Below are 143,479 nucleotides of genomic sequence, written 5' to 3'. Positions count from 1 at the left end.
CACATCATAGTTACGCTCCGCCGGACTGAGCTTCTTCGAAAGGAAAGCACAGGGGCGGAGCTTTGGTGGCGTACCCGAGCGCTGAGACAGCACAGCTCCTGTCCCAGCCTCGGACGCGTCCACCTCTACAATGAATGCCAAGGAGGGATCAGGATGAGCCAGCACGGGAGCCGAGGTAAACAGATCCTTCAGGTGACCAAAAGCCCTGTCCGCCCTAGCTGACCACTGCAGTCGCACCGGTCCCCCCTTCAGCAAGGAGGTAATGGGAGCCGCTACCTGACCAAAGCCCCGGATAAACCTCTGGTAATAGTTGGCAAACCCTAAGAACCGCTGCACCTCCTTTACCGTGGTTGGAGTTGGCCAATTACGCACGGCTGAAATGCGGTCATTCTCCATCTCCACCCCTGACGCGGACAGGCGGTACCCTAGGAAGGAGACGGACTGTTGGAAGAACAGACATTTCTCAGCCTTGACATACAGGTCATGCTCCAACAGTCGACCAAGCACCTTGCGCACCAGGGACACATGCTCTGCGCGTGTAGCAGAGTATATTAGAATGTCATCTATATACACCACTACACCATGCCCGTGCAGGTCCCTGAAAATCTAATCTACAAAGGATTGGAAGACTGATGGAGCATTCATCAACCCGTACGGCATGACGAGGTACTCATAGTGCCCAGAGGTGATACTAAATGCCGTCTTCCACTCATCCCCCTCCTGGATACGCACCAGGTTGTACGCACTCCTGAGATCCAATTTGGTGAAGAAGCGCGCCCCGTGCAATGACTCTGTCACACTGGCTATGAGAGGCAGCGGGTAACTGTACTTCCCTGTGATCTGATTTATACCTCGATAGTCAATGCACGGGCGTAAACCTCCATCCTTCTTCTTCACAAAAAAAAAACTTGAGGAGGCAGGTGAGGTGGAAGGCCGAATGTATCCCTGTCCCAGAGATTCTGAGACATATGTTTCCATAGCCACCGTCTCCTCCTGTGACGGAGGATACACGTGACTCCTGGGAGGTGCTGCGTCTACCTGGAGATTTATCGCACAATCCCCCCGTCGATGGGGTGGTAATTGAGTCGCCTTCTTTTTACAGAAGGCGAGAGCCAAATCGGCATATTCGGGACGGGATGTGCATGGTGGAGACCTGGTTCGGACTCTCCACCGAAGTTGCACCTATGGAAACACCTACACACCTCCCTGAGCACTGACGTGACCATCCCTTCAGAGCCCTCTGTTGCCAAGAAATAGTGGGGTCATGATAGGCCAACCAGGGAAGCCCCAACACCACAGGAAACGCAGGAGAATCGATCAGGAAGAGACTAATTCTCTCCTCATGACCCTCCTGCGTTATCATACATAGTGGAGCTGTGACCTCCCTAATCAGGCCCGACCCTAAAGGACGACTATCTAAGGCATGTACAGGAAAGGGCACATCAACAGGAACAATAGGGATCCCTAATCTAAGTGCAAATGAACGGTCAATAAAGTTCCCAGCTGCGCCTGAATCTACTAGCGCCTTATGCTGGGAACTCTATACATACACACGTGCGCAACAGGGAGGTCTGTGTGAGTCGGGGTGCCTACTCACCTGGGATGATCCACCAGTGCCCTGCCTGCTGCCTCGACTCCTGGGAAACCTCCCCAGCACCGACCAGCAGTGTGCCCCCCTCCGGTCACCTTAGAGCAGCACCTCCGAGCTCCATAGGTGTAGACTCGGAGGTGCTGGGGGATGGAACGGACGGACCCCAATCCGAGCGTCCGCGGGTGGCCAACAGGTTATCCAGCCGGATGGATAAATCCACCAGCTCGTCGAGGTTAAGGGTGGTGTCCCTGCATGCCAGCTCCCGACAAACGTCCTCACGTAGACTACACCGGTAATGGTCGATCAGGACCCTCTCATTCCATCCCGCGCTGGCAGCCAGGGTCCTGAAGTCCAGTGCGAAGTCCTATGCGCTCCTCGTCCCCTGTCTGAGATGGAACAAGCATTCCCCCGCCGTCTAACCTCAGGCGGATGATCGAAGACCGCCCGGAAGCAGCGGGTGAAATCCTCATAGCGAACCAACGTTGCGTCTATTCCTCCCCATTTGGCGTTGGCCCACTCCAGCGCTTTCCCCGACAAACAGGAGATGAGGGCGGACACTCTCTCGTATACCAAGGGAGCCGGGTGGACGGTCGCCAGGTAGAGCTCCACCTGGAGCAGGAACCCCTGGCACACGGCAGCCGTCCCTTCATATGGCTTCCCACTGGGTCCAGGTGACGGAGGGGTGGACAGCGGTGTGTGTTGAGGTGAAGTTGATGGGGTTGTGGGAAAACCCTCTCTCTCCCATCGCTCCATGGTGTGCAACACACAATCCATGGCTGTGCCAAGATTGTGGAGCATCATTGCGTGCTGCTGGACGCGCTCCTCCACCGGTAACGGAGGACTGGGTGCACCAGCTGACTCCATATGGGGTGCGTGATTCTGTCAGGTGTCAGTGTGCAGCGGTAGGACGGAGTCAGGCGCAGGACACAGAACTGAGTAACAGACGAACTTTACTCGAAAAGAAACAACTCTAATTTCCACGCAGGGAAATACAGCAGCTCACTGACGTCTTTAACACAAAACAAAGAACTATCATGCACAAAACCATGAGGGAACCAGAGGGTTAAATAGGGAAATAATTATAACGTGATGAGAACCAGGTGTGTACAATCAAGACAAAACAAATGGAAAAAGAAACGTAGATCGGTGGTAGCTAGAAAGCCGGTGACGACGACTGCCGAACGTCGCGCGTCAAAGAAGAGGCACCAACTTCGGCGGAAGTCGTGACATTATTGACATATTTACCACATTGATGCATGCTTCCCATGGTGTTTAAAGAGCACATGATGAGACAAATATTGTTCATAAAATACTGCCCCTGTCATTGGTCAATATGTGCATAGCATCAGTGCATTGTGAATGACCACTGAGAAAACACCCTGGACAACAGTTCATTTGTCTCTTCAGTAAGTACAAAATGACCAAAGTGTCACTATACAATGTTCACGTACTAATTGGAACTAGGAAACTCAGAAATGTCCGACTTGCTAACTGGTTGTAGTTATTCACGTGCCGCGTTCAACCAGTTAGCAAGTCGGAAATGTCAGCTTTTCCTAGTTCCGACTAGCACGTTAATGTGGCATAAATTCAGAGAGACGGCTCCTTAACATGAAGAATTCATATCACAAATACAAAGTGTTTTATTCCTCTTGATCCTGTGTTATTAGTAAATACTTCACCATTTAAATCCTGTTTAACTCCAAAATATATACAAAATATACAGTTAATCACAATTGACAATAGATTTAGAAGAAGTCTAGTTGGTGATTTGTTATAATACAGTGGTCTGACTGCTTGGAACTTAACTGCAGACACAGTTCAATACAATACTAATTTCACTGACAATGTTGCATGCAGAGCCCTACTTTTCTCAAACATAACAGTCAGGTTGTCAAGGTAACAGAGGGTGTGTTCGAAAATTTAATCTGGAGTGCCAGAGTATGCTCAGAGTGGGGCGTTGTCAGATTGTCCGTTCCTAAATTCAGTGTTTCGCTGTCAGAGCGTTCAGGGAGCACACTGGACGCTCTGGCCGAGGAGTAGGGTTGATCCGAGTGTTCTGACCTCACAACGGCAGTCAAGCACCCAAGCTAACTGGCTAACGTTGGCTAGCTACTTCCAGACACAATTGAGAGAACAACCTCACTCTGACCATTTTACTCGCCCTAGCAGAGCTGGTTAGGCTGTTTTCATGTTATCCAGAGCGTTGGTGACTGTAACTGTTCTGCTGGCAACAATTTAATTACGCTTTTTTTGCCTACGTTTTGTTAGAAATTGCATAATTCAAATCTGATATTGGAATAAGAATCAAGAGATCTTCAATCCAAGCTTAATTTATTATATGCAAAATGTATGTATGATAAGTATGAAGGTTCGTATATACGGGTCCGCTGAAATACCACGCAGGGCACTCAGAGAACTAAACTATTGTTTACAGGTTCTTTCTCAAATACTCTGACAGAGAATTCCCACCTCTTCTGTTGGCCAATCAGAGTAAAGGACTGAGTGTGGTTTAGACTTTACTCAGCCAATCCGTTGGCGCACGGGTTAATCCCAACCCCTTGGCGCTCCACCCCTTGGCATAAGTTGCTATCATAATAACCTGTAGAGTCAGCACCCAATCTGTACTCTATGTATCTACGTTCAAGGACGGTTTCACAGACAACAAAGAGAGAGTGTTCGTATCTGTAAGAAATACAAGTCTTATCTGACCTACCCCCTAACGTTCCTTACATGAATCACAGCCTGTTATGTGAAACAATTTATATCAGTATAGTACAAACCTATGCTTATCATTAAAACATTCCTTCTAAGTTATTCATCACATACAGATCCAATTATGAGAAAAATAGAACCCAACAGTTTACTGACACCGGTCATATCCAACGGGTGTTGAGTGTTCATAATTCATTAGTTATTCTGTGCTCTGGCACACTCAGAAGAGAGTGCTCTGAAATTAGAGTAGATAGCCAGAGCGAATATTACGAACGCACCTGAGAGAGTGTTCACATACTGCAGGTCCTCCAACTGTCATAATATAAGGTAGAATTCAGCCCTTTGTAAGAGAAAACAGCAGGTATTTTTGCTTTCTTTTGTGGAGTGCTTGAAGCACACAGCACGGTTTTGTTCTAGTATGTTTGGTGCATACTCAGCAGTCCGACTCGCCCTTTTCTACGCTAAATGATACTGCCTTATCGGTGGAGATAAAACACTGCACATTATCCCTTATCTAAAGCAAACAGGAACCAGCAAAGGCCCGATACCTTTATCACAGACCACCTCAGGTCAAACGACATTGAAGTAACCTTTTATAACCACACCCATCCAGTCAAATAGGCTGCAGTGTTTCAAGGCAAGCATGTACCACAATGCTACTTACTAGGCACAGTTAGGAACATGGCAGTGCTGGTGGTTTATGTGTTACGTGTGAAGTGTTATGAATATAGTCTTTCAACTCCACAGTGTACGATAGTGTCTATGAAGCAATCCACATAGAGAAGAAGAACTGGTCTGAAATGAGTAGAGACAGAAGGAATCACATGTCCAAGCCATTAATGTTCATTGTGGGTGTGTTTGTGGGTCTGTGTCTGTGTTTGTGTCTGTGTCTCTGTCTGTCTGTCTCTGTGTGTGTGTGTGTGTGTGGGTGTGTGTGTGTGTGTGTTTGTGAGTGTATTTGAGAATCTTGTTTCTCATGGTCTGAGAGTCTTTAGGTGGCTTTTGGCAAACTCCAATGGAGCTGTCATGTAACTTTTATTGAAGAGTGGCTCCGTCTGGCCACTCTACCATAAAGGCCTGATTGGTGGAGTGCTGCAAAGATGGTTGTCCTTCTGGAAGGTTCTCCCATCTCCACAGAGGAACTCTAGAGCTCTGTCAGAATGACCATCAAGTTCTTGGTCACCTCCCTGACCAAGGCCCTTCTCCCCCGATTGCTCAGTTTGGCCAGGCAGCCAGCTCTAGGAAGAGTCTTGGTGGTCCCAAACTTCTTCCATTTAAGAATGTTGGAGGCCACTGTGTTCTTGGGGAACTTCAATGCTGCAGAAATTATTTGGTACCCTTCCCCAGATCTGTGCCTCGACACAATCCTGTCTCGGAGCTCTAAGGACAATTCCTTCGACCTCATGGCTTGGTTTTTGCTCTGAAATGCACTGTCAACCATGGGACCTTATATAGACAGGTGTGTGCATTTCCAAATCATGTCCAATCAATTGCATTTGCCACAGGTGGACTCCAATCAAGTTGTAGAAACATCTAAAGGATGATCAATGGAAACAGGATGCACCTGAGATCAATTTCGAGTCTCATAGCAAATGGTCTGAATACATGTGAGTAAGGTATTTCTGTTTTTTTAATCAATTTGAAAACATTTCTAAAAACCTGTTTTCGCTTTGTCATTATGGGGTATTGTTTGTAGATTGTTGACGAAAAACATTTACTTAATCACTTTTAGAATAAAGCTGTAACGTAACAAAATGTGGAAAAATTCAAGGGGTCTGAATACTTTCCAAAGACACTGTATGTACCAAATTTCATGACTTTAGGTCAAATGGAATTAGGGGCGTGACCGTTCAGAATTTGCATTTTCAATCACTTGTTATAGCGCCACCATCTGGCCAATCAGTATTTAAAAAATTGTTTCTGATCTCTATGGCAAGACGCATCATTCACCAAATCGGGCCAGTGCTGTCTGAGATATTGCCTGTGACAAAAGAACGTACGAATATACTTAAGGACGGACACGGAGACAGGTCTACAGTCCCCTCCCCGATTTCATCTTGGGGGACAATAAAGATGAATTATGGTCCTGAGCACCAAATCATTAAATTATTTGCCCAATAGACCCTTTTCCAGTACACGACAAACTGACATCACGCACAGATGAGCACAACTCTTGGCGGCAGTAAGAAAGCCTTCGCCATCTGCGACATTCAACATAGCTCATAAGTTGTTATTACTTCTAAACAAAATCACTTTTTGGGGTTCTCATACACTTACAATGATGTTTTGATTCTTGCTTGAACAGTTGCTAAGAACGTATTTGGTTGTGATCTTTGCAAAATAACTATTTTGGATGCAGCTGTTGTTAGCTAGAATGCTAACGCTCATTGATATAGGCTGTAGCCAAAGCTAGCCAAAGAGCCATTTTACTGGTTGAAGTTGAAGTATTTTTTTATGTATAATGCAGTTGATTTGCGATGACACAAACATTATATTAAGCAGGACATTCATACGAGCCTTAAAATCCAGTTATATTCCAAAAGTAGTGTGAAAATCCCTCATAAGCGACATGTAAATAGAGGCTTTTTTTGCTGGCGTTCTATAAGAACTCCCCTTGTTCTGCCACCAACTTGTGCGCATTGCCCTCGTGCGCAATGTTTGCCAACACAGAAAGCTATTAACTATTAACAGGTTTTCAGACCACCAACAAAGGGCAGTAACAGTTTACCTTCCGATGTATGGGCCATGAACATGGGACTGTTGCAAACTGTCAGACAGGAGAGACATTTGGGAATAATACCTAAAATGTTTGAAAATACTAGATAAGGCTTTTAAAGCATGTAAGCATGTTATATCTATGGAAATGTAGAAGATTATATGTCTCAAAGTCCTGATAAGGCTTGAGAACTGGCTTTATTAGACTATAGCTGATATCAAATCAAAATCAAATTAAAGTTTATTGGTCACGTACACAGATTTGCAGATGTTATCGCAGGTGCAGCGAAATGCTTTTGTTTCTAGCTTTAACAGTGCAGTAATACCTATCAAAACAAAAAAACTATACACACATGGAAACATTCTGAGAATATAATGTAAAAAATAACACTCCAAAAAATAAAATACTGCAAAGTTGGCTAGAAACAGGGCAACCGTGTCTGAAGAACACTGTCTGATTGTGTTCTCTGCACAGTATGGGTGATCCCCGGGACCACCCATACACACAAAAAAATGTATGCACGCATGACTGTAAGTCGCTTTGGATAAAAGCGTCTGCTAAATGGCATATTATTATTATTATTATTATATTATTAATGAGGGAAATAAGTATTTGACCCCCTCTCAATCAGAAAGATTTCTGGTTCCCAGGTGTCTTTTATACAGGTAACGAGCTGAGATTAGGAGCACATTCTTAAAGGGAGTGCTCCTAATCTCAGCTTGTTACCTGTATAAAAGACACCTGTCCACAGAAGCAATCAATCAATCAGATTCCAAACTCTCCACCATGGCCAAGACCAAAGAGCTCTCCAAGGATGTCAGGGATAAGATTGTAGACCTACACAAGGCTGGAATGGGCCAGAAGACCATCGCCAAGCAGCGTAGTGAGAAGGTGACAACAGTTGGTGCGATTATTCGCAAATGGAAGAAACACAAACTAACTGTCAATCTCCCTCGGCCTGGGGCTCCATGCAAGATCTCACCTCGTGGAGTTGCAATGATCATGAGAATGGTGAGGAATCAGCCCAGAACTACACGGGAGGATCTTGTCAATGATCTCAAGGCAGCTGGGACCATAGTCACCAAGAAAACAATTGGTATCACTCTACGCTGTGAAGGACTGATATCCTGCAGCGCCCGCAAGGTCCCCCTGCTCAAGAAAGCACATATACAGGCCCGTCTGAAGTTTGCCAATGAACATCTGAATGATTCAGAGGAGAACTGGGTGAAAGTGTTGTGGTCAGATGAGACCAAAATGGAGCTCTTTGGCATCAACTCAACTCGCCGTGTTTGGAGGAGGAGGAATGCTGCCTATGACCCCTAAGAACACCATCCCCACCGTCAAACATGGAGGTGGAAACATTATGCTTTGGGGGTGTTTTTCTGCTAAGGGGACAGGACAACTTCACCGCATCAAAGGGACGATGGACGGGGCATGTACCGTCAAATCTTGGGTGAGAACCTCCTTCCCTCAGCCAGGGCATTGAAAATGGGTCGTGGATGGGTATTCCAGCATGACAATGACCCAAAACACACGGCCAAGGCAACAAAGGAGTGGCTCAAGAAGAAGCACATTAAGGTCCTGGAGTGGCCTAGCCAGTCTCCAGACCTTAATCCCATAGAAAATCTGTGGAGGGAGCTGAAGGTACGAGTTGTCAAACATCAGCCTCGAAACCTTAATGACTTGGAGAAGATCTGCAAATAGGAGTGGGACAAAATCCCTCTTGAGATGTGTGTAAACCTGGTGGCCAACGACAAGAAACGTCTGACCTCTGTGATTGTCAACAAGGGTTTTGCCACCAAGTACTAAGTCATGTTTTGCGGAGGGGTCAAATACTTATTTCCCTCATTAAAATACAAATCAATTTATAACATTTTTGACATGCGTTTTTCTGGATTTTTGTATTGTTATTCTGTCTCTCACTGTTCAAATAAACCTACCATTAAAATTATAGACTGATCATGTCTTTGTCAGTGGGCAAACGTACAAAATCAGCAGGGGATCAAATACTTTTTTCCCTCACTGTATAGTAGTACTGAATATTGCATTCTTAGGACTGATTCATATAAAACATTTTTAGGACTGATTAAGATGTAGCATAGTGAAAACTAAGTACATGTTGATTTTCTCTTCCAGGTCTGATGGAATGTCCACTACCAAGTTTTCTGATGAGTTTAACAATGATTCTGTATCTCTCCCTTTGAAATGCTTCCTGAGGCAGGTGCCTTGGGAGAACAGTTAGTGAGACGCTGTAATACTATAAAGTATAAAGGTACCCGGATCCGGCTGTTAAGGGAGCTCCCAAATTAAGTAAGGCCTGGCCATTTGTTTGTTTTTACGTTTTACCACACACACACCTGCATACACACACAACCCCACCCGTCTATACAAATGAATATTTGTTAGTGGTGTTAATACCGTGTCTGATTTATTGTGTGGGTTTTTCACTTGTTTTAGAAGGTTCTTCACAGGTTAAAAAGGATGCACCTTAAAGGGCACACAAATGAAATTTACTGAAGTATCTGTTGTCTGAAATTTGGTTGAACACCATGTAAGTTCTCCTGATGAGTAGAGAATGTTTGAAATCTTTTAAATTAATGAGTGTGAAGAAAATAGAAAGAACAGACTCACTTAATGTTGTTGGATGACCTCTGACCTCTGATTTCTGTTCTGACTTTCTGGTGAGGTCTGATCACCCTTGTTAGAAGATCGGTGACATCAGTAGACTAGAGACAGGTTTCCCTTTGAAAAAATGTTTATAAAAGGTATCATCTTTTTAAATTATATCATAAATAGGACTGGAGGAGTTATGTCACACATGCGGCTAACAAAAATATGTATACTAAGACCGTCGCCGAAGCAAAGACTGTTCTGCAGAAGAAAAGAGAGGAAGGCTCCACTCTCTCACTTGAGTATCTTACCTAGTTATTTACAGATTATCTCATTTTTGCTCTATTGTAGCTTTGTCAACTATGTGTGTGTTTATGTATACCTGTTCGCACCTCTCCCTGTAGGCTTTACAGACGATCCCCACCCCTTGGCTGTAACCATTCCAATTTAATGTACCCTGTGCGCACAACCCATGTGAAATTCTGGGTCTCTGGCAGTGTTTGGAACTGCTGGTCTGCAGTCAAGAACACCGAGTTCATCTCAGCCTATGTTGCCCTTCAGTCCCTTGACTTTTTGGCCCTGACGGAGTCATAGGTCACCCCAGAGAACAATGCTACTGCAGCTGCTCTTTCTTCATCTGACTATGTTTTCTCTCATAGTCCGAGAGTATCTGGTCATCACGATGGTGGCACAGGTCTACTCATTTCTCCAAAGTGGAGATTTTCTATTTTCTCTCACCATCTTCTCATTTGAATTCCATGCTGTCACTGTCACTTATCCACTCAAGCTTAACATTATTGTCATCTCGCTCACCAGATGCCATTGGAGAGTTCCTAAATGAGCTTGACACCTTGATAAGCTCATTTCCTGACGATGGCTCACCGCTCTTCGTACTTGGCGACTTCGATTAATTTCTTTCCAATTCTCTCTTTCCCCTCCTTGCCTCTTTTGACCTCACCCTTTCCCAGTCCCCTCCCAATCACAAGGCAGGTAATACGCTTGACCTCATCTTTACTAGAGGCTGTTCACCTACTAATCTCACTGCAGCCCCCCTCCAGGTCTCTGATCACTACTTTGTTTCCTTTTCTCTCCCTTTCCTCCAACCCTAACCACTCATCCCCTACCCAGATGGTCATGCGCCGTCGCAATCTTCGCTTTCTCTCTCTCTCTCTCCCACTTCTCTATCCTCTTCTATCCTATCATATCTCCCTTCTGTCTCCTGATTCTGCCTCTTCGACCCTACTCTCCTCCCTTTACGCAATCTATGACTCGCAATGTCCCCTTTCCTCCCGGCCGGCTCGGCTCTCCCCTCCTGCTCCGTGGCTGAGTGACTCATTGTGAGCTTACAGAACAGGGCTGCGGGCAGCTGAGCGAAAATGGAGGTAAACTAAACATCCTTCCACTCCCTCCTCTCTACCTTCTCTTCCTCTGTATCCGCTGCTAAAGCCACTTTCTACCACTCTAAATTTCCAAGCTTCTGCCTCTAACCATAAGGAACTATTTTACACCTTCTCCTCCCTCCTTAATTATCCACCCCCCTCCCTCCCTCCTCCTCTCTGCGGACGACTTTGTCAACCACTTTGAAAAAAAAGTTTGACGACATCCGCTACTCATTCACTCAGTCCACTTGTCTCACTCACACAGAACTACTCTACGCCTTGACCTCTTTCTCCTCTCTCTCTCCAGATGACATCCTGCGACTAGTGAGGTCTGGTCGCCTGACAACCTGCCCTCTGGACCTCATCCCCTCCTCCCTTCTCCAGACCATCTCTGGAGACCTTCTCCCATTCTTCACTTCCCTCATCAACTCATCCCTGACCACTGGCTGCGTCCCCTCGGACTTCAAAGTGGCCCAAGTTGCTCCCCTCCTCAAGAAACCAACACTCGACTCATCTGACGTCAAAAACTATAGACCTATATCCCTTCTTTCCTTTCTTAACAAAACACTTGTCTCTGATCAACTTTCTCGTAATCTCTCTCAGAATGATCTTCTTGACCCTAACCATTCAGGCTTCAAGACGGGTCACTCAACTGAGACTGCTCCTCTCTGTGTCATCGAGGCTCTCTGCACTGCCAAAGCTGACTCTCTCTGCTATGTTGTCATTCTCCTAGAGCTATCCACTGCCTTCAACCCCGTGAACCATCAGATCCTCCTCTCAACCCTCTCAGGGCTGGGTGTCTCAGGCTCTGCACACTCTTGGATTGCATCCTACCTGGCAGGCCGCTCCTACCAGGTGACATGGCGAGGATCTGTGTCTGCACCACTTACTCTCACTACTGGTGTCCCCCAGGGCTCGGTTCTAGGCCCTCTCCTCTTTTCTCTATACACCAAGTCACTCGGCTCCGTCATATCCTCACATGGTCTCTCCTACCATTGTTATGCGGATTACACTCAACTACTTTTCTCCTACCCCCCACCCCCTTCTGACACCCAGGTAGCAACACGCATCTCTGCGTCGCTGGCAGATATCTCAACTTGGATGTCGGCCCACCACCTCAAGCTCAAACTCGACAAGACGGAATTGCTCTTCCTCCTGGGGAAGGCCTGCCCCACTCAAAGACCTCTCCATCACGGCTGACAACTCCAGTGTCGTCCTCCCAGAGTGCAAAGAACCTTGGCTTGAGCCTTGACAACACCCTGTCGTTCTCTGCAATCATCAAAGCAGTGACCCGCTCCTGCAGGTTCTTGCTCTACAACATCCGTAGAGTATGACCCTACCTCACACAGGAAGCGGTGCAGGTCCTAATCCAGGCAATTGTCCTCTCCCGTCTGGACTACTGCAACTCTCTGTCGGCTGGGCTCCCCGCTTGTGCCATCAAACCCCTGCAACTTATCCAGAACTCTGCAGCCCGCCTGGTTTTCAACCTTCCCAAGTTCTCTCATGTCTCCTTGCCCCTCCACATGCTCCGCTGGCTTCCAGTCGAAGCTTGCATCCACTACAAGACCATGGTGCTTGCATACGGAACAGCAAGAGGAACTGCCCATACATACCTTCATGCTATGCTCAAACCCTAAACCCCAACCCGAGCACGGCATTCTGTCACCTCAGGTCCCTTGCGGGAGGGCAGCTCCCGCTCAGCCCAGTCCAAGCTCTTGTCTCTCCTGGCACTCCAATGGTGGAACCAGCTTCCCCCTGTAGTTATTAGGACAGCAGTCCCTGCCCATCTTCCGAAAACAACTGATGCCCTCCCTCTTCAAACAGTACCTTGAATAAAAATGACAGCACTTGTAATAAATCAGACACGGTACAAACACCACTAACAAATATTAATTTGTAGAGATTTTTTTTTTTACATTTGACATTCTTGTCATTTAGCAGACGCTCTTATCCAGAGCGACTTACAGTTAGTGCATTCATCTTACGATAGCTAGGTGGGACAACCACATTTCACAGGCATAGAAAGTACATTTTTCCTCAATAACGTAGCTGTCAGTAGAGTCAGAGCTAGAAGTGCAAGTGCTGGTTAAGTGTTTTTTTCAGGAAGCATTTCAAAGGGAGAGATACAGAATCATTGTTAAACTCATCAGAAAACTTGGTAGTGGACATTCCATCCGTCCAGAAAGAGAAAATAAACAAATACTTTGTTTTCACTATGCTACATCTTAATCAGTCCTAAACATTTTTTATATGAATCAGTCCTAAGAATGCAATATTCAGTACTACTATATGTACCATCCTCCCTTTTTCAATGGAGCTTACTACCTTTTGGGCAGGAAGCCTTGATAAAACCATGCATATAAATGATCCTACTGGAGACCCATCAGGAGATCCAGGGGCCCATTAAGCGAAATAGACAACTTCTAAAGTAAACAATCCCAGAGCCCCTTTCTTATAATCTTATCGTCTAGACCTGTTGCCTTTTCTCAGTGGTCATTCACAATGCACTGATGCTATGCACATTTTATGAACAATATTTGTCTCATCATGTGCTCTTTAAACACTATGGGAAGCATGCATCAATGTGGTAAATATGTCAATAAGCTCAACTTGGTTTAGATTTGATTTCTCTGCCATGATATAATGATTACCTGTTGATTGTTATGTGTTGTCACTGCTCTGCTACACTCCCTCTGCAAGGTAATGCTTCTCAATGTCAGTTAGAAAATGATTTACAGCTATTTGGATTATTTGTTATTCATTTGTATTTTCTATGAAGAACAGATTGTTTTCTCCCCCCTCTTTATGCGTCCTTTATTTTGATATGAATTTATTTCCTTTCATGTTACTGTAAAATCTCTATATATTTTTATAACCGAACACTTGTAAAAAGGCAATTTCTAAAATGTATTAATTGCCATTAAAAAAATAAACATATCTAATTCTTTAAAAATGGTAATGTAACAAATACAGTATCCAGGAGTCCTTTCCTTTCCTTTCTCCAACTGCCATCTTAAACCATAATGCTGGTCAAGTTACCAGCTTGTTAGCCAGCTAAACATGACTGGACTAGGCTGTTTGTTATCAAACAAATATCTATCAGCCTGCAAGTAGAAGGGGAAAAATGTAGTCCTAGCTCCGGTAATATATCATAACTTTTGAATGGTTTTCTGCATTGTAAAGTCTGCTTAATCAGACTTGCCCGTGCTTATGGTTCTCACAGGTGAGGTGGAGGACAGCGGGGGAGAATCTCAATTGGTTTTGCTTGACTCCTTGCAACCTCTTCTCCGTCCTCTCCTCGCCTCCTTTTGAAAGAGACTGATGTTTTTCAAACGGCCTCCTATTGATCAGACTTTCTGTCACGCCCTGTCTCTGGGGACACTTGTATGTTTACCCAGTGTGTGAGTTTCCATTTGTTTTTCTAGTAGTTGTATTTCTATGTTGGCCAGAGTGGTTCCCAATCAGAGGCAACGAGTGTCAGCTGTTGCTGGTTGTCTCTGATTGGGAACCATATTTAGACAGGCTGTTTTCCCACAGTGGTTGTGGGATCTTGTTCCGTGTTGGTTGTGTTTAAACCTAGAACGTCACGTTATCGTTTGTTGTTTTGTTCGTGGAATCACTAAATAAAGAGTATGTTTGCCTTCAACGCTGCGCCTTGGTCCTCCTGTGTTCCCGACGATCGTGACAGAAGATCCCACCAGAACTGGACCAAGCAGCGGGTCCAGGAGCCATCGCCAGGGAAATCTCTAGTGGATATCCAGCGCCTCCTCGACTGGGTCAAGCCGGGTGAGCAAGAGAGGGGCTTGACGTGGAAGCAGAAGGGCGAAAGGCTCGCGAAAAGTATGGAGACCTGGTCCACGGGTAGGAGAGAAGCCCAGACATTTTTTAGGGGGGGGCTAACGCCGTGGACGACGGGGCAGCAGGAGACCGCGACAGAGCGGCCCAGCGGGTTGGCAGAGGAGGCCGCCAGGTTACGGGGCCACTGGTCAAAGAGGGAAGGAAGGTGTAGAGGCACGGCGAGAGGTACTGGGATGTGTTACCAGTCCGGTCCGGCCCGTTCCAGATCCCTGCGTAGGGCCAGTTGTGTGTGTCCCCAGTACGGTCCGGTCTGTTCCTGCTCCCCGCACCAAGCCAATGGTGCGCGCCGCCAGCCCGGCCCGTCCTGTTCCTGCTCCCCGCACCAAGCTAATTAGCGCGGAGTCGCCAGCCTCGGCCCGGCCTGTTCCAGCTCCCCGCACCAAGCCTATGGTGCGCCGTCGCCAGCCCGGCCCGGCCTGTTCCTGCTCCCCGCACCAGGCCAATGGTGTGCGCCGCCAGCTCCGGTCCGCCCGCTACTGCTCCCTCACCAAGCCTATGGTGCGCGCTCGCCAGCCCGGCCCGGCCTGTTCCTGCTCCCCGCACCAGGCCAATGGTGCGGCGTCGCCAGCCCGGTCCGGCCCGCTCCTGCTCCCCGCACCAAGCCAAGGGTGCGGCGTCGCCAGCCCGGTCCGGCCCGCTCCTGCTCCCGCACCAAGCCAATGGTGCGCGTCGCCAGACCGGTCCGGCCGGCTCCTGCTCCCGCACCAAGCCAATGGTGCGCGTCGCGAGCCGGTCCGGCCCGCTCCTGCTCCCCACACCAAGCCAGTGGTGTGCGTCGTCAGTCCAGCACAGCCCGTGCCTGTTCCCACACCAAGCCAGTGGTGTGCGTCGTCAGTCCGGCACGGCCCGTGCCTGTTCCACCGGTGCCTGGTCCGGCACCGTCAGCTGCTCACGCCGGAGCTAGAGCAATCCGCTCCACCAGTGTGCAGTCCAGCTCCGGCCAGCGGGGCCAGACCGGACCAGGGGGTACTTTGGGGGTTGGAGAGGAGGGGGGATCAGGCCCGAGCCGGATCCACCGCCAAGGCGGAGTGCCCACCCGGTCCCTCCCCGTGGTATTTAGTTAGCGCGGTCGAGTCCGCACTTTCAGGGGAGTACTGTCACGCCCTGGCTCTGGGGACACTTGTATGTTGAGCCAGGGTGTGAGTTTCCATTTGTTTTTCTAGTAGTTGTATTTCTATGTTGGCCAGAGTGGTTCCCAATCAGAGGCAACGAGTGTCAGCTGTTGCTGGTTGTCTCTGATTGGGAACCATATTTAGACAGGCTGTTTTCCCACAGTGGTTGTGGGATCTTGTTCCGTGTTGGTTGTGTTTAAACCTAGGATGTCACGTTATCGTTTGTTGTTTTGTTCGTGGAATCACTAAATAATGAGTATGTTTGCCTTCAACGCTGCGCCTTGGTCCTCCTCTGTTCCCGACGATCGTGACACTTTCAGAACCCATTTACCAATCACATCATGTTTAAGAGCCTCCTTACTTTTTCACCTGTAAACCCCTGGTGAAGAGTGAAGACAAAGGCCCAAAATGCATTGGTTTCATCAACTGTTATCAACTTCCACTGTCCTCCAAGAGTTGCTGAATTTCTCCTTCACTCTCACAGGTGAGGTGAAATGATACAATGTATCAACTTTGCTAGTTGATGATTGCTGCTCAAATAATTAAACATTTATAACAACAGCCAGAGCGAACCGGACATGAAACAATAACAACGTTAGCAACTCTCTTTAGTAGGAATACAGGTACCCTACAACAGTGGTTCCCAACCAGGGGTACAAGGACCCCTGGGGGTACCTGGCCTATCGCATGGGGTATTTGAGAAGACTCATGAGATCATAGGCTTACTGGTAAAATGCATATGAGGGGGTACTTCAGGGTTACTCCGGGAAGAGCAAAAGTAAGTTGGTGGCACAGTAACCAGAAAAAGTTGGGAACTACTGCCCTACAGTAATATAGTTCTTGATAAAGCTCAACAGTGTAGGACTACCTCATGTTTGCCCAATAAAGAGCGCTGTGCAGAGAACACAATCAGACAGTGTTCTTCAGACACGGTCGCCTGTTTCTAACCAACTTTGCATCCTGTTTCCATTGATCATTCTTTAGATGTTTCTACAACTTGATTGGAGTCCACCTTTGGTAAATGCAATTGATTGGACATGATTTGGAAAGGCACACACCTGTCTATATAAGGTCCCATGGTTGGAAGTGCATTTCAGAGCAAAAACCAAGCCATGAGGTCGAAATAATTGTCCTTAGAGATCTGAGACAGGATTGTATCTTCCTAGAGCTGTCCGCCCGGCCAAACTGAGCAATCGGGGGAGAAGGGCCTTGGTCATGGAGGAGACCAAGAACCCGATGGTCACTCTGACAGAGCTCTAGAGTTCCTCTGTGGAGATGGGAGAACCTTCCAGAAGGACAACCATCTTTGCAGCACTCCACCAATCAGGCCTTTATGGTAGAGTGGCCAGACGGAGCCACTCCTCAGTAAAAGTTACATGACAGCTCCATTGGAGTTTGCCAAAAGCCACCTAAAGACTCTCAGTACATGAGAAACAAGATTCTCTGGTATGATGAAATCAAGATTGAAGTCTTTGGCCTGAATGCCAAGCGTCACGTCTGGAGGAAACCTGGCACCATCCCTATGGTGAAGCATGGTGGTGGCAGTATCATGCTGTGGGGATGATTTTCAGTAGCAGGGACTGGGAGACTAATCAGGATCGAGGCAAAGATGAACGGAGCAAAGTACAGAGAGATCCTTGATGAAAACCTGCTCCAGAGCGCTCAGGACTTCATACTTGGGCGAAGGTTCACCTTCCAACAGGACCACGACCCTAAGCACACAGCCAAAACAACACAGGAGTGGCTTCGGGACCAGTCTCTGAATATCTTTGAGTGGCCCAGCCAGAGCCCGGACTTGAACCAAATCGAACATCTCTGGAGAGACCTGAAAATAGCTGTGTGGGCAATGCTCCCCATCCAACCTGACAGACCTTGAGCGGATCTGCAGAGAAAAATGGGAGAAATTCTCCAAATACAGGTGTGCCAAGCTTGTAGAGTCATACCCAAGAAGACTCGAGGCTGTAATCGCTGCTAAAGGTGCTTCAACAAAGTACTGAGTAAAGGGTCTGAATACTTATGTAAATGTAATATTTCAGTTTTGTTTTACTTTAGCAAACATTTCTAAAAACCTGTTTTTGCATTGTCATTTTGGGGTATTGTGTGTAGATTGATGTGGATAAAAAAACAATTTAATCAATTTCAGAATAAGGCTGTAACATAACAAAATGTGGAAAAAGTCAAGGGGTCTGAATACTTTCTGAATGCCCTGTAGGTCCCTCTCCTCACAAGGAAGAATTTAGCCTCTGGCACCCATAAGGTCCACAATGATGAATTTTCTGCCATTAAAAAGTTTGTGAAAAACACTTAAAATGCTGCTCCTCTGGCACTGAATGACCGATCTGCACGAAACTTGACATGTGGCATCTATTGACAAAGGTCTCTCAATGCACTATTTTTCAGACTTGTACTTAAAACAACATGACCGCTATTGACCAATAAACATTCACATGGGCGTTGTCTAGTCTTGGATTAAGAATCACTTTCAATTGACATTATCCATTAACAATGCTGTTAAATTCAGGAGTAGGTTTAATCTGGGTCCCGCAATCTGTCTCTAAAAGCAAAAACAGGGCTAATACATTATAAAAAAATATATGATTAACATGAACTGTATTGGGGGACTTTTCATACAGTCAATCGCCCTCTAGTGGCCTCATGGGTGGAATGTTATTCATATTTTTCATAATTTAATAATACACTGTTTTTTTTTTTACAGCAGAAAATCCAGTGTTTCGATGTCAAACGGTTTTGTTATATTTCAGTGTTCTGTGATGTGATGTAAAGTCTATTTTTGTGATGCAAACTCAAAATTGAATACATTTCAACTCTGTATCTGACATGGTACAGGTGTCTTCTTTTTTTAAGCCCATAACCATGTGTGTGAAGTGTATACTTTTGTTTCTAAGTAGATTTGTTTAAGACTACCAAGAAACACTCCGTGTGACCCTGATTTAGCCCACTGCAGTAAAAGGTTAATCAAGATCATGTTTTGATAATATAAAGGCAAGTATCTTCATTTAATATTCTGTTTGCTTTGAAGGAAAAATGACCACACAACCACATTGGTCTTTGAGATGGTCCTTTATTCATTGGGCTATAAACAACATTTTGCATCACTGACATTCTCCATACCTGGTGCCGACGAAGATGGCGGCCTCGCAACTAGCTCTTAGGAAACTTTGCAATATGTATATTTTTACATTTACATTTTAGTCATTTAGCAGACGCTCTTATCCAGAGCGACTTACAGTTAGTGAGTGCATACATTTTCATACTGGCCCCCATGGGAATCGAACCCACAACCCTGGCGTTGCAAACGCCATGCTCTACCAACTGAGCTACACATAGATGTACATATTCTTAAATTCCATTCCTTACTTAGATTTGTGTGTATTGGGTATATGTTGTGAAATTGTTAGATATTACTTGTTAGATATTACTGCACTGTCGGAGCTAGAATACAAGCATTTCGCTACACCCGCTATAACATCTGCTATACACGTGTATGTGAAAAATAAAATGTGATTTGATTTAGACTCATGAGAAACCCAATACATTATTTACTAAGTTTGATTGATACAGCAGCAGCTGCAGAAATAGCAACAGCAGCCAGTCCACCAAACAGGCCTGCAGAACCAGTTAACAAACCCTTCATGAAGTCATCTGCCTGCAAGGAAAAAGACAAGCAGAAAGCAAATTAATATGGAGTGCATCTCCTCAAGCAAAGCATTCATTAGAAAAGTATCTTAATTATACTGTCATGGCTACCTGTTTGGACTCTGATTCGCCATAACGGAGGAAAGTTACGAAATGCTCACAGTTGTGTCCAAGGAGGTCATATTTTATTGTGCGGCCTCTCATTTTGTCCACCTCCTCCATAATGACGTCAGTCCTCCTTGGTTTGTACTTGCCATCCAAGTAGTTGTTGATTCTGTAAGTATTCCCTGCTGCCACATCCTTTAACTTCTCTATTGTAATCGTGCCTTTACAGGAAAGACTGCCGCTGGATGAGCTAACACTGCAGAAAGCTACTCTTGAAGGGCCATCTACAAAACAGGAAGAAATAAAAAAGTGAGTGTGTGTGTGTGTGTGTGTGTGTGTGTGTGTGTGTGTGTGTGTGTGTGTGTGTGTGTGTGTGTGTGTGTGTGTGTGTGTGTGTGTGTGTGTGTGTGTGTGTGTGTGTGTGTGTGTGTGTACACACATGTAAGTGTAATTGTGTGTTTTGATGAGAGAAATAAAGAGGCAGACAGAACTCAGCAGATACTGTATCTGACTGAATAAGTTCAAAAGGTTCTTACTCTACCAACCATGTTCAGATATCAGTTTTACTGTGCTGTTAACATTTGACTTCAGATGATGTTTACACTCTCCCCCAATTCTAGAATTGAAATATAGGCTTCCACAAATACATTTCCAGAAAAACATAATACCTGGAGTTACCAAATGGATGACCTCTCCATTTCCAATGTACAGAGCCCAGTGTTTGTATGCACCTCTGTTTATCTCAATCATGTCACCAATCTCCATCTAAGAATAAGGTGGGTACGAAGACATTTAATTACGTAACACACACACACACACACACACACACACACACACACACACACACACACATCACACACACACACACACACACACACAGACACAAGCATAGTTAAACATGTCCACACACACACATTTGATGATACTGTTGATTAATAGTAATTAGCATTATTCGAAGATCAGCAACAGTACTTACTGTGGTAGGACTCCTGGTTTGCATGTGAATGTCTCACTGTTGATTGTGCCTTGTGAAAAAAACCTCACCCTTAAGAGTACAATGTCCAAAACCAACATCCTGTTATTCAATGTAACTCTTTGAGGCCCAAGCGTTTTTGCAACTAGCTCTACCTCTGGCTTAGAATGTTTGTTTCTCGATTTAAAAAAATTCTACATAATCACTACTTCAGAAAGGAAATATGTTTAACCACTTATTAAGGAATGAATAATGCAAGTCTTGGCGACATAGGCTCTGCTCCTTCAGGGTAGCTCACTGCAGAAAGCGTTGTTTAGATATGATCAAATAGACCAGCTAAAGTCATCCTACCATTACAAGACTGTATACTATAGACCAGCTAAAGTCATCCTACCATTACAAGACTGTATACTATAGACCAGCTAAAGTCATCCTACCATTACAAGACTGTATACTATAGACCAGCTAAAGTCATCCTACCATTACAAGACTGTATACTATAGACCAGCTAAAGTCATCCTACCATTACAAGACTGTATACTATAGACCAGCTAAAGTCATCCTACCATTACAAGACTGTATACTATAGACCAGCTAAAGTCATCCTACCATTACAAGACAGTATACTATAGACCAGCTAAAGTCATCCTACCATTACAAGACTGTATACTATAGACCAACTAAAGTCATCCTACCATTACAATACAGTATACTATAGACCAGCTAAAGTCATCCTACCATTACAAGACTGTATACTATAGACCAGCTAAAGTCATCCTACCATTACAAGACTGTATACTCTGTGTATATATTAACCATGTGTAGCATGACCTTTGTAACGTACTGTATGTCTCATGTCCATGGAGAATGTCAGTGATGCAAAATGTTGTTTATGGCCCAATAAATATAAAGGACCATCTCAAAGACTAATGTGGTTGTGTGGTCATTTTTCCTTCAAAGCAAACAGAATATTAAATGAAGATACTTGCCTTTATATTATCAAAACCAGTGGCGGCTCCTGAAAAAATTCTCAGGAGGGGCAATTTTTCTGATGATTTAGGTGACCTACACACATTTAAAAAAAGATATGTCCAGCAACAACATGAAGACAGGGACAGCATATAAGTCAATACCAGAAGCATTTATTGACTGATCTCAAAAGTGTTGGCTTACAAAATCAAAATAAGTTATCACAGTAAAAATAATCAAGGGTGTTCTTTCACATTCCTCAACACTGCATAAACAATATGCATTTCCATAAACAAATGAAATAAGAATGAAAACAGAATTTGAAAGTAATTTCTAGAAAAGGTAAACACAGCTATCTGTATGGCTTTGTAAAAATGAACAACCATATTCTGGCCAATTGTATAGATTTGTAAATATGAACAACCATATTCTGGCCAATTGTATAGATTTGTAAAAATGAACATGAACAGATTTTTATTTTTATTACTTTTTTTAAAATGAAAAAAAAACTATTTTAAACAACATCAACTGTGAACTGATTTGGGCGTGTGTGTGTTAAAGAGACAGACAGGGAGGGACAAAGAGAGAGAGAGGCTACATTACTTGTACTGAAACTGTTCTCTTCTCTGTTTCAATACAGCAAAGCGTTCAATGACTTTCTCATTGAAATCAGGCATGCTGAGGACTAGTTCCCTCTCCATGGAAAGCATGGCCAGTGCATTCAGACGTTCCTGGCCCATTGAATTTCGCAGGAATGTCTTAACTCGTGTCAAAGTTGAGAAACATCTCTCAGCTTCAGCTGTTGTCATGGGAGTAGTTATGAGGATGTTCAACAGAGTCACAGTCTCAGAGAACGTCTCCTGGAGGTTGTAGCTCATGAGAACCTGGTACAGTGCCAGTGCACCACAGCCTCCCTTGAATTCAGGATTCTCATAGATCAGAGATAGTTCTGTCTTGAGCTTTGCCTTGCTCAGCATGGGGTATGCATTCACAGTGGCATTCAGAGCCTCATCAGGAAATGAATGGCAGTACCTTTCAAACATGTCTGCTTGCAGTAAGGTAGCACTCACAAGGTGGCCAGAGAAAGAGAACCTTTCTTTGGTGTGATCCAGGATGGTGTTGCAGACCTCTTCAGACAGCCTCTGCTTCTCCTCTTCTCTCAAAGCTGTTCTGGGTCTTTTGGCTCCTGTTGCTTCTTGCAGCTGCTGTTGAGAGGAGTCCCTGAAGGCAAACAGACCAATGTGTTTGTTGGCTTTGTACAGTATTGTTGTCTATGTGATGCACAGGTATATGCAATGTATCCATGTATAGTACAAATACTTAAGTTCCACTTAAAATGGGCAGGGATGCATAAAGTCTTTAGTGTTTAAGTTAGCCTTTGTGTCTCACATAGCCTGGATGTTCAGCACAGTATACAGTGGTCCTCATAAGCTTATGATCCCATGCTAAAGTTGACTAAAAAGAGGAATAAAAAAGAAAAGAAAATTGGTGTCCTTAAAGGTTGGATTTTCCAACTTTTTTAATTAAGTCATTAAGATCAATTTCCAAAAAGATGATTTTTTTATTTTTTTATTCCTCTTTTTAGTCAACTTTAGCATGGGATCATAAGCTTATGAGCACCACTGCACAGTACACATAGTATATAAAATAAGATAGATTACACCACTGGCCATATATAATGAGAATAATGTGATTTCAAACACAAATGCAGTCTCCTTTCATGCATACATTTTCAAATAAAGCTCTGCTTTGAGAAAGATCGAATGATATTGTTTAATCTTACCTTATGGCCTGCACACTGCTTGTGAAGCTGTCGAGGGCACGTTTGATAAAGACAGCATCGATGTCCTTCTTCTGTAGCTTCTGGTACAGAATGTCGACGTGGGGCATGATTTTGTGAAAAAGCCGCAGGGAAAAAATAAAATCTTCATCATGTAGCATCCTCACGTAACCAGATGCTCTCTCTCACAGTAAGCTGGTCAAATGAACCCAATGAACCCGTCCGGATGGCTTCAAAACATTATATGAGGTCGTCTCGATTCTCGTGAGACAGTGTTCACGACTCTGCTGTTGAAGTTCCACCGTGTGGATGAAGGTCTGGGCAGTCTTCGTGCAACAGTCTGGTCAAGAATGCTGGTGCGTTTGGGTGACCGGGAAAAAACGTTGTAATCCCGCTCAGATCGGAAAAGAAAATGTTCACTTTTTTGATGCGAGAAGTAGCTTGATGCATGATCAAATTCAGCTGATGCGCATAGCAATGCACGTAATGGGCATTCTTGAAATGCTCACGCACCTTCTGCTGCACACCTGCCTTCTCTCCTCATCACACTGGCTCCATCGTAAGCTTGCGCAATGAGTTTGACTTTCCGTCATCGGCAAAAAGACCGTTCAGTCTCTCCAAAAGTACACTGGCGATTGAGGCTGAGGTTGATTCCGAGATGGGAAGGAACTCAAAAAGCGCTCCTGCACTTTGTGCTTGCTATCTATGTACCTCAGCACAAGCACCAACTGTGTCTGCGTAGAAACATCCGTGGTCTCGTCAGCTTGGATAGCTACGAAGTTCGCAGACTTCACCTCCTCCACAATATGTTCCCTCGTGACCGCTAGCATACACTCCAGTAGCTCGTTTTGAATGGTCTTTGATGTGCCCTTGAAAACTTTAGCATTTTTAAAATGGTCATCAAACACCTCATCTAATTGTGCCACAAAGTTGACAAGTCCAAGAAAAATACCAGGGTTGGTGGAGCCCTCAGTTTCATCTTTGCCTCGCAAAGCTAACTCAAACACTCCGCAAAACTTAACACACTGGATTAGCCGGCTGAGGATATGGCGGTTCTTGCTAACCTCATCGTTGTGGCGGCGGACAGCTAGCCTGTATCCTCATCCAGTTGAGTGGCAATATTCACTCTTCCCAAAGATGACAATCTCAAACAGCTATCCATGTGGGTCTTTGACAGCTCATGTTTCTTTATCTTTTCTGAAAGATGGTGCATGTCGGTTACACCAGTCGCTGTCCAAGCGGTGCTGTCTGCTGTGCCGCCTTCAGGGTGGAAGAGTAAGCAGGGGTAGCAAAAAACTGCATTAGCTACATCGCAGCCTGCTAGCCAGGTTTTCCGTTCATACCAATTTTTGGAAAATCCTCGGGTGTAGGACTTCCCCCTTTAGTAGACACCTGTTGAATTATTAAATTTGGTCTGGGAGGTCCTAATTGTTTCGTTGCCAATTTATCTTCATATGTTCGCCGACAAAAGGAACTTCTTTTCAAAGACACAATCGAGTTGGACTGAAGCCTAGCCATTTTGATAGTAGTAGTGAATTGATTGAGGCTGCTACCTGGTCTTTTCTTAGTTACGTTCATTCGTGGTTACGTTATGTATGACGAAAGCGCGTAAGTGCATGCCCACAGACACCCATAGAGAATGTATTGAAAGCTTTGAAATGTGAAAAAAATAGATTTTACATGGGAGTCTATGACAGACTTCTGGGCGATTTTCAACCTGACTGAAATCGCCCAAAAAACGGGCGGGGCCATTTGAAGCACGACTTTAGCCTGATTTGACATTTAGTGGCTGGCAGATCAGACGTGAACACTGATAACTGCTGTTGCCGTGATATAATTTTTTATAAATTTATTTAAAAAAATTATATATATTTTTTCTTTTATTTTTTATAATTGATTAGAAAAAAAATCCCTTCCTTTTCCCGTTTGGCAGTGCGTCGCCCATATCGCCCAATTGAACAAGCCGTCCCTGATCAAAACATGATCTTGATTAACCTTTTACTGCAGTGGGCTAAATCAGGGTCACACGGAGTGTTTCTTGGTAGTCTTAAACAAATCTACTTAGAAACAAAAGTATAAACTTCACACACATGGTTATGGGCTTAAAAAAAGAAGACACCTGTACCATGTCAGATATAGAATTTAAATGTATTCAATTTTGAGTTTGCATCCCAAAATTATATTTTATATACATCACATCACAGAGGACTGAAATATAACACAACCGTTTGACATCGAAACACTGGATTTTCGGTTGTTTAAAAAAAGACGTTTATTAATTATTAAATTATGAAAAATATTAATAACATTCCATCCATGAGGCCACTAGATTGACTGCAGGAAAAGTATCTATGGAGTATCCTCCCATCAATCAATCAATCAATTTTATTTTATATAGCCCTTCTTACATCAGCTAATATCTCGAAGTGCTGTACAGAAACCCAGCCTAAAACCCCAAACAGCTAGTAATGCAGGTGTAGAAGCACGGTGGCTAGGAAAAACTCCCTAGAAAGGCGAAAACCTAGGAAGAAACCTAGAGAGGAACCAGGCTATGAGGGGTGGCCAGTCCTCTTCTGGCTGTGCCGGGTGGAGATTATAACAGAACCATGCCAAGATGTTCAAAAATGTTCATAAGTGACAAGCATGGTCAAATAATAATCAGGAATAAATCTCAGTTGGCTTTTCATAGCCGATCATTAAGAGTTGAAAACAGCAGGTCTGGGACAGGTAGGGGGTTCCATAACCGCAGGCAGAACAGTTGAAACTGGAATAGCAGCAAGGCCAGGCGGACTGGGGACAGCAAGGAGTCACCACGGCCGGTAGTCCCGACGTATGGTCCTAGGGCTCAGGTCTCTCAGTTGGCTTTTCATAGCCGATCATTAAAGAGTTGAAAACAGCAGGTCTGGGACAGGTAGGGGTTTCGTGAGCCGCAGGCAGAACAGTTGAAACTGGAATAGCAGCAAGGCCAGGCGGACTGGGGACAGCAAGGTGTCATCATGCCCGGTAGTCCTGACGTATGGTCCTAGGGCTCAGGTTTTCAGAGAGAAAGAGAGAACGAGAGAATTAGAGAGAGCATACTTAAATTCACACAGGACACTGGATAAGACAGGAGAAGTACTCCAGGTATAACCAACTAACCCCAGCCCCCCGACACATAAACTACTGCAGCATAAATACTGGAGGCTGAGACAGGAGCGGTCCGGAGACACTGTGGCCCCATCCGAAGAATACAGTTCATGTTAATTATATATTATGTTATAATGTATTAGCCCCGTTTTTACTTTTAGGGACAGATTGCGGGACCCAGATTAAACCTGCTCCTGGATTTAAAAGCATTACAAATGGATAATCTCAATTGAAAACGATTTTTCATCCTGGACTAAGCTTAATCTGGGTCTGTGAAACCTTTACTTTAATGTTCTGAACTTGTTCCTTGAATGAATACAGTAAGATAGGAGAACAATATACTGTTTATCTACAATAAACAAGGCAACGGTAAACAGGTCGCCCCCACTAATGATGCATCGCCCCCTTTGGGCCAATCAGTGGAATTGTGTAAATGACTGATCTCTATGGAAAGACACATTATTCACCCAAGTTTCGTCAAAATCAGGCCAGGGGTGTCTGAGATATTGCGTGTGACTAACATACGTACAGTTTATTACTATAGCATCACCCTTGGGCCAATCAGTGGAATTTTGTAAATGGCGGATCTCTATGGCAAGATCCCTCATTCACCCAAGTTTCGTCAAAATCAGGCCAGTGGTGTCTGAGATATCGCGTGGTTTAGTTAGACCATATCCCTGAACGTACAGTGGGGATGACAAGTATTTGATACACTGTCGATTTTGCAGGTTTTCCTACTTACAAAGCATGTAGAGGTCTGTAATTTGTATCATAGGTACACTTCAACTGTGAGAGACGGTATCTAAAACAAAAATCCAGAAAATCACATTGTATGATTTTTAAGTAATTCATTTGCATTTTATTGCATGACATAAGTATTTGATACATCAGAAAAGCAGAACTTAATATTTGGTACAGAAACCTTTGTTTGCAATTACAGAGATCATACGTTTCCTGTAGGTCTTGACCAGGTTTGCACACACTGCAGCAGGGATTTTGGCCCACTCCTCCATACATACCTTCTCCAGATCCTTCAGGTTTCGGGGCTGTCGCTGGGCAATGCAGACTTTCAGCTCCCTCCAAAGATTTTCTATTGGGTTCAGGTCTGGAGACTGGCTAGGCCACTCCAGGACCTTGAGATGCTTCTTACGGAGCCACTCCTTAGTTGCCCTGGCTGTGTGTTTCGGGTCGTTGTCATGCTGGAAGACCCAGCCACGACCCATCTTCAATGTTCTTACTGAGGGAAGGAGGTTGTTGGCCAAGATCTCGCGATACATGGCCCCATCCATCCTCCCCTCAATACGGTGCAGTCGTCCTGTCCCCTTTGCAGAAAAGCATCCCCAAAGAATGATGTTTCCACCTCCATGCTTCACGGTTGGGATGGTGTTCTTGGGGTTGTACTCATCCTTCTTCTTCCTCCAAACACGACGAGTGGAGTTTAGACTAAAAAGCTCTATTTTTGTCTCATCAGACCACATGACCTTCTCCCATTCCTCCTCTGGATCATCCAGATGGTCATTGGCAAACTTCAGACAGGCCTGGACATGCGCTGGCTTGAGCAGGGGGACCTTGTGTGCGCTGCAGGATTTTAATCCATGATGGCGTAGTGTGTTACTAATGGTTTTCTTTTAGACTGTGGTCCCAGCTCTCTTCAGGTCATTGACCAGGTCCTGCCATGTAGTTCTGGGCTGATCCCTCACCTTCCTCATGATCATTGAGATCTTGCATGGAGCCCCAGACCGAGGGTGATTGACCGTCATCTTGAACTTCTTCCATTTTCTAATAATTGCGCCAACAGTTGTTGCCTTCTCACCAAGCCGCTTGCCTATTGTCCTGTAGCCCATCCCAGCCCTGTGCAGGTCTACAATTTTATCCCTGATGTCCTTACACAGCTCTCTGGTCTTGGCCATTGTGGAGAGGTTGGAGTCTGTTTGATTGAGTGTGTGGACAGGTGTCTTTTATACAGGTAATGAGTTCAAACAGGTGCAGTTAATACAGGTAATGAGTGGAGAACAGGAGGGCTTCTTAAAGAAAAACTAACAGGTCTGTGAGAGCCGGAATTCTTACTGGTTGGTAGGTGATCAAATACTTATGTCATGCAATAAAATGCAAATTAATTACTTAAAAATCATACAATGTGATTTTCTGGATTTTTGTTTTAGATTCCGTCTTTCACAGTTGAAGTGTACCTATGATAAAAATTACAGACCTCTACATGCTTTGTAAGTAGGAAAACCTGCAAAATCGGCAGTGTATCAAATACTTGTTCTCCCTACTGTATGTGCCAGTTGTACTCGCGCTGCTAAAACACTCGACCACTGCTACTCCAACTTCCGGGATGCCTACAAGGCCCTCCCCCGCCCTCCCTTCGGCAAATCTGATCACAACTCCATTTTGCTCCTCCCTTCCTATAGGCAGAAACTCAAACAGGAAATACCTGTGCTAAGGACTATTCAACGCTGGTCTGACCAGTAGGAATCCACGCTTCAAGATTGTTTTGATCATGCAGACTGGGATATGTTCCGAGGCAGGTGAGGTGGAAGGCCGAATGTATCCCTGTCCCAGAGATTCTGAGACATATGTTTCCATAGCCACCGTCTCCTCCTGTGACGGAGGATACACGTGACTCCTGGGAAGTGCTGCGTCTACCTGGAGATTTATCGCACAATCCCCCCGTCGATGGGGTGGTAATTGAGTCGCCTTCTTTTTACAGAAGGCGAGAGCCAAATCGGCATATTCGGGATGGGATGTGCATGGTGGAGACCTGGTTCGGACTCTCCACCGAAGTTGCACCTATGGAAACACCTACACACCTCCCTGAGCACTGACGTGACCATCCCTTCAGAGCCCTCTGTTGCCACGAAATAGTGGGGTCATGATAGGCCAACCAGGGAAGCCCCAACACCACAGGAAACGCAGGAGAATCGATCAGGAAGAGACTAATTCTCTCCTCATGACCCTCCTGCGTTATCATACATAGTGGAGCTGTGACCTCCCTAATCAGGCCCGACCCTAAAGGACGACTATCTAAGGCATGTACAGGAAAGGGCACATCAATAGGAACAATAGGGATCCCTAATCTAAGTGCAAATGAACGGTCAATAAAGTTCCCAGCTGCGCCTGAATCTACTAGCGCCTTATGCTGGGAACTCTATACATACACACGTGCGCAACAGGGAGCTCTGTGTGAGTCGGGTGCCTACTCACCTGGGATGATCCACCAGTGCCCTGCCTGCTGCCTCAACTCCCTGGGAAACCTCCCCAGCACCGACCAGCAGTGTGCCCCCCCTCCGGTCACCCTTAGAGCAGCACCTCCGAGCTCCATAGGTGTAGACTCGGAGGTGCTGGGGGATGGAACGGACGGACCCCAATCCGAGCGTCCGCGGGTGGCCAACAGGTTATCCAGCCGGATGGATAAATCCACCAGCTCGTCGAGGTTAAGGGTGGTGTCCCTTCATGCCAGCTCCCGACAAACGTCCTCACGTAGACTACACCGGCAATGGTCGATAAGGGCCCTCTCATTCCATCCCGCGCTGGCAGCCAGGGTCCTGAAGTCCAGTGCGAAGTCCTGTCCACCTGGAGCAGGAACCCCTGGCACCCGGCAGCCGTCCCTTCATATGGCTTCAGGAGCGAGAGCCGAATCCCACTGGGTCCAGGTGACGGAGGGGTGGACAGCGGTGTGGGTTGAGGTGAAGTTGATGGGGTTGTGGGAAAACCCTCTCTCTCCCATCGCTCCATGGTGTGCAACACACAATCCATGGCTGTGCCAAGATTGTGGAGCATCGTCGCGTGCTGCTGGACGCGCTCCTCCACCGGTAGCGGAGGACTGGGTGCACCTGCAGACTCCATATGGGGTGCGTGATTCTGTCAGGTGTCAGTGTGCAGCGGTAGGACGGAGTCAGGCGCAGGACACAGAACTGAGTAACAGACAAACTTTACTCGAAAAGAAACAACTTTAATTTCCACGCAGGGAAATACAGCAGCACACAGACGTCTTTAACACAAAACAAAGAACAATCACGCACAAAACCATGAGGGAACCAGAGGGTTAAATAGGGAAATAATTACAAGGTGATGAGAACCAGGTGTGTACAATCAAGACAAAACAAATGGAAAAAGAAACGTAGATCGGTGGTAGCTAGAAAGCCGGTGACGACGACTGCCGAACATCGCGCGTCAAAGAAGAGGCACCAACTTCGGCGGAAGTCGTGACATTATTGACATATTTACCACATTGATGCATGCTTCCCATGGTGTTTAAAGAGCACATGATGAGACAAATATTGTTCATAAAATACTGCCCCTGTCATTGGTAAATATGTGCATAGCATCAGTGCATTGTGAATAACTACTGAGAAAACACCCTGGACAACAGTTCATTTGTCTCTTCAGTAAGTACAAAATGACCAAAGTGTCACTATAAAATGTTCACTTACTAATTGGAACTAAGAAACTCAGAAATGTCCGACTTGCTAACTGGTTGTAGTTATTCACGTGCCGCGTTCAACCAGTTAGCAAGTCGGAAATGTCAGCTTTTCCTAGTTCCGACTAGCACGTTAATGTGGCATAAATTCAGAGAGACGGCTCCTTAACATGAAGAATTCATATCACAAATACAAAGTGTTTTATTCCTCTTGATCCTGTGTTATTAGTAAATACTTCACCATTTAAATCCTGTTTAACTCCAAAATATATACAAAATATACAGTTAATCACAATTGACAATAGATTTAGAAGAAGTCTAGTTGGTGATTTGTTATAATACAGTGGTCTGACTGCTTGGAAACTAACTGCAGACACAGTTCAATACAATACTAATTTCACTGACAATGTTGCATTCAGAACCCTACTTTTCTCAAACATAACAGTCAGGTTGTCAAGGCAACAGAGGGTGTGTTCTAAAATTCAATCTGGAGTGCCAGAGTATGCTCAGAGTGGGGCGTTGTCAGATTGTCCGTTCCTAAATTCAGTGTTTCGCTCTCAGAGCGTTCAGGGAGCACACCGGACGCTCTGGCTGAGGAGTAGGGTTGATCGGAGTGTTCTGACCTCACAACGGCAGTCAAGCACCCAAATCAAATCAAATCAAATTTTATTGGCCACATGCGCCTAATACAACAGGTGCAGACATTACAGTGAAATGCTTACTTACAGCCCTTAACCAACAGTTATTAAAAATAAAACAACAACAAAAAAAGTGTTGAGAAAAAAAGAGCAGAGGTAAAATAAAATAACAGTAGGGAGGCTATATATAGTGGGGTACCGGTGCAGAGTCAATGTGCGGGGGCACCGGCTGGTTGAGGTAGTTGAAGTAATATGTACATGTGGGTAGAGTTAAAGTGACTATGCATAAATAATTAACAGAGTAGCAGCAGCGTAAAAGGATGGGGTGGGGGGGCAGTGCAAATAGTCCGGGTAGCCATGATTAGCTGTTCAGGAGTCTTATGGCTTGGGGGTAGAAGCTGTTGAGAAGTCTTTTGGACCTAGGCTTGGCACTCCGGTACCGCTTGCCGTGCGGTAGCAGAGAGAACAGTCTATGACTAGGGTGGCTGGAGTCTTTGACAATTTTGAGGGCCTTCCTCTGACACCGCCTGGTATAGAGGTCCTGGATGGCAGGAAGCTTGGCCCCAGTGATGTACTGGGCCGTACGCACTACCCTCTGTAGTGCCTTGCGGTCGGAGGCCAAGCAGTTGCCATACCAGGCGGTGATGCAACCAGTCAGGATGCTCTCAATGGTGCAGCTGTAGAATTTTTTGAGGATCTGAGGACCCATGCCAGGACTCTCAGACCTTCATGGTCTGAGAGTCCAAGCTAACTGGCTAACGTTAGCTAGCTACTTCCAGACACAATTGAGAGAACAACCTCACTCTGACCATTTTACTCGCCCTAGCAGAGCTGGTTAGGCTGTTTTCATGTTATCCAGAGCGTTGGTGACTGTAACTGTTCTGCTGGCAACAATTTAATTACGCTTTTTTTGCCTACGTTTACTGACACCGGTCATATACAACGGGTGTTGAGTGTTCATAATTCATCAGTTATTCTGTGCTCTGGCACACTCAGAAGAGAGTGCTCTGAAATCGGAGTAGATAGCCAGAGCGAATTTACGAACGCACCTGAGAGAGTGTTCACATACTGCAGGTCCTCCAACGGTCATAATATAAGGTAGAATTCAGCCATTTGTAAGAGAAAAAAGCGGGTATTTTAGCTTTCTTTTGTGGAGTGCTTGAAGCACACAGCACGGTTTTGTTCTAGTATGTTTGGTGCATACTCAGCAGTCCGACTCGCCCTTTTCTACGCTCAGCGATACTGCCTTATCTGTGGAGACAAAACAATGCACCTTATCCCCTATTTAAAGCAAACAGGAACCAGCAAAGGCCCGATACCTTTATCACAGACCACCTCAGGTCAAACGACATTGAAGTAACCTTTTATAACCACACCCATCCAGTCAAATAGGCTGCAGTGTTTCAAGGCAAGCATGTACCACAATGCTACTTACTAGGCACAGTTAGGAACATGGCAGTGCTGGTGGTTTATGTGTTACGTGTGAAGTGTTATGAATATAGTCTTTCAACTCCACAGTGTACGATAGTGTCTATGAAGCAATCCACATAGAGAATAAGAACTGGTCTGAAATGAGTAGAGGCAGAAGGAATCACACGTCCAAGCCATTAATGTTCATTGTGGGTGTGTTTGTGGGTCTGTGTCTGTGTTTGTGTCTGTGTCTCTGTCTGTCTGTCTCTGTGTGTGTGTGTGTGTGTGTGTGTGTGTGTGGGTGTGTGTTTGTGGGTGTATTTGAGAATCTTGTTTCTCATGGTCTGAGAGTCTTTAGGTGGCTTTTGGCAAACTCCAATGGAGCTGTCATGTAACTTTTATTGAAGAGTGGCTCCGTCGGCCCTCACCATAAAGGCCTGATTGGTGGAGTGCTGCAAAGATGGTTGTCCTTCTGGAAGGTTCTCCCATCTCCACAGAGGAACTCTAGAGCTCTGTCAGAATGACCATCAGGTTCTTGGTCACCTCCCTGACCAAGGCCCTTCTCCCCCGATTACTCAGTTTGGCCGGGCGGCCAGCTCCAGGAAGAGTCTTGGTTGTTCCAAACTTTTTCCATTTAAGAATGATGGAGGCCACTGTGTTCTTGGGGAACTTCAATGCTGCAGAAATTATTTGGTACCCTTCCCCAGATCTGTGCCTCGACACATTCCTGTCTCGGAGCTCTAAGGACAATTCCTTCGACCTCATGGCTTGGTTTTTGCTCTGAAATGCACTGTCAACCGTGGGACCTTATATAGACAGGTGTGTGCCTTTCCAAATCATGTCCAATCAATTGCATTTGCCACAGGTGGACTCCAATCAAGTTGTAGAAACATCTAAAGGATGATCAATGGAAACAGGATGCACCTGAGATCAATTTCAAGTCTCATAGCAAATGGTCTGACTACATGTGAGTAAGGTATTTCAGTTTTTCTAATCAATTTGAAAACATTTATAAAAACCTGTTTTCGCTTTGTCATTATGGGGTATTGTTTGTAGATTGTTGAGGAAAAACATTTACTTAATCACTTTTAGAATAAAGCTGTAACGTAACAAAATGTGGAAAAGTCAAGGGGTCTGAATGCTTTCCAGAGGCACTGTATGCACCAAATTTCATGACTTTAGGTCAAATGGAATTAGGGGCATGACCGTTCAGAATTTGCATTTTCAATCACTTGTTATAGCGCCACCATCTGGCCAATCAGTATATATATTTTTGTGCCCGATCTCTATGGCAAGACGCATCATTCACCAAATCGGGTCAGTGCTGTCTGAGATATTGCGTGTGACAAAAGAACGTACGAACATCCTTAAGGACGGACACGGAGACAGGTCTACAGTCCCCTCCCCGATTTCCTCTTGGGGGACAATAAAGATGAATTATGGTCCTGAGCACCAAATCATGAAATACTTTGCCCAATAGACCCTTTTCCAGTACACGACACACTGACATCACGCACAGATGAGTGCAACTCTTGGCGGCAGTAAGAAAGCCTTCGCCATCTGCGCCCATTCAACATAGCTCATACGTTGTTATTACTTCTAAACAAAATAACGTTTTGGGGTTCTCATACACTTACAATGATGTTTTGATTCTTGCTTGAACAGTTGCTAAGAACGTATTTGGTTGTGATCTTTGCAAAATAACTATTTTGGATGCAGCTGTTGTTAGCTAGAATGCTAACGCTCATTGATGTAGGCTGTAGCAAAAGCCAGCCAAAGAGCCATTTTACTGGTTGAAGTTGAAGTATTTTTTAATGTATAATACAGTTGATTTGTGATGACACAGACATTATATTAAGCTGGCCATTCATACGAGCTTTAAAATCCAATTATATTCTAAAAGTAGCGTGAAATGCACTCATAAGCAACATGTAAATAGAGGCTTTTTTTGCTGGCGTTCTATAAGAACTCCCCTTGTTCTGCCACCAACTTGTGCGCATCACCCTCGTGCGGCAATGTTTGCAAACACAGAAAGGGTCTATTAACAGGTTTTCAGACTAACAACAGAGGGCAGTAACAGTTTACCTTCCGATTATGGGGCATGAGCATGGGACTGTTGCAAACTGTCAGACATGAGCGAAATTTGGGAATAACACCTAAAATGTTTGAAAATACTAGATAAGGCTTTTAAAGCATGTAAGCATGTTATATCTATGGAAATTTAGAAGATTATATGTCTCAAAGTCCTGAGAAGGCTTGAGAACTGGCTTGATTAGACTATAGCTGATATCAAATAAAATCAAATAAAAGTTTATTCGTTGCGTACACAGATTTGCAGATGTTATCGCAGGTGCAGCGAAATGCTTTTGTTTCTAGCTTTAATAGTGCAGTAATACCATGTCGTATCGGGTGAATGGTGGCAATTATTGCTATCAACAAAGAGTCCGCTTATGCTGCACAATGATTATAGGCTTTTATTAATATCACAAGGTTACAGCATAAGTTACAGACCCGCGGTGTCTGGAGAACGGCGTCCCAGATTGCAATGGCCGTTCTGCCTCTCTCTGTCTAGCCCCTTACTTATAAACAATGCAAAAAGATGGGTGTCTCCCTCTTCTGGCCAATCACCAGTCTCCCCTGGGGACGTCACCCTCCAACTGCTACATTCAAACTTAAGATAAACAGTTCTTCTTTGTCCCTCAAGACTAGTCATAATCGTCATACACGACAACCAATCAAAACAAAAACACTGTACACACATGGAAACATTCTGAGAATATAATGTAAAATATAAAACCCCCAAAAAAGAAATACTGCAAAGTTGTCTAGAAACAGGTTAACCGTGTCTGAAGAACACTGTCTGATTGTGTTCTCTTCACAGCCCCCTTTATTGGGCAAACATGAGGTAGTGTTGTGTCGAGTTAAAATGTCGCTAGTTATTGCTGTAACAAAGGAGTCCGCTCATACTGAACTTTGATGATAAGGTTTATTCATATCACAAGATTTCAGCATGAGTTTACGGATGTCATGACCACCCGGAGAGCAGTGGTTCCCAAATTGCAATGTCTGCTCTCCCGTTTTTGTCTCTAGCCTATACTTACAATCTTCCCCAAAATATGGGTTGCTCCCTTTACTGTCTAATCCCCTGTCTTCCCTGGGGCGTCACCCTAAAAATGGCTCTCTTTGAACGTAAATAAACATCCCCTCAGGTTCCACTTGAAAACATTAACAAAGTCATAATCTTAATACACTACATTCCCCCCTTCGAGACTAACTAAAAGTCTCGAAAACAAACAGAATAGGATTATGACAAGTAACAATTTCTCTTATTGAGTATCTTTAACAATGAACCAAAAATCATTTTCTCTGGAGTGTAAATACCTTTCTATGAAATATGAACAAATCTTTATGAAGTGTGAGAGCGAAAAACCTGTCTGGCAGCATTCTTTCCAAATATCCATCCATCAATCAAGACAGTAAAATTCTCTCACGGCCCCTCTGCCCCAGGCAACCACCTAGGTACTCCAGATCAATTCATAAATCTTTATCAATGCATTTGAAACTATCATGCAATTAAATACACATGAAAGCCCCAGCAAACAAAATACTATCCAATAAATATCCACACTAAGGCTGGTCGACCCATCGGACCCTACCGTGGATCTCTATCCCTGCCTAGACTCCATGTCCCTAAACATTCACGAAATAAACAAAAACATCTAAGATCCCCACATGTATTCAATAACATCAAATATCATTCTACAAAAATTAATACAGAAAGAATATGACGCAAATTATGTATTACACATGCAAATATGTCTATATTTCATTGCAGACACTGGAATGTAGTCCACTACACTTCATCTCCTCCGCAGTGTCGACTTCCAATGCATCGTTGATGATGGAATCGGAAAATTTCCACACCTTCCTTGTTCCATCTCCTCCTTTCCCTTCATATTCTCCTTTCATATTGTCCTTTCATATTGTCCTTGTTTGAGTATTTCAATCTCTACATATTCCCCCAAATGCTTCTGGAAGAAAATAAAAGACAAAACAGTATCTTTTGCAAAACAACACTTTCAAATTAAAACATCAATATCAACTAAGAATATAAAAATGATATATAAATGATATATGAATCACTATAAATGATAGAATAATGTGATTCATTCATACATTTCCCCCCTTTGATTCATAACAAAATACTAAATCACACTAATATTGAAAAACATTTGAAAAATGATCTAATAATCAAAAAGGATATTTATCCATCAATACTCCATCCAGTCCCACTTGTCCCTCTTCATCCAGATCAGGAACAGTCAACAACGGCATCTGAGTGTTGTCTCCAGGCATCACTACTCCAACCCATCTCAATACAAAAGCAAAACATCACACACAGTGCTATCAGATCTGCTATTAAATCTGAACCATCACTGTTCCCACTGGGCCTAACTGATCTTGCAACCAAGACTTCTCTGACCATCCAGCTCCTTCAGATCTACCAAATGCATCTCTTATATTCTTCAATGCATCTATAACACTAGTGATATTATCGGAACTATCTGGAATCAAAGTATAGGTAATATTATCAATATGATCTTCCCAAATTTTACACCATACCATGGAAAAATCCCCACTTCTCTCTTAGACTTATCCTCCAATGATAGGCTTCCCAGACTATGAAATTCCTCTAAAATTGATGCTAGAGCTATCTGCTCCCTTGTAATCAAATGCAATATATTTATGGCTTTAATAACTATCAATGTTGAAAGAGTTAAATTGCTTCTCACTGTTGTTATAATAGACTGAAGTGTTGATGTCATTGTTGTTACTTCATCCATTCTCCCTAAGACTTTTAACTCCTTACTTGTATTTCCATCTATCACCACTAGTTCTCTCTCTCTTACTACTAACTAACATTGAAACTTAGCTTACTGTCCTAGAGTTCCTTCAACCCTAGTTTTCCTAACTTTTTTAAACCTAACTTTTCTCCTAACTTTTAAAACTTCTTCCACTGATTTATTCACAAAATCCCTTTACCACCAATTTTTAGAATATGTGATTGGGTAATCCCCACCTGCTTCTGACTTCTTTACACACAGACTTGGCAAACGATCGAACATCTTTTAGCCTAGTTTGAAATCTCTTGGTGTAGGAATGTAACCCAGAATAACAGTCACATATTTTAACTTTATTTTTCAGACAGATTGTCTAATAGGCAGTCTAATAGATTCCCCAAAACCCTACTCTTTTAAAATCTTCTACCAGACAGCCGTCTAGTGTACATCTTATTGTACAGTTCAATTTACACAATGCATCTCTTCCCAACAATGCAATAGGTATATGTTCTAATACCAGTATGTGTATTTTAATTTCTCTTTGATTTTTATAGCAGAGCTCAATTGGTTCCTTAAGAGTAATCAGCTGTTTTACTCCCTCAAATCCCTATCCTAATTAGTTAATTTTACATAGTGAGATGTGTAACCTCTTTAGGCTCAACACAGATAAAAGCTTTTCCACTATTCACCTCTCCTCGTCCTTTGTTTTCACTTCAATTGTTGGATATTTTTCCCTAATTGGTGCTATCAGCTGACACCCCCCTTCGGATCTTCTAGGCACTCTAGAATCCTTGCTCCTTTAAGGGTTCACCTGGAGAACAGGTGATCTTCACTTGCTCCTTTATCTTCCTCAGAAATTCCCTCTGTTGTTTCCTCCTGGTGCATTGCACTCACAGGCAAAGTAACCAACCTGTCCACAATTATAACACTCTTCTGAAAGTTGCTGGAAGTGTGGCTGAAACCTTCCTCCTCCTTCTAAGCCTTCTCGTCCTCTTCCTCTCCAATTCTGTGTCTGTCCAGAAACTGGCTGTGGATATGAAACAACTGGAACCGCTATTGGTGGCTGATACAATTGCGATTGGAACTGGTCCTGTTGAAGCTGTGGCAGTGATTGTTGATTTGGTTCACTCTGATTCTTCATAACCAAAGCTTGCTTCTTCTCCTTCTTATTCTCCCCCAGCTGTATTTGATTGAGTTTTCTGAGAGTTTCTTGGTCCTGTTCTTTCTGGTTGTGTTCCTTTTTTCTGTACAAATCCACTTGATGGGCTATATGATCTGTATAGACGCCTTTTGTCATGCTTCCAAGTCCAACCACCTCTGCCAGTTTACTCCTTACTGGTGAGGGCAGTCCCATCTGCAATTTAGCTCTCAAAATTGACTGCTCAATTTGACTCACATCTGGATCATTTCCAGTAATATTTCTCCACACTTGATGGACTCTTGACACATAGGCTCTCGGATTTTCTTGTTGTCCTAGTGGGTCAATCAGAATATTATCAGGATGCACATTTGTTGGAAATGTATCTTTCAATGCTCTCCACAGACGATTCCTACTTGCAGCCAACAATTCAGGATCATTCACTGCAGTCCCCACATATCTATTCAGTCCCGCTCTCTGAATTTTTTTTTCCATACCTGGAATCCGCAGGAGATTAGCAAAAAGTATCTTAATATCTCCTATAGCAGACTGTGTTCCCACTGTAATTTCTTCCCATTTTGAAATCCAAGGATAGGCTCCGTCTTGAAGAGTAGGCAACTTCTCAAGTATATCTAACATATCGGTACTTTGCAAAGGCTTATATTCTAAGTTTTGACCTCGAATGATCACCGGCATAATTTTCTTACTAGTGCCCTCTTTCCTTGGCCTCAATGTATATTTATTCTCAGATTCTTGGGATTCTTTCCTCAGCAGCTTCTTTTTCTTTATCTTCAGCTTCTTGAGTTGTTCCTCCAGTTCTTTTACTTCTTCTAAACTAGTCGCTTTATCCAGGCATGATACGCATCGGTCTATATCTCTTTCTATTTCTTCTGTGCTAGTCATTGCTGGATAAAATCCTCTTGAATATGAAGCACCCTTACTCTCCCACTCTTTATCGCTGTCTTCATCTTCGCTTTCATCAGAACTCGAATCTCTTGTTGTCTTCTTCAAACATCCATCACCCCTTCTTTCCGCTCTTGCCAACCTCCGTCTGATCACAGGGTCATATCCACCCATGATTTCTTCTGAATCACTCTGATCATCATCATCATCATCGTCGTCTTCATCAAGTTCCATTCTCTTGAACCTCATTCTACCCTTAGTTTCCAGACATCTCGGTTTTTTCTTACTTCTGGAGTTTGGATTAATTTTTATGGTAGTTTCTGCTTGTCCTCTCTCTATTATTCGTTCATCTTTATCTCTGATGCAATAATCACCCTCCTGAACGATCACCGGAAGCTGAGGATAAACGTCCCTAAGCTCTACTTCCTTCTCATAAGGTGGGGGTCTTTTTGCTGAATTCTTATGTGAGAAAGGTATACTGACTTCTGCCATTAGTTTTTCTGTCGCCTTCTCTTCCTTTAGCATTTTCTCTATACCTTTGTTTCTCTTATCGTTGGTATCTTTCATCAGTTTTTGTCCTTCATTCTCAAACAGCTTAAGAACACCCAGCTCTCTTTGTCTCTTTTCTTTACGTTGTTCCCCTTTTTTCCCTTTCTTTTGATCTGCTTTATGAATTGACAGAAGCACTTTCATTATGTTGATTACATCAGGGTTAAGAGTCCCTTCCACTGGCCATGGTTGTTCAATGTCAGGCCAACGTTTGTTCCATTTGCTGGATAACTTTGCAATCCCATTAACTAGAGGATTACTATTTTGTACTATATCAACAGGTGTAATTACCTTCATAGTCTTGATGTCCTTTTTCCCCATTGTAACAACTATTTTATATTCCTTTATTGTGAATTATTTTATTTTAGACTATATAGCCTATGGCTTCCCTCCCTTTAATTATTAATATAAACTGATTTTTTTTCTTTCTTTCCCCCCCTAAATAATAAAAATGTATCAATAAAAAATATGAATAATCAAAATAATCTTTATTTCTATTTCCTATTTTACTAATTTATCAATTAGTGGCTATCTTACCCCCTTCAATCAGGAAAAGTATGTATAATACCTATAATCCAGCAACACTAAAGTACTCATAAACCAATTATTTAATAAGCACCCAATTATCTTAATTTTACAGAATAATGTCAGTACTCGATTCCCAACACAACTCTAATCAAACCCACTCACGCACAAAAACTCCAATACGCAATTTTTATTTTAATCAATTGATCAATCCTCTGCCAAGTCTCTGTCAAATTGTCATAACATCAAATATCCTGTAGGGGAAGACTTTGTAAACAGAACAGCACTAGCCTGATATTTGACTCGATCCTCTGTCGCGTCACCCCTTGTCACGTGATGTACACGTCAGCACCTCCTCTCTTTCTCTCTCTCTCCTCTTGTCCTATCGCCTCTCATATGACAAAAGAGCATAGAAACAGACAAGAATTTAGCAGTTTATGCAATCACTGAGTCACTTCAACCATTCAATATTCCTCCGTTCACAATCGCTCTAAGAATTAACACAGGAATCGCACAAATAGCTCAATAACATTTTTATTTTATTTATTTATTTAATTACTTTTAATTTTTAATCCGTCAACATCTCTCTCTCATTTATCAATTCAATAGGTCTCAAGAAAACAGTTTCATCTTCAAACAGCCGATGTAACAACCAGAACATTCCATTCGTGTTCAAATCTCTCTCTGTCTTTTGTTCCTTCGTCTGTGTCTCCCCCCTTGCACAGTGTAACAGAGGATTGACCTATTTACCCCTACGTCACTCTAGTGTCGTAAAATCACACGTGTCGTAATCTAGTGTCGTAAAATCACACGCATGCGCAGTACATTCATCACCACGATTTCACCCTGGAAGCAGCTCCAGAAAACAGAACGTTAGCATTCTGCTATAGCTCCTCTCTTTTACCCTTTATAGACAAACAATAACACTTAACAGTTCACAAGACACCAGGCACCAAGCCCAAGCTAACTAAACACATTTCTGGTGGCTCGTCCCATTCCAATGGACCACCAAGGAACAAATATTAATCATAACCCGCATCAAAAATTGGCATATAGCATGAATTAGCATTAGCATTAGCATTAGCATGAAGCATTAGCATTAGCATGTAGCATGAAGCATAATTAGCAGGCCACGTTAGCATTTCTCCCTCCGCCGTACCGTAAAATTCCATTTGTTAGCTAAATTTGTGCTACCACGAGATCTGTGGAACCGACATGAGAGATTGCATCAAACAAGCCATTCGTCAACCGCCAGCTGAGGGGCAATATACATCATCAATATACCACGGTCTCCAGCCCATAGGACTCACCTAAAACACATCTAACGCGTTATCAGGATTTTCTGGCCCACCTTTAAGAGGTCGCCTGTCTACCAGGTCTTTTCCATGATTTACAGCGGCTCTAAATTACATACATCTGCCTAGGCATTCCTTATTCCACTTAATCGATTGTTCTTGAACTCTCATTCAAGCCAACTATCTCTATACACAAGTTTACGTGCTGTATCCCGGGTGGCGCCATAACTCTACACAAATGCATTTCATTTCCGCCGGAAGTTGTTGGCACAACGTCTGCCGGTGTTTTAATGCTAATACCTCCTCCATCACCGAGCCAACACCATGTCCACACCTCCATCTCCTAAACCATGATGAGCACCACACACCACTGGCTTGTGTAAAATGCAGAACCTTCTATGATGAATACATTAACATGTCCACAGCCCAGCTTGAGGAGATTGAGAAGGCTACAAAAGCACAGAGCAAAGAACAGGTCTGGCATGATGCGCGGAGAGTGCATCAAGTTTTTGTCAGAACACTTACACCCATCCTTCCGTCGCAACCCGTCAAGGAGCGGAGGGGGAGGAACTTGCAAGGGACTATTTGGAAACTCTGGGCAACAGCATTGAAACCAAAGGCTTAGTGGTGTGCGAAAAGGAACCGTGGCTTGCAGCATCTCCCGATGGAGTGATAAACAACGACATTCTGTTGGAGATCAAATCACCTGTGATGGGAAACAAGTCACTTGCAGAATTTTTGGCAACAAAGAACTGCGAAATCACAACTGTGGCAAACGGAGATAGGGTAGATTACCATATTGCCTGCAATGGTCCAAAAGGCTACTACATGCAGGTACAAATTGGGATGCACTGCACAGGGCTTCAGCACTCCAAGTTGGTGATCTGGAAAAAAACTGAGCACCTAGAAATCGAAGTACCCTACGACCAAGGCTTTGTCCAGGGGCATATCATAAGGCTGCGCACATTCTACTTTGCCCACATGCTCCCGAAAATTGTTGATGATTTTGTTGAGGGGAAGGTTACAGTTCTGCAGTAAATATCTCAGCATTTTAAAACCAAAATAAACTGCCTTATTTAGGTCATGCCCACAGGAGCCAACAGATGTCCATTGTTTACATGATCTCTTTATGCTGTGCAATATATCAGTGTGCCTACTGTTTGAGTGAAAATAAAGTTTGATGTAATTTCAATCCTTAGAGTGCTACAATTTATTTTAACACAGTTCATAATTCATAGTAAGCTCATACTGTACATAAATAACACTGGATTAATTAATTGTTTTGAGGAAACTAAACAAATGGCTTCAACAAGAAAGATTGCGTGTTTAATCTTAACAGGTATTAAAAAGTAAAATACAAAAGCAGCCCACACAATTACATCACTATGAAAATATATAATATTATAAAAATACAATGCACGCAGTATTTGTTGTGTTTATCTGTATTTAATGAACAACATGGCTGGGTGTTGGTAGACAGGGACACAGGGCAAGATTCTAAACCTCACTGATCAGTGGACTCTTCAGGTTAACTAGGCCAGCACAGATGGTTAAGATGTTGTCCAGTTTCGGTGCCATGATGATGGGAACATTCTGGGATAAAATCTTAAACACCTTCAGTCTCTGGATTGCTCTTTCCACATGTATGCGGACATTGGCTACTCGCCTGGTGCGTGTCGTCTCCTCATTGGTCAACTGATTGCGCCTGTAGGTGAAAGCAGGGATGTTCAAACTGACCCTTCTCTCATCAAGCAAGTCTCGAATGGTGAACCCACGGTCCGCCATGACCTCATCACCAGCCCTCAGATAGTCTAGGAACCCACTGTCTATGGTGATAAACGTATCGCTGCTTCTGCCAGCATAGGCATCAGATATAAACATGATTAGCCCATTAGGGGCCACAGCGACGAGATATTTCACAGTGTTGCGTGATTTATACTGGCTGAAAGTGTCACTCCTTGAGTCGTGGTTTGTGGCTCTCTGCATGGCACTTTCGGCACAGTCAATGATGCATGTGGTTCGAGGGTAGTTCCTCTGAAACGACAAGGGCATGGTGGCACGAATGGCCAGGGGATCAGGACTTTGAACTGTTCACCCATCACGTCAATCCAGTGACTAATCACAATGCTTGCCATGGATGTAGACACATTGAAGCGGTGAGCAATATCTCCTAATATTAGGTTTAGTTTTAGTTTCATCAACGTCATAAGTATTTGGTCAACAACAGGAAGGGTAATTGATGGCTTACTGAAAGGCAACAACACCGTCACCAGGGTGAAGAATTGAACCATAAGCACTCCTGTATACAGCCGGGACCTAGCATAATCAATGACTGTGGTGCTGGTCACAGTAGGACCCATATCTGCCTCGCACTGTGTGGCCTTGTCTACTTTAACAGACTGTGTTGTTGAACAGTAAATGTGATCAATATGTGACGGATCCTCCCATTGGGTCTGGGCATCTCGAAATTTTGGTGTAGTAGGCTCGGCCTCACAGACAGGTTGACAGGTTTCTGGAGCATCTAAAAAGGGGAAGAGAAAACATGGATGGAGCAAAATTAATGCAGGCATAGAGTCCTCTCACTACAAACATCACAATGGAAAAATGTGTACTACAACATTGCACTCACACGCACACACACAATCATCATCACAAGAGCCTGCCACCTTGCATTGTATTTATGATGTAGACTAAGGCACACGCAGGCAGGCACACACACACACACACACACACACACAATTAATGATGTAGCTATCGTGGGCATTGTTTGTCCCATCTCCAAAACAATCAACTGCCTCAGCAAAATACCGGTAGCAATGTTAATGTATGACAACTTCTTCATAATTAACAGTATTGTCAGCTTCATAGCTAAAGTTGCTGAACTTACCCTCAGATTCAAGTCTGCGTTTCTTTATCTGGGGAGGCAGTGGTCCGCTGGGTGAGTTGACGCCTCTTTGGCCGGGGAGGGCGATTGTATCCCAACCACAACTCTGGGAAAGGATTATCCTTGGTAGGTTTTTGGTCAACAAAGTGATAGGAACAAACAAAAACGTTGAGGGGTGGTTTCTTTAGATTCAATGCCTTCAGCCAGGTCCTTGATTCCGAGTCGGTATCAGGCTTGCGAAAAAATGTAAACAATGGAGCGCATGGACATTGCCTCTTCGTAGCTGGTTTGTGGTCGTAGCACTCTCTATCTAACCACTCGTTCAGGTGCTTTCTCAAGTTTTTGCAACCAACTACTTCCCGAACCACTTTTCTTCATGTTGTAATTGTAATTTTTATATCCTATTTGTCACTGCGATATCAGTGCTTTGTCGGCACAACGGAGCTAGCTAGCAAAACAAACCCAGCCCGGCAGAATGGAAGTGGATTGCATCGACGGGAGGAGTTCAGGAAGTAGAGCGGAAACGGCTCAAAAACTTGTGTATAGACACTCTATAGGCTCTCTCCCCCCTTTTGCGCTATCTACCAGTGCAAATAAATGTATAATGGTTAGGCCAGACCCCTTATAGTCAACAGCAATAAAGCAACACAAAGCACACATCGGTCCTTTACACGGTACATCTCTCCAGCGCACATACCCATAACCAGACGAACGAAACGCACACAAGACCGTGAGAAATCTCACCTTAGCCGGCGCCTTGAGCGAGAGTCACGTCGTTGCTCATGAATATAACACTGAAGAGACGCAGACCGTCCCTTTTCGTGACGCCATTTTGTAGTGTCGAGTTAAAATGTCGCTAGTTATTGCTGTAACAAAGGAGTCCGCTCATACTGAACTTTGATCATAAGGTTTATTCATATCACAAGATTTCAGCAGGAGTTTACGGATGTCATGACCACCCGGAGAGCAGTGGTTCCCAAATTGCAATGTCTGCTCTCCCGTTTTTGTCTCTAGCCTATACTTATAATCTTCCCCAAAATATGGGTGGCTCCCTTTACTGTCCAATCCCCTGTCTTCCCTGGGGCGTCACCCTAAAAACGGCTCTCTTTGAACCTAAATAAACATCCCCTCAGGTTCCACTTGAAAACATTAACAAAGTCATAATCTTAATACACTACAGTAGTCCTACACTTTTGAGCTTTATCAAGAACTACATTACTGTAGGGCAGTGGTTCCAAACCTTTCTCGGTTACTGTGCCACCAACTGAATTTTGCTCTTCCCGGAGTAACCCTGAAGTACCCCCTCTTGCATTTTACCAGTAAACCTATGATCTCATGAGTCATCTCAAGTACCTCCTGTGGATAGGCCAAGTACCCCCAGCAGTCCTTGTACTCCTAGTTGGGAACCACTGCTGTGGTGTACCGGTATTCCTACAGTGGCTTGCGAAAGTATTCACCCCCCTTGGCATTTTTCCTATTTTGTTGCCTTACAACCTGGAATTAAAATAGATTTTGGGGGGGGTTATATCATTTGATTTTCACAACATGCCTACCACTTTGAAGATGCAAAATATTTTTTCTTGTGAAACAAACAAGAAATAAGACAAAAATACAGAAAACTTGAACGTGCATAACTATTCAATTACAGCTGCATGTCTCTTGGGGTATGTCTCTATAAGCTTGGCACATCTAGCCACTGGGATTTTTGCCCATTCTTCAAGGCAAAACTGCTCCACCTCCTTCAAGTTGGATGGGTCCCGCTGGTGTACAGCAAGCTTTAAGTCATACCACAGATTCTCAATTGGATTGAGGTCTGGGCTTTGACTAGGCCATTCCAAGACATTTAAATGTTTCCCCTTAAACCACTCAAGTGTTGCTTTAGCAGTATGCTTAGGGTCATTGTCCTGCTGGAAGGTGAACCTCCATCCCAGTCTCAAATCTCTGGAAGACTGAAACAGGTTTCCCTCAAGAATTTCCCTGTATTTAGTGCCATCTATCATTCCTTCAATTCTGACCAGTTTCCCAGTCCCTAACAATGAAAAACATCCCCATAGCATGATGCTGCCACCGCCATGCTTCACTGTGGGGATGGTGATCTCGGGGTGATGAGAGGTGTTGGGTTTGTGCCACACAGAGTGTTTTCCTTGATGGCCAAAAAGCTCAATTTTAGTCTCATCTGACCAGAGTACCTTCTTCCATATGTTTGGGGGAGTCTCCCACATGCCTTTTGGCGAACAACAAACGTGTTTGCTTATTTTTATCTTTCATCAATGGCTTTTTTCTGGCCACTCTTCCATAAAGCCCAGCTCTGTGGGGTGTATGGCTTAAAGTGGTCCTCTGGACAGACACTCCAATCTCCACTGTGGAGCTTTGCAGCTCCTTCAGGGTTATCTTTGGTCTCTTTGTTGCCTCTCTGATTAATGCCCTCCTTGCCTGGTCCGTGGGTTTTGGTGGGCGGCCCTCTATTCGCAGGTTTGTTGTGGTGCCATATTCTTTCCATTTTTATAATGGATTTAATGGTGCACCGTGGGATGTTCATATAACCCAACACTGATCTGTACTTCTCCACAACTTTGTCCCTGACCTGTTTGGAGAGCTCCTTGGTCTTCATGGTTCCGCTTGCTTGGTGGTGCCCCTTGCTTAGTGGTGTTGCAGACTCTGGGGCCTTTCAGAACAGGTGTATACAGTGGGGGAAAAAAGTATTTAGTCAGCCACCAATTGTGCAAGTTCTCCCACTTAAAAAGATGAGAGAGGCCTGTAATTTTCATCATAGGTACACGTCAACTATGACAGACAAAAGGAGGAAAAAAAATCCAGAAAATCACATTGTAGGATTTTAAATGAATGTATTTGCAAATTATGGTGGAAAATAAGTATTTGGTCAACAACAAAAGTTTCTCAATACTTTGTTATATACCCTTTGTTGGCAATGACACAGGTCAAACGTTTTCTGTAAGTATTCACAAGGTTTTCACACACTGTTGCTGGTATTTTGGCCCATTCCTCCATGCAGATCTCCTCTAGAGCAGTGATGTTTTGGGGCTGTCGCTGGGCAACACAGACTTTCAACTCCCTCCAAAGATTTTCTATGGGGTTGAGATCTGGAGACTGGCTAGGTCACTCCAGGACCTTGAAATGCTTCTTACGAAGCCACTCCTTCGTTGCCGGGCGGTGTGTTTGGGATCATTGTCATGCTGAAAGACCCAGCCACATTTCATCTTCAATGCCCTTGCTGATGGAAGGAGGTTTTCACTCAAAATCTCACGATACATGGCCCCATTCATTCTTTCCTTTACACGGATCAGTCGTCCTGGTACCTTTGCAGAAAAACAGCCCCAAAGCATGATGTTTCCACCCCCATGCTTCACAGTAGGTATGGTGTTATTTGGATGCAACTCAGCATTCTTTGTCCTCCATACACGATGAGTTGAGTTTTTACCAAAAAGTTATATTTTGGTTTCATCTGACCATATGACATTCTCCCAATCCTCTTCTGGATCATCCAAATGCACTCTAGCAAACTTCAGACGGGCCTGGACATGTACTGACTTAAGCAGGGGGACACGTCTGGCACTGCAGGATTTGAGTCCCTGGCGGCGTAGTGTGTTACTGATGGTAGGCTTTGTTACTTTGGTCCCAGCTCTCTGCAGGTCATTCACTAGGTCCCCCGTGTGGTTCTGGGATTTTTGCTCACTGTTCTTGTGATCATTTTAACCCCACAGGGTGAGATCTTGCGTGGAGCCCCAGATCGAGGGGAGATTATCAGTGGTCTTGTATGTCTTCCATTTCCTAATAATTGCTCCCACAGTTGATTTCTTCAAACCAAGCTGCTTACCTATTGCAGATTCAGTCTTCCCAGCCTGGTGCAGGTCTACAATTTAGTTTCTGGTGTCCTTTGACAGCTCTTTGGTCTTGGCCATAGTGGAGTTTGGAGTGTGACTGTTTAAGGTTGTGGACAGGTGTCTTTTATACTGATAACAAGTTCAAACAGGTGCCATTAATACAGGTAACAAGTGGAGGACAGAGGAGCCTCTTAAAGAAGAAGTTACAGGTCTGTGAGAGCCAGAAATCTTGCTTGTTTGTAGGTGACCAAATACTTATTTCCACCATAATTTGCAAATAAATTCATAAAAAATCCTACAATGTGATTTCCTGGAGAAAAAATAATCTCAATTTGTCTGTCATAGTTGACGTGTACCTATGATGAAAATTACAGGCCTCTCTCATCTTTTTAAGTGGGAGAACTTGCACAATTGGTGGCTGACTAAATACTTTTTCCCCCACTGTAGAAGGGGAAAAATGTAGGCCTAGCTCCGGTAATACAGTATATCATAACTTTTGAATGGTTTTCTGCATGCCCGTGCTCATGGTTCTCACAGGTGAGGTGTTATTAAGCGGTCGCTACCTCGCTCTTCAGTAAAGAGGAAATTCAGCAACTCTTGGAGGACAGCAGGGGAGAATCTCAATTGGTTTTGCTCGACTCCTTGCAACCTCTTCTCCGTCCTCTCCTCGCCTCCTTTTGAAAGAGACTTTCATATTTTTCAATTGATTTTCTATTGATCAGATTTTCAGAACCCAAATACCAATCACATCATGTTTAAGAGCCTCCTTACTTGTTCACCTGTAAACCCCTGGTGAAGAGTGAAGACAAAGGCCCAAAATGCATTGGTTTTATCAACTGTTAACAACTTCCACTGTCCTCCAAGAGTTGCTGAATTTCTACTTCACTCTCACAGGTGAGGTGAAATGATACAATGTATCGACTTTGCTAGTCGATGTGTGCTGCTCAAATAATTAAACAATTATAACAACAGCCGGAGCGAACCGGACATGAAACAATAACAACGTTAACAACGCTCTTTAGTAAAGTGCTTTGCAAAAGTATTCATCCCCCTTGGCGTTTTCCTATTTTGTTACAAATTACAACCTGTCATTTAAATGGATTTTTATTTGGGTTTCATGTAATGGACACACACAAAATAGTCCAAATTGGTGAAGTGAAAAAAAAAAAAAAACTTGTTTCAAAAAATTCAAAAAAATTAATAACGGAAAAGTGGTGTGTGCATATGTATTCACCCCCTTTGCTATGAAGCCCCTAAATAAGATTTGGTGCAACCAATTACCTTCAGAAGTCACATATTTAGTTAAATAAAGTCCACCTGTGTGCAATCTAAGTGTCACATGATTTGTCACATGATCTCAGTATATGCTTGGGACCAGTATATGCTTGGGACCAAAGTAACAAAGCCTACCATCAGTAACACACTACGCCGCCAGGGACTCAAATCCTGCAGTGCCAGACGTGTCCCCCTGCTTAAGCCAGTACATGTCCAGGCCCGTCTGAAGTTTGCTAGAGTGCATTTGGATGATCCAGAAGAGGATTGGGAGAATGTCATATGGTCAGATGAAACCAAAATATAACTTTTTTGGAGGACAAAGAATGCTGAGTTGCATCCAAAGAACACCATACCTACTGTGAAGCATGGGGGAAGCTCCTTCAAGTTGGATGGGTTCCGCTGGTGTAAGTCATACCACAGATTCTCAATTGGATTGAGGTCTGGGCTTTGAATATACCATTCCAAGACATTTAAATGTTTCCCCTTAAACCACTCAAGTGTTGCTTTAGCAGCATGCTTAGGGTCATTGTCCTGCTGGAAGGTGAACCTCCGTCCCAGTCTCAAATCTCTGGAAGACTGAAACAGGTTTCCCTCAAGAATTTCCCTGTATTTAGCACCATCCATCATTCCTTCAATTCTGACCAGTTTCCCAGTCCCTGCCGATGAAAAACATCCCCACAGCATGATGCTGCCACCACCATGCTTCACTGTGGGGATGGTGTTCTCGGGGTGATGAGAGGTGTTGGGTTTGCGCCAGACAAAGCATTGTCCTTGATGGCCAAAAAGCTCAATTTTAGTCTCATCTGACCAGAGTACCTTCTCCCACATGTCTTTTGGCAAACACCAAACATGTTTGCTTATTTTTTTCTTTAAGCAATGGCTTTTTTCTGGCCACTCTTCTGTAAAGCCCAGCTCTGTGGAGTGTATGGCTTAAAGTGGTCCTATGGACAGATACTCCAATTTCCGCTGTGGAGCTTGCAGCTCCTTCAGGGTTATCTTTGGTCTCTTTGTTGCCTCTCTGATTAATGCCCTCCTTGCCTGGTCTGTAGTTTTGTTGGGCGGCCCTCTCTTGGCAGTTTTGTTGTGGTGCCATATTCATTCCATTTTTTAATAATGGATTTAATTGTGCTCCGTGGGATGTTCAAAGTTTTGGATATTTTTTTTATAACCCAACCCTGATCTCTACTTCTCCACAACTCTGTCCCTGACCTGTTTGGAGAGCTCCTTGGTCTTCATGGTGCGGCTTGCTTGGTGGTGCCCCTTGCTTAGTGGTGTTGCAGACTCTGGGGCCTTTCAGAACAGGTGTACATATACTTAGATCATGTGACACTTAGATTGCACACAGGTGGACTTTATTTAACTAATTATATGACTTCTGAAGGTAATTGGTTGCACCAGATCTTATTTAGGGACTTCATAGCAAAGGGGTGAATAAATATGCTCGCACCACTTTTCCGTTATTAATTTTTTCAACAAAAAAAATATTTCACTTCACCAATTTGGACTATTTTGTGTATGTCCATTACATGAAATCCAACAAAATAGGAAAAATGCCAAGGGGGATGAATACTTTTGCAAGGCACTGTACTCATCAAATGATAATTTCAATGAATTTGTGGTTAATATTTGTCCCAAATATAAAAATTGCCCCCTAATTATACCTCTCTATGTTTTGCATGTTATTAGAGTGGAGAGATTTATTCATTTTTATTTTGTATTTAACCTTTATTTAACTAGGCCTTCTGGAATGTGGCGACACATTCCAGAAGGCATTCCTTGAGTGGACGTATGGGCAGTTTGAAACAGACAAGCTTTGTGGAAGTGATCGCCTCCATTGTCCTGCCTGCTCACAGGAGATTTATGCTATATCAGTGGATGGGATTCGCAAGCAATATCACTTCCATAAAGCCTCAGGGTTTGTACTACCTTCTTATGTGTTGATGTTTTGTTCAGGGTATAATTATACCTTCTTAAAGTGCATGCTGGTCTTCTTTTTGTTATGAAGTATATTTTTGTGATGTTATATTGCAGTTGGTCTTCTTTTTAGAAGAACATTAATTGTCAACTAGAAGGTAATTTTCCATGAAGAAAAATTGTGTTATGCTATGTTAATGATTTTATTGGTGTTGTTTTTTTATCTTACACATGACTGTAATTGCAGTCTTTATGTTGATTGGTTAGGCACACAGTAGTAATTTATTAGAATAGCTGACTGAAATATGTTTTCCCAACAGAACGGACAGACATTATCACACTACTGGCAATAGGCTGGAATAAGAGGAAGTTCGCCAACCTGGATTTCATAAAACCTGTACCTGCTTGTATCTGCTTTCTCATTCTTGTTTATTTATTTCTACACACCTGATCTTCTGTCTGTAATCCTGGCTCAGATTTTTATTATTTTTACTAGTCATCTTGATGTAGGAAATCATCAAGATGACTGTACATGAAAGTAAAATCTTTTAGTGTGATTCACTTAAAAAATGTGAACCTTCACCTACAGACGGAAGTTTACATACACTTAGGTTGGAGTCATTAAAACTTGTTGTGCGGGCAAGGAGGCCTACAAACCTGACTCAGTTACACCAGCTCTGTCAGGAGGAATGGGTCAGAATTCACCCAACTTATTGTGGGAGGCTACCCGAAACGTTTGACCCAAGTTAAACAATTTAAAGGCAATGCTACCAAATACTAATTGAGCGTATGTAAACTTCTGACCCAATGTGAATGTGATGAAATAAATAAAAGCTTAAATAAATAATTCTCTCTACTATTATTCTGACATTTTAAATTCTTAAAATAAAGTGGTGATCCTAACTGACCTAAGACAGGGAACCTTTACTAGGATTAAATGTCGGGAATTGTGAAAAACTGAGTTTAAATGTATTTGGCTAAGGTGTATGTAAACCTCCAACTTCAACTGTATGTTATTCCTTAGTTGAATTTAATGTTTTTCAGAATGTCAAAAGACTGAAGGAGGAGACCAGCTTCCTTGAAGAAAAGTGGGCAGAGCTGGACATCAACGACACTGTGCTTCAGGAGTGGGTTGCTGAGATGTATGGGATCAGTGGCCTGCACTGATCCCATACAAAAACTCAAACGGACAACCAGAAAATGCTCAAACCACCTTTATTCAACCCACAGGCATATATTTATACCTTCTGACTAACCGGAGTTACCGCCTTGCATGTCTAAGATAAACAATAATTTTCTGTTGTTAGGCAGAAACACAGTATGTTCCTCTCACTGGTAGTGTCATGGCCTGCCTAAATCTAGGACCCTCATGGGCGTGGAAGTGTGTGTGTATGGGATCGTACTGTAGTCAGATGGTCTTCGGGGTGGGCCACTATGGCCCCTTTCCCAGCACGGTCTTCTCTTTTCAACTGTTGACTGGTCTCGAGTTGAGTTCCACATCCCTCATTGTCCTAGTTAAACAGGAACCGGCCTGCCTTATCAGGATCTGAAACTAGACTGCTAACCTTTGCATCCTTTGTTAGAAATATTAATATTCAGCAACAACATGTTTGATCAGAATATACACTTTTTACACTTCCCCTTGTCTCACTCAGTAACTTTCCATGCACACAGTTCCTATTCACCCTTAATTGACCCCTAACATGTTATGTGGGCAGCTTGTCTCTCCCTTTTCTGTTTCCCTTCCTCCTTGTTTTGTCCCCTCTTTGTCTGTCGTATCTGTATGTGTGTTTGTCCCCATTATGTTGGTGCGTCTGCCGGTGTGTGTCTGGAGTGGATCGGGGGGCGTGCTCAGGATCTGCCTCTCCGGTGCAGCTGCGGGTTGTTTCCAGTGATTCCTGCCTACGCAGCTGCATCCTATTCTCTCATCAACCTGCACTACTAATTCCTGGGCATGGCTCTCCACCGGCGCCAGATCGTTGTTCTTACTAGAGCGTTCAGACATACCTCCCAACCTTCCTGCCTGCCTGCCTGCCTGCCTCAGCCTCTCCTTCCTCCGGAGCCGACTAGCCCACTCTGTTCCTTTTCTTCAGTTGTTTTTTGGACTAAGACAAATTGAATCTTTATTAAAAGCATTTTTGTTTCTTCCACTCCCTTAGTCGTGTTTTGTTTCTCTGAGTGCTGGGTTTAACCATAGCCTAACATAACATATACATTTCTTATACATGTAAAGTAAACAATACGTTCTAATATGATGACAGGAATAAGTATATTTCAAGCCAGAATCCAACAGGTAGAAAAGTGAATGTTTCTCTGTCTCTCAACTTCATAATTGCATTGAGTCATGTGTGTAACTTGCCCTCTGTTTGACAGCCATATTTCAGGATAGTCAGACGGGGCATCTCCAGAAGAAGACTGACGGGCTTCACCTGTGTGAAACAGAGGAAACACTACCTCTACCGTTTGACAGGGAAGGCCCACCAACAATACGACCTCAAACACATTATTAATCAAGCAGGAAAACTGATTTGTGAAAGAAAATGCATTAGTCATACACATCAGACCATGTGTATGATCAAATGTAGGCATGGCCTATGTTATTAATTGATCTAATGCAAAACATTTCATTAAACTGAGAAATTACGTGACCGTAAACAAGAGACTACCTTGTGAGCCACAACTCTGCATGCCTTGTATAATGTTATAACTGCTTGACAACAAATGCTTTAGAAATGAGTTGATTGCGTTGTACTCTCTTTGTTTGTGCCTCTATAGTAGCTCGGTAACTTATGGTCATGTAATATATCTGAATATATTCAAGAGGAGGCATCAGATTCTGAGAAAAATAGTTGAGGACAAGGCAACCTTGACAGCCGCCATTGTTGAACTTCATGAGCAGCAGGCAGAGTTTAGGCGCCCCACAGTGGATGAGCTGCTCAGTACTGACAACTGTGTGTGGCCTTGGGAGAGACTTGGCACCAGTAAGTACATGATTGCAGAAGGTACAGTATCTATTGTGATTACTTTTTTTTACCTTCAGCGTAGGCTGCAATCATTGCAGTTGTTCTGTTATATACCTCTGCGTTTACATCTCACAGGCAACGGCCATTTTGCCATCTTGGACAAACTGATGTTGGTGAACAGACTGCAGGAGGAAGAGAGGATACTGGGGCAGGAGATGAAGAGGCACTGGGGCAGGAGATGAAGAGGCACTGGGGGAGCCTACAAAGAGCAGCTGGAACTCTGGAGGAACTGTCCCGACAGCTGCAAGATCAGAGTAAGTTGAGGTTTATACTATTTTTGGACTTAACGTTTTATCTTGCTTTACAAATATCCTCCACACTATTTTGTGTAGTGGAATTGTAAATAATTTACTGCTTTACATGTGACTTTTAGGCAATGCAGTGGAGTTGTCAAAGGGAGGGAGGATTGGCCTTATCTGACTACTGAAGAGAAGATTGAGTGTACCGACACAAGACCAAGACAACACCAGGAACGCCTACCACAAGCTGATTCTGGGAGAAGGGGCTATTTTTGATGACTCTGATGTAGACGAGAACTCAGATGAAGATAGATGTCCTATTGCTGAGAGCTCAGATGACGAATGCTATTCATTATGAAATCATACACCACCCCTGCCTCTTTCTCTCGGTCTCGCTCTCTCCCGCAGAAGAGGGAGAAGGCCGCCACCACCTCCCTCGGGAGCAGCCTGGTCTCCCGACGTTGACCCCTGATCCCACGCCTTCTGAACCCATCCAGGGAAATGTAATTTGCCTGATGACATGCTAGTGGAGAAGGAATGTCTAATTTCAACGCATTTGTTGCCATGTTTCCTCTCCTCACCTCCGTTTCCTCCAGTCCTGGACTATGGCGACGTCATCACAGCTCAGACTGTTGGCTGAGGACCTCTTTACTGAGGACTGTGGCTGTTCTAAATGTTATTTTATTATTATATATTTTGGGGTATTTTCTATGCTGCTGGGATTGTGATTTTTGTGTAATTTGGAGTTGCAAAAGAGTCCTTGGTCTCAATGGGACTGCTAAAATAAATAAAGTAAAGGTCTTAATAAATAAATGCATTAAGCACTAACAGCTCTGTGTGTGTGTTTCAATCGATTACATAGTATGAATGAATTATGTTGATGTAATAAAAAGTGTTGGTTCAGCATTCTGTAAGACATTGCTGCCCCTTGCAACATAAGTACATCACCTTTCTAAAATGTCACTTGCCAAATCTAACAATAGCCTATCACTTCTTTCTATGTTATATTGAGTGGAACGTACTGTTGCCCAACCCATATATTTCAGCAGTGCATGGTACCCTACCCCATAATTTCAAATGATAGGACATGTGTCTTATTGAAGCTTACTGGCTGATGAAGGACAATAAGGTATGCCTATTTACAGCAGCATATGATTTGAGAGTTGTTTTACCAAAATACATTAATGTCAATTAATATACTCATGGTATAAAAAAAAGAAGATAATTTTACAGTATACAGTTCACAAACTATAGCCTAAGATAGGCACCTGGCACAATTCTGATTGACATAGGTTATGAGCAGTGGATTGGTCTGAACTTCTTTAGTAGGCCAAGTGATATTTTTGTGAGTAATGAGAAAACAATCATCAAAAGTGATGGGAATGGCACTGCATCGCAGTGCTAGAGGCGTCACTACAGACCCGGGTTCGATCCCGGGCTGTATCACAACCGGCCGTGATCGGGAGTCCCATAGGGCGGTGCACAATTGGCCCAGGGTTGTCCGGGTTAGGGGAGGGTTTGGCCGGTGGGGCTTTACTTGGCTCATCGCGCTCTAGCCACTCTTTGTGGCGGGCCGGGCACCAGCAGGCTGACCTCGGTCGTCAGTTGAACAATGTTTCCTCCGACACATTGGTGCGGCTGGCTTCCGGGTTAAGCGGGTGGGTGATATGATGCGCGGTTTGGCGGGTCATGTTTCGGAGGACGCATGACTCGACCTTCGCCTCCCGAGCCTGTTGGGGAGTTGCAGCGATGAGACAAGATCGAAATTGGGGAGAAAAAGGGGGTAAAATACACCAACAACAAAATTAATAACAAATAATAATGTCAGATATTAATTTATAATCCAACCCTGATCTGTACTTCTCCACAACTCTGTCCCTGACCTGTTTGGAGAGCTCCTTGGTCTTCATGGTGCCGCTAGCTTGGTGGTGCTTAAGGGTGTTGCAGACTCTGGGGCCTTTCAGAACAGGTGTATATATATACTGAGATCATGTGACACTTAGATTGCACACAGGTGGACTTTATTTAACTAATTATGTGACTTCTGAAGGTAATTGGTTGCATCAGATCTTATTTAGGGGCTTCATGGCACAGGGGGTGAATACATATGCATGCACCACTTTTCCGTTATTAATTTTTTTGAATCTTTTTAAACAAGTTATTTTTTTTCATTTCACTTCACCAATTTTGACTATTTTGTGTATGTCCATTACATGAAATACAAATAAAAATCCATTTAACCCTCCCGTTTTCCTAGGGTCAAAATGACCCGCCACTGTGTTGAACCAACTTTCTTTAATTTTTATATTTTTGGGATCATTTGTGAGAAGGAGGCAGTGAGACTTTAAAGAAAGTATCACTGCCTCCTTCTCACAAATGATCCAAAAAATATAAAAATTAAAGAAAGTTGGTTCAACACAGTGGCGGGTCATTTTGACCCTAGGACAACGGGAGGGTTAAATTACAGGTTGTAATGCAACAAAATAGGAAAAACGCCAAGGGGGCTGAATACTTTTGCAAGGCACTGTATGTCCCAATAGATAGTAATAGTTATAGAACTCTGGCATAGCAGCCTACTTACCAGCAGCATGGCTTCCATCTGAGGAATTCTTTCTGCCCATTTATGAACAGAATAAAAAATTAAAATAAATGCAATTGCTTGCTTTGTGGTTTTCTGTAATTTAAAACACCCTTTACTAAATTCACAGATTTACTCAATTGATGATGGAATTGACTTTACTGACTGTATTTGAAAATAACTAGGTCAAATAGAGGTGACCTATATTTGGTCACATCCCTGTTGCCCCTGTAGACTTGGACATTAAACTTTCCTAGTCTAGTCCACTGATGTTGCCACGGACGCTGTCCCAGCTCACAAACTTAGGCTACAACAGTCATTCTGTGTTTTACCTGACCGTCAATAAAGACAGTGAGCTGTGGGACAATTAATAATCTACAATGACAGAAAGAAAGAGTTGTATCTGATCTTCAATGGTTGATCTGGATCCTTTATTTTAGAGGGTTCCCCTACAGGCACAAATGGTGCCCCAAAGCACTCTGAGTGTACTGTGAATAACATCTCAATATACTGTCAACAATGTTTCACTGAGACAACTACGAAGGCTCAAAGGATTTTCTCATTTTTTCTCACTGATCATTTTAATGGTTGTGCAGACAGAACATACCAGTCTTTTTTCTATTGGACACATACAGGCCAATAAATAAACTAGCTACACTATCACAGATCTAATTAACATGCAAAATACTATTGTTTCTTCTATTGTTATACATTATATGCAGAATAATAGATACAGAGTAATATATATATATGTCAGGTAAAACACAGAATGACTATGCAGAGTAATATATGCAGAGTAATATATGCAGAGTAATATATGCAGAGTAATAGTTTTTTCTTACGGTTGGTTCCGGAATACAACATAATTAAGTTGATTGATTATATGGTCAGTTCCAGTACTACGGAATCATGGGAGATCGAGTTTCACAGTATGTCACTCACAGCCCGCCACTTAAGTCATGAGTCTGAAATAAATAAATAATTAGCTAAAAAAGTATTTCCATGTATTTACACGATTGACATTATTGATTGCGAGTAGATTTTTAAACAGCTAGCTAAAAGGCCTACACGCTCCCGGGAACCAACAAGTTAACGTTACGTCACATTATACAACAACAATGTTGGCCAGAGTGAATAAAGATCACTTCCAGTATACAAGAGGATAAAGCACTACACATAACTAATTAAAATAAAATAATACTTGTACTTATAGTACATAATTAATGAGAGACTGGGTTGTGTGCTGCAGCACCGTCAGCACCCCTACTTCCTGTGTCTATGGCTAAAGCGGATATTGATGAAGCACAATACAATGTACCTCATATGATTGGCCAATAGAGGGGGCCATGTAGACAATACAAGATCAGTCAGTGTTCTAACATGAAGCCAGTCCTCAAGTCTTCTTTTAGGACTTGTTTGGGGTTTGTAATCTTCAACATTTTCAGAGATATAACATGGCTACATGCATAAAAGATTAATCTGGTATTTTAAAATATTTTAGGAGTTATTTATTCTCAATCACACTGGCACATTGATGACCATACACAGGAAGTAAAACTGTTACAGCCCCCTGTTGGTCGTCTGGAAAACCTGTTGTATAGAACATTTAGCAGAATATCTCATGATTTGGTACTCAGGACCTTAACATTTGTAATCTTTATTTACTGTAGATAAACATCGTCATCTTGTTACAGGTTTTTGTTTTTTCCATTTATGTTTTGAGGTTGGACTTTAGCCCGTATGTCATGTTTGCGCATAGGGTGCACCGATTGGTGTCACCTCGTTAGTCATTATGTGTTGGCCAAGTGCTCCAATTGTTTTGAGATGTGGAGGGTCCATCACCTTTAGTTGGCGCTCCCTATTTGATTTCTGGAAAAACATTCCTTTGTCTGATCTTCCCTGTTTTTATTTTGCTAAACGTTTTGGTTTGCTTCCTGTCTTTAAGTTTGGTGTGTTTTTTTCTTTTTCTTTGCCTCTTCTTGGGCAAATTTACTGGGTGCTCATGGTGGGCGTCTTTTAGGTCCCAGTTGTTGTTGCTAGTCAACTTTCAGTGGACACCCCCATGAGTATCTTTCAGAACCCCTCCTAGAACCCCTCCTGTTTCATTTTGGTTGTTGTCAGTGACTCTTTGTTAGTTCCCCCTTCTGTTTGAGCGACATTATTTGGTTTTCTTGCTGGGGAACGTAACAATCTTGATATCATCAAAAACCTTTTATGTTACTGTATGCAAGGAACAAGTTCAGAACATTTAAAGGTGCTTTTCACAGACCCAAATTAAGCCTAGACCTGGACTAAGAATCACTTAAAATATCCCATTGACCCTGGTATTTAGTTCAGGAGTAGGTTCAATCTGGGTCAGGCAATCTGGCCGTTAAAGTAAAAATGGGCCTAATACATTGACAGAATATTTGGTAACAGTTTACATGAAAATAGTCAATGTAGACCTAATGAACAAAAAGTAGCCTAATACATAAACCCTTTATACATCAAGTAGCCTAATCAACTATTCAATTGAAATACTTCTGCTTGCTTTGAGGGGGAAATGACCACACAACCACATTGGCATTTGAGATTGTACTTTATTAATTTGACTATGGAAGGACATCTGGCATTACTGACATTTCCACATGGACTCATGAGACACCCAATTAACCTATTTTCTAGCATGGCTACTAGTAGCACTTCCGCAGCTACTAGCAGCACTTCCTAACAGCACTTCCGCAGCTACTAGCAGCACTTCCGCGGCTACTAGCAGCACTTCCGCGGCTACTAGCAGCACTTCCGCGGCTACTAGCAGCACTTCCGCGGCAACTAGCAGCACTTCCGCGGCTACTAGCAGCACTTCCGCGGCTACTAGCACCACTTCCGCGGCTACTAGCACCACTTCCGCGGCTACTAGCACCACTTCCTCGGCTACGTAGGTAAGTAACAAAATGCTCGTAGTTGTTTCAAAGGAGGCTATAGGGAATTGTGTGGCCTCATATTTTATCCACTTCCTTCATAATGACGTCGATGTTCCTTGGTGTGTACATGTCATCGAGGTAGTTGTTGATTTTGTAAACATGCCCTGCTGCCACATCCTCTAACTTCTCTATGGTAACGTGCCTTTAGAGGAACCGCTGGGTGAGCTACTGCTGGAGAAGCTACCTGCGGTTGAAGGCCCATCTACAAAACAGAAGGAAAGAAAAAGGAGTGTGTTTTGATGATGAGAGAGAAAGATAGAGAGAGAGAGAGAAAGATAGAGAGAGAGAGAGAGAGAGAGAGAGAGAGAGAGAGAGAGAGAGAGAGAGAGAGAGAGAGAGAGAGAAAAGAGAGAGAGAGAGAGAGAGAGAGAGAGAGAGAGAGAGAGAGAGAGAGAGAGAGAGAGAGAGAGAGCACAGCAAATGCTGAAGCTGATTGAATAAGTTCAAAAAGTTCTGACTCGAACAGCCATGTTCAGAAGTCAGTTCTGTCATTTGGATCTATTTAAAATGTAATTAAAAAGTAATTAAAAAAAATACCTTACTTACATAAGTATTCAGACTAGGGGTGTAACGATTCGTTTTAACAACGATTCGATTTGTATCACGATTCGTGGTTGTCGATACGATTCAAGGACGATATTGGTTCATTTAGAACGATACGATCCGAAACGATTCAGTGACTTGAAATCGATTCAGTAACCTTTTAGCCAAAAATTCAACCAGTGTGACTGAAATAAATACCTGGTAACCAGTTGCATTTTAATGGCTGGCAATAGTCTTGATATTTTTAACAGTGTTTCATGACTCCATGCAGACCATCTGGTATTATGAAACTTACCAAAAAGTCTCACAAGTCCGTCTGTTATGGCCTGTGCGGTTCGGTCAGCACCCAATTCAATCAGTCCAATAAAGTCCGAAGTAAACTCTCCGTTGCTGGACACAGACACAATGTAAACTATTTCCTGCTCAGTTTTTGTGATGTCCTCAGATCCATCAAAAAGCATTCAGTAAAGGAACATCCTCAGAATAGGAAGACATGGGACGTGCGTGTTTAGCTTTATGGAAAGAGAAAAATATTAAACAGAGCTTGCCGCTGTTCTTCATTCAGCTTGTCTCGGCGACTGGACATTTATTCTCGGCTAGCTTTTAGCAATGGCTTGCGCCACATTCGTGTGCTCCTTGCTCTTTTCATGTTTGTCAAATAAAGGATGGTTGAAATTCTTTGAGCCTTTATAAAATGCACCTGTTTTGTCTGCTAGATGTGGATTTGAGCGGCAAATCTTGCACCACATTTCAGTGCGCTCATCGTTAGCTTCAAGCCACTTTTCCGAAAAAAGTATTTTCTTCGGCTCTGGCTCCAGTTGGCGTTTCTTTGTAGGTGGCGAAACGCCAAATAATCTGCTTAATGTCTGTTGCTTTTTGGACATCCCTGACAGTAGTTGACAAGCAACATGTCATGTGTAAGGTTAGATGAGAAGATCGGTCAAGTACGCAAAGGCGCGTAGTAACACAAGTGGCATTACGCATTCCTGATTTTTGTCGCGCTTGCGTATCTGCGTACCAGTTATGTGCACCCCTGCATATAAAGTCTGACGTGCTTAAATCCAATGGGTTATTTCCTAGTATCGATACAATCGATTTATTACATTTTAAAACGATGTTAGATCGATATATGTTGTCCAAAAGGCCAACTCGCCGAGCACAGATCGATGTAGTTGGATCATATGAATATAAATCGATACATCGATGTAGTAGATGGATCGTTACACCCCTAATTCAGACCATTTGCTATGAGACTCAACATTGAGCTCAGGTGCATCCTGTTTCCATTGATCATCCTTGAGATGTTTCTACAACTTGATTGGAGTGCACCTGTGGTAAATGCAATTGATTGGACATGATTTAGAAAGGCACACACCTGTCTGTATAAAGTCCCACAGTGCATGAGCAAAAACCAAGCCATGAGTTTGAAGGAATTGTCCATAGAGCTCCGAGACAGGATTGTGTCGAGGCACAGATCTGGGGACGTGTACCAAAACATTTCTGCAGCATTGAATGTCCCCAAGAACACAGTGGAACCACCAAGACTCTTCCTAGAGCTGGCCGCCCGGCCAAACTGAGCAATCGTGGGAGAAGGGCCTTGGTCAGGGAGGTGACCAAGAACCCAATGGTCACTCTGACAGACCTCCAGAGTTCCTCTGTGGAGATTGGAGAACATTCCAGAAGGACAACCATCTCTGCAGCATTCCACCAATTAGGCCTTTATGGTAGAGTGGACAGACGGAAGCCACTCCTCAGTAAAAGGCACATGACAGCCCACTTGGAGTTTGTCAAAAGGCACCTAAAGACTTTCAGACTATGAGAAACAAGATTCTCTGGTCTGATGAAACCAAGATTGAACTCTTTGGCCTGAATGCCAAGCGTCACGTCTGGAGGAAACCTGGCACCATCCCTACGGTGAAGCTTGGTGGTGGCAGCATCATGCTGTGGGGATGTTTTTCAGTGGTAGTGACTGGGAGACTAGTCAGGTTTGAGGAAAAGATTAATGGAGCAAAGTACAGAGAGATCCTTGATGAAAACCTGCTCCAGAGCGTTCAGGACCTCAGACAGGGGCGAAGGTTCACCTTCCAACAGGACAACGACCCTAAGCACACAGCCAAGACCACGCAGGAGTGGCTTCGGGACAAGCCTTGAGTGGCCCAGCCAGAGCCTGGATTTGAACCCGATCGAACATCTCTGGAGAGACCTGAAAATAGCTGTGCAGCAACGCTCCCCATCCAACCTGGCAGAGCTTGAGAGGATCTGCTATAAAAATGGGAGAAACTCCCCAAATACAGGTGTGCCAAGCTTGTAGCATCATACCCAAGAAGACTCGATGCTGTAATCGCTGGCAAAGGTGCTTCAACAAAGTACTGAGTAAAAGGTCTGAATACGTATGTATTCTATTTTTTATTAGCAAACATTTCAAAAAACCTGTTTTTGCTTTGTCATTATGGGGTAGTGTGTGAAGATTGATGAGGGAAAATAAAGCAATTTAATCAATTTTAGAATAAGGCTGTAACGTAACAAAATGTGGAAAAAGTCAAGGGGTCTGAATATATATTTTTATTTTTTATTATTTTTTATTACGTAACACACACAAACAGTACCTTAATGCTACTGTTGATTACTAGTAATTAGCATAAATCAAATATCAGCTACAGTACTTACTGGTTTGCGTTGGAAAGTCTCTGTTAATTCTGCTCAGTGAATCATTATTTTCCCACTGTGTTGATTGTTGGGCCCTAGCCTAACTCCCAGCACCAGAAACGCGATAAGCTTGGTAGTAATTTGCACTTGTGGTTAAATTATTGTGAGTACCAATCCCTGTTAAACGTTGCTTCAATGGTCAAATGATGCATCGGTGAAATTGCCTTATGCCGCTGATATCAGTTTGAATGTCATCAGCCGTGTGAGGGAGATAGTGCTTGTAAAAAGTGTCCACCCTCTTAGCCAATTTTTTGCTTCCTTACAGCCTGGCATTTAAATCCATTCAATTAACATTTACATACATATTCATTAAAGACAGAAAAATTAACTGAAATTCATCCTCCTGCATCAATCCTTGGTATACAGCCATTTTCAAGTCTTGCCATAGATTTTCAAACCGATTTAATTGAAAACTGTAACTAGGCCACTCAGGTACATTCAATGTCGTCTTGGTAAGTAACTCCAGTGTAGATTTGGCCTTTTAGGTTATTGTCCTGCTGAAAGGTGAATTCGTCTCCCAGTGTCTGGTGGAAAGCAGACTGAACCAGGTTTTCCTCTAGGATTTTGGATGTGCTTAGCTCCATTCCGTTTCCTTTTTATCCTTAACGATGACAAGCATACCCATAACATGATGCAGCCACCACTATGTTTGAAAATATGGAGAGTGGTACTCAGTAATGTGTTGTATTGGGTTTGCCCCAAACATAACACTTTGTATTCAGGACAACATTGTATTGCTTTGCCACATTCTTTGCAGTATTACTTTAGCGCAAATAGGATGCATGTTTTAGAATATTTGTATTCTGAACAGGCTTCCTTCTTTTCACTATGTCATTTAGGTTAGTATTGTGGAGTAACTACAATGTTGTTGATCCATCCTCAGTTTTCTCCTATCACAGCCATTTAACTCTGTAACTGGTTTAAAATCACCATTGGCCTCATGGTGAAATCCCTGAGCGGTTTCCTTCCTCTCCATCAACTGAGTTAGGAAGGACGCCTGCATCTTTGTAGTGACTGGGTGTATTGATACACCATCCAAAGTGTAATAACCTCACCATGCTCAAAGAGATGTTCAATGTCTGCCAATAGGTGCCCTTCTTTGAGAAGCATTGGAAAACCTCCCTGGTCTTTGTTGTTGAATCTGCTTGAAATTCACTGCTTGATTGAAGGACCTTACAGATAGTTGTATGTGTGGGGTACAGAGATGCGGTAGTCATGTCAAAAAATCATGTTAAACACCATGATTGCAAACAGAGTTAATCCATGCAATTTATTATCTGACTTGTTAAGCACATTTTTATTCCTGAAGTTATTGAGGCTTTCCATAACAAAGGGGTTGAATACTTATTGACTCAAGACATTTCAGCTTTTCATATATATATATATATATATATATATTTTAACATAATTCCACTTTGACATTATGAGGTATTGTGTGTAGATCAGTGACACAAAATCTACATTTAATCGATTTTAAATTCAGGCTGTACTGTAACACAACAAACTGTGGAAAAGAACAAGGGGTGTGAATACTTTCTGAAGACACTGTAGGCCCACAGAATTATACCTACGGAGGAGCGGCTACTATGAAGGAACTTTGAATGTCTTTGAACTTCAGAGAGTTGGCTTAACGTTGGACCAGAGCTAGCTAGCTAACAAGCTTGTGTGTGCAGAGCGGCACCAGAATTAAAATAAAACAAGTCTTACCTTTTTACAGTTAATAAATCCAATGTGAAGCGTGATAACTATAGTATCCTTAACTAGCATTGAAAAAGTCAAACCATTCTTCTCTAATTAAAAATCTCTCTCCATAATTTCTGAATCACGCTTGTAACGTCAGTAGGATACAATCGATTATGCTTCGGAGGGGGAGGGGCTATAGTAGACTAAGTTTTGGAGGGGGAGGGGCTACAGTAGCCTATGCCGTGGAGGGGGAGGGGCTACAGTAGGCTCAGCTTCGGGGGGCTACAGTAGACTATGCATCGGAGGGGGAGGGGCTATAGTAGACTAAGTTTTGGAGGGGGAGGGGCTACAGTAGACTATGCCGTGGAGGGGGAGGGGCTACAATATACTAAGTTTCGGAGGGGGAGGGGCTACAGTAGACTATGTCACGGAGGGGGGGGGGGCTACAGTAGACTATGCCGTGGAGGGGGAGGGGCTATAGTAGACTAAGTTTCGGAGGGGGAGGGCTACAGTAGTCTCGGCTTCAGAGGGGGAGGGTCTACAGTAGACTATGCTTCGGGGGGCTACAGTAGACTTTGCTTCGGAGGGGGAGGGGCTACAGTAGACTTTGCTTCGGAGGGGGAGGGGCTACAGTAGACTTTGCTTCGGAGGGGGAGGGGCTACAGTAGACTATGCTTCGGGGGGCTACAGTAGACTTTGCTTCGGAGGGGGAGGGGCTACAGTAGACAATGCTTTGGAGGGGGAGGGGCTACAGTAGCCTATGCTTCGGGGGGCTACAGTAGACTTTGCTTCGGAGGGGGAGGGGCTACAGTAGACAATGCTTCGGAGGGGGAGGGGCTACAGTAGACTATGCTTCGGGGGAGGGGCTACAGTAGACTATGTTTCGGGGGGCTACAGTAGACTTTGCTTCGGAGGGGGAGGGGCTACAGTAGACAATGCTTTGGAGGGGGAAGGGCTACAGTAGACTATGCTTCAGAGGGGGAGGGGCTACAGTAGACTATGCTTCAGAGGGGGAGGGGCTACAGTAGACTATGCCGTGGAGGGGGAAGGGCTACAGTAGACTATGCTTCGGAGGGGGAGGGGCTACAGTAGACATTGCTTTGGAGGGGGAAGGGCTACAGTAGACTATGCTTCGGAGGGGGAGGGGCTACAGTAGACATTGCTTTGGAGGGGGAGGGGCTACAGTAGACGATGCTTCGGAGGGGGAGGGGCTACAGTAGACATTGCTTTGGAGGGGGAGGGGCAGGTAGCCTACACTCACACACATTGGCAAAGATGTTGAGCTGGCAGGCAGAGTGAGGGCTTAGCATAGGCGGTGGAAAAAAGGCCAGAACGTAAAATAACATTAGTAGCCCTTTCCTGCAGTCAAATGATCTAGTGGCCTCATGGGTGAAATGTTATTCATATTTTTCATAATTAATAAACATAATTTTTAAAAAGCTGCCTAAAATTCAGTGTTTCTATGTCAAACGGTTTTGTTATATTGCAGTCTTCTGTGATGTGCATATAAAGTGTACTATTGGGATGCAAATTCAAAATTGAATACATTTCAACTCTGTATCTGACATGGTACAGGTGTCTTCTTGTTAAGCCCATAACCATGTGTGGGAAGTGTATACTTTTGTTTCTAAGTAGATTTGTTTAAGACTACCAAGAAACACTCTGTGTGACCCTGATTTAGTCCACTGCAGTAAAAGGTTAACCGGTTCCCATGCTTTTAAAATAACAGTTCAGTTCCGGAACAGTATAGATAACTTAGGTTCCCGGTTCTGATTCTGTTCACTGAACTGGTTCCAACCCCTGGTATTAAAGCAGTTATGCCACTATTAACACAGCAATGCCATTTTAATGATACCTGTTGTCCTGCTTTGTTGATGGTCTGTCTATCAGTCACTAACTGAAAGCAATGTCAAATCAACCACAGTAAGGTACTTTATTTATAGTAATGCAAAAATAACCAAGGTCAGCAATAGCAATTTTCTTTACATTTTGATTCTTATGTAGAACTACACAAGTCGCTAGTCAAAATCCCATCAGAGTAAAACAGATTATTGGATTTCAGTGTTCATATGTCCACTCTGAGTAAGTCATTTGGCTAAAAAAGCATAGTCACATCGTATTGCAGTCCAGGGCAATATCGCTAAGAGTATGCACATAACCTTGTACACTGTACCACAGTGTAACTGTCAATACACTGCATACCCCTTTAGTCCTTAAAGGGGTCAGTACCTTTAGTTACATTGAATGACGATCACATGAAATGTCTGATCCGAAAGCAACCCCTTTCCCCTAGCCCCTACCCTTCAGTGTTCCAGATCTGAAGGAACTGGACAGGTCTAAACAATATGGTCATGGTTCCACCTAGCCTTCCAATAGGCCTTATGACAAGGGTCGACCCTACAGTTAGTTTACATTCAGGCTAATGAAATAATGCTGGTGTGTACGATGCTTTGATCCCTTTGTGTTTGTCATCGATCACATCGTGGAGGGTTCTTAGTTCCGTTTAAGAATACAAGGGTTCTATGATCAGGTAATCCACTATTCAAGCTCTGTCATTGGTATAAAACTTGAGGTAATAATGTATAAGACGGGTGACTCGTTGGACTCAGGATGTGTGTGAGGGGTTATCTATCATATACATTCACCTCTGCTAGCTTGTGCCAGTGTTCGGCACCATAGCATGTACTGTAGAATTTATGCTATTGCTTATACTATGGGGAGAGCCCTGTATTTGCATAACATTCAAAGATTTACATGACCACATATGCATAATGTATACATTACATTTTCCACTATAAGCTCAACATTAATGTAAATCAAACCCAACGATTTACATACAGGGCTCAGGACAAAACAGCATACAATGGCAGTATGTGGCATGACTGTGGCATCATAATCCTTATGGCTGAATCTCAAATCACACCCTATTCCCTTTATAGTGCACTACTTTTGTATACCAGAGCCCTATGCAATATGGGGAATAGGGTCCCATATGAGATCCAGGGGCCTAACACAGCAGCCAGAGAGCCACACAGAGCCTGGGGTCAGACAGGGTCACGTTGGGGGTCATGGGGATGGAGGTAGTAGTGGCACTGGGCCTTTAGTTACAGTGTGTGTTCCCGAGCCCAGTTCTGTGTTCCAGAGCCCTGTTCTGTGTTCCAGAGCCCTGTTCTGTGTTCCAGAGCTCTGTTCTGTGTTTCAGAGCCCTGTTCTGTGTTCCAGAGCCCAGTTCTGTGTTCCAGAGCCCAGTTCTGTGTTTCAGAGCCCAGTTCTGTGTTCCAGAGCCCTGTTCTGTGTTCCAGAGCCCAGTTCTGTGTTCCAGAGCCCTGTTCTGTGTTCCCAGAGCCCAGTTCTGTGTTCCCGAGCCCAGTTCTGTGTTCCAGAGCCCTGTTCTGTGTTCCCGAGCCCAGTTCTGTGTTCCCGAGCCCAGTTCTGTGTTCCAGAGCCCTGTTCTGTGTTCCAGAGCCCTGTTCTGTGTTTCAGAGCCCTGTTATGTGTTCCAGAGCTCTGTTCTGTGTTCCAGAGCCCAGTTCTGTGTTCCAGAGCCCAGTTCTGTGTTTCAGAGCCCAGTTCTGTGTTCCAGAGCCCTGTTCTGTGTTCCAGAGCCCAGTTCTGTGTTTCAGAGCGCTGTTCTGTGTTCCAGAGCCCTGTTCTGTGTTCCAGAGCCCAGTTCTGTGTTCCAGAGCCCAGTTCTGTGTTTCAGAGCGCTGTTCTGTGTTCCAGAGCCCTGTTCTGTGTTCCAGAGCCCAGTTCTGTGTTTCAGAGCGCTGTTCTGTGTTCCAGAGCCCTGTTCTGTGTTCCAATGCCCAGTTCTGTGTTCCAGAGCCCAGTTCTGTGTTTCAGAGCGCTGTTCTGTGTTCCAGAGCCCTGTTCTGTGTTCCAGAGCCCTGTTCTGTGGTAGAGAGGTCATATAGAGAGGTCAAGACAAATGTATCATTTCCTTGGAATACACACGGGACAGCTAAACTACCAATGGTTTGGTTCCAGCTGCATTCACTGGAAGCTCAATGTGTGACTCTCTGTGAGTGAGTAGCAATAAAGTACTACGTCCTCAAGAATTTTGACATTTATGACATCACTGGCTAATCCCTCTCCATCTCATTCTAGGTTCCAGGTTCCTCCAGGGTCCTGTGTGTCCCAGCCTCCTGTCCTCACTGCCCAGGGACGTAGGTTCCTCCAGGGTCCTGTGTGTCCCAGCCTCCTGTCCTCACTGCCCAGGGACGTAGGTTCCTCCAGGGTCCTGTGTGTCCCAGCCTCCTGTCCTCACTGCCCAGGGACGTAGGTTCCTCCAGGGTCCTGTGTGTCCCAGCCTCCTGTCCTCACTGCCCAGGGACGTAGGTTCCTCCAGAGTCCTGTGTGTCCCAGCCTCCTGTCCTCACTGCCCAGGGACGTAGGTTCCTCCAGGGTCCTGTGTGTCCCAGCCTCCTGTCCTCACTGCCCAGGGACGTAGGTTCCTCCAGGGTCCTGTGTGTCCCAGCCTCCTGTCCTCACTGCCCAGGGACGTAGGGCCAGCTAATGGAGCTCCCAGACAGCTGCATGTCCCTGATGAGGGTCTCGATGGGCGTCTTGCCAACCAGGCGCATAAAGAACAGCTGGGAGATGAGGTTAGCTGGCACGGCCCTGAGGGCAGGCAGGCGGAGGAGCAGACGGCCGAAGCGCTGGGGCTGACCCGGATACTGCATCCTCTCGTACTCCATCAGAGCCACCTGGGCCTTCTCCTGCAGAGACTCCACGTGGACGGGGTCTGTCAGCCCGCACGCATCTGAAGAGGACAACAGCGGACACACACACAGACACAGACAGACAGACGTAAGCATGGATTTAACACACACACACACACAGACAGACAGATGTAAGCATGGATTTAAAGTAAATCAGAAGTTCAACAATGGTCAGTGCTATAGTGCAGAACGCAGGCAGGAGAATATAATGACTTGAGATCAATGAGACTGATTGAAAGATTAGTTGTGCTATTGCAGAGGTGTAGGTCAATATTTCTCATATGGACAGAGCTACAATGCTTTAAAAGGCTGTTCATATGAGAAATGTTGACCTACAGACTGACCTTAGAATCTGCATGACTCATTTAGTTTAGATTTAAATACTAGTGGGAGTAAAAGGAACACTCCTTCCAAAGCTGTGAGCCTGGGCCTGTATCCCACTTCCTCCCGTATTATCTCTTTCTAATCTGAGCGTCTTCAGGAAGTATTCACACCCCCTGATTTTTTCCAAATGTTGTTGTTACAAAGTGGGATTAAAATTGATTTAATTGTCATTTCTTGTCAACTATCTACACAAAATACTCTAACGTGGAAGAAAAAATCTGACATTTGGAAAAAAAGAAATCATGACAAATAAAACACTAATATATCTTGATTAGATAAATATTCAAACCCATGCGTCAATACATGTTAGAATCACCTTTTGCAGAGATTACAACTGTGAGTCTTTCTGGGTAAGTCTAAGAGCTTTCCAAATCTGGATTGTGCAACATTTGCTCATTATTCTTTTCAACATTCTTCAAGCTCTGTCAAATTGTTTTTTGATAATCGCTAGACAACCATTTCCAGGTCTTGCCATTGATTTTCAAGCAGATTTAAGTCAAAACTGTATCTCGGCCACTCAGGAACATTCACTGTCTTCTTGGTAAACAACTCAAGTGTAGATTTGGCCTTGTGTTTTAGGTTATTGTCCTGCTAAAAGGTGAATTCATCTCCCAGTGTCTGTATAGGGGTTTTGGTTTGGGCCTTTGAGTGATGACCAACCAGTACACTGACCTGGAGACAAGAGGGAGATGGCCTTGAGGCAGCTGTACTCTGCTGAGTCCACCTGAAGCCGGGTCAGCTTGTCCACCTGGTCCTGGAACACCCTCACCTGGTCCATGAAGGACACCACCCTCTCTGCTGACATGGGCGAGGAGTGGAAGCCGGCGGCGGCCAGCAGAGGAGCCATGTGTAGTGGCAGGGCAGACTGAGCTGCATTCAGGATGAACAGCTCGCTCCAGCTCAGCCTCAGCAGAGCCACCTGCTCAGAGACGGGCAGCTCAGGGAAGTAAGGGATGTTCCTGGCCCACTCGATGGTGCTGAAGAGGAGGCGCGCCGCCAGCTCGCAGATGTTGTCGATGCCCATGACGGAGCCTCCTCCAGCGCCTTGCATCTGCTGCTGCTGGCCGTACTGGGGGGCGTAGCGGCTGCTGGGGTAGGGTTCGGCACGGAGCAGCTGGGAGATGAGCTCAGACACAGGCTGGCCATTGAAGAATTCGCCCCCTACTGGCCCGGCCCCAGTACCGCCTCCTCCGCCGACCAGAGAAGTGGGACTGATGCCTGAGTGGGATGGAGGGATGCGTCCACGCTGGACTGCTGGAGGGAGAGAGAGATGGAGGAGAGGGGGAGAGAAAGGGCTTTGTAGAGATTATAGAGGCTAATATAAAATAGGGGAAGGTTTTGGGGAGGGTTGTTTCACTTTTGTTTTGCTTTGGGGAGGGTTGTTCCACTTTGTTTTGTTGATTTGAGGAGGGGAGTGAATTTTTCCCTGGTTTACATTGAATCTTCTGCAGGTTTTACTAGATCACCATTTCTTCCACCCTAGACACATTTTCTCATCTGCTTGCATGCGCCTCCCCTATATCAAGGTGTTTTGGTACTTCCCTTATGTTTTTCCCCGCCCTAACTTTTACTACACCACCAGGTCAATATAGTCCAGTCTAACTGTCTATCCTGCCCTCTATCCACCATTCAGAGTGACAATAGTGGTAGGTGGATTGTTTGTCCAGATCTATAATATGCTAACTAGCAATCATACCACACATAAAATCATTAAAAGCTGCACACATTTTCAATAAAAGCAGAGAGGCCAGGTGCATCATTGGCCATGAAAGAACAGTGAAGACATGAGACACGCAGCTCAAAAAGCTCCCCTAATGATCTTGTTTAGGGACAATACAACTATCCTACCTAGACTGGCCTTGCAACAAATAATTGCATGATGGTTTTCAAGTGAGTACAAAATTCTACTCTAGGCTGTAAACTGCATTGAAAATGTCATTTGAATAACGGCGCAAAAGCCCTGTAATTTGAATATTTCCTTCCATTCATTTCATTTGGATCAGTTGTGGGTCTACTACAGGTCTAGAGAGACATACTGAGATGTGCTGTCTGTTGCGGATCATCGCGCTCCCAGGGATGTAGCTCAGTTGGTAGAGCATGGCGTTTGCAACGCCAGGGTTGTGGGTTCAATTCCCACGGGGGGCCAGTATGAAAAATAAAATAATGTATGCACTCACTAACTGTAAGTCGCTCTGGATAAGAGCGTCTGCTAAAATGACTAAAATGTAAAAATAAATATTTGTGTGGCATAAACACAACCACTCACAATGTTTTAATCTGATTAGGCTATTTTTTTTAAATTACCCTGTAGGCTACCTGCACATGTTCATCCAAAATATAATTCCAGCAACCAAACTGTGCTGAATGTGGTGTTGAAGCGCCCGAAGTTGGTATGCTTTGCTTATTGGTTGTGGTGCATTGGTGGAACATTTGTTGCATATATTTTATAGATTTGTAAATATAGCATCAAACTGTTGAAAATCGGATTTCCACCTAGCTCAGGGTTTTCTTGCAAGAAGAAAGATGTGCCGACAGAGCTGCAGACGTCTAGCCCAGCGTTTCCCATACTCAGTCCTGGGGGCCCGCTGGGTGCATATTTTGGTTTTTGCCCTAACACTACACAGCTGATTCAAATAATCAACTAATCATCAAGCTTTGATAATTTAAATCGGCTGTGTGGTGTTAGGGCAAAAAACAAACGTGCACCCCTTGGGGTTCCAAGGACCGAGCTTGGGAAACGCTGACCTAGCACCTCTGATCGAGCTTGGGAAACGCTGACCTAGCACCTCTGATCGTAGTGTCTAATGAAACATGCAAGGAGAGTTAGCTCGTCCGTGGTGCTCGGCGAACCCTCAACCTTCTGGCCCGTAGCCTGCATGGCGCATGCTGAAGTGTCAAAGTCGATATCCATATTTATAAACAGGGTAGCTATAGTTACACAATATATACAAAAGTACAGTATGTGGACACCCCTTCAAATGAGTGGATTCGGCTATTTCAGCCACACCAGCTGCTGGCAGGTGTATAAAATCGAGCACACCGCCATGTAATCTCCATAGACAAACATTGGCAGTAGAATGGCCTTACTGAAGAGCTCAGTGACTTTCGACGTGGCACCGTCATAGGATGCCACCTTTCAGTTCGTCAAATTTCTGCCCTGCTAGAGCTGCCCTGGTCAACTGTAAGTGCTGTTATTGTGAAGTGGAAACCTCTAGGAGCAACAACGGCTCAGCCGCGAAGTGGTAGGCCACACAAGCTCACAGAATGGGAATGCCGAGTGCTGAAGCGCGTAGCACGTAAAAATCGTCTGTCCTCGGTTGTAACACTCAGCATTCCTTGGGGGAGGAGGAATAGTGGTCTGGAGCTGTTTTTCATGGTTCGGGCTAGGCCCCTTAGTTCTAGTGAAGGGAAATCTTAACTCTACAGCATACAATGACATTCTAAACATTTCTGTGCTTCCAACTTTGTGGCAACAGTTTGGGAAAGGCCCTTTCCTGTTTCAGCATGACAATGCCCCCGTGCACAAAGCGAGGTCCATACAGAAATGGTTTGTTGAGATCGGTGTGGAAGAACTTGACTGGCCTGCACAGAGCCCTGACCTCAACCCCATCGAACACCTTTGGGATGAATTGGAACGCCGACTGCGAACCAGGCCTAATCGCCCAACATCAGTGCTCGACCTCACCAACGCTCTTGTGGCTGAATGGAAACAAATCCCTGCAGCAATGTTCCAACATCTAGTGGAAAGCCTTCCCAGAAGAGTGGAGGCTGTTATAGCAGCAAAGGGGGGACCAACTCCATATTAATGCTCATGATTTTGGAATGAGATGTTCGACTAGCAGGTGTCCACATACTTTTGGTAATGTAATGTATTTGTGGCTGTAAACACTATTGTGAGGGAGGACGGGGAGGGTGTCCAATGTTTTTTTCAGTACAAGGGGAGGGTCGTGTCAAAATACTTTTATCGTTGGGGAGGGGGAAGTATTTTATTTATTGACACCTCAAGCTGGATCCGTCAACCGGCGAAGGTGATCCAAGCGTTTCCAGGTAATGTGGAAACACTGTGGCCTGGCTGCGTCAGTGCTGTTGTTGGGTCACTCAGACCCCTGCATGAATATCCCTGCTGAATATAGCTCTGGACTGGTGTCAGCTCAAAGCAGAATACATATGACAGCTAGGGTGGCTGGCTCGGTTATTTAACCTTCACACTGCCTGGGAAATGCCACTGGCGCCTAGCCCTGAATGATACGTACTACGTAGTGGAGGTACTTAGAGACTAGGGGTCAAGAATATGTTGGTTAGAGAGAGGGCAAAGAAGGATAGAGCTAAACTGGTTTACAAATACTATGCTACATGAATTAAGTATAAAACATGTTTGCATTTACAGTTGAAGTCGGAAGTTTCCATACACCTTAGCCAAATACATTTAAACTCAGTTTTTCACAATTCCTGACATTTAATCCTAGTAAAAATTCCCTGTCTTAGGTCAGTTAGGATCACCACTTTATTTTAAGAATGTGAAATGTCAGAATAATAGTAAAGAGAATGATATATTTCAGCTTTTATTACTTTCATCACATTCCCAGTGGGTCAGAAGTTTACATTCACTCAATTAGCATTTGGTAGCATTGCCTTTAAATTGTTTAACTTGGGTCAAACGTTTCAGGTAGCCTTCCACAAGCTTCTCACAATAAGTTGGGTGAATTTTGGCCCATTCCTCCTGACAGAGCTGGTGTATCTGAGTCAGGTTTGTTGACCTCCTTGCTCGCACACGCTTTTTCAGTTCTGCCCACAAATGTTCTATAGGATTGAGGTCAGGGCTTTGTGATGGCCACTCCAATACCTTGACTTTGTTGTCCTTAAGCCATTTTGCCACAACTTTGGAAGTATGCTTGGGGTCATTGTCCATTTGGAAGACCATTTGCGACCAAGCTTTAACTTCCTGACTGATGTCTTGAGATGTTGCTTCAATATATCCACATAATTTTCCTTCCTCATGATGCCATCTATTTTGTGAAATGCACCAGTTCCTCCTGCAGCAAAGCACCCCCACAGCATGATGCTGCCAACCCCGTGCTTCACAGTTGGGATGGTGTTCTTCGGCTTGCAAGAAGCCCCCTTTAACCTCTTTACATAACAATGGTCATTATGGCCAAACAGTTCTATTTTTGTTTCATCAGACCAGAGGACATTTCTGCAAAAAGTACGATATTTGTCCCCATGTGCAGTTGCAAACCGTAGTCTGTCTTTTTTATGGCAGTTTTGGAGCAGTGGCTTATTCCTTGCTGAGCGGCCTTTCAGGTTATTTCGATATAGGACTCGTTTTACTGTGGATATAGATACTTTGTACCTGTTTCCTCCAGCATCTCCACAAGGTCCTTTGCTGTTGTTCTGGGATTGATTTGCACTTTTCGCACCAAAGTACGTTCATCTCTAGGAGACAGAACGCGTCTCCTTTCTGAGCGGTATGACAGCTGCGTGGTCCCATAGTGTTTATACTTGCGTACTATTGTTTGTACAGATGAACGCGGTACCTTCAGGTGTTTGGAAATTGCTCCCAAGAATGAACCAGACTTGTGGAGGTCTACAATTGATTTTCCCATGATGTCAAGCAAAGAGGCACTGAGTTTGAAGGTAGGCCTTGAAATACATCCACAGGTACACCTCCAATTGACTCAAATTATGTCAATTAACCTATCAGAAGCTTCTAAAGCCATGACATCATTTTCTGGAATTTTCCAAGCTGTTTAAAGGCACAGTCAACTTAGTGTATGTAAACTTCTGACCCACTGGAATTGTGATACAGTGAATTATAAGTGAAATAATCTGTCTGTAAACAATTGTTGGAAAAATTACTTGTGTCATGCACAAAGTAGATGTCCTAACCGACTTTCCAAAACTATAGTTTGTTAACAAGAAATGTGTGGAGTGGTTGAAAAACGAGTTTTAATGACTCCAACCTAAGTGTATGTAAACTTCCGACTTCAACTGTATATGAAACTCTGAGACAGTTTTCCTCACCCATTAACACCTTACAATAGCTTTAGGGATTTTAAAATTGAGCTTGATGTAGTTTACAGTGTAAATATGTAAATATTTTGGCCAACTGACAGAGTTGTGAAATGTCAGCTCTGTTTATAATGGCAGGGGCATGTTTTTGAAAAAACGATCTTGATGCAGTCAGTTATGATATATGGAACATTTGGATAGGTCTCTGCTTTAGGCATATTCTGACTTGCAGAGATGTTGTGCAATAGGTAAAATAGGACAGTTACCTTCTTTGCGCATACCAACACGGAAGCATTTCTTCAGACGGCAGTATTGGCACTGGTTGCGGTGATGCTGGTCTATCTGGCATTCTCGATTCGACCTGCACAACAGAACATTAGACATAGAACTTAGAACATAGAACATGTTATCATAATGTAATTCTCTCTACAATATTTTTCTCTCTCTCTCTCTCTCTCTCTCTCTCTCTCTCTCTCTCTCTCTCTCTCTCTCTCTCTCTCTCTCCTGATCGGTAGGATAGTCAGTTTTACGAGGGCATGTTTGGCAGCATGAGTGAAGGAGGCTTTGTTGCGAAATAGGAAGCCGATTCTAGATCTAACTTTTGATTGGAGATGCTTAATGTGAGTCTGGAAGGAGAGATTACAGTCTAACCAGACACCTAGGTATTTGTAGTTGTCCACATACTCTAGGTCAGACCCGTCGAGAGTAGTGATTCTAGTCGGGTGGGCGGGTGCAAGCAGCATTCGGTTGAAGAGCATGCATTTAGTTTTACTAGTGTTTAAGAGCAGTTGGAGGCTACGGAAGGAGTGTTGTATGGCGTTGAAGCTCGTTTGGAGGTTTGTTAACACAGTGTCCAATGAAGGGCCAGATGTATACAAAATGGTGTCGTCCGCATAGAGGTGGATCCGAGCATCACCAGCAGCAAGAGCGACATCATTGATATACACAGAAAATAGAGTCGGCCTGAGAATTGAACCCTGTGGCACCCCCATAGAGACTGCCAGAGGTCCAGACAACAGGTCCTCCGATTTGACACATTGAACTCTATCTGAGAAGTAGTTGGTCAACCAGGCGAGGCAGTCATTTGAGAAACCAAGGCTATTTAGTCTGCCAATAAGAATGCGGTGGTTGACAGAGTCTAAAGCCTTGGCCAGGTCGATGAAGATGGCTGCGCAGTACTGTCTTTTATCGATCGCGGTTATAATATCGTTTAGGACCTTGAGTGTGGCTGAGGTGCACCCATGACCAGCTCGGAAACTGGATTGCATAGCAGAGAAGGTACGGTGGGATTCGAAATGGTCGGTGATCTGTTTGTTAACTTGGCTTTCAAATACTTTCGAAAGGCAGGGCAGGATGGATATAGGTCTGTCACAGTTTGGATCTAGAGTGTCACCCCCTTTGAAGAGGGGGATGACCGTGGCAGCTTTCCAATCTCTGGGGATCTCAGACGTTACGAAAGAGAGGTTGAACAGGCTAGTAATAGGGGTTGCGACTATTTCGGCAGCTAATTTTTTTAATGATTGAGTGACAGGTTGCCGCAAAATCGGAATCTCCGCTGCGCTGTGTCAGCACAATGGAAGAGCGTGCCACGGTGTGTGTAGGGGGGCTATGGAAAGCCACTGAGGTGGTTAGGTATGACTCCTTTGGGTTTCCATAAAAAGCGGGGAAAAACACTTCTCATCTTTGGTAGGCTAAGTGAATAATGTGGTATGACTCTGCCTGTAATATTTTATTTTGATTTATAAAGGCAGGGGTCAAGTATACCGTTGAAGCTGTTTCACCCAACTCTGCCTCACGCCCCACCACTCCAGAGTTTAGTTAGCTTCTTAGCCAGCTGTAAAAAACACTAGTGTTATTAGCTTTAGCCTATTTAGCTAGCTCGAACCAGCTAATCTGCCACTGCCATGATGGATATCAGAAATTGGCTCCGCCAAAGTACCCAAACAAAGCCAAAATTAGAAGGAGAGTGATGAGCCATCGAGGCAGCCGCTGGAATTCTCGGTTACTGCAGATGCAGCATTTTGTTTCCCATGTCGAAAGTTCTGTTTTGAGTCCAATGCTAACGCAGACAAGGCTTCACCCAAGCTGGGTATTCTAACTGGAAGAATTCTATTGATGGTACCAGAGGATTTGCTAGGCAGGCATCAAGCAAAGAGCATTTGAAATGCACTGCCGTGTGGGAAGAAAAAGCAAGTTGTAAGTGCTATACTGAGGTGTCAACACTTGTTAATGATGGGCAGCTGGCAAAAAATTGCACGTATGTGTCGGTGATTGTGGACATTACTGAGTTCCTCGTTTCAAACCAGCAACCACTGAGGGGGACATTGGATGTGACAAACGTGTTCAGTCAGCACAGAAGAAGCATGCTACACCCGAGGAAAGCTCAACTAATCCAACTGGCATCTGACGGGGGATCTTACAAGAGGATTTCGGGGAGAGCATCAAGGATGCTGCAACTCTTCTGAAAAGGTAAGAAACAATCTAGCTGGTTGGTTTTTATCAAAATATTGCTTTAGTGTGTAGGGTGCTGTCCATGGTGCTGGTAGAGTGCATGGAGATTTCACGCTATTGAACATGTCACTTCTTGATCAATAGCATTTGAACTTTTATGTTTATTGTGGTATAGCGTGATGTAAGCAGAATTCAATATCATTCCAATGCAAGAACCCAAATGACGCCCCTGGGCCGTAGATGAACATCGTTATGTTTCATCATAGAAATATATTAATTCTATTATGTTATTCTTGGTACACTATTTGTTTTCGTGGTTGTAAATGGAACTGTACGTATTGGAAACGTACCATATGTTGCTGAAGCAGGCCTATAGGCCTATTTGTTTGGCAAGACAGCTGTGCATGGCTGCATCTCGCTGTAGGCTACGTTTTGGTTATTAGGATCTCCATTCGTCTTTCGTTAAATGCGTTGGTTTACTGTTAATGTAACTAGCCTAAATATACAGTGGGGAAAAAAAGTATTTAGTCAGCCACCAATTGTGCAAGTTCTCCCACTTAAAAAGATGAGAGAGGCCTGTAATTGAGAAAAAAAAATCCAGAAAATCACATTGTAGGATTTTTTATGAATTTATTTGCAAATTATGGTGGAAAATAACATTAATAATATTTGGTCACCTACAAACAAGCAAGATTTCTGGCTCTCACAGACCTGTAACTTCTTCTTTAAGAGGCTCCTCTGTCCTCCACTCGTTACCTGTATTAATGGCACCTGTTTGAACTTGTTATCAGTATAAAAGACACCTGTCCACAACCTCAAACAGTCACACTCCAAACTCCACTATGGCCAAGACCAAAGAGCTGTCAAAGGACACCAGAAACAACATTGTAGACCTGCACCAGGCTGGGAAGACTGAATCTGGAATAGGTAAGTAGCTTGGTTTGAAGAAATCAACTGTGGGAGCAATTATTAGGAAATGGAAGACATACAAGACCACTGATAATCTCCCTCGATCTGGGGCTCCACGCAAGATCTCACCCCGTGGGGTCAAAATGATCACAAGAACGGTGAGCAAAAATCCCAGAACCACACAGGGGACCTAGTGAATGACCTGCAGAGAGCTGGGACCAAAGTAACAAAGCCTACCATCAGTAACACACTACGCCGCCAGGGACTCAATTCCTGCAGTGCCAGACGTGTCCCCCCTGCTTAAGCCAGTACATGTCCAGGCCCGTCTGAAGTTTGCTAGAGTGCATTTGGATGATCCAGAAGAGGATTGGGAGAATGTCATATGGTCAGATGAAACCAAAATATAACTTTTTGGTAAAAACTCAACTCGTCGTGTTTGGAGGACAAAGAATGCTGAGTTGCATCCAAAGAACACCATACCTACTGTGAAGCATGGGGGTGGAAACATCATGCTTTGGGGCTGTTTTTCTGCAAAGGGACCAGGACGACTGATCCGTGTAAAGGAAAGAATGAATGGGGCCATGTATCGTGAGATTTTGAGTGAAAACCTCCTTCCATCAGCAAGGGCATTGAAGATGAAACGTGGCTGGGTCTTTCAGCATGACAATGATCCCAAACACACCGCTCGGCAACGAAGCAGTGGCTTCGTAAGAAGCATTTCAATGTCCTGGAGTGGCCTAGCCAGTCTCCAGATCTCAACCCCATAGAAAATCTTTGGAGGGAGTTGAAAGTCTGTGTTGCCCAGCGACAGCCCCAAAACATCACTGCTCTAGAGGAGATCTGCATGGAGGAATGGGCCAAAATACCAGCAACAGTGTGTGAAAACCTTGTGAAGACTTACAGAAAACGTTGACCTGTGTCATTGCCAACAAAGGGTATATAACAAAGTATTGAGAAACTTTTGTTATTGACCAAATACTTATTTTCCACCATAATTTGCAAATAAATTAATTAAAAATCCTACAATGTGATTCTCTGGATTTTTTTTTCTCATTTTGTCTGTCATAGTTGACGTGTACCTATGATGAAAATTACAGGCCTCTCTCATCTTTTTAAGTGGGAGAACTTGCACAATTGGTGGCTGACTAAATACTTTTTTTCCACACTGTATATTGTATATATTACAGTCAATAATCTATTTTACAGCCAGCACTACCACATCACACTCCTGAGGAATACTGTATTTCCCTCACTGTATGAGCTTTTGTTTATTGTTTACTATCTGAGGGCTGTATTCAGTCAAAGCCGCCAAACTGGTTTCAGTGCTGTCAACAAATACTTGTCTTGTGCTGTAAGAATGCATGTTTAGATTCATGGAGCTGGTGGTTGCAGTGTTTACTCTGTTTACAGTGTGAAGGGAAAATAAGCTCAACTGCACATTGTCTCAAACATGCTGCATGAGAAGAATTACGCTTACTTGTTATCCGGTTCGGATTGAATATCGCCTTTTTTTTTTTTACAAATGACTCAAATGACAACGTTCCTATGGTTAACTTTCCCTTCTCTCTGTCCATTGACCTGTTACTGTACAGACTACACAGTAGTTACAATGCTCTCAATCTGTTTCATAAGTTGTGATTCATACAGGACATTCCACCCAGAAGAAAAACCTGAAATGACACACTTTCTCAAGATAATTTTACTTCTGGGTAACCAGGATTATACAGGCCTACACCGCTATATAGGATTACACAGCTATACAGGCCTACACAGCTATCAGACCCGGTGCCAGGATAAAGTGACTAAGGGGGCAGTTGAAATTGGTGAGGAGGCACAATTTATCTAGGTTCTTGCATAGGAATCACACTATATCACAATAAACATAAAGTTAAAATGCCGAGACTCCGAGATCATCGAATGCTTTTGAAGATACTGGTTGGCGCGAAATCTGTAGCCCAATGGTACAATGGCTTTACACAGCAAAACAAGGCTGTTTTGGTAATTCATTAATTACTATCTTTTGGGACATACAGTGCCTTGCAAAAGTATTCATCCCCCTTGGCGTTTTTCCTATTTTGTTGCATTACAACCTGTAATTTAAATGGATTTTTATTTGGATCTCATGTAATGGAGGTACACAAAATAGTCCAAATTGATGAAGTGAAATGCAAAAAATAACTTGTTTAAAACCTTCAGAAGTCACATAATTAGTTAAATAAAGTCCACCTGTGTGCAATCTAAGTGTAAAATGATCTGTCACATGATCTCAGTATATATACACCTGTTCTGAAAGGCCTCAGAGTCTGCAACACCACTAAGCAAGGGGCACCACCAAGCAAGCGACACTATGAAGACCAAGGAGCTCTCCAAACAGGTCAAGGACAAAGTTGTGGAGAAGTACAGATCAGGGTTGGGTTATAAAAAAATATCAGAAACTTTGAACATCCCACGGAGCACCATTAAATCCATTATTAAAAAATGGAAAGAATATGGCACCACAACAAACCTGCCAAGAGAGGGCCGCCCACCAAAACTCACAGACCAGGCAAGGAGGGCATTAATCAGAGAGGCAACAAAGAGACCAAAGATAACCCTGAAGGAGCTGCAAAGCTCCACAGCGGAGATTGGAGTATCTGTCCATAGGACCACTTTAAGCCGTACACTCCACAGAGCTGGGCTTTACGGAAGAGTGGCCAGAAAAAAAGCCCTTGCTTAGAGACAAAAATAAGCAAACACGTTTGGTGTTCGCCAAAAGGCATGTGGGAGACTCCCCAAACATATGGAAGAAGGTACTCTGGTCAGATGAGACTAAAATTGAGCTTTTTGGCCATCAAGGAAAACGCTATGTCTGGCGCAAACCCAACACCACTCATCACTCCGAGAACACCATCCCCACAGTGAAGCATGGTGGTGGCAGCATCATGCTGTGGGGATGTTTTTCATCAGCAGGGACTGGGAAACTGGTCAGAAATGAAGGAACGATGGATGGCGCTAAATACAGGGAAATTCTTGAGGGAAACCTGTTTCAGTCTTCCAGAGATTTGAGACTGGGACGGAGGTTCACCTTCCAGCAGGACAATGACCCTAAGCATACTGCTAAAGCAACACTCAAGTGTTTTAAGGGGAAACATTTAAATGTCTTGGAATGGCCTAGTCAAAGCCCAGACCTCAATCCAATTGAGAATCTGTGGTATGACTTAAAGATTGCTGTACACCAGCGGAACCCATCCAACTTGAAGGAGCTGGAGCAGTTTTGCCTTGAAGAATGGGCAAAAATCCCAGTGGCTAGATGTGCTAAGCAGATAGAGACATACCTCAGGAGACTTGCAGCTGTAATTACTGCAAAAGGTGGCTCTACAAAGTATTGACTTTGGAGGGTGAATAGTTATGCACACGTCTTATTTCTTGTTTGTTTCACAATAAAACATATTTTGCCTCTTCAAAGTGGTAGGCATGTTGTGTAAATCAAATGATACAAACCCTCCAAAAATCAATTTTTAATTCCAGGATGTAAGGCAACAAAATAGGAAAAATGCCAAGGGGGGTGAATACTTTTGCAAGCCACTGTACATCTGAAAATCTCAAAACTAAACCTGAGTTAAAGCTGTAACACAACCTAATACAGTGTGGAATCCCCAAGGGAAATATGATATAAGAAGTTACAGGATCTATATGCATGCTGTGCATACGATTTATACAACGGTTGGGTCTAATCCTGAATGCTGATTGGTTAAAACCGCATTCCAGCCGGTATCCAGTTCAACATTTACCTGCTCTGTCGCAGTCTACCATTGAAACCATTGAAGACTACATGCAGAAAAATTGTGCTATTTGAATTTGAGCAACAGTGGCGGTTGGAGCCTTTTAAGATTGAAAAAAAAGAATGATGAACATGGTCTTATTTCTATTACAGATGACTGTCATTCATATTCCATTCACCCAGCTCAATGTAACAGGGATAGGTTTAGGCTACTGAAACTCGAATTTGCCCTGTACCCATCATGAGGTTGTCATGAGGAGGTCCCACAGCGCTGGAGCCCCTGTTCCATCTTCAACCTGCCCACCTGTGTCCTGCACTGTCTCTCCCCCTTTCTGTCTGTCTGTCTGTCTGTCTGTCTGTCTGTCTGTCTGTCTGTCTGTCTGCAGTGTGTCGTTCTGTACGTTTCTGGCCCATGAGTACCCAGACCAGGTCCACAAGGTAGTGATGATTAACGGAGGAGGTCCCACAGCGCTGGAGCCCAGCCTCTGTTCCATCTTCAACCTGCCCACCTGTGTCCTGCACTGTCTCTCCCCCTGCCTCGCATGGAGCTTCCTCAAGTAAGAAACAGTGTGTGTGCCTTCCCTCCCAGCCAGTGGGGGTCAGTGCCGTTTCATTTTACAGCATATTGGATGACTGTCATTCATATTCCATTCACCCGGCTCAATGCTACATGGTACGTTTCGCTGTATACCCATCATGAGGTTGCTACAACCTAGCCTACAAATAAAAGTTTATAACGTAGGTGCACAGTTCGAGAGATAAATTGGAGTAATTAAGGTGACAGACAGTGGCACATTCAATACCGCCTTGCACACTTTTGCCTGCATCTAACTGATCTGGGGTGTAATCATTAGTCCAAACATAAAATGAGAGTTTCTACTGGGAGAATTCAGTTAGGTCCCTCGCCGTTTCGTTCCGTTTGCTTCCATTTAAGAAACATTTTGCTACAGAATTGGCTAAATGAATACACCCCTGATCACCCGCACACACAGTTCACGTTCATAGCAGCCACATACAGCACCATCACATCTACGCGCTCTCCTCCTCTCACCTTTTTCCTTTCACTTGTGGACTTCAGTGCACAACATAACAGCTGTCTGTGACCAGGCGAAAAAACCTCTCCAAGCCAAACCTCTATACCATAACCGCTATCCGCTATACACAGCCTAAATCGCTGTCGCCACAGAAGGTTACGTCATGGTCAACAAAAGCTACTAGAACTAACGCGTTAGTAAACCCACAATCCAATCCATGTGTACAATCACGCTGTACAGTGTACACAGCAAGCAGTTTAGTAGTTACACCAGCGGGCCCTGGTGGCAATAAATTAATAAAACCGAAAGCTTACCTTGACTTGGAAGAGTCAGCTAGCTAACATAAATATCATTCCTCTGAGTCAGGTTGTTGAGTAAGCTAAATTAGCTGCATTAGCTAGCATAAGTGAAACTTAAACTTAAAAAAATATATACTACGAAATACTCTATATATACAAAAGTATGTGGACACCCCTTCAAATTAGTGGATTCGGCTATTTCAGCCACACCCGTTGCTGACAGGTGTATAAAATCGAGCGCACAGCCATGCAATCTCCATAGACAAACATTGGCAGTAGAATGGCCTTACTAAAGAGCTCAGTGACTTTCAACGTGGCACCATCATAGGATGCCACCTGCCAACAAGTCAGTTCGTAAAATTTCTGCCCCTCTAGAGCTGCTCCAGTCAACTGTAAGTGCTGTTATTGTGAAGTGGAAACGTCTAGGAGCAACAACGGCTCAGCCGCGAAGTGGTAGGCCACACAACTCACAGAACGGGACCGCTGAAGCGCGTAGTGGTGAAAATCATCTGTCCTCGGTTGCAACACTTACTACCGAGTTCCAAACTGCCTCTGGAAGCAACGTCAGCACAAGAACTGTTCATCGTGAGCTTCATGAAATGGGTTTCCGTGGCCGAGCAGCCGCACACAAGCCCAAGATCACCGTGCGCAATGCCAAGCGTCAGCTGGAGTTGTGTAAAGCTCGCCGCCATTGGACTCTGGAGCAGTGGAAACGCGTTCTCTGGAGTGATGAATCACGCTTCACCATCTGGCAGTCTGACGGACTAATCTGGGTTTGGCGGATGCCAGGAGGTCCATACAGAAATTGTTTGTCGAGATCGGTGTGGAGGAACTTGACTGGCCTGCACAGAGCCCTGACCTCAATCCCATCGAACACCTTTGGGATGAATAGGAACGCCGACTGCGAGCCAGGCCTAATCGCCCAACGTCAGTGCCGACCTCACTAATGCTCTTGTGGCTGAAGTCCCCACAGCAATGTTCCAACATATAGTGGAAAGCCTTCCCAGAAGAGTGGAGGCTGTTATAGCAGCAAAGGGGGACCAACTCCGAGCAGGTGTCCACATACTTTTGGTAATTCATAGCTACGTTCACACAGTACAGGTGAGCTGGCCTGGACAAAAAGAAGTGCCCATCAATCTACTCGCTGAGCTTATTTATTTTAGGGAAAGTTATTTACAAAGTAAACATTCAATAGTGAACGTACTAGCAATATGGTGCCTACTGTTGATAGTCTGCAAAAAAAATAAAAATCTTTAGCATTGGTCTTGGCTAGCCTACTGTAGCCAGATCGAGATCAGTATCTCTTTTGGAATGCAATTGTCTTAAAGGGACAGCGTCCTATTTTGAGATGTAAAAAAAAAACATCACAAAATGACATACTTTAGAAACAAAAATGAATGTGATTAAATACAATGTAATTCTAAAGAATAGAACAATAACTTGCATTGCTAAATTATATTAAACCGCTTTTTAATACTTATCACAATAATCACAGTAGCCTATTCATATCTGACTATAGAGAGAAAGCATGCTAACCCAGAGGCCCTACATGACCCCAATCCATTTAAGAACTACACAATGTCCGGGACAGTAGAAATTCTGCTCGGGTCAGTAGATTTTTGGCCAACTGACCCGGTTGGGTTAACGTTGGACCCTGTCATAGCCTACTAATAGGACCCAGAGTTTTACATGACCAGCTCATGCAATCAGGAAAACTCCAGGCCCCAGAAAAGACATGCACAAATTTTGCCACACCACTTTTGAACCAGTGGTGCCACCTCTGCCTACCTGCAGGAGTAGTTGAGGTTCCTTCTGATGCTCCTTTTGAAGAAGCTCTTGCAGCCCTCGCAGGTGAACACGCCGTAGTGTTTACCACTGGACTTGTCCCCACACACCACACAGTCCACCACGCACGCTTTGTCCTCGTCTCCGACCTCCACGTCACTCCCGGCCTGGGGCGAGCCCTCCTCATCCCCACGCAGGTAAGCCTTCTCCCCACCCAGTCCGTTGGTCTCCCCGTTAGGGTTGCCCCATCCCCCGCTCACCATGGCCATATCTGAGCCAAAACAGCCGACACACACGCTCTCTTACACACTCCTGTCCACTCACCAAGTTCTCTACTATTTTCGCTGAAAATCTTCAGCTAAAACACTTTAGTTTCTAATCATACTTAATAAGGTTTTGAGTTAACTTCCAGGAAAGTAATAGAGTTGTGAAAAGTCAAAACAACTGAAACTGCACAAAGTGTTCCAGACTCACTCTGTTGACCTCTTTCCCCTTCTGTCTCTGTGAAATGACCCGGAGGTCCCTCCCACTGCTCTATTTCTCTGCTGTCGCTCAGTTCTCCAACCTCTCAGTGCTCTACTTTTCTCCCCTCTCTCTCTCTCTCTCTCTCTCTCTCTCTCTCTCTCTCTCTCTCTCTCTCTCTCTCTCTCTCTCTCCTCTCTCTCTCTCCTCTCCTCCCTCCCTCCCTCCCTCCCTCTCTCCCTCTCTCTCTCTCTCTCTCTCTCTCTCTCTCTCTCTCTCTCTCTCTCTCTCTCTCTCTCTCTCTCTCTCTCTCTCTCTCTCTCTCTCTCTCTCCCCTCCCTCCCTCTCTCTCTCTCTCTCTCTCTCCCCCTCCCTCTTTCTCTCACCCTCTCACTCACTCACTGACTCACTCACTCACTCACTCACTCACTCTCTCTATCTCTCTCTTGCTCTCTCTCTGTCCCTCCCAGAGAAAAAAAAACACCTCTTCCGTAGGATTACTTTACCCTACTTACAAACTAGTCAGACCAGTTCTGGGCTGTGTGTAGAAAGTGTAATCTATCAGTCTAACAGGCAGCAGCACAGTTTTAGCTCGGCAGTTAGAAACACAGAACTCATTTCTGTCAAGAATGTCTGATACATATGTGCCACAAGCAGATATTAAGAGAATCTTAGAAATGGAATGCTGTCATTCAGTCTTTGGTCTGTTGCTAGGAGACTAAACACCAAAAGAAGAGTATGTTGGGTCCACAGTTTACACATGCTATCACCCTCACAAACTTGTATAAACAGCACTTTTGGTTTCACTAGCTTGGCAGAACTATCATATCCCCCCCAGACAGCCAAAACTCAGAGACGATAGACGAACCCAGAGAACAACCAGACTGAATCTATAGGCAGACTGAATATAATGCAGACTGAATATAATGCAGACTGAATCTATAGGCAGACTGAATCTAACGCAGACTGAATCTATAGGCAGACAATCCATAGGCTTGCTATTTAAAACACAGAAATGATAAACAGCTCCTTCTGGTCGTGCTAGTCTGTGAAAGTTCAAAGTGCAGTGACGTCCCCTTGCTCTGTCTGTTGTGAAGCAGCATCTGCTTCTTGTTCCTCTCTTTGTCCCATAGATGCGTGGCTTCAATAGTTCAAACCAGCAGAACAAACACAGTGAAAACAGAGTTGAGAAAAAAGGAGGGAAAGTCTCTCTATTATCTCTTAAACAGAATGCAAGTTCCTCTTAGTAAGTCTCCTCTCTCTCTCCTCTTATCTCTCTCCTCTTCTCTCTCTCCTCATCTCTTCTCTCTCTCCTCTTCTCTTTTCTCTCTCCTCTTCTCTCTCTCTCTCTCTCTCTCCTCTTCTCTCTCTCTCTCTCCTCTTCTCTCTCTCTCTCCTCTTCTCTCTCTCTCCTCTTATCTTCTCTCTCTCCTCTTCTCTCTCCCCTTCTCTCTCCCCTTCTCTCTCCCTTGTTTTGTCAGTGCTTGTCCATTCAGCAGTAAGGACTTCAGGCCTAAGCCTCTCTGCATTCCCTTTCCTCCTCCTCTCCTCTGGCCCCGGCTTGAATAAATTAGGCAAACCAGCAGAGGAAAAACACGGTCACAGATGATAGCCAAAGCTAGCTGCTGAGGTGGAGCGCAGTCTAACAGCTTCTTCTGCTGCTCTTCTCTCTCTCTCTCTCTCTCTCTCTCTCTCTCTCTCTCTCTCTCTCTCTCTCTCTCTCTCTCTCTCTCTCTCTCTCTCTCTCTCTCTCTCTCTCTCTCTATGCCTCTCTCCCTCTGTCTCTCCCTCCCTCCTTTTGCCTAGTGAGTGAGTAGGAGAGAGAGCATATGTCTGTGTGCTCAGGGATTTGAAACTGCTATTCAAGCCCTCTGGTTGCCATGGCGTTCCCTGCCTTATAAGGCCATTGGAGTCAAAGAGGCAGAGAGTGGGCTGTAGAGGGAGCTACACTGGAGGGCTCTCTCTCGCTCTCCACTCTACACACACACACAGAAAGAATGCCTTCTCTAACTAAGCCCTGACCCCAGGCTGCCTCCCAGCACTAGGGAAGTTAACCCCGACACTGCCAGCAGACAAAAGGGGGCCGCTGGCCAGCACACCAGGCGCATGGCAGGGCTTTTTATTCCAGTTTCATGTTCTTCTCTCTAATCAGCCCAGCTGACTTCCTCTGACTTTGTTGACCCCATAATAGCAGGGAGGGGTTTGTTGTTGTTGAGGAACTTGGTTGAAGGTCATACACTCTATTTTTGAATCTTTTTCAGACTTACTTAGACACTGTTTGGTTGTGTCTTGTGGAATATTTTTCTGACTTACTTTGACACTGTGTGGGTGTGTCTTGTGGGCAGGATATTTAGAATAAAAGGGATGCAAAGGAAGTGTTCATCGTAACATATGATTAGTACATATTTATACACTGAGTATACAAAACATTAGGAACACCTGCTCTTTCCATTACATAGACTGAAAAGGTGAATCCAGGTGAAAGCTATGATCCCTTATTGATGTCAACTGTTAAATCCACTTCAATCAGTGTAGGTGAAGGGGAGGAGACAGGTTAAAGAAATATTTTCAAGCCTTGAGACAGGGATTGTGTATATGTGCCATTCAGAGGGTGAATGGGCAAGACAAAATATTTTAAGTGCCTTTGAACAGGGTATGTGAGTAGGTGCCAGGCGCACCGGTTTGAGTGTGTCAAGAACTGCAACGCTGCTGGGTTTTTCACGCTCAACAGTTTCCCGTGTGTATCAAGAATGGTCCACCACCCAAAGGACATCCAGTCAACTTGACACAACTGTGGGAAGCATTGGAGTCAACATGGGCCAGCATCCCTGTGGAACGCTTTCAACACTTTGTAGAGTCCATCCCCCGACGAATTGAGGCTGTTCTGAGGGCAAAAAGGGCAGAGCAACTCAATATTAGGAAGGTTATCCTAATGTTTTGTCCACTCAGTATATTATAATATATAATATGTTAAGGCTCAATCTGGTCTGCATTGTCTGACCTTAGTTACCGGTAGTTAACTTTCCTTCCTAATGTAGCAACTATGGTTCAGAAATGTGTGTGTGTGTGTGTGCCATGCCAACAGCATTGTCCTTTGAAGGTCTCCTGGAAAAGAGAGGAGAAAATAAACAGAGAGACCCTGCAGCCAAGAAGTCAGATAACAACCTGCATGTTAGAGAGACCCTGCAGCCAAGGAGTCAGATACCAGCCTGCATGTTAGAGGGACCCTGCAGCCAAGGAGTCAGATAACAACCTGCATGTTAGAGGGACCCTGCAGCCAAGGAGTCAGATAACAGCCTAACAACCTGGATGTTAGAGGGACCCTGCAGCCAAGGAGTCAGATAACAGCCTGCATGTTAGAGGGACCCTGCAGCCAAGGAGTCAGATAACAACCTGCATGTTAGAGGGACCCTGCAGCCAAGGAGTCAGATAACAGCCTAACAATCTGCATGTTAGAGGGAACCTGCAGCCAAGGAGTCAGATAACAGCCTGCATGTTAGAGGGACCCTGCAGCCAAGGAGTCAGATAACAGCCTGTATGTTAGAGGGACCCTGCAGCCAAGGAGTCAGATAACAGCCTGTATGTTAGAGGGACCCTGCAGCCAAGGAGTCAGATAACAGCCTGCATGTTAGAGGGACCCTGCAGCCAAGGAGTCAGATAACAGCCTGCATGTTAGAGGGACCCTGCAGCCAAGGAGTCAGATAACAGCCTGTATGTTAGAGGGACCCTGCAGCCAAGGAGTCAGATAACAACCTGCATGTTAGAGGGACCCTGCAGCCAAGGAGTCAGATAACAGCCTGCATGTTAGAGGGACCCTGCAGCCAAGGAGTCAGATAACAACCTGCATGTTAGAGGGACCCTGCAGCCAAGGAGTCAGACAACAGCCTGCGTGTTAGAGGGACCCTGCAGCCAAGGAGTCAGATAACAGCCTGCATGTTAGAGGGACCTTGCAGCCAAGGAGTCAGATAACAATCTGCATGTTAGAGGGACCCCACAGCCAAGGAGTCAGATAACAGCCTGCATGTTAGAGGGACCCTGCAGCCAAGGAGTCAGATAACAGCCTGTATGTTAGAGGGACCCTGCAGCCAAGGAGTCAGATAACAACCTGCATGTTAGAGGGACCCTGCAGCCAAGGAGTCAGATAACAGCCTGCATGTTAGAGGGACCCTGCAGCCAAGGAGTCAGATAACAACCTGCATGTTAGAGGGACCCTGCAGCCAAGGAGTCAGATAACAGCCTGCATGTTAGAGGGATCCTGCAGCCAAGGAGTCAGATAACAGCCTGCATGTTAGAGGGACCCTGCAGCCAAGGAGTCAGATAACAGCCTGCGTGTTAGAGGGACCCTGCAGCCAAGGAGTCAGATAACAGCCTGCATGTTAGAGGGACCTTGCAGCCAAGGAGTCAGATAACAGCCTGCATGTTAGAGGGACCCTGCAGCCAAGGAGTCAGATAATAGCCTAACAACCTGCATGTTAGAGGGACCCTGCAGCCAAGGAGTCAGATAACAGCCTGCATGTTACAGAGGGACCCTGCAGCCAAGGAGTCAGATAACAGCCTGCATGTTACAGAGGGACCCTGCAGCCAAGGAGTCAGATAACAGCCTAACAACCTGCATATTAGAGGGACCCTGCAGCCAAGGAGTCAGATAACAGCCTGCATGTTACAGAGGGACCCTGCAGCCAAGGAGTCAGATAACAGCCTGCATGTTACAGAGGGACCCTGCAGCCAAGGAGTCAGATAACAGCCTAACAACCTGCATGTTAGAGGGACCCTGCAGCCAAGGAGTCAGATAACAGCCTGCATGTTAGATGGACCCTGCAGCCAAGGAGTCAGATAACAGCCTGCATGTATGAGGGACCCTGCAGCCAAGGAGTCAGGTAACAACCTGCATGTTAGAGGGACCCTGCAGCCAAGGAGTCAGATAACAGCCTGCATGTTACAGAGGGACCCTGCAGCCAAGGAGTCAGATAACAACCTGCATGTTAGAGGGACCCTGCAGCCAAGGAGTCAGATAACAGCCTGCATGTTACAGAGGGACCCTGCAGCCAAGGAGTCAGATAACAACCTGCATGTTAGAGGGACCCTGCAGCCAAGGAGTCAGATAACAGCCTGCATGTTAGAGGGACCCTGCAGCCAAGGAGTCAGATAACAGCCTGCATGTTAGAGGGACCCTGCAGCCAAGGAGTCAGATAACAACCTGCATGTTAGAGGGACCCTGCAACCAAGGAGTCAGATAACAGCCTGCATGTTAGAGGGACCATGCAGCCAAGGAGTCAGATAACAACCTAACAACCTGCATGTTAGAGGGACCCTGCAGCCAAGGAGTCAAATAACAACCTGCATGTTAGAGGGACCCTGCAGCCAAGGAGTCAGATAACAGCCTAACAACCTGCATGTTAGAGAGACCCTGCAGCCAAGGAGTCAGATAACAACCTGCATGTTAGAGGGACCCTGCAGCCAAGGAGTCAGATAACAGCCTGCATGTTAGAGGGACCCTGCAGCCAAGGAGTCAGATAACAGCCTGCATGTTAGAGGGACCCTGCAGCCAAGGAGTCAGATAACAACCTGCATGTTAGAGGGACCCTGCAGCCAAGGAGTCAGATAACAACCTGCATGTTAGAGGGACCCTGCAGCCAAGGAGTCAGATAACAGCCTGCATGTTAGAGGGACCCTGCAGCCAAGGAGTCAGATAACAACCTGCATGTTAGAGGGACCCCACAGCCAAGGAGTCAGATAACAGCCTGCATGTTAGAGGGACCCCACAGCCAAGGAGTCAGATAACAGCCTAACAACCTGCATGTTAGAGAGGGAGCATTCACACTACTACTTCAAAGACCTTCTATGGACCAAAGTGAACTATACAATACATTCTGGCACATTTGTCCCATGCCTTGACGGATGTTATATGCGCTGTATATATCTCCCTGTATGAACAACAATCTGCTCTTGCGTGGTCTCTTTGTGAAGTGGCCTGTATCATGTGAGTTAAGTAGTGGTTTGCAAATACACATTTGTTTGATTTTAAATTTGATTGTGGGAAAGGTTATCATTTTGGTTTCATCTTTGAAGAAAGTCACAATGGCATACTTTCACCATACATTTAGCGTGAGGTGACTTTAACCCATATAACCCCTACACGTCACAGCTAGCATCACTGTGCAATAGATAGCTCATTTGTTTGGTGAGGAGAATATCAGTGGCCATCTTAAACTGCATTAAGCTGAATTATAGCCCTGACTGTGTTTGTGTGTGTGTGTTATAATTTTTTGATATCATGGGTCAAACACACACTGAGACATATTACATTTACATTTAGCAGATGCTCTTATCCAGAGCAATTTACAGTTAAAATAAGATTTTTTAAACACATTTTGTGTCACTGTTTGTTTCTCTCAATTCCCAGGAGGTTTTGGGTGGCTGTCTGAAGGTGGAGTATGTGGGAGTGGCTGTGTATTGACCTCTGTCTGCAAGAGAATGTGTGCATGTGTGTGTGCACGCAAGTGTGCATGTATTCATGTGCTTGTGTGCTCATGTGTGTGACTGTGTGTGTGTGTGTGTGTGTGTCCCTTGCTCTTTGAACTGCAGGTCAGGAATGCATCTGCTCTCTGCAAGGAGTCTGTTGAGGCAGGGTCTGTACATTCTCAACACATCCAGAAGCCCATAGCAGAGTATAACAGAGAAGAGCAGAGTAGAACAGAGAGGAGCAGAGTAGAATAGAGAGGAGCAGAGTAGAACAGAGAAGAGCAGAGTAGAACAGAGAATAGCAGAGTAGAACAGAGAGGAGCTGAGTAGAGCAGAGAAGGGCAGAGTAGAACAGAGAAGAGCAGAGTAGAACAGAGAAGAGCAGAGTAGAGCAGAGTAGAGCAGAGTAGAGCAGAGTAGAGCAGAGTAGAACAGAGAAGAGCAGAGTAGAACAGAGTAGAACAGAGAGGAGCTGAGTAGAGCAGAGAAGGGCAGAGTAGAACAGAGAAGAGCAGAGTAGAACAGAGAAGAGCAGAGTAGAGCAGAGTAGAACAGAGAAGAGCAGAGTAGAACAGAGTAGATCAGAGAGGAGCTGAGTAGAGCAGAGAAGGGCAGAGTAGAACAGAGAAGAGCAGAGTAGAGTAGAACAGTGAAGAGCAGAGTAGAGCAGAGTAGAGCAGAGTAGAACAGAGAAGAGCAGAGTAGAACAGTGAAGAGCAGAGTAGAACAGAGTAGAGCAGAGTAGAGCAGAGTAGAACAGTGAAGAGCAGAGTAGAACAGTGAAGAGCAGAGTAGAACAGTGAAGAGCAGAGTAGAACATAGAGGAGCAGAGTAGAACAGAGAGGAGCAGAGTAGAACAGAGAAGAGCAGAGTAGAACAGAACAGAGAAGAGCAGAGCAGAGTAGAACAGAGAAGAGCAGAGTAGAACAGAGAAGAGCAGAGCAGAACAGAGAAGAGCAGAACAGAGAGGAGCAGAGTAGAACAGAGAAGAGCAGAGCAGAAGAGAGAAGAGCAGAGCAGAACAGAGAGGAGCAGAGTAGAACAGTGAAGAGCAGAGTAGATCAGAGTAGAGTAGAGTAGAACATAGAGGAGCAGAGTAGAACAGAGCAGAGTAGAACAGAGAGGAGCTGAGTAGAACAGAGCAGAGTAGAACAGAGAAGTGCAGAGTAGAACAGAGTACAACAGACAGGAGCTGAGTAGAGTAGAGAAGATTAGAGTAGAACAGAGAAGAGCAGAGTAGAACAGAGAAGAACAGAGTAGAACAGAGTAGAACAGAGAAGAGAAGAGCAGAGTAGAACAGAGAAGAGCAGAGTAGAACAGTGAAGAGCAGAGTAGAACAGTGAATAGTAGAGTAGAACAGAGAAGAGCAGAGTAGAACAGAGTAGATCAGAGTAGAACAGAGAAGAGCAGAGTAGAACAGAGAAGAGAAGAGTAGAACAGTGAAGAGCAGAGTAGAACAAAGAAGAGAAAAGTAGAACAGAGAAGAGCAGAGTAGAACAGAGAGGAGCAGAGTAGAACAGAGAAGAGCAGAGTAGAACAGAGTAGATTAGAACAGAGAAGAGCAGAGTAGAACATAGAGGAGCACAGCAGAGATGAGCAGAGTAGAACAGTGAAGAGCAGAGTAGAACAGAGAAGAGCAGAGTAGAACATAGAGGAGCAGAGCAGAGATGAGCAGAGTAGACAGTGAAGAGCAGAGTAGAACAGAGAAGAGCAGAGTAGAACATAGAGGAGCAGAGTAGAACAGAGAGGAGCAGAGCAGAGTAGAACATAGAGGAGCAGCGTAGAGCAGAGAGGAGCAGAGCAGAGTAGAACAGAGAGGAGCAGAGTAGAACAGAGAGGAGCAGAGTAGAACAGAGAAGAGCAGAGTAGAACAGAGAAGAGCAGAGTAGAACAGAGAAGAGCAGAGCAGAACAGAACGGAGCAGAGTAGAACAGAGAGGAGCAGAGCAGAGTAGAACAGAGAGGAGCAGAGTAGAACAGAGAAGAGCAGAGTAGAACAGAGAGGAGCAGAGTAGAACAGAGCAGAGTAGAACAGAGAGGAGCAGAGTAGAACAGAGCAGAGTAGAAAAGAGAAGAGCAGAGTAGCACAGAGCAGAGTAGAACAGAGAAGAGCAGAGTAGAACAGAGTAGAACAGAGAGGGTCTGAGTATAGCAGAGAAGAGCAGAGTAGAACAGAGAAGAGCAGAACAGAGAAGAACATAGTAGAGCAGAGTAGAACAGAGAAGAGCAGAGTAGAACAGTGAATAGCAGAGTAGAGCAGATTAGAACAGAGAAGAGCAGAGTAGAACAGCGAACAGCAGAGTAGAACAGCGAAGAGCAGAGTAGAACAGTGAAGAGCAGAGTAGAACAGTGAAGAGCAGTGTAGAACCGAGAAGAGAAGAGTAGAACAGAGAAGAGTAGAGTAGAACAGTGAAGAGCAGAGTAGAACAGAGAAGAGCAGAGTAGAACAGAGAATAGCAGAGTAGAACAGAGTAGAGCAGAGTATAACATAGAGGATTAGAGTAGAACATAGAGGAGCAGAGTAGAACAGAGAGGAGCAGAGCAGAGTAGAACAGAGAGGAGCAGAGTAGAACAGAGAAGAGCAGAGTAGAACAGAGAAGAGCAGAGTAGAACAGAGAAGAGCAGAACAGAACAGAGAGGAGCAGAGTAGAGAAGAGCAGAGTAGAACAGAGAAGAGCAGAGTAGAACAGAGAGGAGCTGAGTAGAGCAGAGTAGAACAGTGAAGAGCAGAGTAGAACGGTGAAGAGCAGAGTAGAACAGAGAAGAGCAGAGTAGAACAGAGAAGAGCAGAGTAGAACAGAGAGGAGCTGAGTAGAGCAGAATAGAACAGAGAAGAGCAGAGTAGAGTAGAGCAGAGTAGAACAGAGAAGAGCAGAGTAGAACAGAGAAGAGCAGAGTAGAACATAGAGGAGCAGATCAGAGAGGAGCTGAGTAGAGCAGAGTAGAACAGAGAAGAGCAGAGTAGAACAGAGAGGAGCAGAGTAGAACAGAGAGGAGCAGAGTAGAACAGAGAGGAGCAGAGCAGAACAGAGAGGAGCAGAGTAGAACAGAGAAGAGCAGAGCAGAGTAGAGAGGAGCAGAGTAGAACAGAGAGGAGCAGAGCAGAGTAGAACAGAGAGGAGCAGAGCAGAGTAGAACAGAGAAGAGCAGAGAAGAGCAGAGTAGAGTAGAGCAGAGATACAGCAACAGACCCCTTAGTACATCAGTCTCCACTTACACTATGTTGACCTGACCCTTATATATCAAACATACACACACACACATACACACACACACACACACACACACACACACACACACACACACCTCTATAGCTCTATACCTCTATAGCTAACAGGATAATAGCTAACAGGTTAATGCATGCTGGCAGTCAGAGGCTTTTGTTCATAACCTTACTAGTGATCCCTTCCCCTGACCCACATCTGTCTACTACCTCTCTCTCATCCACCCAGGGCCTGGCAGCTCTGACATCACAGGAAACAGAGTGAATTACATTTTACATTTACATTTTAGTCATTTAGCAGATGCTCTTTTCCAGAGTGACTTACAGTTAGTGAGTGCATACATTTTTCATACTGGCCCCCCGTGGGAAACGAACCCACAACCCTGGCGTTGCAAGCGCCATGCTCTACCAACTGAGCTACAAGGGGCCTCAAAGATGGATTCCCTGGTCCTCTGTAGCTCAGCTGGTAGAGCACGGCGCTTGTAACGCCAAGGTAGTGGGTTCGATCCCCGGGACCACCCATACACAAAAAAAAAAAAATGTATGCACGCATGACTGTAAGTCGCTTTGGATAAAAGCGTCTGCTAAATGGCAAATAAAAAATACGTTACAGTACATTTTAGTCATTTAGCAGACGCTCTTATCCAGAGCGACATACAGTTAGTGAGTGCATACATTTTTTCATACTGGCCCCCCGTGGGAAACGAACCCACAACCCTGGCGTTGCAAGCGCCATGCTCTACCAACTGAGCTATACGGGGCCAGAATTGATGTCTTAATCTAATGGACTATCAAATTTACCACAACAACCTACTCCCTTTTCATTCCTTCTTCAATCTTGTCTAAAATTTCAACTAAAACTTAAAGCAAGCTACACCTGAAATAGACAGAGGAAGTCCAAACTAAATGAAGCATACTTCAGTGTTTGACCCAGGTCTGGTATCTTGACCATGCTAGTGAATGTGCTGCGGGTGTGAAGGAATTTGGCCAGTGGGTTTAAAGTTTAACCCTGTTTGTGGACTGACTCGCTGACTGACTCCCAGCACCGCTCACCCATTAGTCCCACTAACTTTTGGCCTGCAAGTAATTATTTCTCTCTCTCTCACGCTCTCTCTCCATCTCTCTCTCTCCTTCTCTCTCACTTCTCTCTCCTTCTCCTCCTTTCTCCTCTCTCCTTCTCTCTCCTATCTCCTTCTCTCTCCTCTCTCCTCCACTCTCCTCTCTCCTTCTCTCTCTCCTCTCTCTCCTTTCCTTCTCTCTCTCCTTCTCTCCTCTTGCCTCTATCCTTCTCTCTCCTCCTCTCTCTATCCTTCTCTCTTTTCTCTCTCACTCCTCTCTCTTTCTCTCTCTCCTCTCTCACTCCTCTCTCTCTTCTCTCTCCTCTCTCCTCTCCTTCTCTCTCTCCTCTCTCCTCTCTCCTTCTCTCTCCTCTCTCCTCTCTCTCCTCTCTCCTCTCTCCTTCTCTCTCCTCTCTCCTCCTCTCTCCTTCTCTCTCTCATTCTCTCTCCTTCTCTCCTTGTTTCTCTCCTCCTCTCTCCTCTCTCTCATTCTCTCTCTCCTTCTCTCATTGTATCTCTCATTCTCTCTCCTTCTCTCTCCTCATCTTTCTCTCCTTCTCTCTCATCTCCTGTCTCCTCTCTCTCATTCTCTCTCTCCTCTCTCCTTCTCTCTCCTCCTCTCTCCTCCTCTCTCTCCTCTCTCTCATTCTCTCTCCTCTCTCCTTCTCTCTCTCCTTCTTTCTCCTCCTCTCTCCTCCTCTCTCGCTCTCCTCTCTCCTTCTCTCTCTCTTCTCTCATCACTTCTCTAATTCTGTATTCTATATTATCTCTTTCTATTCTGCTCTTTCCTCCGCTCCGCTCCCCTCCCCTCCCCTCCTCTCCTCTCCTCTCTCCTCTCCTCTCCTCTCCTCTCCCTCCTCCCTCCCTCCCCCCTCCCTCCTCTCCTCTCCTCTCCTCTTTATTTATCTCCTTCCTTCTCTCATTCTCACTCTCTCCTTCTCTCATCGCCACGGAGCCTTTGACCTGTGTGGAATCTGCCTCAGAACAACATCCACCTCCTCCCGCCTCCCTCCTCCTCAAGACCGGCTGTAGGTTGTTGGGAAACATTTGGTGCATTTGTCATTTAAATCAATTCTCTCTGTATATTGTCAATAAGTGAATGTAGGACGAGGCAATATTGTGTATGTGTGTGCCTGTACGTGTGTGTGATTGTGTGTGTGTGTGTGATTTTGTGTGTGTGTGTGTGTGATTTTGTGCGTGTGGGTAAACTAGAGTTTTCTCCTTCACTTGGAGTGGTTTTAGTTGACTCATAATGATTTATTGTGAGATGGATAGATCTAGTCACACCAAACTCTCTTGTCAGTAATACTATAGTACTAAATAAATAGTTCAATTGAAGTCCAACATTACTATGATTTCTATCAACTAAATATTTTGTTCAACAAATAACAAATCAAACTGTTTTACATCCATCTATAGTCATATATTTATTTTATTTTTTGAACACATTAAATAGCATCAGACTGCTATCTGCAGACGAGAAAACACACATCCCCTCTTTAAAATAACATTGAATCATCATCTTCTAACAAGCTTTACGTTTTAAGACTAAGCATTACCATAACACCCTGAGTCAGACACAACAGTTTTGACAGCGGTGTCCATCTCCTTTTCCAATCTCCTGTTAAATCTCCATTTCCAATCTGTTGTTCAGTAGTTCCTGTGGATGGATGGAACGGATGGCGAGGCAGTGGAGCGGGTTAGTTGAGGCCAGGCAGACAGAGGCCCTGGCTAACGGGTCTATGACATCTCAGAGTTAGACTAACTGGATTATCAGCCAGCCCAGCAGCCAGGAACCACTCCCCTCCATGGCCTTCCCCTCTCCAGACCTTAGTCCCATAATCCCCCTCTTTACAGAGAGGCTAAAGCGCTAAATGACCTTAATTAGGTTGGTTGGTCTCCGTGATGGCCTTATCTGGGACCTGACATGATCAGGGCTTAGGCCAGGTCTCAAATGGCACCCTATTCCCTATATAGTGCACTACTTAGAGCCATATGGTTCTAGTCAAAAGTAGTGCACTATATAGGGAATAGGGTGCCATTTGGGACAAACATTTGGTTATAAAGCCCTTTAGGGCATTGAATGTAGGCTACATCCTACTAAACCCGACAAAGCAACTTGTTGTTGTATGCTGCCCTGTATTTGATAAGGAAGTGGTGAGACTCATTTGTGACTATTATAACGGCGGCCATTGTGTGTCTGAACAGACACGTGTGTGTGATTGTGTCGTGTGTGGAGTTGCCCGGGTCACCTTATCTGTCTGAGCTCAGTGATGATTGGATCGTTTGGCCGTTGGTGATGTGGATTGTTGGGTGTCATTACATGAGGGGGTGAGAGCAAAAAGCGGATGTGACAGGTTGTTTTATTCGACGTCAGAGAAAAATCTCTTACCCCTCCATAGTGCCCTGGCAGGCTGCGTCATCATAACACTAGTCAGAGTAGTGTAGCCTGCCAGGGCAGAGAGGAAGAACAGAGAGGGTGCAGGGAGAGAGAGAAAGAAGAATAGAGGTGGTGAGCTCATGCCTCTGAGAAAGAAAGGAGTGGGGCACAGCCGGTGATCTCTTTATACGGCTTAGCAGGATAATTTATTTAAATGAGATACGGATGCAGAGATTAAATGAGGTGACCTTAAGGGTCGTTGCCCTCTGTGTGTATGAGTGAGTGATTGACAGCCTCTGTCATTGTCTAATAATGGCAGGGGGACTTTTTCCCAGGCATCTACAGATCCCCTGATTCCCTATCCTCAATCTGTTCACAGATCATTTTTGTACATGGTGGTGGTGTGGAACATTTTTGATATCTCCCTTATGCAAAGCAAACACACTTCATATCCACATTTCCTGCATTAGATCATTACACCAGGATTACATTACACTTGTCCTTTTCCAAATAGATCCAATGAGTCTTTCAGTAGCATGATTTCATGTGGTCCTCTGTAGCTCAGCTGGTAGAGCACGGCGCTTGTAACGCCAAGGTAGTGGGTTCGATCCCCGGGACCACCCATACACAAAAATGTATGCACGCATGACTGTAAGTCGCTTTGGATAAAAGCGTCTGCTAAATGGCATATTATTATTATTCCAAACCAAGGAGATAAGATTCATTCAATAATTCAAAACAGTAATTTTGAAACACATTCCAGTAATGAAAATACATGATCAGAGATAGAATCCTCATCACCTCGACCCTATCATACAGCAGCTGAATCCTGAGACTGAAGAGGAATCACACATTGCTATCATGACATAAGCCACGTGATGGTTACTGTAACAACGCTATAGACATGGGTGATTGCATCAATATCTCCTCTCTTTCCCCTTCTCGTGGCATCTTTTGCCAGGAAAGCGGAGTCAACCAGAGGTTGAGAGAGAGGTTGAGAGAGAGAGGTTGAGAGAGAGAGAGAGAGAGAGAGAGAGAGAGAGAGAGGTTGAGAGAGAGAGGTTGAGAGAGAGAGGTTGAGAGAGAGAGGTTGAGAGAGAGAGGTTGAGAGAGAGAGAGAGAGAGAGAAAATAACCAGGGAGAGTGGAGCAGGGCAGCAGACCCACCCTGATGACCCCTGCTACCACAGAGGGCAAGAGTCAGGGTGGCAGGGGCTCACCTCCTAGTCTGGCCCCCTGAACCTTCCATTCAGAGGTTGACACAACAGCCAGGCACCGCTGTGACCCGGTGGGTGTGACACTCAACCTTTGCCTTAACCTCCTGACTGCTAGTCGCAGCTGGCCGGTCACCTCAGACAGGGCAGAGGGGGAGAGATGAAGGAAGAGAGGGAGAGGAGAGAAAGAGAGAGTGAATGAGATAGAGGGGGGGGGGTGGAGGAAGAGAGGGAGAGAAAGGAAGAAGGGGGAAGAGCTTGGACACATCAGACCTGATCACCTCTCCACTGTCAGATCAGAGTGGCAGGGCCACGCTTTTTAGAGTCAGGCTGTGTGGCTAAATAACCCATGACCTCAGGGTCAAATCCTGACCAGGCTCAGAGCTGCTGCTTACAGCTCTCTGGATCTGAGCATGTGGATAATGCTGCCATTTTCTTGAATGAAGACAGCAGCAACATCTATGGCCAGATTGGAGGCAGGGCTGGCTAGAGTAGTTGCCTCTAATCACAGATCAAGGATCAGATTATTTGATCTTCATTCCTTACATAGCCTCGTACTACCATCCTGATTTCGCGAGTTTACATAAAATAGGTTTTACTACATATTTAAGTAAGCTCGCGAGATCAGGATGGTAGTATGAGGCTAATCCTAACCCTCAAATCCCAACTCCATCCTAACCATTTGGAGGATAATATCTGACCCTGGACCAGAAGTTAGGACCAATGTCCCCAGAAGCTGATCTCAGCTCAGTCAGAGTACAGTCTCTTCCCTCCTGCAGTCCATGGCCTCCAGCGTGGCCTTCAGGGCTCCGATCTGGGTCATGTGACGATCTGACATGGCTGACACCTGACACTCCAGCCTCCACAGCTGCTCCCTGTACTTCCTGCGAGCCTTCCGGTATGACCCTGTGGCCTTGCTGCAAAACAGAGACAGATCGCTGTCAGAGCCACTCACTAAGTTTATTCATTGATTGAATTGATTGGATAATTAAAAATTGCAGGATGCTCTTGCCGGAGACAAGATTATAAAACAGAGAAAGATCGCTGTCAGAGCCACTCCTGCTCTAATCTCTCTCTCTCTCCTCTCTAACATCTGATTCTACTTATCAGCTGCACATCAAGACCTTGAATATCTGAATCAGGTGTTTTAGTGTAGGGCTGGAGCAAAACCCTGCACTATCACTCTCTGTATGTGAAAGGTACTACTGAGATTGAACTGGAAGTGGTCATAGAGGTAGGTAGAGGACAGGAAGTGGTCATATAAGTAGGAAGTGTGTTTCCTGGTTACCCGTGCGCTTGTGCGAGCCGAGCCATCTGTTCATCATTGTCTCTCCTGCGAGAGGCGCTGTCGGAGAGAACCAAGTCCAGAGACTCCCTCACCGTCGACACCCTCCTCTTCAGCACCTGCTCCCTGGGGGACCCCGACACCAAAACCACAACACAGGGGTGAGTTTACTGTTCCACAAAGCTTCGTAGTGGGTGTGGTACTTCATTTCTCTCAACATATGACGACCCAGCCCCATTACTGCAAGTAAGGCAGGGTGTATTTTTTAAGTCAAGTATTTGAACAAAGCCTGAGGCAGAACAAAACACACTATCATTCCTCCCACACCCAACTTCAAGGATCCTCAGTGCTGATCTGGAAGGTATACACCCTCCCAGCAGACAGCCCCAGCAGACAGCCCCAGCAGACAGCCCCAGCAGACAGCCCCAGCAGACAGCCCCAGCAGACAGCCCCAGCAGACAGCCCCAGCAGACAACCCCAGCAGACAGCCAGTAACAATGTACATCCTCAGTCTGCATTTCTCCTGATAGCGTTCCTAAGCAACAGTCTAACACCAGGCAACAGATGCCCTGAGAGGAGGCCTGTATGGACTGAGGTGATTCTGATCAGCCGAATACCTCTTTGTAAGTACACACACACAAACACACAAACACACACACACACACACACACACACACCTTCACTCATAAACTCTCACACACACATTACAGAAGACCTTTGGTACATGCTCAATGTAAGTAATGCTAGTACCCCATGACGACAAACAGGCCTTTAGGGTACAGTCAGTTGAGGATTTATTTTCTCATTATACGTTCTATATTGAATGTAAAGAACCAAAACGATATGTCTACAAACAGATAGGCCTCCAGGCAAGTGTGGGAGATGGGGGAGAGACAGCTAGTTTGGTTCCCTGAACCCATTTCTGGGAATTGTGTTCCTCAAAGTTCTATGTGTCCTCAGTGTTCTGAGAATGTCCCTTAAAGAACATTCCAGAGCAGTAACATTTGGTGAATGTTACTTTGACCTTGATTCATGGAGCAATTTTCTTTGACATTGTTTGAAGATTTCTGGAACTTCACACTTGACTACAAAGTAGTGTCATCTTAAAATGTTATCCCGTAACCTGGAAACCATATGAAAATATTCCCTTGTGTTTTTTAAGTGTTTCTGACCGTTGCAGGACGACCTGTAGCTCTCGAAGGATGGTGCGGTTCTGAGGCCCAGGGATATTTAGCTTGTTCTTGTTGTCAGCAGTCCTCTGGAACACACAACAGGCACACAGATGACAGGTAATTAGATCCTCATTAGCTCCTAGCGTGCTAAGCTTTATATCCCTCTGATGCAATATGGTGTCATAAGTCGTCTACAATAACAGCGACAGAAACACGTCAGGCCAGGGCCTGTGTCATTGAACTCATGAGTTCAGTTAAAGTTAAAGAAGCGATTAAGGGTGAAATTCACAGAGCAGGGCTTGAACCTGCTACATTACAGACGCAAAGCATTGGTAAGATGTAGTGATCCAACAGTAGGCATGGAGGGAGGGAGGGAGGGAGGGGCGCTATCCGTCTATTAGTTATAATTTTTTGGTACTTTGGTTGTTGTTTAAACAATAGAAAACATACACATGTAAACAGCATACAGACGCACACCATCATCCACAACATCACACCTGCCCTGACCCACCTGCTCACACCCCCATCTCCAGCGCCCGCATCACTCTCCGCCACATGGCCTCAAACTGCACCATTTTGTTTCTCTCTGTCGCCCACGCACTTTCAACATTTAGATAATAAAGCTTTTGACCTTTCCATTGTGTTTTAACGACGGAGGATTTGTTTGATTTCCAGTTTTTAAGTATACGTGTTTTCAAGATGACTGACGAGAAATGTTGATTTTAAATCATTACTGTATGTCTAATAAATATATTTTTTTAATCATGTATTTCCATGAGCCTCCGATTGAAATGCTCAGTCTGATTCTGTGGGTGTTGGTACATTTTCACAACTCTTAGTACAAAACTCAAAACAGATCATCAAAAAGGTGGTTGTTTCAACACACACAATCATAAAGTCACTTTTTAACCAAACCTAATCAGTGTTTCATCTAAAAATACACATTTCACATTGCAAGACATGTTCATATAAAGTCATTGCCTTTTGCAGTGCTCACATTACTTTTTATATAATTGTCTTCTCATTTGTTAAAATGCATTTTACTATTACTTAACCCAGCTGCTCTTAATGAATAATTTAAGCCTATAGATTTTAAACTGGTTTGTCTACTACGGATTTTGAGAACTACGTAATATGTATGTTTGTAAAGTATATGTTTGTGTAAAGTATGAACAAATAAAAGTATGATATATACTGTAATGTACTATTATGATGATGACTATTATGATATTGACAAGATCAGAGATGTACTACTGTGTGTTACAAATGAATGCCCTGTACAGTAAACGTGTATCCAAAACGATAGGGGGTTTCACACTGCTTTACTAAAATAGCATTGGCCAATACTGCACTGTAATACCATAATATATGCCATTTACATAGCAGACGTCACACTTTATCCAAAGTGACAACAGTGAGTCCATACATTTTCATATTTGACCCCAGAGGGAATCGAACCCACAACTCCGGTGTTTCTAGTATTCCATGCTCTTACGAACTGAGCCACACAGGTCAACTACAATATAGAAGTACAATACAATACTGTAAAATACAAATATATGATTACAATACATGTGGAAGGAGTATGATTTCCATCCCCATGAGCGTGCCACCCTCCTCCAGGCCATGGATGAGGCATGCGATGACATCAATTCAGACCAATGTCAGGCTTGGATTCGCCGTGCCGAAAGGTTTTTCCCCAGCTGCATGAACAATGAGGACATTTACTGCGATATCGATGAGAACCTATGGCCAAATGCTCAAGACAGGCTTGATGCAAATCAGTGCCTGCTAAATGTTATGTTTCTTTCTTTCATTAATTTCATTTCATTACAGTACATCTATGTTGTAATGGTATCGGAACAATACATTTACCTTTCGCATCAATGATTGTGAAAAATGTATTCAATTGTCACACCTTTGATCACACATGGCATAGAAATTATGGAAATTCGATTTTCAGTCCATTTTGGTAGGTAGTGCCTAATGTACTGTCATTTACAGTACTGTAGCATATTACATTCAAAAGACAATTTTGAAACATGTACTGTATCTTGCATTTTTTGCTATTGGATTAACTGGTTGTTAAAACAACTAAATTGAGAAGATATCACTGTTGTGTTTTGGTGATTTACATCAATGTTCTCATGGTATTTTACAGTAAACGTATATTTTGGATCAGTGGTTGTATGGTGAAAGATGTCTCCAAACAAAATGAATGCACAATAAAAGGTTTTGAATATCAGACCTGCTGCATTACAAGTATTACCAGCCTGGTCTCATAGACTAGACGTAACATAGTAAATGTGAATCCGGGGGACTGAATTAGTATGATATGTTACGTTTGGTACGGTTACATAAGACGGATGGCTACTTAAGTAGGGTGGTTGGTCAGGGTGGATGAGTGGGCGTATAACACGAACCCAACGGTTGCGAGTTCAACTCTCATCATGGGACAATTTTATCATTTTTGCTAATTAGTTACTTTTCAACTACTTTCTACTTTTTAGCTACTTTGCAACTACTTAGCATGTTAGCTAACCTAGATAGAATTTGTAAAATATAATACGTTTCTCAAATTCGTAACATATTGTATGTTTTGCAAATTCGTAACATATAATACAAATTGTAATTCATAAAATAAAATATCATAAAATATCACATCCACAAATTAATACATACCATACAAAACGTAACACATCATACTAAATGGAGTGTCTCGGATTTACATACAGAATAATACAAAATGCTCTGAGACCAGGTTGGTATTACCAGTTTGGAGTTTTGTACTAAGAGTTTTGAAAATTCACCACATACATACCAAAGTAATTGAAAAAAACGTAAAGTATATTTACATACACAGCGCTGATTGGTGGATAGGATTGTCTAGGCTCTAGAGCTAGACTCCGCCTACCCCTTCAAAGTAGGAGGACAAATAAAAGATGACTGGTCATTGATCAGAATAATCCGATCAGATTGTGATGTCATGCTGTCGGCCACCTGAACAGGCTGAAATCTAGGCACAAAAAACAACCTCTTACACTAAAAGGGCATTATCATCATTTAAAAAATCTCAGAGTGATATTTCGACTTCATAGTGTGGAAATACCATTAAAAAAACACGAAATCACGTTTTTGACCGCACTGCCTCCTTAAGGTTAAGGTAAGGGTTAGGTTAAGGTAACGGTTAGGTTAAGGTTAGGGTTAGGGTTAGGTTAGGGTTAGGGTTTCTACCTGCTGTTCTGTCCTGTCCTCTATGTCCTCAGTGAGGCTCTCAGGTGGTTAGGTTAAGGTTAGTTTAGGGTTAGGTAAGGGTTAGGTTAAGGTTAAGGTAAGGGTTAGGTGAGGGTAAGTGTTTGGTTATGGTTAGGGTTAGGTTAGGGTTAGGGTTGCTACCTGCTGTTTTGTCCTCCTGTCCTCTATCTCCTCAGCGAGGCTCTCAGAGATCAGGGCTCCGGCTGCATCCTGCGCCTTCTGAGCCATCAGACTCCAGTCCAGACACCTCCGCTCCTTCTCCGTCAGACGGATAAGACCTCGCAGCTCCGACATCTCCTCCTGGAAAATAGATAATAATATTCCATTCAGCAGATGCTTTTATCCAAAGCGTCTTACAGTCATGCATGCATACATGTTTTACCTATGGGTGGTGCTGGGGAATAGAACCCACTATCGTGACATTGCAAGCGCCATTCTGTACCAACTGAGCTACAGAGGTTCACAGAGATAAGATAGGACCATATCGTCTAGCTCAGACATTTCCTGAAGAACACACTAGTAGTTAGTGACGGATTTGTTTTGGGTCGAGACAAAAAAAAAGTGTGTCGAGACCAGGGGCGGTGTGTTCATTAGGGCGATATGGGCGACGCACTGCCAAACGGGAAAAGGAAGGGATTTTTTTTCTAATCAATTATATCACGGCAACAGTAGTTCAGTGTTCTAATCTAGACGTCTGATCTGCCACTAAATGTCCAATCAGGCTAAAGTCGTGCTTCAAATGTCCCCGCCCGTTTTGGGGCGATTTCAGTCAGGTTGAAAATCGCCCAGAAGTCTCTCATAGCCTCTAATGTAAAAAAAACAAAATTCAAATATCAGAGCTTTCAATACAATCTCTATGGGTTTCTGAGGGCTTGCACTTACGCGCTTTCGTCATACGTAACGTAACATAACCATGAACGTAACTAAGAAACTACTCTTTCACCCTGAAGGCGGCACGGCAGACAGCACCGCTTGGACAGCGACTGGTGTAACCGACATGCACCATCTTTCAGAAAAGATTAAGAAAAATGAGCTGTCAAAGACCCACATGGATAGCTGTTTGAGATTGTCTGCTTTGGGGAGAGTGAATATTGCCACTCAACTGGATGAGGGATACAGGCTAGCTGTCCGCCGCCACAACGATGAGGTTAGCAACAGCAGAGTCGTGAACACTGTCTACGAGAATCGAGACGACCTCATAGAATGTTTTGAAGCCATCCGGACGGGTTCATTGGGTTCATTTGACCAGCCCACCGTGAGAGAGGCACCTGGCTACGTGAGGATACTACATGATGAAGATTTAAAAAATTTCCTGCGGCTTTTTCACAAAATCATGCCCCACGTCGACATTCTGTACCAGAAGCTACAGAAGAAGGACATCGATGCTGTCTTTATCAAACGTGCCCTCGACAGCTTCACAAGCAGTGTGCAGGCCATAAGGTAAGATTAAACAATATCATTCGATCTTTCTCAAAGCAGAGCTTTATTTGAAAATGTATGCATGAAAGGAGACTGCATTTGTGTTTGAAATTACATTATTCTCATTATATATGGCCAGTGGTGTAATCTATCTTATTTTATATACTATGTGTACTGTACAGTGGTGCTCATAAGTGTATGAACACATTCTAAAGTTGACTAAAAGAGGAATACAAAAATAAAAAATCATCTTTTGGAAATTGATCTTAATGACTTAATTAAAAAAGTTGGAAAATCCAACCTTTAAGGACACCAATTTTCTTTTCTTTTTTATTCCTCTTTTTAGTCAACTTTAGCATGGGATCATAAGCTTATGAGCACCACTGTATACTGTGCTGAACATCCAGGCTATGTGAGACACAAAGGCTAACTTAAACACTAAAGACTTTATGCATCCCTGCCCATTTTAAGTGGAACTGAAGTATTTGTACTATACATGGATACATTGCATATACCTGTGCATCACATAGACAACAATACTGTACAAAGCCAACAAACACATTGGTCTGTTTGCCTTCAGGGACTCCTCTCAACAGCAGCTGCAAGAAGCAACAGGAGCCAAAAGACCCAGAACAGCTTTGAGAGAAGAGGAGAAGCAGAGGCTGTCTGAAGAGGTCTGCAACACCATCCTGGATCACACCAAAGAAAGGTTCTCTTTCTCTGGCCACCTTGTGAGTGCTACCTTACTGCAAGCAGACATGTTTGAAAGGTACTGCCATTCAAAAAAATAAAAAATCTGTTCATGTTCATTTTTACAAATCTATACAATTGGCCAGAATATGGTTGTTCATATTTACAAATCTATACAATTGGCCAGAATATGGTTGTTCATTTTTACAAAGCCATACAGATAGCTGTGTTTACCTTTTCTAGAAATTACTTTCAAATTCTGTTTTCAGGCAAAATGTCTATCACTGTTCATTTTCACAAATCTATACAAGAGGGCAGAATATGGAAGTCTATAAAAATTTCTTATTACCAATAACTTGCATCAATGTTTTCAGTAGCCTCTATCAAAAGCTCCTGCTTGCTTGTTGTGAATTATGCTCAGGTGCACATATTTCCAATTCAACCGTGAGGCAAAAAAATGTGGTAAAAGCTCTTGTTGATCCTGCAATCTGAACAAATACCAAGATGCTGTATTTTCAGCTGATATTTCATTTGTTTATGGAAATGCATATTGTTTATGCAGTGTTGAGGAATGTGAAAGAACACCCTTGATTATTTTTACTGTGATAACTTATTTTGCTTTTGTAAGCCAACACTTTTGAGATCAGTCAATAAATGCTTCTGGTATTGACTTATATGCTGCCCCTGTCTTCATGTTGTTGCTGGACATATCTTTTTAAAAATGTGTGTAGGTCACCTAAATCATCAGAAAAATTGCCCCCCCTGAGAATTTTTTCAGGAGCCGCCACTGGTCGAGACTATAAATATTGGTTTCGCTTTTTGGTGCATCAGAGGAAGCTTCCAAATGGCTCACAGCATAGAAAAGGGACAATGACGATGTAGATCAGTCTGTCCAGAAATATCTGTCTGGAAATATCTGCCTGGAAATATCTGCCTGGAAATATCTGCCTGGAAATATCTGTCCGGAAATATCTGTCCGGAAATATCTGTCCGGAAATATCTGTCCGGACATATCTGTCTGGAAATATCTGCCTCTATAAAAGGTTTGGCCTCTTCTGGCTATATGCAAATGAGGATGAATTTAGCAGTCTTCTGAATTTAAACAACTCAATTATTCTTTTGAAATAATGATTCTGATTCCTCACCGTGTTTCTGGGCTAATATCATTACACTATGATTATTATGTAGATATCTTCAGCTATGGATCTTACAGACTACTGTGTAGTTGCTTATTGAACAACAAAAAAAGACAATCGTTGTATCTCTCTTTGGTCAAAACTATACACATGTATCATGTATCATGTGGTCCTCTGTAGCTCAGCTGGTAGAGCACGGCGGTTGTAACGCCAAGGTAGTGGGTTCGATCCCCGGGACCACCCATACACACAAAAAATTTATGCACGCATGACTGTAAGTCGCTTTGGATAAAAGCGTCTGCTAAATGGCATATTATTATTATTATTTATGTATTCAGCAAAGGTATAGTTATACTGTTGGGCAATCAAAGACAGAATAGTGTGTCCATGACTCTACTGTTCAGATTCATATTTCATGAATTGAATGTAAAGCCGTCACACTGTACAGTAGAGTGTATTGTACAGTATATATCACCCACCCTGACAGTGACCAGTTCATAGAGCAGAACAGCCTTCTCTCTGTTGGTGCTCTGGGGGTTGGAGGTGTCCTGGCCCCCCTGTCCTCCGCGGCTCCCTCTTGGCCCACCCAGGGTGCCTGTATCTGGGCTGAGATTCCCCTCTCCCCCAGGCCCTGGCTTAGGGACACACACTGCGGCCCTGTCCTGCTTCAACCGCTCGATACGCTCCCGAATGTCCGCCTCGCACCCCTCTACCTCGGACCCCCTGTGGTGGAGAGTGGGGTGTGTTATCAGACAATGTTTTGATGTTGTTTCAGTTCTAAATGTTTGTCAATGTTAATGCATGAAGCCAAAGGGAGATTTCCACATGGTGTGGACAATAACAGTTTTTCACTTATATTCAGAAGATGCTATTTGATCTACCACAGACAGACTTTTTTTGTAGAGACGCACGCAGTATAATAGCGATGGAACCTGGTCTGGATGTGCGTTTCTGTCTCCACAGCGCCCCCTGGTGTTGAGAAGGAGGTGGACAACTCCTCAGTTCTTAGACTCCAGAGGGACGGCCTGTTGGGCAGCTGACTCTCCATGACCGGGCCTGGGAAGATGAATGAATTGCTGTGAGTGTGTGTATGTGTGTGTGTGTGTTTGTGTGTGTGTGTGTGTGTGTGTGTGGGTGCGTGCATGTGTGTGTGCAAACTGCGAGTGTGTTTGTGTGTTTTCCATAAAGAGTAATTGAGGCATGTGTGTGTGACGTGCATTTGTGAGTGTGTGACGTGGGTGTGTGTTAGCCACCTGCTATCTGTCTCCAGTGTGGTATGACCTGCTGTTTCCTGCCCTCGTACAGCGACAGTAACTCACTGTAGGCCTCCTCACACTCCTCGCTGTCAATCAAGCAGAGAAAACGTTTCATCAGTATACATAGCAGCAGTAACATACTCTCAAAGCACATAGTCATAGAGGAAAAGGTCTCACCATGGAATGTACGTTGAAGTCGGAAGTTTACATACACTTAGGTTGGAGTCTTTAAAACTCGTTTTTCAACCACTGCACAAATTTTATGTTAACAAACTATAGTTTTGGCAAGTCGGTTAGGACATCTACTTTGTGCATGACACAAGTAATTTTTCCAACAATTGTTTACAGACAGATTATTTCACTTATAATTCACTGTATCACAATTCCAGTGGGTCAGAAGTTTACATACACTAAGTTGACTGTGCCTTTAAACAGCTTGGAAAATTCTAGAAAATTATGTAATAGCTTTAGAAGCTTCTGATATGCTAATTGACATCATTTGAGTCAATTGGAAGTGTGCCTGTGGATGTATTTCAAGGCCTACCTTCATTTTACATTACATTTACATTTTAGTCATTTAGCAGACGCTCTTATCCAGAGCGACTTACAGTTAGTGAGTGCATACATTTTTATTATATATTTTCTCATACTGGCCCCCCGTGGGAATCGAACCCACAACCCTGGCGTTGCAAACGCCATGCTCTACCAACTGAGCTACATCCCTGCTGGCCATTCCCTCCCCTACCCTGGAAGACGCTGGGCCAATTGTGCGCCGCCCCATGGGTCTCCCGGTCACGGCAAGCTACGACAGAGCCTGGATTCGAACCAGGATCTCTAGTGGCACAGACCACTGCGCCACTCGGGAGTGGTATGACGGCTGCGTGGTCCCATCGTGTTTATACTTGCGTACTATTGTTTGTACAGATGAACGTGGTACCTTCAGGCATTTGGACATTTCTCCCAAGGATGAACCAGACTTGTGGAGGTCTACAATGTTTTTTCTGAAGTGTTAGCTGATTTCTTTTGATTTTCCCAGGATGTCAAGCAAAGAGGCACTGAGTTCGAAGGTAGGCCTTGAAATACATCCACAGGTACACCTCCAATTGACTCAAATTATGTCAATTAGCCTATCAGAAGCTTCTAAAGCCTTGACATCATTTTCAGGAATTTTCAAGCTGTTTAAAGGCACAGTCAACTTATTGTATGTAAACTTCTGACCCACTGCAATTGTGATACAGTGAATTATAAGTAAAATAATCTGTCTGTAAACAGTTGTTGGAAAAATTACTTGTGTCACGCACAAAGTAGATGTCCTAACCGACTTGCCAAAACTATAGTTTGTTAACAAGAAATTTGTGGAGTGGTTGAAAAACGAGTTTTAATGACTCCAACCTAAGTGTATGTAAACTTCCGACTTCAACTGCAGGTATTCCTCTTGTCCAGATGGGATAGGGCAGTGTGCAGTGTGATGGCCTATCCAGTTTGCATAAAGTCCAGTGAAGTTCCTTGAGGGCCGTCGTGGTATCGGCTTGAGGGGGGATATACACGGCTGTAACAATAACCGAAGAGAATTCTCTTGGGAGATAATACAGTCGGCATTTGATTGTGAGGAATTATAGGTCAGGTGAACAAACCTCAAACTCAGTGCCTCTTTGCTTGACATCATGGGAAAATCAAAAGAAATCAGCCAAGACCTCAGAAAAAAAAGTGTAGACCTCCACAAGTCTGGTTCATCCTTGGGAGCAATTTCCAAACGCCTGAAGGTACCACGTTCATCTGTACAAACAATAGTACGCAAGTATAAACACCATGGTACCACGCAGCCGTCATACACAAGGAAGGAGACGCGTTCTGTCTCCTAGAGATGAACGTACTTTGGTGCGAAAAGTGCAAATCAATCCCAGAACAACAGCAAAGGACCTTGTGAAGATGCTGGAGGAAACAGGTACAAAAGTTTCTAAATCCACACTAAAACGAGTCCTATATCGACATAACCTGAAAGGCCGCTCAGCAAGGAAGAAGCCATTGCTCCAAAACCACAGCATCATGCTGTGGGGGTGCTTTGCTGCAGGAGGGACTGGTGCACTTCACAAAATAGATGGCATCATGAGGAAGGAAAATTACGTGGATATATTGAAGCAACATCTCAAGACATCAGTCAGGAAGTTAAAGCTTGGTCGCAAATGGGTCTTCCAAATGGACAATGACCCCGAGCATACTTCCAAAGTTGTGGCAAAATGGCTTAAGGACAACAAAGTCAAGGTATTGGAGTGGCCATCACAAAGCCCTGACCTCAATCCTATAGAAAATGTGTGGGCAGAACTGAAAAAGCGTGTGCGAGCAAGGAGGCCTACAAACCTGACTCAGTTACACCAGCTCTGTCAGGAGGAATGGGCCAAAATTCACCCAACTTTTTGTGGGAAGCTTGTGGAAGGCTACCCGAAATGTTTGACCCAAGTTAAACAATTTAAAGGCAATGCTACCAAATACTAATTGAGTGTATGTAAACTTCTGACCCACTGGGAATGTGATGAAAGAAATAAAAGCTCTCTACTATTATTCTGACATTTCACATTCTTAAAATAAAGTGGTGTTCCTAACTGACCGTAAGACAGGGAATTAAATGTCAGGAATTGTGAAAAACTGAGTTTAAATGTATTAGGCTAAGGTGTATGTAAACCTCCGACTTCAACTGTATGTAAATTTAACACAAATGTAGGTTACAGTGCTACATAACCTCATCCCCAGGCTCAATTGCTACCACATATGTTCGAAAGAGAAAGAACCGGCTGGTGGACGAGCTTAAGTGCTACAATGTAACGCACGACTCCAACCCCATCATTACGTTTGCTGACGACACGACGGTGGTAGGACTGATCACCAATGACGATGAGGCAGCCTATAGGGAGGAGGTCAGAGACCTGGAAGTGTGGTGCCAGGACAACAACCTCTCCCTCACTGTGAGCAAGACAAAGGAGCTGATCGTGGACTACAGGAAACGTAGGGGCGAGCACGCCCCCATCCACATCGATGGTGCTGTAGTGGAGCGGGTCGAGAGCTTCAAGTTCCTCGTGTCCACATAACTGAGAAATTAACATGGTCCACACATACATACACAGTTGTGAAGATGGCACGACAGCGCCTCTTCCCCCTCAGGAAGCGGAAAAGATTTGGCACGGGACCTCAGATCCTCAAAAACGTAGACAGCTGCACCATTGAGAGCATCTTGACTATCTGCATACCCACTTGGTACAACAACTACAAGGCGCAACTGCAACGCGCGCAATTGGCCCAGCGTCGTCCAGGGTAGGGGAGGGAATGGCCGGCAGGGATGTAGCTCAGTTGATAGAGCATGGCGTTTGCAATGCCAGGGTTGTGGGTTCGATTCCCACAGGGGGTATGAAAAAAAATAACGTATGCACTAACTGTAAGTCGCTCTGGATAAGAGCGTCTGCTAAATGACTAAAATGTAATGTAAATGTAATGTAAAATGAGTACGGCCCAGTACATCAGTGGGGCCGAGCTCCCTGCCATTCAGGACCTCTATATCAGGCGGTATCAGAGGAAGGCCCCAAACATTGTCTAAGACTCGAGCCACCCAAGCCATGGAGCCAATGCCTGACTTTGCTACCGCACGGCAAGCGCTACCAGGAACCAACAGGACCCTGAACAGCTTCTACCCCCAAGCCATAAGACTGCTAAACAAGAGCGCTAAACAGCTAATGAAATGGCTACCCGGACTACATGCATTTACCCTTTTTTACACTAACTCTATTGCGCTGACTCTATACACACACACTGGACTCTACCCACACACTAGACTCTACCCACACACTCACACATACTTACACTGATACCCCAAAACACACACGTACATACTACATACGCCCACACATAACACGCACACACGTATACTGACGCCAAACACACTCACTCACACATACACACACTCACACACACTTTCACACCCACCACATACGCTGATGGTACTGTCTATTATCTATCCTGTTGCCTAGTCACTTTACCCCTACCTATATGTACATATCTACCTCAATTACCTCGTAGCCCTGCACATCGACTCGGTTCTTCTACTTCCTGTATATAGTCATGTTATTTTCTACTTCCTGTATATAGTCATGTTATTTTCTACTTCCTGTATATAGGCATGTTATTTTCTAATTCCTGTATATAGTCATGGTATTTTTACTCGTTATTGTCACTATTTCTATTTAGATTTTTTTTATCTTTAACTTTAGTCTAGACCTGTTGTTTACGACGCATGTGACAAATAACATTTGATTATTATTATTATTATTATTATTATTATTATTATTATTATTATTATTATTATGTCAAACTATATTGTGAAGTTGTAGGTCTGTGGTGTGTGTGTGTGTGTGTGCGTGTGTGCGTGTTTGTGTGCATGTGTGTGGGTGGGTGCGTGCGTGTGTGCGCGTGTGTACCAGTATTGGAGAGCCATCTGCAGGGCTGTGCTGTCAGCTTCCTGTCTGCTGAGCGTCATACTGATCTGCTCTGACTCTCCCTTTCTCCTGCCCAGAGCTGCAGTCAGATGCTCGTTCCGGGCCTTCAGCCTTTCTATGCACCTGTGGGGGATAGCGAGGGAGGTCAAGGCCACAACACACAACACACCACTTGGGAAATACTGGCCCACACTAGCAGAGCTGGGATCTATTCCATTTTGTAATTTTGTAATTTAACCCTCTCAGTTGTACGTACCTCTGTAGTCTCTCTGTCTCACCCTCCAGGCTGACGCTGGGGCTGGGGCTAGGACAGGGGCTGCCTGGTGGGACACTCCCAGGCCAGGGGGACGGTGATGGGGAGGCCAAGGAGGATATGTCCCCACCAGTGGAGAGGGACGGGAAGACCCCCATGGCGGTGGGTCTCCTGAGGAACAGAGGTGACCCGGGGATGGGAGGAGAGCCAAGGAATGAAGGGGAAACAGGGGAGGCCCAGCCAGGACTCAGAACCCCACCACTGGAGCTCCCTGAGGAGCTGTAGGGAGGAGAGAGGCTGTCTGACCGCCACGCCTTATGGAGACCCAGTAACTGGTACCAGACCCATAGACAGAGAGAGTTTAGCCATTCACCAGCAGACAGAAATAGTTTGACCATTGTGGTTTCAACCAAAGCATTATGATGCTAGATCAGAAAGATATAGTAAACTGCACAGTAATAGCTCTCCCTACCTCTCTGATTGGCTAGTAGGAGTTTCCACCAAATGGATTACACAAATCCTATTAGATCTAGGAATATTGAGATGTAGCCTGTTGCACATCCACCTACCCTCTCCTGTAGACTGTTCCTCTCAACCTCCATGTCTCCTACGGTGACCTTTGCCCCCTCCAGTTCTTCCTGTCTGCTCTGCAGGGTGCTGCGCAGGGCACAGTTCCGCTGGTGAAGTGCCAGGATGTCCTTCTGGTATTGCTGACGCTCCTCAGGGGGCAGACCAGACGGGTACGAGATCCCAAACTCTCTCTCCATCTCCTCTAAGACCTGAGGAGAGGTTTGAGGTCACACTTAACTTAATTAGATAGGCATGATTCCAGGGTAATTAGGTTTTGAGGCCCACATGGTAATTAGCCTACATAGGTCACTCAACTGGCAGTTACAGCACTGTAGCCTGTGTTAGAAAATATCCTGTTTAAATATAGTTCAAGTTGATAAAGCGTTATTCCAACTAGCTTGTTACATGGTAATAATAAATTATGTCACATCCCTCCTTGTCACCTAAGATTGTGACCATGTCTCACCTGTGTGACTTGCACCCAGCTGTCCCTGGCGGCTGTGAGGTGTTCCGTCTGTCTGTCCTGACCATAGGCAGTGTTAGAGACAGCCCAGGCCCTCCTGGTGTTGATGGAACCTTCCAGAGCAGACATGACCCCCTGGAGCTCTGACCACACCTCACCACTACCGTCTGCAGGACAACACAGAGCAGACATGACCCCCTGGAGCTCTGACCACACCTCACCACTACCGTCTGCAGGACAACACAGAGCAGACATGACCCCCTGGAGCTCTGACCACACCTCACCACTACCCCCTGCAGGACAACACAGAGAGCAGACATGACCCCCTGGAGCTCTGACCACACCTCACCACCACCGTCTGCAGGACAACACAGAGCAGACATGACCCCCTGGAGCTCTGACTACACCTCACCACTACCCCCCTGCAGGACAACACAGAGCAGACATGACCCCCTGGAGCTCTCTGACCACACCTCACCACTACCCCCCTGCAGGACAACACACAGAGCAGACATGACCCCCTGGAGCTCTGACCACACCTCACCACTACCGTCTGCAGGACAACACAGAGCAGACATGACCCCCTGGAGCTCTGACCACACCTCACCACTACCGTCTGCAGGACAACACAGAGCAGACATGACCCCCTGGAGCTCTGACCACACCTCACCACTACCCCCTGCAGGACAACACAGAGCAGACATGACCCCCCTGGAGCTCTGACCACACCTCACCACTACCCCCTGCAGGACAACACAGAGCAGACATGACCCCCTGGAGCTCTGACCACACCTCACCACTACCCCCTGCAGGACAACACAGAGCAGATACGCTATTATGGTCATCACTAAAGATCTGTACAACATATAGAAAGTCTATATATTCTATTCATTATAAATGTTGTGAACGGATGTGGTTAACGTACTGAATGTCCACTCTTTGTACTCAACTGCTAACATTTGGATATTGGTAATCCTGTCCCCAGGCAGCTCTGCAGTAACCTGGGGATGAGGTTAGGATATGGGGAAACTGCAGATTGTCCGAAGAAGAGAAAAGTATGAATGGTTTCTAGTGTTTCTAAATAAGCATTCAGAAGATCATGACCAAGAAACTAAAACACGTGGATTACCAAGAAAATGAAACCTCTGAAATAATAGAGGTTGTTCTTTTCTTTGGACACACAAATAGATTATGTTTGGCCTGGCACAGTAGCCAAAACAACAACCATCATCCCTTCCTGCACAATGCCACAAAGCACGGCACAGCACACAGAGAGAGAGATGGATGTGTGGGTATTGTGACTTGTGAAGTCATGCCATGGAGCCAATGCCAACCTCTGTTGGTTACTGGTGCTTTAGACGCAGTGCCAGTGTGTTCCTCCGGGTTGCAGAGGGATGGAGGAGGGCTGGACATGGAGGCTGGAGCCGGAGCGAGGATGACTGGCTCCTGTGGTTTAAGGTCATTTGGATCACTGAAGAGGAAAGAAGAAGTGGTAAATCGTTCTATGAACCAGCAGCTCAGGGCAAGTCTAGTGATATTTTAACGCTCCATGAAGGGTAAGTTCTCTCTCTCTCTCACAGACACACCTTGGTGCTTGTAATGCGCCCATTTTCCTGTTGAGTTCAGCAATGATGCTGAGTAGAGTTCCCACCTCGGCCTCACACTGGGCCAGCTCTGCCTGGGAGGGCTCAGAGTTCACCTCTGGGTCAGCGGCCATTGTGGTTACCAGGGTAACCGGGTTCATCTCCTCACCCTCTGACTGTGTGTCCAGGGTATCAGATCTCCCTCGTTTGAACTCCTGTGTGGAAATAATGGACATTTTTCTGACTCCTTTTTGTTTCATAAAATATTTTGGCCCTGTTTTATACCAGATTTACAGCAGGTAGAGTCAATTCATTGACCTTTGCTTTTTACTGTAAACAAAGACTTATGATTTGATATGACATTTCCATAGAGCTCTCCATTAAATGACCGACAGCTGCTGTGCTCATGACATGGAGGTTATTGTTGTTCTCTTTGGACAGCCATTGTTTTGAGAAGCGGAAGAGGAGGAAACAGAAGCATCCTGCAAAACCACTTCCTGCTCAGAAACAAGTGGCCCAAAAACACCAATAACTCATGACAAACTGAAAACAACATCACTCTTCACAACTACTTGCTTTAATTCTGATAGTGCATAAATGTACAAATCAACCTACTTTAACTGTTAAACACAGTTGTCTTTTAAGCAATGTATAAGGAACATTAGTGACTGTGGTACCTGAACAACACACAGTAAGCAGTGGACAGAAAGATGTGGAGGGTTAGGGGTGGAACCACAGATGATATCAAGCTCTCAAAGATACAATCATACAACCAGATAGATACACTTCAAAGTAATAAAAGAAGCTGGTTCCTGCATTATCTAACACACAAAGTGTTCAATGAAAGGCATCAATGGTGTGAGTTAATTGCAAAATATGGGTTACTGTACCTGTACAGGTGACATCGCCTTCACAGTAAAAAAAATATTACTGTTAGGAAGGCTGTTAGGAAGGCTGTTAGGAAGGCTACCCCTCAAATGTCTTCGTGCCAGCAGTCATCACCTTTGAACGTGTGCCATGCTTGGTTTGGTACGAGATCAAATTGACAACACACCAAGACAGACTGAAAAACAATGACGTTACCAAAGAGGACATGATAGACTTACCTCCATGGCTTCTGTATCAGAAGTTCACTGTGATTCTCCTGCTTCTATCTGTTGTCCACTAACTGCCATTAAACACTTGAGAACTGAGCTAACCTCTGTGGCGCTGCTGCAGCCAGACACTGCTATCCCGTTGCCTGTTGTATTGTATAATTAGACCTTTCAACGGTTCCTCAGTTTCTCTCTGTTGTAAACTTCTGCCTGCCTGTGTGCTGTCTGCCTACCCTGCTCGACTGGCAGCACTTTTCCGTCCCCCCCTATCTCTCTCTCGCTCTCTCTCTCTCTCAGACACTCACCATTTCTCTCTCTCTTTCTATTTCTCTATTTCTATCTCTCATCCTCTTTCTATCTGTGTGAAGCCTCTGGTGTATTGGTATTCTAGTTTTAGGAGTTCAGTGGCAGCACTCTGTCTGTTCCAGCTCCATCTCAGCTCCAGGATATCACAATACATAGATAAAGGCGTTTTGGCATCTTGTAGCAATTGGGGGAAAAAGTCAGATAGTGATCCCAACCCAGCCCTTGTTCTCTCTCTCATTTGATCTCTTCCTGTTTGTCTCTGATTTTATACTGTGTTTTTATCTCAGTTGAGATGCCCACTTTCAGAAGCTAAGCATTTGAGTGGCGATATGGTTGGTAATCCTTCTTAATGCGCTTCCAAGTCCACTTCATGTTTATGATGAACTAATAAACTTCAAAATGCATTATTAATTATTTGAATTGTGTCATCATATAAAGGGGAAGTTACTTGTTTGTTGAAAATAAGTGGACCCATTGACATACAATTAGAAACAATGTATTTGATTACATAAAGTATTATACGATTTTACAGGACAATTTCATATTTGGACTACAATAACCACAATTCCCCACTACCGGAATTCCTGATTTACTTACTTCCGGTCAGGAAGATGGCCGTACACAACAAATAGTTAGCGGAAATATTAACTATATTTAATTAGTTTTCTTCGTTTTATAGACGTATAACCGAGGTATTTGCTGGAAAACACGTAAGTTGGTGTTTTAAATCTAGCTATGTTTATGCATTATCTCACGACGTATAGTTTAGTTTCGATGCTGAGATTGCTAACGTTAGCTAGCCAGCCAGCCGCCTGAGCCGGTGTCTTGATTGTCTTCATTTACAGTGCTAGTTACAGTAGTTAGCTAGCTGGTTTGCTAGCTATGGATTCATCTTGATAACATCCTCTGTATATATTCAATATGCAACCTCTCGCGCTGTTTTTGAGATTTGGCTCACATTTTGCCCTGTCCGGAAACGGTTGTACAGTAAAAAGGGAACTGCTATTTGATTCACAGTTGCTGTCGAGAGGCTGGTTGCTTCGTCACTGATTGCCTACACCTGGCATCTTTTGGATTTCGGGTGGGGTTAATTTGGCCAATAGACAGCCGATAGTATTTCTGAGGAAGGGGTGTGGATTTGTCTGACTAGGGATCCGCCCTGGTTCCGCCACTCGCACTAGGGCTACACCTCTCCCCCCAGCAGTAGCAGGCCGGCCAATGCATCCACAGATGGATGTCTAAACGGGTTCCTTGGGACGTCCCAACTCTGACGTCACCCCATTGAAGTTGACATTTAAAACTGTTAGGGTAGGGACATCTCAAGGAGCCCGGAGAGCACTAACCCACACCGATGCATCACACATATCATTAATTATGTCCATATTTTAAGCTTATCTGTTTCCATCAAATAACCTTTAAAATAAATGAATATCTAAAATATGTGATATGATTATATATCTCCGCAGCAACCAGTATCCATGGAGACGCCACAGCCCGGCCCAGCAGACGGAGAGGAGCGATCGGTGGAGCTGCGGCCCAGAACACGCTCCAACCCGGAGGGTGCAGAGGACCGGCGCAGCAGCACTGGTAGCCTAGGCAACAGCAACCCCAGCACCCAGCAGCCCGCAGTGGGCAGCCGAGTGGAGGGGGAGGGGGAGGCCTCAACCAGCGACAGTCCTCCTAGCTCCATCACCACCACAGTCTCTGCCACCACAGCCCAGGCTGTGGCCCCTATAGTGGCTGCTACAGTCAATGCCATAGTAGGCCTGGCCACCCCCACGCCAGTAGCCAAGGACAGGCCTAAACCCACCCAGGCTCCTCCCCCTCTGGCGCCCCCCATCCCTCCCACGGCAGAGTTCCAGCTACGAGCCCCCCGCGTCAACTGTCCAGAGAAAGTGGTGCGTGGTCCTGTACTGTTGATGACTAGAAACTGAATGATATCAAAGGGATGTCATTGTGAGAGATATTGGGCTAATGCAGTTCACTCCCTGTGATTTAGGCTAGATGAAAAGACTTGCAGAGTGATTGGTTCAGACCAGGTTGTTATAAGATTGTAATCCTATTTTTTTTATTATGACAGATAATCTGTTTGGATCTCTCTGAAGAGATGTCATCGCAAAAGCTGGAGTCCTTCAATGGGTAAGCTCTACTTCTGGTATATCTCTTATCTGCTTGACGACAGGTGAAGTGACCACTCTCTAACGAGGACCAAAGATCTGAATCTTTTCCTCGCTCCCTTCAGATCCAAGACCAACGCTCTCAATATTTCCCAGAAAATGATTGAGATGTTTGTGAGAACGAAGCACAAGATTGACAAGCGCCATGAGTTTGCTCTGGTGGTTGTTAATGATGATGCCTTGTGGGTGAGTGTTGTTGGCCCATTCACTTTTAAGTACATTTATTTTTCCTGATGGCCACAACCAAACAGTTATTCTTACGCGGTTATCACACAGTACTGTATTCTCAATTTGAGTTGAATTCTATTCCTTCCTTTCCGTATGTATGTGTGTGTGTGTGTGTGTCGCTCTCTCTTAGCTGTCAGGTTTCACTTCTGACCCCAGGGAGCTGTGCAGCTGTCTCTATGACCTGGACACCAATGTGTGTGAGACCTTCAGTATCCTTCCTGTCACAACAACAACAACCCATTCAGCCTGTAGTGTAGTCTAGCGTGGTATTGTGAATGATTGAAACTGTTGGAACATCCTGGAAGTTCTCTCCTTAATATCCTTCACCAGATCTAGAGGATCTTCTTAGTGTTATGTAAGTTCCATATCTTCCTCCTTCCGTCACATCTCTACTTTTCCCTTCTGCTGTGGTTCTAACGGTTGTCCTGTATCCTCTGCTGTCCCTGTAGCCGTCAGAAGATAGAGCTTCCTCTGATGGACAACATCCAGACCATCCCCCCTCCGTTTGTAGTCAGGACTCTCCTCATCTACAGTAGACACGCTGGACAGCTGCAGTTCAACCCCTCAGACGCTGTCAATGTAAGGGACCATACTGCACCAGCACTGTATCAACCTACAACTGTCTACTGCTAACTGTACTACTAGACCAATACTGGATCAATGACCTTATCAGCCATCTACTGCTCTGACTCTCCACTGAATACTGTTCTGTACAGCTGTGGCGGGTATTACGTGTCTATATCTGTGGTGAGACCTAGCTCTTTCAGTGTTTGTGGTATTATACCAGCGCTGTCTATTTGAACAGAGACACTAACTGTCCTTCTCTCATCCTGTAGAACATGCTGCAGTCTCCCTACTTCTTCTTTGATGTGGTTTACCTTCACAACGGGGCTGAGGAGCAGGGGAATGAGGCCAGCTGGAGGGTGAGTGGACGAGGAGAGGGAGGGATTAAAGGAGAACAACGGCACAGACATTCATCCAAGCTCTGAAATCAAATCAAATCAAATTGTATTGGTCACATGCGCCGAATACAACAGGTGCAGACATTACAGTGAAATGCTTACTTACAGCCCTTAACCAACAGTGCATTTATTTTAAACAAAAAAAGTAAGAATAAAACAACAACAAAAAAAGTGTTGAGAAAAAAAGAGCAGAAGTAAAATAAAGTGACAGTAGGGAGGCTATATATACAGTAAAATAAAGTGACAGTAGGGAGGCTATATATACAGGGGGGTACCGTTGCAGAGTCAATGTGCGGGGGCACCGGCTAGTTGAGGTAGTTGAGGTAATATGTACATGTGGGTAGAGTTAAAGTGACTATGCATAAATACTTAACAGAGTAGCAGCAGCGTAAAAAGGATGGGGTGGGGGGCAGTGCAAATAGTCCGGGTAGCCATGATTAGCTGTTCAGGAGTCTTATGGCTTGGGGGTAGAAGCTGTTGAGAAGTATTTTGGACCTAGACTTGGCACTCCGGTACCGCTTGCCGTGCGGTAGCAGAGAGAACAGTCTATGACTAGGGTGGCTGGAGTCTTTGACAATTTTGAGGGCCTTCCTCTGACACCGCCTGGTATAGAGGTCCTGGATGGCAGGGAGCTTTGCCCCAGTGATGTACTGGGCCGTACGCACTACCCTCTGTAGTGCCTTGCGGTCAGAGGCCAAGCAGTTGCCATACCAGGCGGTGATGCAACCAGTCAGGATGCTCTCGATGGTGCAGCTGTAGAATTTTTTGAGGATCTGAGGACCCATGCCAAATCTTTTTAGTCTCCTGAGGGGGAATAGGCTTTGTCGTGCCCTCTTCACGACTGTCTTGGTGTGTTTGGACCATGATAGTTCGTTGGTGATGTGGACACCAAGGAACTTGAAGCTCTCAACCTGTTCCACTACAGCCCCGTCGATGAGAATGGGGGCGTGCTCAGTCCTCTTTTTTTTTCCTGTAGTCCACAATCATCTCCTTTGTCTTGGTCACGTTGAGGGAGAGGTTGTTGTCCTGGCACCACACGGCCAGATCTCTGACCTCCTCCCTATGGGCTGTCTCCTCGTTGTCGGTGATCAGGCCTACCACTGTTGTGTCGTCGGCAAACTTAATGATGGTGTTGGAGTCGTGCCTGGCCATGCAGTCATGGGTGAACAGAGAGTACAGGAGGGGACTGAGCACGCACCCCCTGAGGGGCCCCCGTGTTGAGGATCAGTGTGGCAGATGTGTTGTTACCTACCCTTACCACCTGGGGGCGGCCCGTCAGGAAGTCCAGGATCCAGTTGCAGAGGGAGGTGTTTAGTCCAGGATCCTTAGCTTAGTGATGAGCTTAGAGGGCACTATGGTGTTGAATGCTGAGCTGTAGTCAATGAATAGCATTCTCACGTAGGTGTTCCTCTTGTCCAGGTGGGAAAGGGCAGTGTGGAGTGCGATAGAGATTGCATCATCTGTGGATCTGTTGGGGCGGTATGCAAATTGGAGTGGGTCTAGGGTTTCTGGGATTATGCTGTTGATGTGAGCCATGACCAGTCTTTCAAAGCACTTCATGGCTACAGACGTCAGTGCTACGGGTCGGTAGTCATTTAGGCAGGTTATCTTAGAGTTCTTGGGCACGGGGACTATGGTGGTCTGCTTGAAACATGTTGGTATTACAGACTCAGTCAGGGACATGTTGAAAATGTCAGTGAAGACACTTGCCAGTTGGTCAGCACATGCTCGGAGTACACGTCCTGGTAATCCGTCTGGCCCTGCGGCCTTGTGAATGTTGACCTGCTTAAAAGTCTTACTCACATCGGCTACGGAGAGCGTGATCACATAGTCATCCGGAAAAGCTGGTGCTCTCATGCATGCTTCAGTGTTGCTTGCCTCGAAGCGAGCATAGAAATGGTTTAGCTCGTCTGGTAGGCTTGTGTCACTGGGCAGCTCGCGGCTGTGCTTCCCTTTGTAGTCTGTAATAGTTTTCAAGCCCTGCCACATCCGACGAGCGTCAGAGCCAGTGTAGTATGATTCAATCTTAGACCTGTATTGACTCTTTGCCTGTTTGATGGTTCGTCGGAGGTCATAGCGGGATTTCTTATAAGCGTCCGGGTTAGAGTCCCGTTCCTTGAAAGCGGCAGCTCTACCCTTTAGCTCAGTGCGGATGTTTCCTGTAATCCATGGCTTCTGGTTGGGGTATGTACGTACGGTCACTGTGGGGACGACATCATCGATGCACTTATTGATGAAGCCAGTGACTGATGTGGTGTACTCCTCAATGCTGTCTGAAGAATCCCGGAACATGTTCCAGTCTGTGCTAGCAAAACAGTCCTGTAGCTTAGCATCTGCGTCATCTGACCACTTTTTTATTAACCGAATCACTGGTGCTTCCTGCTTCAGTTTTTGCTTATAAGCAGGAATCAGGAGGATAGAGTTATGGTCAGATTTGCCAAATGGAGGGCGAGGGAGAGCTTTGTATGCGTCTCTGTGTGTGGAGTAAAGGTGGTCTAGAGTTTTTTTCCCTCTGGTTGCACATTTAACATGCTGGTAGAAATTAGGTAGAACGGATTTAAGTTTCCCTGCATTAAAGTCCCCGGCCACTAGGAGCGCTGCATCTGGATGAGCGTTTTCCTGTTGATTAATGGCCTTGTACAACTCATTCAGTGCAATCTTAATGCCAGCATTGGTTTGTGGTGGTAAATAGACAGCTATGAAAAATATAGATGAAAACTCTCTTGGTAAATAGTGTGGTCTACAGCTTATCATAAGATACTCTACCTCAGGCGAGCAAAACCTCGAGACTTCCTTAGTATTTGATTTTGTCCACCAGCTGTTGTTTACAAATATACAGAGACCGCCACCCCTTGTCTTACCAGAGTCAGACGTTCTGTCCTGCCGATGTAGCGTGTAGCCTGCTAGCTGAATGTTATCATTGTTGTCGTTCAGCCACGACTCCGTGAAACATAAGATATTACAGTTTTTAATGTCCCGTTGATAGGATAACCGTAATCTTAAATCGTCCATTTTATTCTCAAAAGATTGAACGTTGGCTAATAGGATTGATGGAAGAGGCAGTTTACTCGCTCGCCGTCGGATCCTTACAAGGCACCCGGATCTGCGTCCGCGATATCTCCGTCTCTTCCTAACGCGAATGACGGGGATCTGGGCCTTGTCGGGTGTCTGTAGGATATCCTTCGCGACCGCCTCGTTGAAGAAAAAATCTTCGTCCAATGCGAGGTGAGTAATCGCTGTCCTGATATCCAGAAGCTCTTTTTGGTTATAAGAGACGATGGCAGAAACATTATGTACAAAATAAATTACAAATAACGCGGAAAAACACACATAATAGTACAATTGGTTAGAGGGCTGTAAAACGGCAGCCATCTTCTCCGGCGCTGTTGTTAAGTGATGCAGCTGAGAAAGTGATGCAGCTGAAAAAGAAGATTCCATCATACGCAAGATAGTGGCACCCTACAGCTCATATACACTACATGACCACAAGTATGTGGACACCTGCTCGTCCAACATCTCATTCCAAAATCATGGGCATTATTATGGAGTTGGTCCCCCTTTGCTGCTATAACAGCCTCCACTCTTCTGGGACGGCTTTCCACTAGATGTTGGAACATTGCTGCGGGGACTTGGAGTGATTAGGCCTGGCTCGCAGTCAGCGTTCCAATTAATCCCCAAGGTGTTCGATGGGGTTGAGGTCAGGGCTCTGTGCAGGTCAGTCAAGTTCTTCCACACCGATCTCGACAAACCATTTCTGTATGGACCTCGCTTTGTGCACGGGGGCATTGTCACGTTGAAATAGGAAAGGGCCTTCCCCAAACTGTTGCCACAAAGTTGGAAGCACAGAATTGTCTAGAATGTAATTGTATGCTGTAGAGTTAAGATTTCCCTTCACTAGAACTAAGGGGCCTAGCCCGACCATTATTCCTCCTCCACCAAACTTTACAGTTGGCACTATGCATTGGGGCAGGTAGCGTTCTCCTGGCATCCACCAAACCCAGATTCGTCTGTTGAAGCGTGATTCATCACTCCAGAGAACGCGTTTCCACTGCTCCAGAGTCCAATGGTTGCGAGCTTTACACCACTCCAGCTGACGCGTGGCATTGCGCATGGTGATCTTAGCCTTGTGTGCGGCTGCTCGGCCATGGAAACCCATTTCATTAAGCTCCCGACGAACTGTTCTTGTGCTGATGTTGCTTCCAGTGGCAGTTTGGAACTCGGTAGTGAGTGTTGCAACCGAGGACAGACGATTTTTCAGCACTCGCCGGTTCCGTTCTGTGAGCTTGTATGGCCTACCACTTTGCGGCTGAGCCGTTGTTGCTCCTAGATGTTTCCACTTCACAATAACAGCACTTGAGTTGACCGGGACAGCTCTAGCAGGGCAGAAATTTGACGAACTGACTAGTTGAAAAGGTGGTATCCTATGACAGTGCCATGTTGAAAGTCACTGAGCTCCTCAGTAAGGTCATTCTACTGCCAATGTTGGTCATTGGAGATTGCATGGCTGTGTGTTCGATTTTATACACCTGTCACCAACGGGTGTGGCTGAAATAGTCGAATCCACAAATGTGAAGGGGTGTCCACATACTTTTGTATATATAGTGTACTTCCTGTTCTATCACTGAAACCTGAAAAACTGTTCCACTTAGAGATGTCCTTATATCCTTTCACTTAAACTGTCATTTCTTACATGAGTGTGTTCTCTCTGTTCTCTGTGCAGGACATCTACACATCATTCTGTAACCTGGACTCTAAAGGCACCTGTTACCGCTTTGAGGTATCTCTGTGTGGGCCGGCCATCGAGCTCCACAACTGCATGGCCAAGCTGCTGTCCCACCCCCTCCAGAGACCCTTCCAGAGCCATGCCTCCTACAGCCTGCTAGAGGGAGATGACCCCCAGGATGTAGAGGCCACCGTCTAACTGGAGGTGCCTGGTAGAGCGACAGACCCCAGGGGGAGGCCAGTGTTTAACTTGGGGGTCTCCAAAGTACCCTGGTCCTGGAGAGTTACAGGGTCTGCAGGCTTTTGTTCATTTGACACTGAATCAAGAGGTGTGTTAGTGCAGGGCTGGAGCAAAAGCCTGTTGAATAAGGTGTGTTAGTGCCCGGCGCCGGACTAAACGGCTGCACACACTGTAGCTCTCCAGGACCAGGGTTGGAGAACACTGCTCTAACTGGACAAGGAGATGGGTTGCTAGGAGATGACAATGAGGAAATGAGGAAGCATGTGTGTATGTATTCCATTTAGTTTTAAACCTGATCTGGGGACAGTGTTTTCCCTACAAGTCTTAAAGAGTGAAATCCATGGCAGTACTTCTAGGCCTACACAATAGATGTGACCCATTTCCATGGCTGGCTTGTGGAAAACGTACATTGAAATGACTAAATATAGCTATACACACTATCAGGAGCAAGGTTGTTGTAATGGGTTGTCTGGGTTTGGGAAGGGTTGTAAACTATGATTCATTTTCTTTTCTTTACATCCGTTCACCCTCTGATGGGTAAGTTTGCCTTATCAGATCAGCTGTTTATATTCCCACTGATGTTGCCTGTTGTTTTGTCAATTGTGTTTTCGTTGATCTGTTTCTGATGATTAAAATATAAATGTTAGGTTTACTCTACATGCATTATGTGACGCGTTCCAGACCCGGTATGTCTTTTCACCACTAGGTGGTAGTATATGTCCTTTAGAAAGTTTGGTCAAGCAATGGTTGACAACCCCTGTCCTCGAGGGGCCACAGTCTATTTTTAATGTTTCACTGGTAATATACTGCTTTGTAGGGGGTATCTGTTGAGATTAGAGACCAATGTATAATTTGGTCTGACATATTGTGACATGGAATCCGGGACTAAAACTAACTTTTTTTGTATACCAGCCACGGGCAGGTAGATTTAAATAAAATCTGTTTTTAGATTTAAAAAACCTAGTTTTTAAAAAATCTACCTGCCACTCAGATTTATTTATCAGCCCAAATATTTGTTTACACCATAATTACACAAAAAAACAGATGAGCACACCTAGCAATGTTTCTAAAACAAGAAATGTATTACTAGTAAGAAGTAATGCAGTATACTGCTCGATTTAATTTAATATATGTGATCTGAGTCTTTTAACCAAAATATCACAGACAACATTTTTCAGCTGACACTTTAACCAGCAGCATACCACCCTGCATCCCACTGCTGCCTTGCCTCTGAAGCTAAGCAGGGTCGGTCCCTGGATGGGAGACCAGATGCTGCTGGAAGTGGTGATGGAGGGCCAATAGGAGACACTCTTTCTTTCCTCTGGTCTAAAAATAAATATCCCAATGCCCCAGGGCAGTGATTTGGGACATTGCCCTGTGTAAGGGTGCCGTCTTTCAGATGTTAAACAGGTGTCCTGACTGTCTGTGGTCACTAAAGATCCCGTTGCACGTATCGCAAGAGTAGGGGATGTTAACCGCGGTGTCCTGGCTAAATTCCCAAATCTGGCCCTCTTACCACCATGGCCACCTGATCATCCCCAGCTTCCAATTGGCTCAGTCATCCCCTGTAGTTATCCCCCAGGTTGTTGCTGTACATGAGAATGTGTTGTCAGTCAACTTACCTGGTTAAATACAAAATGTAGGTTACCTTGGTAATAGGGCCACTGGAGTCGTCCAGTGAGTCTCACTAGTAGAGATCTCTTTTTGCTATTAGTGGAAGCAAACTCAAACATTGAAAAGCAACCTAGCTTGTAAAAAAAACAATGTAAATAGCCAAGAAACACGAGAACAAAGTCTCACTTTGAGTAAATTAGGCCAGCTTTTATACACATCGCTTCTAAAAACAAATATTTCAGCACTTCTCTCACAGTGCTCACAGCAGCCCCCCAGAAACAGAAATTCTCTTCAATCATCTTGAAAAAACGTACACTGGAAATCAACCAATGTTGAAAGTGCGTGGGCGACAGAGAGAAACACAACTGCAGTTTGAGGCCATTTGGCAGAGAGATGCAGGCGCTGGAGATGGGGGTGTGAGCAGGTATGATGGTGTGCGTCTGTATGTTGTAATTTGTATGTGTATGTTTTATATTGTAAAAAAAATATTTTTTAAATAGTACAAACAAATATTACGAAACAGAAATTCCAGTAACTTCTGATTAATTATAGAAAATGACAATTTGTATTAAATGCCAGATATCATGCTGAACCACCAAAATGCCAAATTCCGGATCACATTCCTTCTCCAAAGGAATGAACAATGTGATCCACACATGCAGATGCTATTTCCTGTGCCCCAGGCAGCACACAGACACAGGATCAGCTACGATAGAGGAGTTAACATTACAACAATGGGGAACTGTCCTCCTCTCAGGGATCACAGAATAACAACTATTCCCCACAGTGCTGCACGGGCCACGGCCACAGTTGTTTGTGGTGACGAGGTCTGACTGTGAGAAGCCTGGGCTGGTGTCTAGGAGGGGTGAGACAGGAAGAATACAGAGCCTGGGCTGGTGTCTGGGAGGGGTGAGACAGGAAGAATACAGAGCCTGGGCTGGTGTCTGGGAGGGTTGAGACAGGAAGAATACAGAGCCTGGGCTGGTGTCTGGGAGGGGTGAGACAGGAAGAATACAGGGGCTGGTGTCTGGGAGGGGTGAGACAGGAAGAATACAGAGCCTGGGCTGGTGTCTGGGAGGGGTGAGACAGGAAGAATACAGAGCTGGGCTGGTGTCTGGGAGGGGTGAGACAGGAAGAATACAGAGCCTGGGCTGGTGTCTGGGAGGGGTGAGACAGGAAGAATACAGGGGCTGGTGTCTGGGAGGGGTGAGACAGGAAGAATATAGAGCCTGGGCTGGTGTCTGGGAGGGGTGAGACAGGAAGAATACAGAGCCTGGGCTGGTGTCTGGGAGGGGTGAGACAGGAAGAATACAGGGGCTGGTGTCTGGGAGGGGTGAGACAGGAAGAATACAGAGCCTGGGCTGGTGTCTAGGAGGGGTGAGACAAGAAGAATACAGAGCCTGTGCTGGTGTCTAGGAGGGGTGAGACAGGAAGAATACAGAGCCTGGGCTGGTGTCTGGGAGGGGTGAGACAGGAAGAATACAGAGCCTGGGCTGGTGTCTGGGAGGGGTGAGACAGGAAGAATACAGAGCCTGGGCTGGTGTCTGGGAGGGGTGAGACAGGAAGAATACAGAGCCTGGGCTGGTGTCTAGGAGGGGTGAGACAAGAAGAATACAGAGCCTGTGCTGGTGTCTGGGACACAACGTATCTCCCAAGATGATATCTCAACCTCCTTTTGTTATCATTATTTTTTGTAATACTTTTTATTTTCACATTAAATGACTGATATCTCAGCTCCTGTTGGAGTTGATCTTAGAATAATATGGGTTCACGTTATAAAACAGTAAGATCGACTTGCCCACTAACATACCAAGATAGATGGATCAGTCGTTCAGTCATGACCCATCTGTAAATAACTCATGACATTACTGTATGGATTTGCTATGTCTATGTACATTGTTGTTTTACGTCAATGTATTTGATATGTTATTCTGTGACGATAGTCTCTGACAGCAGGGCTGAGCAGTGCTAACAATGTGAAAGTGATGTCAGCCCAGACGTCCCTGCTGACCGCAGGGCAGGGTGAAGTTATGATAACCTCTGGAGCGGTGCGCGGGCTGAGCCGGGCTGCCCAGGGGCCAGGGGAGGGCCAGGAAGGAGTCACAGCGTAGGAAGTGTGCCTCAGCGTTTATAAACATGGCCCTCAGGTTCACCCTTTACATCCATAAAGGACAGCTCCAGTGGTATTCAGTGGTAGTGGTATAGACAGTTTACTGAGAAAGAGTATTTGACTCTGGTTAGTTTTCAACTTTAGTAACTTTTATCTTTAGTAACCTTAGAGTTAACTCATTTTGAGGCTTCAGCACTTTTTGAGAGAGCGCCAAGAGAGCTCTTTCCCCTGAGAAACCAACGAGACCTCCATTTACTTTTCAATACCCTCGTCTTGACCACACCAACATCCAGCAAAGATGTACAGCAGCAACAGCTACTCGCAGGCCAAGTTTGGCCTGGAGGCCAAGGACGCCCACAAGCCAAAGGGAAAGAGCTGCGGCTACTACATGAGGCTCGTCTTCTTCTTCTCCTCTCTGATCCAGTCCCTCATCATCGTCAGCCTGGTGCTCTTCCTGGTCTACGGCCAGCCAGAGAAGTCTGCTGAAGAGAGGAGGGTGGAGGAGCTGGAGCAGAGTTTGAACAGGATCAGCGAGAACAACATTAACCTGAGGAAGGATAAAGCTGACCTGGGAGCTGCGCTGGGGGCCAGGACGGCTGAGAAGACTGCCCTGGAGGGAGAGGTGGCCGCACTGAAGAAAGCAGCTAATGCCTCCGGGGAGCAGATCAAAGCCCTCATACTGAAAGCGGTGAGGAGATGGGACTGTAACATTATGATGCAATATGAATTGATACTGGCTCATTTTTTGTTATTCTTTTTTAAAATATTCATTTTGATATTGTGAGCTGACGTACATTACTAGAAGCATATAGTGTGCAGGAATTATTTTGGCATTAGATCTGAGAAATTATGAATATACAGAGAAAATTATACATTTATGAATGATTTATTAAACTGGTTCTGCTGCAAATTTTTATCAGGTCTCTCTTGTAAAATGATTAATGTTTTTATCTCAGTGGTAAGCACTTACATGACTATAATGCAAGGATATCTGCACACTAACTTTGCTTCCAAAAAGTGACGGTTTATTTCAATTAGAGGAGCATAGCTAATATTTATGAAGACAAAACCTGACACTTTCTTTAATCTGTTCTTTCCTCCACAGAGCCATTGTGAAACAGAAAGGAAGAAATTAGAGATGTTCTGTGGTACCCCTGTCCGGTGTCCCACCATCCCCTCAACTCCTAACAGTACGTTACTATTTGCCCTTTGTCACTCAGGGTTAGGTGTAGCGTTCTATTCTAATACTGTGATGGAGACCTGCCACAGTGACACAGTACATTGACCCAACAGTTCAATGTAATAACAACAAGTAACAACAATTTCTGATGTAATATATTTTCTCCTCAGCTGAGGTAAAAACCCTCCAGTTTCTGAACTCCCAGCAGGCAGCGATGATCAAACTGATCGAAGCCAACTTCACCCAGACCAGCCAGTATATCCGCATGGAGAGGGACAATGCCATCAAGGACCGCGATGCCCACAACCTTGAGACCATCTCTTTGCGGAGGGAGAACACCAACCTGAAGGAACAGCTGAACCTCTACACCCAGAAGTGTAAAGAGGACTTTGCCAAGTCTCTGGAGGGGATCCAGACGGTGACCAGTAACTTCCTGGTGCGCATCGACAACCTGTTCCCCCACTCCATGACCTTTCACCTGACCTGTGAGAAGCAGACAGAGCAAATGGAGAACATCAGGGCCAGATGCTCCAACCTGTCTAAAGAGGTTGAGAACAAGTTCCAGACATACCTGGACAACGTGGGGAACAAGGTATGTGGAGTACACCAGACCTGGGTCTAATATATATGTCACATACTTTGAAAGTATTGGAGGTGTGTTAAATTTAGCTTGGAGTTTACAGGTTAGCCAGTGTCCCAGTCTGTTTCTGCTTTACCCAACCTCTTGGCGTAACGGTTAAGGTGTTGGTTGACAGTCGCTGGACCCGGGTTCAAGTCCCGGTTGGGGATACCCCCCGAATTCGCTACAATATGTTATCCTCTTCATCCAGGTGGCAAACATCCAGACCCAGTCCAGTCGCCTGGAGGTCCAGAACAGCCAACTGACCCTTGACCTCCAGCAGTGTCGTCACAACCGCAGCGTGACGGCGGCGGAGGGCAGCAGGCTGCTGCTGGAGACCCGGGAGAACCACGACAGGCAGGTGGAGACCCTGCTGAAGGAGCAGAACCGACTGAGGGAGGAGAAGAGCTTGCAGGGAGAGAGACTGGCTCTGAGGGAGGCTGAAGTCAACACACTCAAAGGGAATGTCCAGTCACTCACCGCCAACTGTAACGCTAAGGTAAGAGAGCAAGGGAATAATAATTGTGCACATTATCATAACTTTAGATAGCAAGCAGATCCAACCAAAGAAGCTTGTTATCGGTGGGACCCTATGGTATGAGTGAACTACATTACCAGCACACTACAACCCTACATTAGCAGTTGATCAATGTAACCCAAGGAAACACTGTGTCCCTACCATCCTCTGGAATGTGATTTGTGGCCATCGATAATGTTGTCCTGGTGCATAGCTGAGGAGAAAGACTGTCAGCATAATAGTGGTGTCGGGGGGGGGGGGCACAGGAAGAGACAGACAGACTAGATAAAGGAAGGGACAGGCGGACAATAACAACTACACGTCAGGAGGAGGAAGCACAGTTTGACAAATGGTTTGTTGGTAGCTACAGGCTACGGGGGTCTCATACCGATTAAGAACTTCACTGTTTCAAGTGTGTGTCAGTGCGCTTTTTGAATTTTGCTATGTCACAAGTAATATGACGAGTGCATAAAGCAGTGGGGGATCAGGAGGATCTGCAGTGTAAATTTGTTGACTGGTAAAACTCATAAAGCGTTGGGGATCAGGAGGATCTGCAGTGTAAATTTGTTGACTGGTAAAACTCATAAAGAGTTGGTGATCAGGAGGATCTGCAGTGTAAATTTGTTGACTGGTAAAACTCATAAAGCGTTGGGGATCAGGAGGATCTGCAGTGTAAATTTGTTGACTGGTAAAACTCATAAAGCGTTGGGGATCAGGAGGATCTGCAGTGTAAATTTGTTGACTGGTAAAACTCATAAAGCGTTGGGGATTAGGAGGATCTGCAGTGTAAATTTGTTGACTGGTAAAACTCATAAAGCAGTGGGGATCAGGAGGATCTGCAGTGTAAATTTGTTGACTGGTAAAACTCATAAAGCGTTGGGGATCAGGAGGATCTGCAGTGTAAATTTGTTGGCTGGTAAAACTCATAAAGCGTTGGTGATCAGGAGGATCTGCAGTGTAAATTTGTTGGCTGGTAAAACTCATAAAGCGTTGGTGATCAGGAGGATCTGCAGTGTAAATTTGTTGACTGGTAAAACTCATAAAGCGTTGGGGATCAGGAGGATCTGCAGTGTACATTTGTTGACTGGTAAAACTCATAAAGCGTTGGGGATCAGGAGGATCTGCAGTGTAAATTTGTTGACTGGTAAAACTCAAAGCGTTGGGGATCAGGAGGATCTGCAGTGTAAATCTTTTGGCTGGTAAAACTCAAAGCGTTGGGGATCAGGAGGATCTGCAGTGTACATTTGTTGACTGGTAAAACTCATAAAGCGTTGGGGATCAGGAGGATCTGCAGTGTAAATTTGTTGACTGGTAAAACTCATAAAGCGTTGGCGATCAGGAGGATCTGCAGTGTAAATTTGTTGGCTGGTAAAACTCAATCCGTTTGATGTTTTGTCTGTAATGCAGCTCGCCGGCCCAAAGCCTGCTGGACTGATGTCATCCTTGAAGGGAGGACCATCTATTGGAGCGCCAGTGATCAGTAAACCCCCCATGGTACAGACACATGACTGACTCTCATAGTCACTGGTGTTACACTCACTGTCAACTGCAGAAATAAAGCTTGAATAAATAAAAATAACTCCATTACACGATCAAAAGATCAGTTTGAGATGACATTGATAAACTGAAAGTGTTGATCTCCTAATGCTAGATGTTGTAATGATAAACCCAGTAAAAAATAATCATCAGACACCACATGGTAATCATTTTACTGATGCGGCTATGTTTGTTCCTTCAGGTGAGGTGAGGAAGATGGCCTACCTGGGCCATGACAGAGTGAGAAAATGAAGGGACTTACTGATATGGTCCCTGGAGGATTGGGTGTGGTGCCTTTCAATGATCAACGTGTGCTCTTAGATTTTAGAATATCCATGTGTAAATACTACAGACACTATAGGTTCTATCTACTGTCCTACATGATGTATACTGAACAAAAATATAAATGCAACATGTGATGTGTTGGTGCCATTTTTCATGAGCTGAAATAAAAGATCTCCGAAATTTTCCATACGCACCAAAACGTTTTTCTCTCAAATGTTGTGCACAAATTTGTTTACATCCCTGTTAGTGAGCATTTCTCCTTTGCCAAGATAATCCATAGACCTGACAGGTGTGGCATATCAAGAAACTGATTAAACAACATGATAATTACACAGGTGTACCTTGTGCTGCGGACAATAAAAGGCCACTCTAAAATGTGCAGTTTTGTCACACAACACAATCCCACAGATTGTTTTGAGGGAGTGTGCAATTGGCATGCTGACTGCAGGAATGTCCACCAGAGTTGTTGCCAGAGAATTGAATGTTCATTTCTCTACCTTAGAGAATTTGGCAGTACATCCAACCGGCCTCACAACCGCAGACCACGTGTAACCATGCCAGCCCAGGACCTCCACATCCGGCTTCTTCACGGGATCGTCTGAGGCAGGGGGAGGGGGACTGCTGAGGAGTTTTCTGTCTGTAAAAAGCCCTTTGTGGGGAAAAACTCATTCTGGTTGGCTGAGCCTGGCTCCCCAGTGGGTGAACCTGGCTCCCTAGTGGGTGGGCCTATGCCCTCCCAGGCCCAACCATGGCTGCGCCCTTGCCCAATCGTGAAATCTATAGATTAGGGCCTAATGAATATATTTAAATTGACTGATTTCCTTCTATGAAGTGTAACTCAGTAAAATCTTTGAAATTGTTGTGTTTTTGTTCAGTCTAAAAACTGTATCTACAAATGTACACAGAGTACAAAACATTAAGGACACCTTTTCTTTCCATGACAGACTGACCAGGTGAATCCATGTGAAAGCTATGATTCCTTATTGATGTCACTTGTTAAATCCACTTCAATCCGTGTAGATGAAGGGGAGGAGACAGGTTACCTTCAACTCAATATTAGGACGGTGTCCTTAATGTTTTGTACAGTCAGTACATATGCCTGTTAAAATTTCATTCATTTAATAATTAATTTAATACGGTTGACTTTATCCTTGTAATTCCACTTGCATTTGATTGCTGAGTTTAGGCTGGGAATTCACTGTCTACTGAAATTCACTGTCTCCTGAAATTCACTGTCTACTGTGAAAAGCGTTTTGTGTTCTCCTTCAACTTTATTCTCAGGTTAAAGAAAAATAAATGTATACAAATAAAGTTCATCCTAAAACGCAATTCAATGTTTATTAAATGTTTATTAAAGTGTGTTGATTTTAGATATTAACATCTTCCTTTGCTAATCATTTTTTCAAATTTATGATATCAAATAAATCTACTAAAGTCTGTTGGATTTTAGAAAATAAAAGTTTGAATTTGCAGTTCTTCAAAAAACTCTTTGAATGTGAGCAATCTTTGTTATAAAAGTGTAATACCCACCACCAGTTTAAGAACCGCAGCAATTTCCACTAACGTTGTGTCCTTTGTGAAAGACATATTATTATGATTTTTTTTAAAATTGCAATTTTATTTGAGTTTTTCAAAGAATAGTGGAAGAATTTGAGAGAAAATAATGCCTATAGCATTGCTATTCAATATGAAGTCTGTTAATAGCTCCACGTGGGGAAACGGTTAACACTGCCACACCTAGTATGACAGAGGTGAAATCCCATGATGGCTATGTCCAAACTCACATTTATAAATATATCCATACATAATTTATATACATCCTGGTCTGGGGTATCTATATATCCATACATAAATACATCCTCACTGTATGTTTCTGAATAATACAAGTTCTAAATATGTTTTATGAGTAGTGCAATAAGACCCTTATGGCAACATTAGTTCTAAGTGGTTTTAATGGCTTTCTCCATTCTGATGGTTTTATACTCAACCAGACTAGGACAAAGCTGACAGTGAACTAGTCCAATTTGTATAACTTTTCATTTATTTATCACTGTATGAAAACATACCGGTGTGTAGAGCTATACCGTAAAATATGATATATCGCTCAGCCCTGTTTCACACCCAACTTTTTCCACCCAAATTCCAAACAGAATTTGGTTTGAGGTGACCTTTAGAAGGTCGTGGTCATGTGAATCTATAGACTAATAACATACAGCGAGTCTTGGAGGAGAATAACAGTTCAACTGAAGGTGCTTGTTTACGATTATACATCTTGGTTGGACTGAGTGGTACTGACTGATGGTAGCCTTTTTCTGCCTGCGTCTGTTCATCATGGATGACAGAACTACAGGTGAAGGAGCCTCTACTGTTCTCAGGAAATCCTTTGTTTAAGGACTGTTTTTTTAGCCTTGTGTGGTCGGTTAAACACACACACACACTGTCTTACCCTGAGTCAAACAGGGGGAGTGGGCACACAGAGCAGCTCTGTGAATGTGAACCCCAATGCCCCCAATTACGCTCTGTCGCACACAGACGTAAAAACACCTCCGTCAGAGGAAACACAATTACCACACAGGTTAAACTACACTCATCACTCAACCATGACATGTCCATGGGACAGACGCTCATATGTCTTTTGGTGTTTTGTCTTGTAATGTAGGTTATGTTGAAATTGTTCATTTAATAGCAAATATGTTCTTGTTTTCTTTTGATCACTTTGTTGTCAAAGCACATGTTTTTCCTAGTAAACACCAAGCAGAATTCCAGGTGTTCTTCACCTAGGTAAAATTAGTTTTATATTGGATATTCGGTTTTCTCTCATCAATAGCTATTGACACACAAACACACAAAAATGTATAATAAAACCCATAATATTTCAGATTTCAAGCTTCAATAGCTTCCACTGCTTTTCTTTTAAATGTAAAAAATAAATAAAAATGTTTTCTTTAGTGTTCAATCTTCAATAGCTTTTACACAAAGCATGCATGCCATGACTATGAAAATATTCAGAATCAGGGTAGGATGGACAAAAATCCATGGCTTGAAAAAATATATTTTTTTCATAGTCATGGCATGCTTTGTGTAAGAGCTATTGAAGATTGAAAGCCCCCCCCCATAAAAATAAATAAATCAAAATGTCAACAAAAAAGAAGACATGGATTGAAGTCCATCCTCCCCCCCATTCAGAATATATTATTTTCATAGTCATGGAAGGCTTTGTGTAAGAGCTATTGAAGACTGAAATCCGAAATCTTATTATAAAAAATAAAAAAAGTGCATTTTTCTTTATCCACCCGATTCAGAATATACCATCTTCATAGCCATGGCATGCTTGGTACAATAGCTATTGATGACAGAAAACCGAATAGCCACTGACTATCCAATATAAAACTAATTTTACCTGGGTGTGTTCTTCCAGTTCTAACCAACTTATTAAAAATTGATTGCAATACTAACTGGTCATTTCTAATTTCTTATCAAACACTTATCAGGAACATTGTTTCTCAGAGGATCAGAGAATTCCAGGTACCAACAATCCCGTTTCCAAGGAAATGCAGGCAGCCCTTTCCAGGATTTTCAAGGTTAATGATAATAACATACCAACAGGTCCATTATCAAAATGTCGGCTCATTGCCACCCATACATGTAGACTTCCTTAATTCCAATAACTTATATTTTGTTCTGTTACTTGCTGTTCTCCATTGTGCTCTATTGATTCAGCTGGACCCAACAAATCCCCTGACTGCTGGAGAAAACATCAAACAAAGAGGCACTTCAATATAGAGGTCTGCTCGGGACTTCCCACTTACCGCCCGCCCCCACCTGCTACCTCAATAACTGGACCTGAACCCAACCGCAGTCCCGCAATGTTATTTTAGGCGTATGTGACGGCCATGGTCCAGCTATTCTGTGCCCTATAGGCAATATCAAAATGCTCAAAAATAACCTAAGAAATAGGTTAAATTACCAGAGATTCTCACGGGGCCCATTATATTAGGCCATCTGTATTACTGGGTATATCAGCTAATAGGCTAGATGTAGTTTGTAGAGAGATGAGTTGGGAGAGACTTGCACTTTCTCTTGAGCAACGTTTTATAGCCTACCATTTAGGAGTGGGACAATTTTCAGACAGAGACAAATATAAATAATTATTTCTAGGCAATGTAGGAAACTATAGCCTAATCATATTTAGGAAGTACATTTCCTTGGAAAGATTACTGCCCTGTGCTTCTCCCCCCAGCATAGGAAGCCTACTCTATTTCATTGAGACCACACATACGCTGTGTACAAAACATTAAGGACACCTTCCTAATATTGAGTTGCACCCCCTCAGAACAGGCTCAATTCGTCAGGGCATGGACTCTACAAGGTGTCGAAAGTGTTCCACTGGAATGTTGGCCCATGTTGACGCCAATGCTTCCCACAGTTGACTGGATGTCCTTTGGGTGGTGGACCATACTTGATACACACGGGAAACTGTTGAGCATGAAAAACCCAGCAGTGTTGCAGTTCTTGACACAAACCGGTGTGCCTGGCACCTACTACCATATCCTGTTCAAAGGCACTTAATATTTTGTCTTGCCCATTCAGCCTCTGAATGGCACACATACACAATCCATGTCTCAATTGTCTCAAGGCTTAAAAATCCTTCTTGAACCTGTCTCATCCCCTTCATCTACACTGATTGAAGTGGATTTAACAAGTAAAATCAATAAGGGATCATAGCTTTCACCTGGTCAGTATATGTCATGGAAAGAGCAGGTGTTCCTAATGTTTTGTCCACTCAGTGAATACTAGACACACTTGATCTCACACGCCCAACAGAGGGGAGAGGAAGGCTACTGAACGTGAAGCAGTGAATTCTGAGTGTGTGAATAATGTGACAAAGATGTGTTTTTAATACAACAGGTAGGACTAACGCATACAAAGCAGAAAGAGGACTGTTTCCAAATAATCTGCGACAACAAAAATACTTTCATCCCAAAGTTGTCTGATCTGACTGTCTGCTCGCAACCGCAGCATGAAAAATGGCAACCGCGCCACAATGATCTCTGTCGGGACCCGCAGCCCTCTACTTAAATCCAATACCCACAGTAAACTCTGCAATTGATTTGTGTGACTGCTGGGTCAACAACAGTTCCAGCTCCTACTTTTAGACAGTGTTCCTCTGGCATCCATTAATCAGTCTTGAGATGAAAGGATGTCAGCAGAGCAACAGAGTGGAGAAAAGGAGGGGGGTGGAGGGAGGGAGGGGGGTGGAGGGAGGGAGGGGGGAGAGAAGGGGGGAAGCTGTAGGCTGTGACACACTTACTGACAGAGAGACAATGTGACAGAGAGACAATGTGACAGAGAGACAATGTGACAGAGAGACAATGTGACAGAGAGACGGTGTGACAGAGACAATGTGACAGAGAGACAATGTGACAGAGAGACGGTGTGACAGAGACAATGTGACAGAGAGACAATGTGACAGAGAGACAATGTGACAGAGAGACGGTGTGACAGAGAGACAATGTGACAGAGAGACAATGTGACAGAGAGACGGTGTGACAGAGACAATGTGACAGAGAGACAATGTGACAGAGAGACAATGTGACAGAGAGACGGTGTGACAGAGAGACAATGTGACAGAGAGACAATGTGACAGAGAGACGGTGTGACAGAGACAATGTGACAGAGAGACAATGTGACAGAGAGACAATGTGACAGAGAGACGGTGTGACAGAGACAATGTGACAGAGAGACAATGTGACAGAGAGACAATGTGACAGAGAGACGGTGTGACAGAGAGACAATGTGACAGAGAGACAATGTGACAGAGAGACGGTGTGACAGAGACAATGTGACAGAGAGACAATGTGACAGAGAGACAATGTGACAGAGAGACGGTGTGACAGAGAGACAATGTGACAGAGAGACAATGTGACAGAGAGACGGTGTGACAGAGACAATGTGACAGAGAGACAATGTGACAGAGAGACAATGTGACAGAGAGACGGTGTGACAGAGAGACAATGTGACAGAGAGACAATGTGACAGAGAGACGGTGTGACAGAGACAATGTGACAGAGAGACAATGTGACAGAGACAATGTGACAGAGAGACAATGTGACAGAGAGACAATGTGACAGAGAGACAATGTGACAGAGAGACGGTGTGACAGAGAGACGGTGTGACAGAGAGACAATGTGACAGAGAGACAATGTGACAGAGAGA

General features: G+C 44.4%; 6 protein-coding genes and 1 long non-coding RNA gene across 11 annotated transcripts; 4 read left to right on the top strand and 3 right to left on the bottom strand.

The window, feature by feature from the left end:
- Positions 1 to 19,437: 19,437 nt before the first annotated feature.
- Positions 19,438 to 20,788, bottom strand: LOC121532857 (phospholipase A and acyltransferase 4-like). 2 transcript variants are annotated; one of them, XM_041838647.2, is made up of 4 exons: positions 20,717 to 20,788; positions 20,409 to 20,505; positions 19,747 to 20,024; positions 19,438 to 19,645 (listed from the first exon to the last, which is right to left on the bottom strand). In XM_041838647.2, exons 1-4 carry the CDS (start codon positions 20,738 to 20,740, stop codon positions 19,535 to 19,537), a joined length of 510 nt encoding a protein of 169 aa, XP_041694581.1. In that variant the 5' UTR covers positions 20,741 to 20,788; the 3' UTR covers positions 19,438 to 19,534. The 2 variants fall into 2 exon arrangements, with proteins under 2 accessions (XP_041694581.1, XP_041694582.1); XM_041838648.2 differs by having other exon boundaries at positions 19,559 to 19,645; positions 19,797 to 20,024.
- Positions 20,789 to 54,395: 33,607 nt separating this feature from the next.
- LOC121532855 lies at positions 54,396 to 56,278 on the top strand. The gene is made up of 3 exons (XR_005994401.2): positions 54,396 to 55,206; positions 55,324 to 55,502; positions 55,622 to 56,278. It is a non-coding gene; the product is annotated as an uncharacterized LOC121532855 (long non-coding RNA).
- An 11,598-nt stretch (positions 56,279 to 67,876) lies between these two features.
- Positions 67,877 to 87,909, bottom strand: nr2f6b (nuclear receptor subfamily 2, group F, member 6b). Of its 3 annotated transcripts, XM_041840560.2 has the most exons (5): positions 87,787 to 87,909; positions 87,316 to 87,583; positions 77,341 to 77,435; positions 71,738 to 72,319; positions 67,877 to 70,722 (listed from the first exon to the last, which is right to left on the bottom strand). In XM_041840560.2, exons 2-5 carry the CDS (start codon positions 87,579 to 87,581, stop codon positions 70,448 to 70,450), a joined length of 1,218 nt encoding a protein of 405 aa, XP_041696494.1. In that variant the 5' UTR covers positions 87,582 to 87,583; positions 87,787 to 87,909; the 3' UTR covers positions 67,877 to 70,447. The 3 variants fall into 3 exon arrangements, with proteins under 3 accessions (XP_041696494.1, XP_041696493.1, XP_041696495.1); XM_041840559.2 differs by having other exon boundaries at positions 87,316 to 87,909; XM_041840561.2 differs by having other exon boundaries at positions 71,738 to 72,316; positions 87,316 to 87,909.
- On the top strand, positions 68,824 to 69,894 carry LOC121534095. The gene is made up of 3 exons (XM_041840562.2): positions 68,824 to 68,829; positions 69,065 to 69,687; positions 69,828 to 69,894. The coding sequence occupies exons 1-3, from the start codon at positions 68,824 to 68,826 to the stop codon at positions 69,859 to 69,861; spliced, it is 663 nt and encodes a 220-aa protein (XP_041696496.2). The 3' UTR covers positions 69,862 to 69,894.
- Positions 87,910 to 101,956: 14,047 nt separating the features above from the next.
- ushbp1 (Usher syndrome 1C binding protein 1) lies at positions 101,957 to 121,534 on the bottom strand. 2 transcript variants are annotated; one of them, XM_041840556.2, is made up of 14 exons: positions 120,779 to 121,534; positions 119,676 to 119,887; positions 119,424 to 119,560; positions 118,093 to 118,256; positions 117,626 to 117,835; positions 117,060 to 117,388; positions 116,786 to 116,926; positions 112,320 to 112,408; positions 111,978 to 112,122; positions 111,546 to 111,789; positions 107,963 to 108,121; positions 104,567 to 104,652; positions 103,398 to 103,520; positions 101,957 to 103,026 (listed from the first exon to the last, which is right to left on the bottom strand). In XM_041840556.2, the coding sequence occupies exons 1-14, from the start codon at positions 120,782 to 120,784 to the stop codon at positions 102,861 to 102,863; spliced, it is 2,211 nt and encodes a 736-aa protein (XP_041696490.1). In that variant the 5' UTR covers positions 120,785 to 121,534; the 3' UTR covers positions 101,957 to 102,860. The 2 variants fall into 2 exon arrangements, with proteins under 2 accessions (XP_041696490.1, XP_041696491.1); XM_041840557.2 differs by having other exon boundaries at positions 111,999 to 112,122; positions 120,779 to 121,533.
- A 128-nt stretch (positions 121,535 to 121,662) lies between these two features.
- babam1 (BRISC and BRCA1 A complex member 1) lies at positions 121,663 to 130,054 on the top strand. The gene is made up of 9 exons (XM_041838645.2): positions 121,663 to 121,782; positions 122,539 to 122,970; positions 123,153 to 123,211; positions 123,315 to 123,435; positions 123,608 to 123,686; positions 123,808 to 123,832; positions 123,927 to 124,056; positions 124,314 to 124,400; positions 129,160 to 130,054. The coding sequence occupies exons 2-9, from the start codon at positions 122,551 to 122,553 to the stop codon at positions 129,358 to 129,360; spliced, it is 1,122 nt and encodes a 373-aa protein (XP_041694579.1). The 5' UTR covers positions 121,663 to 121,782; positions 122,539 to 122,550; the 3' UTR covers positions 129,361 to 130,054.
- Positions 130,055 to 133,152: 3,098 nt separating this feature from the next.
- On the top strand, positions 133,153 to 137,436 carry plvapb (plasmalemma vesicle associated protein b). Its single transcript, XM_041840555.2, has 6 exons — positions 133,153 to 133,814; positions 134,232 to 134,316; positions 134,477 to 134,898; positions 135,137 to 135,424; positions 136,850 to 136,936; positions 137,181 to 137,436. Exons 1-6 carry the CDS (start codon positions 133,425 to 133,427, stop codon positions 137,187 to 137,189), a joined length of 1,281 nt encoding a protein of 426 aa, XP_041696489.2. The 5' UTR covers positions 133,153 to 133,424; the 3' UTR covers positions 137,190 to 137,436.
- The last annotated feature ends 6,043 nt before the right edge of the window (positions 137,437 to 143,479 follow it).

Source organism: Coregonus clupeaformis, chromosome 20, assembly GCF_020615455.1.
Source record: "Coregonus clupeaformis isolate EN_2021a chromosome 20, ASM2061545v1, whole genome shotgun sequence".
Taxonomy (NCBI): Eukaryota; Metazoa; Chordata; class Actinopteri; order Salmoniformes; family Salmonidae; genus Coregonus; species Coregonus clupeaformis.
The sequence above is the reverse complement of the archived record's forward strand: the minus strand, read 5'-3'. Positions and strand labels throughout refer to the sequence as shown.

What these genes read in the sequence shown, in the direction of transcription:
- plvapb (XM_041840555.2), top strand. Translation starts at nt 133,425, where the DNA reads ATGTACAGCAGCAACAGCTACTCGCAGGCCAAGTTTGGCCTGGAGGCC. An exon ending in AAGCCCTCATACTGAAAGCG is followed by an intron (nt 133,815 to 134,231) that starts GTGAGGAGATGG and finishes TTTCCTCCACAG; the next exon opens with AGCCATTGTGAAACAGAAAG. An exon ending in CCGCCAACTGTAACGCTAAG is followed by an intron (nt 135,425 to 136,849) that starts GTAAGAGAGCAA and finishes TCTGTAATGCAG; the next exon opens with CTCGCCGGCCCAAAGCCTGC.
- LOC121534095 (XM_041840562.2), top strand. An exon ending in CTGTTCTGTGTTCCAGAGCC is followed by an intron (nt 69,688 to 69,827) that starts CTGTTCTGTGTT and finishes TGTTCCAGAGCC; the next exon opens with CTGTTCTGTGTTCCAGAGCC.
- babam1 (XM_041838645.2), top strand. Translation starts at nt 122,551, where the DNA reads ATGGAGACGCCACAGCCCGGCCCAGCAGACGGAGAGGAGCGATCGGTG. An exon ending in TCAACTGTCCAGAGAAAGTG is followed by an intron (nt 122,971 to 123,152) that starts GTGCGTGGTCCT and finishes TTATTATGACAG; the next exon opens with ATAATCTGTTTGGATCTCTC. An exon ending in AAGCTGGAGTCCTTCAATGG is followed by an intron (nt 123,212 to 123,314) that starts GTAAGCTCTACT and finishes CGCTCCCTTCAG; the next exon opens with ATCCAAGACCAACGCTCTCA.
- nr2f6b (XM_041840559.2), bottom strand. Translation starts at nt 87,581, where the DNA reads ATGGCCATGGTGAGCGGGGGATGGGGCAACCCTAACGGGGAGACCAAC. An exon ending in AACCTCAACTACTCCTGCAG is followed by an intron (nt 77,436 to 87,315) that starts GTAGGCAGAGGT and finishes TCTGTTGTGCAG; the next exon opens with GTCGAATCGAGAATGCCAGA. An exon ending in TGTTGGTATGCGCAAAGAAG is followed by an intron (nt 72,320 to 77,340) that starts GTAACTGTCCTA and finishes CTCTCCCTCCAG; the next exon opens with CAGTCCAGCGTGGACGCATC.
- LOC121532857 (XM_041838647.2), bottom strand. Translation starts at nt 20,740, where the DNA reads ATGCAAACCAGGAGTCCTACCACA. An exon ending in CATCCATTTGGTAACTCCAG is followed by an intron (nt 20,025 to 20,408) that starts GTATTATGTTTT and finishes CCTGTTTTGTAG; the next exon opens with ATGGCCCTTCAAGAGTAGCT. An exon ending in GCGAATCAGAGTCCAAACAG is followed by an intron (nt 19,646 to 19,746) that starts GTAGCCATGACA and finishes TTTTCCTTGCAG; the next exon opens with GCAGATGACTTCATGAAGGG.
- ushbp1 (XM_041840556.2), bottom strand. An exon ending in GAGACAGAGAGACTACAGAG is followed by an intron (nt 116,927 to 117,059) that starts GTACGTACAACT and finishes TATCCCCCACAG; the next exon opens with GTGCATAGAAAGGCTGAAGG. An exon ending in TTCCATCGCTATTATACTGC is followed by an intron (nt 111,790 to 111,977) that starts GTGCGTCTCTAC and finishes TCTCCACCACAG; the next exon opens with GGGGTCCGAGGTAGAGGGGT.